The sequence below is a fragment of the Uloborus diversus genome, chromosome 2, assembly GCF_026930045.1.
Source record: "Uloborus diversus isolate 005 chromosome 2, Udiv.v.3.1, whole genome shotgun sequence".
Taxonomy (NCBI): domain Eukaryota; kingdom Metazoa; phylum Arthropoda; class Arachnida; order Araneae; family Uloboridae; genus Uloborus; species Uloborus diversus.
The window spans coordinates 207,578,094-207,722,272 of NC_072732.1; the positions used below are offsets into that span (position 1 = coordinate 207,578,094).

Genomic DNA, 144,179 nt, shown 5'->3' on the forward strand with positions numbered 1-144,179 from the left:
CTGCCATCTTGCAGCATCCCTGAGAGGTGACGCAGCGGACATTCTTCAGACCCTTCCGGACAGCCAGCGCCTGGATTTCGCCGCCCTCACATCTGCGTTGGAGCTTCGCTTCGGTGAGAAGTGCCAGAAAGATTTCAGCCGACTCCAGTTGAAGTCCCGTTTCCAGAAAACCGGGGAAACCCTGCAAGAGCTAGCGGCGGACGTCGAGAGACTGTCTCATCTTGCTTTTTGCGACTGTCCTGCGGATGTTCGAGACAACCTGGCACTCAACTACTACATCGACGGGGTTCGAGATCCGGAAATCCAGAAAGCTCTACGGATGGCGGATGTCAAAGACCTGAGTTCTGCTGTTGTGTTTGCGATGAAGTTGGAGGCCGCCCAGCAAGCAACCCGCAAGGATCGCCATTCAATCCGCGGCGTGAAAACTGATGAGCCTGATCCGGTTTCGTCACGCTTTGCTGAACTGGAAAAGCAAATAAAAGAAATTGCAGGAATCCTCAAAAGGACTTCGGCTCCCAAGTACCAAAATGGACAATCACTTAAGTGCTGGAAATGTGGCGGCGAGGGTCACTTACGAAGAAACTGTGAAGCTCGCCAAGAAACCAGAGGGAAGAGCACCTCTCCCTCCCAGGTCCAGGAAAACTAAGCCATGGCAATCTCGCGGAGCGGAGGTCGCCAAATTGGAATGAGCCCCATCTTAAAGTTTTCCAGATTTCATCGACGAGTGGCGGCAGTAATGGACTGTTTGTTTACGCATACGTAAACGGGTTTGCCTGCGAACTGATTATTGACACTGGAGCCAATGTTACAATCATTAGAACAGATGTGGCTCGTCAATTTGGACTCAACATTCTATGGACGCCGCCCTGCGTTACCCTCCAAACTGTGACAGGTGACAAGATCGAGATTGAAGGTAAAGTAAACTTAGAAATTGTGTTTGGAAATGCCACTTACCATCATACGGCATTCGTTGCTGCTATCACAGACCCCTTCATTCTCGGATTGGACTTTTTAAAGAAGTATGACTTCAACCTCGACTTCAAGACAAATGAGCTGCACTCGATGAGAGAAGACATAGCCGTTTTCCCCGCAGAAGGTGATGTAAAATCCGCTCATCAAATAATAGCCCAAACAGATTTATCGATTCCCTCAAGGTCAGAATCATTAATACCTGGCTCCATTGAAGAAAGCAATAGTTTTCGATTTGGACTCATTGAATACCCCAACTTAAGCAATAGCCCAAAAGGAGTGCTGGTAGCATCTACGCTGGTGGACCTTTCTAAAGATGTAATTCCTGTGCGAGTCGTCAACGTGAGTGAAAGGCCAAGGAATATCCGGAAAGGTGAAGTGCTGGCAACTTGTACTCCAGTAAACTGCATCATTAGAAGAATCAATTCCCACGAGACTGTGTCTTCTGAGTCCTTGACATCGAAGTTAATTGGGAGTGCACCCTTATCGAAACATCAAAGAACTGCTGCGGAACAATTGGTGGATGACTTCAAGCATCTGTTTTCATCTACATCGGAGGATGTTGGCCGTACGAATTTAACGCAGCATAGGATCTACACTGGAGAACACCCCCCTATTAAACAGCATCCAAGACGACTACCGTTCGCCAAGAAGGAAGAGGTTGAGACCCTCCTGAAAGAGATGAAGGAGAATGATGTAATCGAACCTTCATCCAGTCCTTGGGCCTCTCTCATCGTCTTGGTCCGAAAGAAAGATGGCTCCACCAGATTTTGTGTCGATTACCGACGGCTGAATGAAATCACCAAGAAAGACAGCTACCCTCTTCCACGGATAGAAGACACCTTGGACACTCTTTCCGGACACAAGTGGTTTTCGACCCTGGACTTGAAGAGCGGCTACTGGCAGGTTGAAATACACCCTGACGACCGAGAGAAGACAGCGTTTACAACTGGACAAGGCTTGTGGCAGTTTAAAGTGATGCCCTTCGGCCTCTGCAATGCACCAGCTACGTTCGAGCGTCTTATGGAGACAGTGTTAAGAGGACTTTCCTACGAATCCTGTCTGGTCTATTTAGACGATATCATCATCGTGGGAAGCAGTTTCGAAGAACATCTGGCAAATCTTAGGAAGGTGCTGCAAAAGCTCAAGGAAGCCAATCTGAAGTTAAGCCCGTCCAAATGTAATTTGTTCCGCCGGGAAGTGAACTACCTTGGTCACATCATCTCTTCTGAGGGTGTACAAACCGATCCGGAAAAGGTATCCGCGGTCAAGAGTTGGAGTCGTCCCGAAAACATCCATCAGCTGCGAAGTTTCCTGGGGCTCTGCACGTACTACAGGAAGTTTGTGAAGGGTTTTTCCAACATTGCACGACCTTTGCATAAGCTGACGGAGAGCAAGCAAAAGTTTGAATGGTCCAAAGAATGCGAAGATGCATTTCTACGACTGAAGGAGGCTTTAACATCAACGCCTATCCTCGCCTACCCTCAGCCTGAAAAACCCTTCATCCTGGACACTGATGCTAGCAACGAGGGCATCGGAGCTGTTTTATCCCAAGAAATTGACGGCAATGAACATGTCATCGCTTACTGGAGCAAATGCTTATCAAAGTCGGAGCGAAATTACTGCGTCACCAGAAAGGAGTTACTGGCCATAGTGAAAGCTGTAGAACACTTCCATCATTACCTCTACGGCCGAAAATTTCTGCTTCGGACAGATCATGCCTCATTAACTTGGCTTTTGAACTTCAAAAATCCGGAAGGCCAGATAGCCAGATGGATACAGCGGCTCCAGGAATATGACATGGAGATCAAGCATCGAAAAGGGTTATCTCACGGTAATGCTGACGCTTTATCAAGGAGACCCTGTCCTGAGAACTGCCACTATTGTTCCCGAATCGAGAAACAGTATGGAACGACTAACCCTACCGCCTATCAGGTGACAGTGACTCCAACATCATCAGAACCTGATCCATGGAGTGATGACCAAGTTCGAAAAGATCAACTTGAAGACCCCGACATAAAACCAATTTTAGAGTTCATGGAAAGTGACAGTCGACGCCCTAGTTGGCAGGACGTTTCCATCTTCAGTCCTGCAACAAAAAGATACTGGGCTTTATGGAACTCACTCCATTTACGGAATGGCGTGCTACACCGGAAATGGGAATCTGACGACGGCAAAACATCTAGGTGGCAGTTACTACTTCCCCGATCAAGGATTTCAGACGTTCTGAAAGAAATACATAGTAGTGCGACTGGAGGACATTTTGGTGTGTTGAAAACCCTCAATAAAGTTCGGGAGCGCTTCTTCTGGAGCAAGGCGAAGGATGACGTGGAGAAGTGGTGCCATTCTTGTGACGCCTGTGCTGCTCGTAAAGGACCGAAGAAAAGAAGCAGAGGGAAGCTACATCTGTACAACGTTGGAGCTCCTTTCGAACGAATTGGGATCGACATCCTGGGTCCTCTACCAAGAACTGCTGATGGGAACAAATACATTCTTGTTTCCATCGACTACTTCACCAAATGGCCGGAAGCATATCCCATTCCAGATCAAGAAGCTACTACCGTAGCAGAGACTCTAGTCCAGCATTGGATCTCGAGATACGGAACACCTTTGCAGATTCATTCCGATCAAGGGAGGAATTTCATCTCTGCTGTGTTTAAGGGCCTATGTCAAATTCTCGGAATTGAGAAAACTAGGACAACACCACTACACCCACAATCGGACGGCATGGTGGAGAGATTTAACCGCACGATCCTGAATAATCTCTCACTTATGGTATCCAGAAATCAACAGGATTGGGACAAGAAGCTACCTTTGTTCCTGCTGGCCTACCGCAGTGCTGTCCACGAGACTACCGGATTTGCGCCATCTCAGATGCTCTTCGGACGAGAGCTTCGGCTACCTTGTGATCTCGTCTTCGGTCGTCCTCCGGATGCGCCTTCATCGCCTGAGGAGTACATCCAGGATCTCCAGGCCCGGTTGGAAGACGTTCATAACTTCGCACGAGAGCGAATCAACATCGCGGCGGAGAAGATGAAGACCAGATACGACACAAGGTCTACTGGACATGAATTCAACGAAGGCGACAAGGTTTGGTTATGGAATCCCATCCGACGGAAAGGTCTTTCACCCAAATTGCAGTCGCATTGGGATGGACCCTACAAAGTCCTTAACCGACTGAATGACGTCGTAGTGAGGATCCAAAAATCACCTAATGCAAAACCTACGGTTGTACATTATGATCGGTTAGCCCCATACTATTGCCATAGTTCATGAGTATTACGTAAGCAACCATGGTTGATAACATAAAACTTGTAGATAATTTTTGCTTTTAATGTTTAGTAATGTTTCTTGTTATTATTGTGTTTTCTGTATCTGTTAGTTATTAATTAATGTATATATTTGTAAACTTGTGATAGAAGTTTGGTACCCTTTCTGGGGATTGTACTGCCCGGGACGTGCAGTCCTTAGGAAGGGGGCAATGTTACAAATCCTGTAAATAGTAATTATTCTAGTAACGTAACCTGTAAATAGTTTCCCGTAATGAATATACAACCCCTTTTCATATGGCTAAAGTATACGACCCCTATTTCCTTTTTGTTCATTGATAAAATTTGATAACGGTCTACGACTTTACAGAAGCGTGTGGAATATTTGAGAAATTTCTTTTCGGTGTCTATATAAGCCGTTAGCGATGGATAAACAGGAGAGTTTCGATTCAGATTTCGAACTGTGAGTGTGTATTAGCTCTGTTTATAGCGAGGCATTTCGCTGTGTTGTTTTCGTATTTGGAAGAAAATACGTGTGTAAACGTCGAGTTTACGGTGTTGTGTGATAATTGCTTAATTGCTGATGAATAATTTAGCAGTTGTTGACGATCTTTCCTGTACATAGTGTAAATAAATTTCCTGTGTTTTTATCAAGAACTGTCTTTTCATTTCAAGAAAGTGGAAGTCGCACCGAATCCGTTACAGTACTTATATTTTTCAAAAACTTTCAAATTCTACTTCGGATGTCTACACCCAGTCTGGTGTCACCCTGGGAGACCCCCTCCCCCCACCCCCGTAGCGACGCCATTGCCGTACTGTTTTATTTTATATCTTTCTCTCCCATTGATCACTGATTTTGCGCATCGTAACAGTATTTTATGTTAAATAAATATGCTTTTCCAAAATTAAAATTTTGCTCTTTGTGTAAGAAATGGTAACCTATAGTTGAGAAATGATTCAAGACAGTTTGAGGGCTGTTTACAAATGTCTAAAAAAAAAAAAAAATTAAAATTGCCAATTTTTAGAAATGAGCAGCAGCAAAATCTCTGTTTGATTGCCACCACCTCAACGAAGCACTTGTGATTGAAAAATATCAGTATACACCTAACAATACTAAACTGCTCTTATTAGTCTTCATCATATAAATTTAAATAAAGTAAAAATACAGTGAGTGGAATATAATGATGCTAAAATGTCTAATAATTTTTCTATAAACAGGCAGAATGATAATGAATGGCACAAAGGAATCTTTGACAGTAACAGTATTTTGGTTCTTTAAAGAAAAGCGACATTCTTTACTAAATTCCTGTTTCTAGCCCAGATCTTTATTTAAAAAAAAAAAAAAAACCATGCAGTAGTGAATAAATCTTCTGATTCAAATGTACTTCTTTACTTATTTGACCATTTTCAAATGTATATTAATTAATAGGTTCTGTAAATCCAGAACATAGTGCTTGATCCATGACATTGATCATAGTAGTGCGTCACATGGATTAGCTTTGCGGGCCGTATGTTGGGCACATACTGTTTTAGAGTAATTAGAATTCCTCTATTTCTCTATTCTATCACCTAATCAAAGATCTTCGTTTTCTAAAACCTTCAACGAATTAAGATAAACTCTGATAAATTTAATAACAAAATTTTTAAGAGTGATGAAAACGAACTCGGATGCAATTGAATTGCATTTTTTGAGTATGTGTGGCAAAATGAAGAACGTATAAATTCACTACTACAGAAAATAAAATAAAAGAAGTAATGGAAATAATGATAAATTCAAAATGAGTGATGTCCAATGAGCAAAATCATATCGCAAAAAAAAAAAAAAAAAAAAAAAAAGACGAGCGATTGCTACAGAAGTGGATGCAATGAGATTTCAAAATTTGGATTTGTTTTTGAAATTACACAATTGTTCAGTTTAAAATGATTTTATGCACAATACTGCTAAATCACTAAAGATTTTTAATGCTCTTTTAGCAACTGTTACTTTCCCTTTACCCAGGACATTTTCACATGACTTCAAACAAATTTCCATGACTTTGAAAGAAAATTTCATTTTTCCATGACTTTTTCAGGTCTGAAATTTGCTTATTTTTTTTCCCTTGACTTTCCCGGATTTTCATGACCTGTATGAACTTTAGAATAAAAGTGACAAAAAAATTTTCTTACCATGATAAAAAATGAATGAACAAATAAAAAACTATTAACTAAAGCCGCCAAAAAAAATAAATCAGTATAATATAAGAAATCATGGCATATAGAGCATGGCAACCCACAGTTTAAAAAAAAATATAACAAATTAATAGACATGACTGCCAATAATCGCAGTAGAGGCACTTTTTTTTTCTTGTCGAAATATCACCACAAAAATCACAGCCCAGCGAAGAGGAATATATGCGCTGCCAAAATACGAGTTTGTTCCAAAGTGTAGAAAAAATTTAAAATAGAGAGAGAGAAATTTAAACTCTACACTATTAATATTTTAAGGAAATGCGCACTAGTAGCAGTAGCTCTAAATGTGTAATCGATTATAAAAAACAAAAAATTTTCACGAGGTTCAGGACACAAGATATTTTAAAATAAAGAGGGGGAAAAAAACTTGAACTATCATCACATAAGACATCAACTCGCAAGTATGCAGCAGAAGGGGGCGGGGGGGGGGGGGGAGTATCACCGCCACAAAGTCACAACCCTTGCCCAACTCGCAAACTTTCTGACATCATGCTCCTGTATGTGTCTATAGCACATAAAATTTTAGGGGGGAGGGCACGTCATCACCTTTGGGGAGATAGGCATCCCTACTAAAGGAACGGAAATTGTGGAAACAACTGCCTTACAAAAATAATTGTCCTCCTTCAAATTCATTTTGATGCTGGAATTTCAAAGCAAAAAGAAGCGAAAAAACAAAACATTAAAACAGCTCAAAATCCTGAAATATCATTGGATGAAAAATGCTGTCTTGTATGGGAAAAAAGACAACTTTGGTTAAAAATTTTCGTGTGAGTTTCGATAGATTAGTCAATAAAGCGAAAAACCTTGTACTTGCAGAGATATGAAAAACTGAATGACAGATAAAAGTTGAATATTTTCGGGGAATTGAGGAAATAATTAGCAGTTTAGAAGCTCATTATCATAACTTCCTAGTTTGAGCATCTTAAGCTGCCATTAATCAACCTAGACGGGCAGCTGTTTCTAAAATAAATGTGAATCTTGTTAAAATATTGCTTTCCATCAAAGGTCTCAAAATTTTGCATTTTATTCCAGTCTCATGATACTTTTTTTTTTCATCTGTTTGCTGTGCAAGGTCATTTCACATTGCAAAAAAATGTTGCAGCAATTGCACAGAATATTATTAGTTTGGTTTTTATATACATTTTAAATACGTTCCCGTTTTGTTTGTTTACACTCTCCGAAATGGACGTTTCTTCGCTAGACAAATATCATTTGCGACGGATTCTGTGTATACAAGTCAGAAACACTTGCTCAAATTTCACGAAATTTCCGTCCATTTTACGAAAAATTTAATTGGAGCAGTTTTGTACAAAACCATTTCATCAAACATGACGAATTAATCGTGAGGTTTGAGGATTTAATTCTGTAAGTGAACATAGACTTTTAAATTCCAAAAAAAAACAAAAAAAAAAAAAAAGCGACTTAAAATACTCTTTTTTAATAACTATACTGTAAAAGCACACTCATTTGCGAGAGCCCGCCGTAATCGCGAAAATTTTGGCCTCGCGAAATATTTCAACGATGTAAAAATAATCAATTTTTCGTTCTGTTCAAATAATATTCGCGATATTTTCGTGAAATCAACAATATCTTTATTTTCCTGAAAATTACGGCTTGCAAACAGTAAGTAAAAATATATGTCCTTATTTTACAGAAATGAAGTTAGAAATTACGCTACGTATAATAAATCTCAAAACAAAAGCTCAATGCGAAGTCTTACCTCTTCGCACCTCATTCGACTTTTTTTTAAAATTTCTTTTTAGTTTTTATGCAGTGTTCCCGACACTCTTCCCATCGGATTAGAACAGCGATTCTCAACCAACCCGTGGTCCCCCGGATTTTCAACAGGGATCAGTCAAAAATTTGACCGATCCCCACAGATTTTTGCTCGTCCACTTTAAAAAATGTTTCTTCCTCAAAAAAAGTACCATCACACAGTAAAAATAATATCCTATACATCTTTTGCATAAATTTTGTGAACTTTGGAATTTTCTATAATTTTTCAGAAATGTTTGATGTTTCTACATAATTGCTACAATAATTACATATCTTATTCTTAACATTTAAAAATTTTTTGTAACAGTTCTTCAACATCAAATTATATTTAATAATTTATTATTATGTTTTGTAAAAAAAGAAAAAATAAGCTTCATATACGTTCGCAAATGTTTTCACAAGTGTTTCAACTGTTCTCGAGTTGATTATTATTATTATTATTATTATTATTTTATTTATTTATCCTTTTTTTATTTTTGAAAAAAAAAAGAAAAAGATAATTGCTTCTCCACAAAATACGTGTGTTTTCAACGGTCCGCAAATGCAAGCTCTCTCTCTACCATCCCTTCGAAAAAAAAAAAAAAAAAAGACCGGTCAATGCTGTTCCACGATTTTTTTAAAAAAGTTCTTTCCGGTTCGCAGGTCGAAAAAAAGGTTGAGAAGTGCTGCGTTAGTAAGTATATGGGAGAGTGGCCCAAAGCGGGTAAGTCTTCGTATGCCCCGCACGGTGTGTCAGCGGCGATACATATGTATGTCGTGTTTACCCGAACCCCCCCCCCCCCCCCCGAGTTTTAATCAGTCCTAGTAAAGCGGCAGTGAAGCAGCATGGCGCAATCAGGCTTAAAAATAAAAAATGATAAATTTCTTTAAAAAAATGAAGTTTTGTAACTTGTGAGTAGTCGAAAACCAGCTTTTTTTTAAAACTGTCATTAATGTTACTGTCCATCTACGGATTGCATGTAGTTTTCAAATGTCCAGAATTGACGAATCCATGTGAATAAGGGGGAAAAGTAAAAGATTGATGCGCGTGTTCCGCTCATCTGAATGAGACTCTGCTTCTGCAAAAGCTGACATCGCTAAAAAATAATAGATTTGTCCATTTCCGGCTGTAAAACGGATGTTTGTCTTTCCATACAATCCGTGGTTAGACAGTACGTTATTCTGACACCATCCACCTACAAACTACGATGGTCATTCCGTTTTTTTTTTTAAATTATTAATTTAAGGTTATAATTATTGAAATAAAAAACGTGCTTTTGGGCAAAGCGGGTATAGGATTTAACCATGTATTTATTTATAATTTCTTGAAACATGTGCTGACTTAGATTTTCTATTTCAACTGGATAAAAGTTATTTTTTATGATGGAAATTAATTAGTTAATTCATTTAATCAGTTATTTCTTTATGTTTTATAAACAAATGTGCTGACTTTAAATTGGATAAGAATAACTTTTTTATGTATATTTTTCATAATGGCAGGTAGCTAGTCAATTAATTTAATCATTTATACCTTCATATTTGATTGGCAAATGTACCAAATCACAATTAGTTAAGTTTACCCGCTTTAGGCCCCCTTGTAGGCCAAAGCGGGTTTTTCAAATGTTTTTATAGTTTAATAATAAATAAATATTGGGTTTGAAACAATTAAAAAAAAATCACTTTTTATTTCGAAGTTTAAGAACCCTGCTAAGAAATAAAACCGAAATTGTTGCGATAAAAATGCAAAAACTGCAATTTTCGAGCATTCTTCGAAAACCTACCCGCTTTGGGCCACCCTCCCCTATGTGATTTGCAAAATACCGAGCTGTCAACCTAAAATTTCCAGAAATGAATTATCGATATTTAAGCTCTGAAATAATTGGATTGCGTTTTGAATGCGCGTAAAAAGTATAAAATCAAAAAACCCATGAACCTATCAATCGCTGTGGATGAGAGAATTTTCCTATATTGACGTTGAACGTAGAAAACGCGGGCTATCAGCCGTCAAAGGGTAACACGTGTTACTTCAGAATAAAGTTTAAAATCAGATTTTAGAAAACTATACACTCCTCCACTTTTTACAAAACGCTTTATTGTGCAAATAAAGAGTTTTTGCTAACTAATCCTGTAAATACACTTTCCCCATCCATTGTGAATTATCACGTTTACTCATTTAAATCGACAATCTGATAAAAATCAGAAAAAAGCCAATATTTTACTTCCTTGTACGAAGTACAGGCCTTATCGTTTTCGCGAAAAATGTTTCACTCAAATTATTCCATACCTCCAAACTTATGTTGACTCGTTTTTTCGGCCGATCCTCAAGTTCATATGTACCTATATATAGACTATCTAAACGTCCACTTAACCATTCTCGAGTTAACTATATAGAGTTTTCGTGACGTTTGCATGTGCATAAATGTATTTCGCATAAAACAAAAGCGGTCGTAGAAAGTTGAAATCTCGTATGTAGGATGTGTAACGTATATTTGCGTATCTCCTTTTGCGATTGCATTTCAATGGTCTAAAAGGAGCCTTTACAAGTTTTTGCGGCAAATTACTTTAAGTGCACATGGAAGTAATATTAAATTTGTGACCATTCCCGTGGGAGCTCTCTAGTTTTCTCCCCGTTTCCCAAACTTAGACGAAACTATACTAAAACTGCGTTTTTAAGAAGTTTCATAAAATTTGAGGGGGAGAATCTCTGAAGCCCTTAAGTTAATCAAAGATAAACTAAAATAAAGTTTCAAACTTACAAAAAGTTTCGCTTCGCACTTATAAGCCCCAGGCACCGCCACTGTAAGATTATGATTAAAAAGTTATCCAGGAACTTTGAACATAACCTCGAGCACATTACATTAGTACATTCATCTATTCTATTGAATTTAAAACCATCGCTAATTTGTAAGGTGCATTAGAAAGTAGTGCGGGCTCCAGATTTTTTCAGTCATTGGCAAAGCCTATATTTCTCTGTCCACTGAAATAAATAGTAGCTTTTGTACATTTTGGCAGTTCAAATTACTAGAAATCTAGTCAGAAATGAGCGAGTGTACCGAAACTTTCAATGTGTAAACATTTTGTCACAAAAACCAAACTCCATCCGTCATCGAATAGCAAGAACTCAAAATTTGGCAGGTAAACAGTGCAGATTAGTTTCCTCGGACTAACGTCATCAGATTTTCAAAATGAAACTAATTTTTCACGGCGAAAACATAAGTTTATCTTCCAGATATGTAGCAGAACACAAATGATCTAATTTATTTTTAAAAGTATTTTCAAAAGAAATAAGTAAACTTGTAAATCCCTGGCAGTCTTATCAAGCAGATTCAAATTCATTTTTTAAAAAATCAAGCAGATTCAAATTCATTTCGTTTAAATTTTCAAATTCGTACGTAGCAAAGTAACGAAAGGGGAGGCTAAAATAAACGCCAATGACAACAAAAGATAACGATACACGCACAAAGCGCAAGCTTTTTGACGTTAAAGTTTAAAATCCTCAAAATTATCCAACCTTTACAAATATTTACCTTTACTGAATATTTTCAGTTATGAACCCTTTGTTCTCAAAACTGAATAATCCTCAGAGTAATACTCAGTAAGTCCAATCATTGGACTAAAATAACTATTTTAAGAAACTTTCCAATTTTTAATATATCTGGACTGAATTTTTGCTTCAAGAATTTAAGTCTTCACCAACTCTTATAAATTGTTCCCCTTCCTTCAAGGAAATTGGATTTTTGTTTCCGATTTAGTGTTCGTTTTTATGTCCTTGTTTCTGTCTTTATATCAATAAAAATTTATTCTCAAGTTCCTTTCGGCACGTCATTCAAAATTTAAAACTTTGTTTATTTTGGCATTTTTTCAAAATTTTAGGCCCTTTGATTCTTAATAATGTAACTCCTTTTTGGATCTTTCTCCCCTTGCTTAACAATCTGTTGGCGCAGTACAGTGCAGCCATTAAGGCTCTCGTGCCAAAAATCCTAATCAAACCAACTAACCTTACTTTTATCCCTTACCGGAAAGAATCCAAGTTAAAATATTAAACATTTCCGTTTAGTTTATCTCCAATTCTAAAAGACTAGTTGTGAACCAATTTTCCTGTACTTTTCATAGGACATGCAGCATGAGTAAAGTTAAGCATTAGTGCCCGAAAAGCTTGCTTGCTAAAATTTCTTGGAAAAGATTAAAATTATCTCTTATTACTATTCTCGTCCCATCTGAAAAGCAAGGCTGGAAACTTAGCTGCAGTAAGACATTTTAATTACATGTAAGAACCGTTAAGATGTCCTATCCATGACATTATATATAATCATGAACAGAAACTCTAATCACCTCAAACTTAACTTTGAAAAATCTATTTTGCCAACTATTACATATCAAATGACGTCGAGTGGAGGTAACTATTCACTTGGCATAGTAGTAGAGTGTAGAGTAATGGCACAACGCAGGACAAGTTAAGAGTTAAAAAATTTTATTTTAAACTCCTTCTGAAATTCAAATACAATTCTAAAAACACAAGAGATAAAAATACAGATACGTTCCAAACGCCGAAGTTTTCTTTAAGAAAAGAGGATTCCAAAGATCAAAGTCATAATCACATAGTTGACACCTGCTTTCGTAGGATTTCCAGCCGAGGGGTAGGAACCACATTTCCCTCTGTATTCCGTGCAAGTAATGTTGGAAATAACATTCATGAGCAAACGAGTGGCTTGTAGATCCGTTCGTAGGGCGGGCTTGTGATGTCCACAATTTGATCTGTCCAGGGCTTGTAGAACGCACTTTTCGTAGTCTTCCATGGAACTGGAAGAGAGTAAAATTTAGAACCACAGCAGGTAGATTAATTTAAGAACACTTAAAGATTATTGCCGTAGAAGGAAAAATCGCAGGATCTGCAGAATTGAGTTGAGATATTCGAAGAAACTAGTTTTGAAATCTTAATAACGAAATATTGGAAATTGACATTTATGGCTTGATTTTCAGGTGAACTAAAAGCACGCTTGCACAATTAACTAAAATTACAGGTACAGGATTTACATTTGCACTGCAGATTGCATTTTGGGTTAAATTAAGGTAACCATTAGTGTATGTTGGGGCTCCACGACCCAGCTCCGCCTCTAGTGCCGGAGGTAGCGAGTTCGATTCCCTCAGGAGCATAAAGAATTGCTCTTTGTGCAGCTGCAAATTTGTTAAACGATCTTTATATGACAGCACGAAGACAAATTAGATAATTTGCGCCCTATAAGAGGAAATAGGAGAGTTCAGGCCCAGGAGTTTAACTCCTAGCTATTAGAAATTAGTCACAGTTCTGGACCAAAAATTGATTTGACGCCTAGATTTGAAACTGTACTGGTTCCAACTTTAAAGCGTAAATTTTAATCACATTCAACTTTTTGGCTGTCTCCCAGTGACTAAGACCCGTAATTGGGCCGAAGTATTTGATTTAAAAATTTTTTTTAATGCAACCAATTTAATCGGAAAACTTTTCTGTATATTTTAGAAATACTATCAGCAGTGTGTAGCACGAAGTATTGCATATTGGCAATGTGTGCTATAAACAATTTCGCTTGAATACAGGTATTTGCCAATAAAAATGGCACCTAGGTTTCTCGTTTTGAAAGCTTAGAAATTTATACCAGGCACCATCCTGACATTTAGCTTTAAATTCTAACACTTCTTTCGGCAGAACTCTTACAAGGCTTGCGCCAACCATAGTTATGCCATTGATGGCAGGTGGCCTGCAGGCTAGAACTAAATTTTGTAGTATGTAGGATCAGTGAGAACGCGCGAGTAGTAATAATTTTACTGCTCTCGTGTTCTTGCTCATCCTAAATTTGCTTCCGCTTGCAGTTCATCCGCCATCCTTCCGTGTTCTAACTATAAATGGGCAACTTGTCTGTCGAACAATGGGGAAAGGTTAATTGAGGGGATTCCCATTCGAAACAAAGCAGCATACTCACCAGCATTTGGCCTCTTTTCTTTCTTCGTCGTTTCTGATGTCTTCGTTTTTGTCCGAAACCATTTCATAAGCAGCTTCGCATTTTCGCTCGTACTTTCTCCTCCTGTCTCTGTCGCATCCCAGTTCGTCGATACCAGTCGCTGGAATTAGATTTGTTTTGAACCAGTTAATGCATATTTAGGTTTAAATAAGTACCTCAATGAACTTTCTTTGGAAACTATCCTAGCGATTATTTTATCAGCATCAATGATATCATACCTTAAAATTGTTATCCCGGTAAAAGCAATTTTGAATGGAATGATAGCTAATCTGTCGGAGAAGACAGACACGTAGGTAATAATGAAGTTACACCCACCAAATGAGAGTCAAAGTCTCTAACAATCTTCGTTGCTGTTCCGCGAAGAACAATTCACAAAATTCTGTTAGGGATGGTTTTGAGAGCAGACCAGAGGTTATTTATGTAAATTTAGCTCTTAAGATTAAATTTACCAAAATATTTTGAGTAGTAAGAACACTTTTACAGGGGCGCTCATATGGGGGGGGGGGGCAAAGGGGGTTCAAGCCCTCCTTCGGAATTAGAACTTCCTTGCTTTTAGTTTTTATTAAAATGTAAAAACATTTCTCCAGCCCTTAATGAATAAATTCTTTTAAATGTCAAACTTTAATGACTAATCTATACAGAAATCAATTTCTATGGAGAAAATATATGAGCCCCCCCCCCCCTTAATTTTGCACGTGGGCATCCTTGCCCTGTTATTTTATTCAAAACAATTTACCAATATCTAAATAATGAATATATAAACTAAAAGTTTCAGCTTATGCTCAAGATCTCTGAAATCTTAATGGTAACACGACACGCCAAATATTAACTTTTAAAATCTTAACTAAATATACATACAAGTCATTTAAATCAATTCATATGCTAGAGAAGCTTACATGAAAAGTCTTAATAAGAACTAAAGCTCGTAAAGTCTTGCATACGGTAATGCAATATCAGTTTGTTCAGAATGATGCGTAAATATTTATCCAAAAAGTCGAAAATTGAAGTTTGAAATTTACTTCGACGCTTTAAGTTCAAACAATTTAGAAGTTCAATAGATTCTGAATTATAACAGAAAAGTCCAAACCTAAAATTCGGCTAAAATTTTGGAAACTTGAGAAAACACTACCTTAGTTGCAAATGTGCAAGTAATTTGTATTCAGTTTAAGCAAGCAAGAGGCTTTAAAATATTTGTTCAAAGCCGAAATTAGGTTAAATCTTCAAAACTTGAAAATTTACCTCGTAATTTCGTGCTTAACTTTATTAAACTTGCATTCGTAGTTTTTACCATTGTGGCTCCTAAGATTTAATTGGATATCTAGGAATCTCTTGGTTAGATATTTTGCACGAACTGAAAGGGTAATTTTGGCTATGGATCTTTGAGAAATTTGTAAGACGTCGCAAAAATAGATATTTCACAGTTAATCATTTTTCGTAATTTAGAACGTTAAAGTCATTTATCGTAACTTGTTATCGCCAAGTTTAATTATGAAAACTTGCAAGTTAATTTGCTTTAAAATTGACGTGAACTCCGACTAAATACATTCAACATCCAAAGACTGAATTTGCTTTAGAAAAAAGTAAAGTATTACACTAAATGGTAAATCACAAAAGTTACCTTCTGTGGTTGTCTCGTGGTCTTCGTGTAACTCTTCTGTCACCTGAACTTCAGAAGTAAGCCCGTGATCTAAATTATGTTCGGTAGAAGAGCTGCTTAAGTTTCGTTCCGTTTTCAAAGTAATGAATTCGGCACCATCTGTGACCAGTAGCGTTTCGTTAGTCACCATCGAAGTTTCATTTGAGGATTCAGTAAAGTTTGCTTCGTTAAGACTCGACACGAGACCTGAAATTTAAAAAAATGACTGGCTATTGTGTTACATGTTATAGCAATTACAGTGTATCATAACATTAAGCACCGTATAAAAGATTCGTAGACCATTCGAAGTCAAGGGCAGATGCCGAATTGTTTGAGGGGAGACCCACGTTAAAAAAGCCCCCCCTAATATTTATTAGGGATTTTATTTTTTTACTTTTAATCTCTTAAATCTAATTCACTTTTAGTTACAGAAATTTTATTTGTACTGAACGCGGACATTCAACATCTTTCTCAGCATTTTAACACTAAACCCTATGCATATAACTTTACACAAGTGCTATGATGAGCGATATTAGACTCTTTGTTATCATGACCACGCGAGAACTAATTAAACTGAATAGACTCGCGTTTAGTATAACAATTTAGCTATATTTTTGAAATGGAAGAGTTACGTTGAGAATAGGTGAGCAGCGAGAAATAAGAAAATTTGAATATTCAATGAGATAAATTGTAACCTTACGGGAAGGGCACGTGCCGAAATCGTGACACCCTTTGAAGAATTGCATTTTTCTTACTATACTGTAGCTATTACATTTATACTGATGCTTATGGATATTTCGCGGCACCCCAGGGTGCCGCTGCACCGAGTTTGAAAACGCCTGCAGTAGGCATTTTACGGCATAATTTTTAGCCATGATAAAGTATTCAAAACTTGAATTCTATGGAAGAGTTCAATCTAGCTTATAGTTTATGAATTGACTTCATGAATAGATTTAACTCGAAAAGTTACTATTTATGTAAAATTTTATTTCCTTAAAATTTCAATTAAAAAAATGTTTTACAAATCTCAGATTAAATATTAAGTACGGGAAAAGGGATTAATGCAATACAAATGTTCTACTGTATTTTCTAAACCCAACCCACATCGTGTTAAATCAGAGGGAAATATCAAGTTTTTATATCAAATTCTGAAATTTGAAGATTTTTTCGCTGCAAGGTCATTTAATTTCATTTAAATTACACTAGATTTTACTATCTAATATATCTAAAACTAAAGTCAAAGCAAAAATTTAAGACTAGCAAGAAAAATACTTGCCCAAATCAAACTTTGGAATATAAATCTGAGAAATAAGTTTTGAAATTATCGCGGAATGACTAATATTTGTACAGGTTTATTGAGCAATTGCACGAGCATACGCTAATATACATCTTGAAAAGGAAATAGAATTTGCAAATGCCTAGAAAAAGTTAAACTTCAAAGTTTCAGCTCTCAAATAGTTTCTAAAGCATTAAGATTAATTTCCATGGGTTGAGCAAATATGCTAGAGAAAATTGACCTCGCGGGAATAGAAAACTAGAGATACCATTTCCGCGAAAGTTCCGAGGCTTGTAGGAGCACATAGTAAAAATTAAGATTGTACTGGACACACATTGTTTTAAATTCAACAAAAGTTTAAAAAATAGAAAATTGCACTAAACAGTCCAGAAGTATGTTTGCCAAGTCTTTATGACAGTTGTTACGCCGATGCGAGTCTTAAGAACTGGTGCATTTTTAAATGCACCACATTCCTTTATTTCGTAAAAGATTGGACTATTGGAAACACTTAATATAATTCTATTGAAAATTCTTGGAATTCCATGTTTTAAAGCAGTAAAAGACAAGAAATTTAGGAAGTGGTGTATATAAGTCTGGATTTATTATTTGTACCGCATAACTCGCATTTAACCATTGTTTAGACTTGACAACATTATCGTTAAGTCAAGGATATCATTGATTGGAGGAGTATATACATTCAATGCAGTTGAATCCGAACTAGTGAAATGTGTCGCAATAAGAAATGGTTAAATAGGAGTATCTAAATCGAAGTTACTCTACTTATTTTAAAACATCGAGACAATAGCTCGACCATTATAAGCTTAATATGTACATACAACCGAAAAAGCCATCATAAACTAGCTTCCCTTCCTGATGAAATTTAGGATAGTGATTGAGTCTGAGAATTTAGGATTGGATTTTGTAAGCAAATAAAAGATCAAAAGGGTAACATCTAAAAGAAGTTTAAAATTACACCACATTTTAATAATTTCATCTTAAAGTATCGAAAAATCGAGTTTAAAAAAGGTTCAGAACAAATATCTTATTTGTCCGGCAAAGTATTCAGTGGATTAGCGCAGCCAAAGTTTACTTTTGGGAGGAGTACGGGGTGGGACCTAAGTCCTGAAATTATAAAATACCATATTAGAATTGATAATGTGGTAACACCATGGTCTTGGGAGGCAAGCTGCCATAAACTCAAGCTGCTTTCCCGTTTCGCTTAAATGTTATCTTCCAGTACTTATTTTTCTAAACACACCAAATTTTTTCCATGGATCAAAACTCTTGAAACTAAAGCAATAATCTTTCATTGTCAATTCAATGATGAAGAAATTTGAGAACTGTTAGGAACTATTTAAAAAACTAAACTTGACGTACATTTAACAAACACTTCAAATATTAAAATTTCTCTTAGTGCTTTCGAGACCCTGAAGGCTTTACCTACATTTCGGCACTTCAAAGACGGACATTACCTTTTACCAGATCCCCAAAATTCAAAGTATTCTGCCTTCTAAATTTCTCAAACAGAAATTAAAAAAAAGGTAGAGATCCCCTGAGCTATAAGGAGCAAATCAACTTAGTAACAACAATGGCTAAGTTCGTTTTCGGTTGTTACAGCGACGTTATCCGAACGTAAAAGCAAAAAGTCAAACTAAGAAGGCTACATGGTATCCAGAAGTTAAAACTTCTGAACTGAAAGACGGAATGTCTTTTACCCTGCAATAAAAAAAGTACTTTTTTTGGAAAGTTCTCACTGTATAGTTAGACGTGTTAAGTCTTCGAGTAACTTTAGACAGGTGTTTCATGTTGTTAATACAACTCGAAATTCAAAGAACAAGAAATTTATCTTCACATAAACTTAGTTTTTACTATAGAGGTTAATTTCCTAAAATTAAAAACTTTCTACTGATTAATTTATTAATCTTTTTTCAAATGTGAAATTAAATTTTTTTTCCGTAATTTTATCGGTATACATTCGTTACTTAGTTATGCGTAAAAGAAATACATTTTGGCAGAAAAAATCTTTATGAGAATTTTACTTACTAAAGGCGACGAGAGTCAGGAGGCCAGCTACCAAGTATTTCATGTTTTCTTTTCTAAAGAACCCTTTCTAAGCAGAACACACCAGTACTTAAATTGGAACATAGCTTTCCGATAGTGGTTGAGCTTTTTATACATTATTGACATAGGTGTCACTCTCTTGCTTACGAAACAGATAAACAAAATTTGCATAATCTGATTTAAAGACATGAAGATCGGAAAAAAAAAGGAGAAATTATTTGAGAATCTTTATTCTTGTTTCAAGCACTAATTTCCTAAAATGACTTTTAAAATGATTTTGTTTTGGAAAGGCAAAAATCTCCATGTTTTTGATAGAACGATAGAGTGACAAAGAAACGGAGACAATAAAGTTATCCTTAAAAACATATTGTCATGTTTTGAACAATAATGAACATTTATAAATGATACTAAATATTCCTTGTTTAGTAACATCGGGACTCTAGTAACATCTAGACATGTTTCTTATTTTTAATTAATTATGAAATAACTTGAAAATAATAGTGTTTCTAGAAGAAGACTACTTTTCTTTCTTTCTCTTCCCACCATTCAATCAACCAATCAGCTTGTAGTGTCGGTACAGGATCTAAACGTTGATCTTTTCACGATCCATTAGTTTCATATTTCTCCGCAAGCTGGCGAGATTATTTAAATGCGAATTATATTTCGGATTTTTATGTGACTAATAATCTGTCACGTGTTGTAAACATCTCAAAAAATATAACTTATGCTGCCCAAAATGATTTCGAAGACTGAGAGACTTGAATTGAAGTCAAAAGAAACTAATATCCTCACACGTTTCTCGATATCTAAAATTTGCAGTATTGTTTATTTTTTCTCAAATAAATATGACTCACGTGTCTGATATGAATATTGACTTAACGATTTTGTGGGTTTCAAGAGTTTACTGCTGATTTCGCTTTCAAATTAGCGTTGTAAATAAAACTATATAACAAACATCTATGTTATCGCTCGTTGATCAAACCGAAATGGAATCAAATCCCCCAAAATTATTAAATAATAACAGTCATGAAGCTGTTGAACTTTTAGCTATGTCTTCTAGTGATTCCTTAGATTCACCTTCATTTTCACATTTCCAAGCACCGAAACAGAAACGAAAAGTCAGATTTAAGAAGTAAGTTCAGTGTTAATTTCCCTTATTTAACAGCTTACTAATAGCTAAGTATTGTGCTTTTAAGTTTGTTTCAAGTTGAAATTAAAAATTGAACGAGAGTAGTTTGTATTTTTTCAACTTTTTGAGTTTCAATTCGTCATGTAGCTTGAATATGGGCAGAAAAAAATGTGCTGTCATGAATTTATCAAGAAAAATTTTTGGAACATAATTAAAGTTTTTGGTAATGACCGTCAAATTAAATGTATTAGTAGCAGTGTGCTAAAATATTTTTTATCTGGGCAAATGTGTTAGAACTTATATTTCTTCCAACTTCTAAATGATGTCAAAAAAAAAAAAAAAAAGCTTTTAAACTTTTCATAGAACTTTTGATTTTGTGATCTCGTGGTGATTATCATAATATGTATAAATAATACCCATAGGTTCATTTCTTTTGCCTCGAAATGAGTGATAGATGACCATTTAATACTATCACGGAGTACAAAATCATAGCTGAAACAACAATTTTGCTCGTTATGTTTTTTTTTAGTTCATAAAAAATCTCATGCAAAATTATTACATCAAATTAAAACTTTTGGATATGAAGATAAACAAAAATTTCTAACCTCTTCACAAAAATTTAGAAATTATTCACAACTTGTGTGGTTGTAAAATGCTCGCAACCACAAAAGAATGTTGTACCTGTTTAACCTTGAACTATCAATCTTCTAACTGTGGATTACAACATCTCGATCATCTTTCTTTTCTAAAATGTTCATCCAAATACAATAAATTATAAGAAATAAGTTGAATTTTACTCAGCGTATTACTAATTAGATTTTAATGTGCACATAATACAAAATCTAAATAATGCCTTTTTGAATGTATATCTGCTGTAGTGAGGAACCAAAGGGAATGTGTAAGTGCAAAAATTAAAAATTTTGAGATAACCTGTGTACAAATTGCAGGAGAACCTCTACTTTAGGTTAGTGCAAGGGATAGTACTAGTAGCCCTGGCAGGTCCTGCTATGCAGCAAGATTTATAAAAAAATATCAGTGAAATCCTACCTAGGGTCTGAACTTCAAATAAAACCACAAATAAAACCGCTATCTTGTTGTGCCTATGTTTTCCCCTTCCATGCGGGAGTCCTGACTTGAATCAGTGACTCAGCAAGGGGGGTTGGAAGATCCCCCCCCCCCCGAGGCATTGTTTTTAACATGAGTGAAAATTCTAATGCAGCAGTTTATGCATATGAAAGGGCTGGTTTAATTAAAAAAAAACTTTAAGGAGGTATTTTTGATCAAAAAACTTCATTTCAGAAGGTTTATTTAATTAAAAAACCCCCTCTAGAAGGTATTTTTGATAAAAAAAATCCATCAGATGGTATTTTTGATCAAATAAACCTCCTATAAGATTTTTTTGATCAAAACCCCCAACCAGAAGGTATTTCTGGCTGTGCCATGAATATATACGAAGGAAAAAAAATCATAATCAACATTATATCATAATTAAGGTTTTTAAGTTTTACAAATCTATTTCAAACTTGATGTAAATTTTGTAGATGAATAAATGCATGAAATTCAATGCTCATGTAAACGCATTTTATGATCATAAGTGTACTAAAATACTTTTGATATTTCTAGGCCTTTTCGTCCCAGCTCCAGGTTAAAAAGTTCACGAAATGCTTCTTCTAAAGGTTGTAATTGCCGTGTTGTAGAAATTGCAAAAATCTTTACATATTTTTCTGTCCTTGCTATTGTTGCGTCCCTCTTGTGGTATGTCATGACTTTGAGTACTAGAATTCAAGAGTTACAAGACAAGTTTTCAGACAGTAAGTTCCTTTTAATTCATCTTTTTTTTTTTTTTTTTTTAAATTTTTGCAACAAGTACATGTGTGAAATCCTTTTGACTGAAAGAATTGTGCTTTTTGAGCCACATTTTTGTGAAGTCACAATATTCGTATTGATGATGATTGAAGCAAAATACAGAAGCTGGTATGAATTCAAGCTGACTTACTTTAACAACAACCTGGTTATATAATGATATATTATAAATATTTGACCAAGTATTACATTCTTTGTAACTCATTGTAAATATTAGGGATGCATTGAATATTCCTTACACTGCTAAGAATCAGACAAATCAAATTCAGCAACTGAATAGTAAAAAAATTTAAATATTCGACAGTTTAGGCAGCTGGTGCGTTAAAAAAGTGGGAGGTCGAAACAAAGGTGTGGAAATTAGAGGGAGGCACTGAAAAGTTGATTGTTTTCCCTTTTTCGTAAAATTCAGCTATGCGTTATTCGATTTTCACAATACTGTTTAAGTGACCAATGACCTTTAAAAAGTAAGGAATGTGGCGTAGATAAATTGTGGGACGGATCACCGCCTTTTAGAAAACCTCCTTCCAGGGTTTGAAAATATTATTTTTTTAAAATATTGAAAATATCCAAAATTTTGATATATATCGGATATTTTGTTATATATCTGATATTTTTAATCAGCACAAACTAAAGTCTTCAAATTATTAAATGCATTCTCAAATCACTCTTTATTTTCTTGTATTATTATGACACCATGTAGACTTAAAATTAAGGTTTCATTCTGTTGCGCGTCAAAGTAAGTTTCTAAATTTAAAAACTCTTACCATCTATTTAACTTCTTCAACGCTTCCAAAAGTCGCGGGGCAATGAAATCATTTGTACTGAAGTCTTCAGATATTCCTTCGTGTAGAAATTGTGACACAAACACTTGAACTTTTTAACTTAGAAAAATTTAATTACAGCACAATAAACTACAATGTTAGTTGCAAATAGAAACTTGTTAATTAATAAACACAACATAATGAAGATATCGGCAACGAACTCTCTCGAAAATAAAATCTCAAGAATTTTGAATATTACATACTGCTATAAGAACTGCTACGAGGTGCGCGAGTCCGGCTAATTTATTTAAACTTAACTACTCAGTTCAGTTCAGTTCTTGGGCGTTTTCCACACTCCCCACCTTGAGTTCAGGGCTCGGAACTCCGGAACTCAACTTCAATGCTGTCAGGCTAGGTGATGAACTGGTGGTGGTGGTGCAACACAAATCCTCAAGAACAGTCACAGGAGGGGGTTTTAACTTTTGAAGCTCACAAGATGACACCGCTCCCAACTCCAGAGAACACAACTTTTTAACAGGACGAATAAAGACACCCGTTTTTGTCTTGACTTTAGCAACTCGCACACATCCATCCTTACTTGTGAACACTTCTAGAACTCTTCCGAGTGGCCAGTCAATTCTTTTACAGTTATCTGTCCACACGATAACTAAGTCACCAACTTTTAGAACTGGAGAATTATTTCTATTAGTCACAGGTTGTCGCAACTGTCCGAGATATTCCACTCGAAATCTCGAACGGAGATCTTTTCGTATTTTCTGTGTATACGCGTGACGTTTATTTAATTTCTGATGATCCAGCACATCTAAGTCTGGAACACCGATTTCTCTAATCTCTTGCAAAAACATAGAAGGTGTAATCGGGGTAAGATCTTGAACGTCATCACTAACGTAAGTCAACGGTCGCGAATTTATGATACTCTCACAGTCGCAGAGGACTGTTAACATCTCTTCATAATCCAACGATGTTTGACCCAAAACTTTTCTTAAAATTCTCTTCAAAACTCCTACTAACCTTTCCCAAAATCCTCCCCACCAGGGAGCAGAAGGGGGGATAAAAATCCAAGCAATAGAAGAAGCAGTAGTTTCATCTTGAATCTTTTTCCAATCAATCTTGCTTAATTGGTTTTTTGCGCCAACGAAGTTCTTTCCGTTATCGGAATAGATAATTGACGGTCTGCCTCTTCTCGCGATGAATCTCCTCAACCCCAAAAGAAAGTTATCTGTAGACACTGAAGTCAACATCTCAACATGAACAGCTCTAAAAACAGCACAGGTGAAAATCAAAATCCAAACTTTTGAGTTATCTTTGAGAATCAAGGGTCCTGCTAGATCTATTCCTAGAATTTCGAAAACTGATGCATCTTTTACACGATTTTCCGGTAAAACACTTTCCTGAACTTCGGGCGGTTTAGAGTTGAATCTTCGACACACAATACAGGACTTGATTGCCTTCTTAATGATTTTCCGGCTCTTCAAAATCCAGTACTTTTCTCGAAGCGCTGACATAAGCAGTTGTACGCCACAATGTCCTAACTCTTTATGTTTCCACCGAATGAGACTAAGGACAACCGGGTGTTCGGAGGGAAGTACAACTGGAAGCCGAAAATGCATGTCATCATCTCTAAAAAAATATCTTCGTTTTCACTCGAATCAAGGCATCGTCGCCTACGATTGTATTGATCGATCTTAATCTTGCGTCAGGATTTCTTCCAAAAGCTTCTGATTGAATTTGCTTTAAAATTACTTGTTCAGCCTTCTGAAGCTCTTTACTGTCAAGAACACCAAATCGTCTATCTTTTTTGGATTTTTTACAATTTTCTACAAATCTGTAAATCCACGCGGTGATTCGTAGTAGTTTAACGTAAGAAGAATATCTGTAGTAGTATTTTCCCTTATCTTCGGAGTTAGTAGCTGTGATTATAACTTTCTTCTTTTCTGCGTTCACTACTTCCATGGCAGGCGGAAATTCGTCTTTCGGCCAATATTCGGCAGATCTCTTCAACCAGTCCGGTCCGCACAGCCATTCCGTACGCAATAGCTTTCCTAAGGTACATCCTCGGGACGGAATGTCAGCTACGTTCATTACTCCTGGTACGAATCTCCACTGTTCAATTTTTGTCAGTCTTCTGATTTCTTGAACACGATTTTCTACGAATGTTGCCCACGGGCCTTCCTTTTTTATCCAAAATAGCACATCCATAGAATCTGACCAAAAGACAGTTTTTACGGCTTCGAGACGTAAGTCGCATATGATGGTGTTTGCTAATCTAGCTCCAATCGAACAAGCTAAAAGTTCAAGACGAGGAATCGTAATCTTTTTTAAGGGAGCAACTCTAGCTCTAGCGGCAATCAAATGACAAGTTACTGGGGATCCAACCTGTTCCACTCTAAAATATATGCACGTAGCATAAGATGTCTTGCAAGCATCACAAAAAATGTGTAAAGTTATGTCTTTAAGAGTAAATGGCAATTTGGATAAACGTCGGGATATTTTTAGACTGTACAATTTTGCAATCTCATTTTTCCACTTTTCGAAACGCTTCACTAATTCATCGGGAAGCCGAGAATCCCACGAAGCTTTGATTTTCCAACATTCTTGTAAAATTATTTTGGGTATCAAAGTTATTGGGCAAGTAAAACCAATCGGATCGAAAATTTGATGTGTAACGGACAAAATAGTTCTTTTTGTGATTGGTCCATCTATTGTTATTTTTCTGACATCGCACGACAGCGTGTCTTCAGCGGTGTTCCACAAAAGTCCTAAAACCGACACCGGTTCACTTTTTTCCAAGTTAGCGATTTCAGGAATTAATGCATTACTCTGCCAACCTCTAAGATCAAATTTTGAGGATGATAAAAGCTTACAAGAATGTTCACGGAAATTTTCTAATTCTGCTACGCTGTCTACGCTAGCCACACAATTATCCACATAAAGAGAATCTCTAAGTTTTTGCGCAGTTTCTTTAAGTTCATCTGGGGCTTGATCGAGATGGTAAGCAAGTGTACCGGCCAGAAGAAAAGGGCTGCAACTTACGCCAAAAACGACACGAGCGTGGCGATAAATTAGTGTCTTTTCTGGATTGCCCTCTGCCCACCACAAAAAACGCAAAAAATCCCTATCGGCTGATTGCAAAGCTATCTGTAAAAAAGCTCGACGAATATCAGCAACCACCCCAAACTTTCCAATCCTGAAACGGTTCAAGATGGTAGGGATCAATTCTATCAAATTAGGCCCTTTCTCGTTGCAATCATTAAGAGATAAACCTCCTGGTAAATGAGCGGATCCGTCAAAAACTGGACGAATTCTAGTAGTCGAACTTTCCTTAACTACTGCTCTGTGTGGGAGATAATGAGAAGCAGTTTCAGTTTTATTTTCTGAAATTGGAATTTTTTCTATTATTCCCTCTGTTTCCCATTCACAAAAGACATTTTCGTAGTCCCCTAAGTTTCTTGTATATTTAAGATTTTTTACCGTATTTTTCAAACGTTTTTCTGCCAAATTTTTATGATCATTTAGCAAATGAGGATCTTTTACCCACGGTAAAGAAACAATATATCTCCCATCCTCTTGCCTTCCTATTGTATCTCTAAAATGCTTTAACGCCAATTCTTGGGCTTCTTTTTTATTTATTTCCTCACTTGGATCAAGAATTCCCAAAGAATCTAAATTCCACAAATCATTTATTTTAGCGTCATTAACATGAAGAGATAACAGTAACAGTGAATTATCTACGTTAGCTTTATTTGAGTCTTTTCCCATGAGTGTCCATCCCAACTTAGTTTTAACAGCAACTAAACCGTTCGAAAAATGTCTGATTCCATTCGCGTATAATTTATCCGCTATATCCGCTCCTAACAACATGTGTATTTCATTATTATTTTCTTCATACAAACATGTTTTACTCATTGACGATATATCACTCAAAAATATACCAGCCCGCTTCAAAATTTTAATACACTGACCTGTCTTAGCCTTCGGAATAAAAGCGCAAATTTTCTTCTGATCCATTACTTCAATTTGAAAACTATGCTTCCGATCAAGACTACTCAAGAGCACAGAATAACGATTATGCTGTTCTGTAGTTTCTATCCCTCCAAAAAGCCCATGCTTAACAATTTCAGTTCCCGAACTCTTTAACCCCATTTTATTTGCAGCAAATTCCGAAATGTAACTTTTTTGTGACCCTGAATCGACAATTACACGCAGTAAATGTTCTAAACCTTGATTTCGAATACGCACAATTAAAGTTTGCAAATAAACTTCATTCGACGAAGATTGGTTTGAGAGGACGGAATTTTCAGGAGGGACATTCTTATCTACGTTAAGTTTCTGCTTATATTTAGTAAAACACATTAAAGAAGAATGTTTTCCCTTACAATGCTTACAATTTACGTTTGCTTTACAAAACCGAGAAATATGCTTCCTAATTTCTAAACACTTGAAACACGCTCCCTTTTTCATCAGGATATTTTTCCGTTCTTCTAGCGATAAATTACTGGCAGATTCACATTCAGAACTGAAATGGGTAAATGAATCGCAAAATACGCATTTAATTTTTCTGGGATTTTCTATCTCATCGGTAGAAATCAGTTCAGACGCGGTAGCGATTTGTTTCCTATTCTTCCTTGAATCATTTCTAACACGGTTTTCGACAGTGTTTTGCCTATGTGGCGCGAAAGTCTCGTTGGGGGAAATTTGATTTATGTTAACTGACATAATATGCATTGCTCTTTCTCGCGACATCAAAGATTTTGACAGAAAATCAAGTAAGTTTGTCAGATTTGAATGGGTATTACTTTCTAATTTGCTATATTCTAAAACTAAATCCGCAGGAAGGATTTTTAATAGCAGGGGGCATAATACACTAGTGTAATTTTCCGATGACAAACCTAATGCTTCTAAACACCGTATTTGCGTTGTACAGTTGTCATAAAATCTTCGAAATGCACGAACATCATTAGAGTCTCTAAGAGGTTGCATATTGATGATATTATTCATATGAGCACTAATTAATAAGTCAGTTTCAGCATATCGGTCCTTCAATGCTCTTATCGCGATATCATAATTTTCAGCTGTAATTGGAAATCCTTCAACTGTGTTCATGGCAGTTCCACCTAAATATGCCTTTAGGTAGTTGAATTTGTCAACATTATTCAAAAGTTCATTTTTATGTATCGCAGATTCAAAACTGTTCCAGAATGTTAACCATTGGCTCACATCTCCGTAAAACTTCGCGATAGTCAATTTCGGAAGTTTAACTCGTATAGTACTGTTGCTGCTTGTTTCAAAGCTTCTATTTTGATTTTCGCTGATGCGACTGACTTCCAACGAATTCTGACGCATTTCATTAATTCGTTTAGTAGCTCGAAACTTCCAAACAGTCACTTTCTCGCGATATTCTTCCGAAGTTTCAATTTCTTTTTCGAGTTCGTTCGGTTCAAAATTAGCTTCTAGTTCGCTATCTACAGCGCTTAGCATTTCAAATTTTAAAGTTAACTAGCTGCGAGCCCGGCGTTGCACGGGCTACCTAAAAAATGTAAGAGCAGTCCAGTTGATGCTTTTGTAGTACACTGACACTAGTTTCTAACGCGTTAAGGAATAAATAAATGCGCGTAAAGCAAGGTTTGCAAAATACCAGTAAAACATATTTTTGCCAAAACACCTCATCAACGTTAATAATCGTTATCAATGATACAAGTTATGAGTACATTTTCAGTCAGCACAAAAGGGGAAAATATATGCATTATCAACTATAATCTTTACTCACGTTAAACTGAATTACATCTGATAGACTATATCGGAAATATTTATGCACAATAACAATCCGCTTTTTACATAAAATAGTCTACTACCCGGCGTTGCCCGGGTGTTTATTAATGCAACATACTGCATTAATAAACACCTATCACGTGGTCATCACTATACACGTGGAAAACCTAATTTTATTTCTTTATATTCGAGAAAAAAAATGGCAACAGATCTTTCAAATCACAATGAGTAACATTTTAAATCCCCTGATTACAGGAAAAGCCTCAAAACAAAAACAAGAATTTTACCTGAGCATATTCGAGAAAAAAAATGGCAACAGATCTTTCATCTCAATGATTTTCTTCACGCTCACATACATTTTAATAAAAGCATTGTTGCGGAAAGTTGAGATGAAGCACTGAATAATAATTTAAATGGAGGAAAGCCTTCGAAAAATAGGGATTTGATTTTGAAATCTAAGAGTCATAATTAATAGTTTTTAATTGATATCTCCGCTAATTATTATCGGATGATTATGTTAAATAGCTAAACATGAAGACGGGAGGATTACGAATCCATCGATACCTGGTTCGATGGTCAGTTCACTGTCGTTCGGGAGAAGAAGCTTGGACATAGATAGATAGATAGATAGATAGATACTCAGATTTTATATGTATAAGATATTTCTACAAGTTCTTCTACGATGTTTGCATCCACCTCACTCTTTGCCAATTCTGTTTCTAGCTTATTTACTGCTTTTGTTACAGCAGCTCGCATTACAGCTCGCTTTTTACATAAATTTTCTACACTTTTTGACATTTTAGATTGAATATCTTCATTTGTTTTAGACATTTCAACAAAGTTCTTAACTTTTAAATACAAATCAAATAACTTCACTGCAGTCCCGGGAGGGATGCCATGTTGCGCGCCAAAGTAAGTTTCTAAATTTAAAAACTCTTACCATCTATTTAACTTCTTCAACGCTTCCAAAAGTCGCAGGGCAATGAAATCATTTGTACTGAAGTCTTCAGATATTCCTTCGTGTAGAAATTGTGACACAAACACTTGAACTTTTTAACTTAGAAAAATTTAATTACAGCACAATAAACTACAATGTTAGTTGCAAATAGAAACTTGTTAATTAATAAACACAACATAATGAAGATATCGGCAACGAACTCTCTCGAAAATAAAATCTCAAGAATTTTGAATATTACATACTGCTATAAGAACTGCTACGAGGTGCGCGAGTCCGGCTAATTTATTTAAACTTAACTACTCAGTTCAGTTCAGTTCTTGGGCGTTTTCCACACATTCATTATTTATATCTAATATTTAATTTTACATTTTTATCAATTTTAATGGAGTTATTTTAGCATTAGCTGTTTTACTCATTTTTCTTCTGTTTGCTACTTTTACACAGTTATATAATTCAGAAATGAAAAATATGCATTAGTCGGTGCACAGTCATAAGACATTTTCTTTTCTTCGGACCAATGTTTAATAATTAATTAGGCACTTTTAATATGAATTAAAATGGTTAAATTACTAATAATTTTTTGAATGTAAAATAAAAAAGGAATATTATATTACTTTGTTATGTTAATGATTTATTATTCCATCATAAAAATATAGTACATAACTTTTTGGTTATTTCTAATAATAAATGAACAATATTACCAGGGTTAAAAAAAAAATCATATTTTGGAAAATATCAAAAATATCCAATATTTTGAATATATCGGATATTTTTTGATATATATATCTGATATTTTTAATTAACGCAAACTAATAATGTCTTCAAAATAGTAAATGCAACCTCAAACCACTCTTTAATTATTAAATACAACATCTAGACTTAAAATTAAGATTTCTTTCATTATTTATATCTAATAATTCATTTTACATTTTTATCAATTTTAAGAGTTTATTTAGCATTAGCTGATTTACTTATTTTTCTTCTGTTAGCTACTTTAACACAGTTATATATGACTCAGAAGTAAACAATATGCATTAGTCGGTGCATAGTCATGAGATGTCTTATTTTTTCCGACTAACGTGTTGAATATTCAATTAGGTACTTTTAATATAAATGAAAATTGTTATATTTTTCATATAAAATTAAAAAATATTAGATTGCTTTGTTATATTAATGATGCATTAATACATCATAAAAATATAGTATATACATTTTTGGTTATTTATAATAATGAATGGACAACATAACTATGATTTATAATTTTGATGTTGAGAATACTATAGTTGAAGAAATAAATATAGAAAATATCAGAATATCATGATATTTTCAAAATAAATATCGGATATATACCGTGATATATATCATGATATATATCTGTGAACCCTGAATGTTACTATGTTAATATAATTTTTATATTGGAAATACCGTAGTTGAAAAAATAAATATCCAAAATATCATGATATTTTAAAAATAAATATCCGGATATATATCGACTGATATATATCAGTGAATCCTGCTTCCAATTAAAATCTCTCTTCAGAAATACCACAAGAAAAGTCCATTTATTTGGAATTTTTAGTTTTTATTTTCATGAAATCAATCAATCTATCTGTGAAAAATCATTTTTCAACCAAATCTCAATTTTTAACTCTGGAAAGTGAGGAGCAAGACTCTTCTTTACTTTTGGAAATGAGAGGGCAGTTGCCCCCCTGTATGAGCCGCCTATGTTCAACAGTTGGTAATATATTTTTTATATCATGAATGTAAGTTACAGTATGTATGATGATAATTCAAGTTGCTCCTCACTAGTGATGTAAAATACCCGGGTATTTATTTTTAGGGGTAAATACCCAGGGTATATACCTGGGTAAATACCCAAAATGGGTATTTACCCGGGTATTTATTTCAAAATTTTATATTCAACTAAAATACTTTTCTGTTTGTATTCCACTATGCATATGTAACAAACCATATACAAAACAATTTTTTGCCCAAAAATTTATTTCAAAAATTTATATTCAACTAAAATACTTTTTTGTTTGTATTCCACTATGTATATGTAACCAACCTTATACAAAACAATAAATTTTTGCATAAAAATTGTATTTTGATCACATATATTTAAGGAATTATTGTGTGAAACAACTTAGCAATCTAATATGATATTCACATTAAATGTGTTGGATATGACTACTCAACACGCCTAGCCAAATTTCAGATATAAAAAGCCATTCTACAAAAAGTAAAAAACTTAACTGGTTACAAAAAAAAAAGCAAAAATCCTATTTAAGTTTTAGAATCGTTCATTTTAAATTCTGACAGTTTTTTTTTTTGATAAGATTTCGTTAAGCCTTTAATTAAAAAATTATAATACATAAATTTTTAAATTTTTAATCTTTCATTTTATGGTTTATGTTTTAAAACAAAAAATCATCACCTTTTGATATCACCCAAAATTTTTTTGCAAAATGCGCAATTACTAGGGGATTTACCCTTCCTTCGGATGAATACCCAAAAAAATATTTACCTTCCCACCCTTGCGTGTATTAAAAATAGTTTGAATAAATCTTCCTCATGAAGTACTGGGGAGCAAATGCAAATGAGCAAGGCAACAGAAAACGATTTTGATTTTTTTTTTTTTTTTTTTTGCTTATTAATGTGAAAACTTTCTATATTTGCCATATTATCACTCAAGCAGCAATAAAATAAATAAATAACATCAGTCTTAATAACTTATCAGTTTATTCTTCCAAATATCTTTATTTTCTCACTTTGGATATGACTAACATAGATTGTGATTTTGAAATTCTGAAGTTCATCATTGAACTGCTTATACTTCTCCAATTATGACATTGAAAAGAAAGATTCTTTGTTTCACTATGTGTTTCTTTCATAATTTCATCAAGTCTTTCAATAAAAAATAATATAAACTGTGTAATACATATGTATGTATCAGTTTTACCAATTATTTCATATTTAGATTTAAAAAAAAATTCACATTCACTTTTTGCATTTTTTTGTAAAATACCCAGTTTTTGGGTATTTACCCAAAAAATATTTACCTACCCGCTGTGTATTTACCCAATTCACATCACTACTCCTCACTAATATTTTTACTTTCAGAGTAATTTTTATGTAAGAGAAAACGTTCAGCTGTTAAATTTGAAATTTGTTGCTTTTGAACTTTTTCTTAAATCTTGCGACACATTACATTAACCTCAATATTACTAACTCATTTAAGTGTTCATAAATATGTAAAGTCAATTAAACTGCTAGTGACCTCAGTTTGTTTTTGTATGTAAGACAAGAGCAAGATTCTTGATTTATAACATAACATGTTATGATTATCAGGTTTCAAATCATAATATAACAGGAAATAAATTACTAGATTATGCAGCATTGCAGATAAGCATAAACCAAATTTGCCAATTACTATATTAATTTGCTTTTGGAATGATTATTATTATTTTTTTCATTTAGTAACTATACACTCATAAGTTTCAGTGGTAAAATGGAAATGTACAGTCAACTCTCAATAACTCAACAAAGTCCCAAAGTACTGGATAAATCATTTTTTTTTCTCAAACTAGCTAAAATAAAAGTATAAATAATAGACAAGAAAATTAATTACATATTCCGTACTATTTAGCCCAATATTTGGTTAGAATTTTAACCAAACATTTGATATCCAGGAAATATGGCATTGGGTGCATCCTTAGTAAATACTACTAGTAACTACTTTTTTAAGCACTTTTATTGTACTTGGCCTGATTGTCACAGAGTAATCTGAGGCCTGGGTTTGCTTATATCTCAGCAACTAGACCACTTAGAGACTTTGGGATTTCACTAAATGATTTCCTTAATCATAAGGTACGACTTAACACTGAAAAATTAAAACTCTAAAACAAAATTATTATTTCGGTTAGGAGGGAAAACAGCAATTTTCATTTAATTTCTCCATTAAATGTTTAAATATAAAATCCATTGTTACATATTTTGTTGCCTTGCGACAGTAATGTTAATAGTAATCACAATGAAACATTGAAATCAAGGCTTCTCTGGCGATAAAAGTTTTGTTTGAAAACAAAAAACTTTAAAATAACAGATTTTTTTAAAAAATACTAAGCACTTTTCATACTGCACTCAAAATGACAAAATAACTTTTCTGGGTCAGAAAGGACAATTTAAGTATTCGTATAGTTTTCAATTATTCCAAGCAAAAGACTTCTCAAACGAAGAAAAGTGCACTCAAGTCATTTCAAACTAAACTTTCCCGTTAAGAAAAATGTGCGTGTTTCAACACTCAAATTTATGATTGAAAGTTATATAATGATAAAACATTCTCTACATGGCTTGAGCCGCAGTTTTCTTCGTTTGAGAAGCCTTTTTCTTGGAATAATTAAAAACTACAGGAATTCTTAAACTGTCCTTTCTGACCCAGAAAAGTTTTGTCATTTTGAGTGCAGTATGAAAAGAGTGCTTAGTATTTAAAAAAAAATTCTTTTATTTTCTTATTGAGTGTAGATTATTTTTGTAACAAAAATTGCTTGCTGGTTGTGGTAAGTTATGATTCTGATCTTTTAAATCACAGAAAAAGTGATTGAGGATCCTTTTTAATGTATGAAACAAAATGTCATACTGACTTCAGAATGATATAAGAATAGTTTTTTTTAAGATAATGATTTTGATTTGATGCTTTACGTTATTAGTAGAATTTTGCACACTTTGGTTACATTTTTAAATTTGACAAAAATGCACAAAAAGGATTTTGCACTTGTAGCTTGTAAATATTTTTTCAAAAAAAAAAAAATAATAATAATTATGGTTATGCATGAAAGCTTGAGACAGAAGAATTTATTTAAAAAATGTTCAATAGTTTTAATGTATCTGTTGTTACAAATCTTAAAATTCAAGATGACTCCATTATATTGAACAGAAAGTATTATATTGTGACTGCTTTGGTAGCATCTTCAGACTTCAACTAATTCAAAAAATCACTTTTAAAAATATGTAAGAAGATGGATTGGTACAGATGTGATATACCCCCCCCCCCCCCCCCCCCCGCCATTTAGCGACATCCGATTTTTTGCAAAAAATTAAAATATTTTTCTCGCCAATGAGGCAATTTTTTAAGCATGGCATCCCTGGCAAAACTAACCTGTGTTTGGTAACCCGAAGGCAATCTTGGATCTGTTCAAACTTGTTTACTCGGTTTCACGCAGGAAAGATACGTATTGTTTCGTGCAATATACCTTACAGGAAAGCTTATTTTGTGTTAGTTTAAATTCAGTAGTTGTGTTTTGAAGTAAAAACATTAGAAAATGCCAGTTTCTTCAAACATGAACGTTAATTAAAAGTTTACTCCAACGTGGTGTGTATCTGTAACGTGCCATTGTCATATGATGTATTGTTTTAGACAGAGTGTGAGGATTTATACCATAAAAAGGTAAGTTCTTTATTTTAGAATTAAAAAAAAAACCTCTCACTTCCGAAATTCTTTGTTTTTACAAATCCTTGAGGGGTTCTTGTAGTTTTTAATTTTATTTTTACTGTATGTAAATTAATTTTACAAAAATAGTACGGTTATTTTGTTCTAAAAGTTAATTCTTATAGATGCCACGAATTATTTAGACATTCTATTAACATGCCTCCTTTAGGTACTGAATTTCTGAAAATAAGTTGACTCTACGATTTCATAAAAATATAAAGGTGTTATTTTATGTAAAATATAATAGGTATTTTGAAAGCATTGTCTGGATAGCAAATAAATGTATGGTATTTTTGTATTGTTTATGTTTAGGATGTTCTCTTGAGACATTTCTACTTTTCATACATCAAAATTTGAGTAACTAAGCGCTTTTTTGGCTGAAATAGTTATTGATTTTGGGGATATTTTCGGCTTTAAACATCGCAATTTAAATCGCTTTGCTCTTTTTTAGCAGAGTATGAGAAAAGTTTATGTTCAATGAAATGCATGTTGGAAAATAGCTTTTATTTCTATTGGTACATATTTCATTGGTGAGCTGTTATAGTAATTTGTCAATTTAAGCATTTTAAATACTTTCTAGTAATTGTTCTTTGTGTACAAAAACTGTCTAGTTTCTGGTATTTTTGAAGCGTATATTCGTGATGTTTTCTGTTGTGGTTTTATGTTGTTTTTATATATATTGTGCTCTGAAGTGCTTTGATCATGTTTTTTCATCTGATTTTTTTCCTGTTGGTGTTAAAAAAGCATCTCTAAGAACGATGTATGACATATGTCGTCATATATCGTTTTCTTGGCGACGCTTTCTTGGCGCCAACAGGAAAAAGTCGCCAAAGGTGGGGTATATCACATCAGTTCCGATGGATTCACATGAACGTTTCTATGAACCTGCTTACATCAACATCAACAATTATCAGTGCTGATGTAAGTCTGATTTTATGTGTGAAACATATGGATGTTTTCTGGAACATGAATTTTTAACACATATAAATATACAAATACAAAAACGTCAACTAGTACCAGACTATGAGCACAACTAGGCTTGTCAAATGTGCGTAAGAATCTTGGTCATCATGAGTTACATGAAGACAGCCAAAAAATATTTTATTTTGGATAATGTTTGTCATTCTCTACTTTTAATGTGGGTCGTGGGTGTATGTTTGCAATTTTTATAATTGTAATATTTTGCTTAAACATTCTACATTAATTCACGTATTTTAGATGTAATAAATTATAGGATACACAACTTACCATGTTTAATTTAGCAAAATAGAATTTTTTGATATTCTGGGTATAAATTAAGTTTTCAGTAATGCAGAAAAGTTATGAGTTGATTCATAAGTTGGTACTTGAGAAGTTTGAGGCTAAAAAAAAAGTACCTTCTCAGTTTTTAACTAATTGTCAAAGAATCAAAACTTGTTTCCATCATATCTAAATCTCTATAAAATGGTTTTAAGTGCCAAATGTTTCGATATCTTATGAAATGAAGTACAGCTTGTAGCTTTATTGGGTGACGGAAGCACTTTGGAATTTAAGGATTAAGGAATAGAACTTAAATGCAGCCACTGTATGGAAATTAAGTTTTGTTTTACTTTTCCATGCACTAACTATCCATTTGTGTGGCTGTATGTGGATTTTGCCATTCAGAATGAAATTGATTATAAGGGAAAACAAAATGTAGTGTGTAAAACACTAACACTAGTTTCTTAATTCAAAAAATATAAATAAAAATAAATTTATGAGTGATAGTGCTTTAGTGGAAGTCTCCAGTGAAGTTCAGTGGAAGAATAATATTCTGATCTTTTTGCAATTTGATTTACTATTTTGAAGCTTCAGGATAACTTCAGTCATTTGATAACCAACTTCATCATTCAAATTTAAATTCGATCTTGGAGAGCTCAGTATAATTTTTTGTATTTTTTTCTGCAGGACAATAAATTCAACAGTAATGAATTTCTCATCCAGGTTTTTCAAAATAATGAAACTGTATTTTTTTTTTCTGAATGTGTTTCTAGAAAATTGTAGATAAAGTAGTGACTACTTTTTTTTAAATTTTTTAAGGCCTGAAAGAGGGGGGAGGGAGGGGTGGAGTTACATGTACAATGACATTAAGATTTTACTGTGGAACTTTTCCAGGTTTCTGAATTCAAGTCATCGGAATTTTAATTCAGGACGATAGTGATATTGCTAATGTTCTTAATAACTTTTTTTCGAGTGTTTTTAACGATAACTGTATCTCAACAGTTGACACCAACAAGACACAAGCTATAGTACAGCTTGAGGACTTTGTATTTTCCAGGGATGACGTTTTACTTCATTTGAAAAAAAATTAAAGAGACTAAGGCTCCGGGGCCAGATAATATTTATCCGAAAATTTTAGTTGAATGTGCAGAGGAATTAGCAGATGTAATCGCAAACATTTTCAATGCTTCTTATAATTCGGGGACAGTGCCACAGGACTGGAAGCTGGCTAACATTACACTGCTCTTCAAGAAAGGGTCTAAAGGGAGTGCGGGAAATTATACACCTGTGAGTCTAACTTCAGTGGTTTGCAAAATTTTTGAAACATTGATGAAAATTAAGATAGTAAATTTTCTAGAGACTAATAATCTATTGACTAGTTTTCAGTACGGTTTTAGGAAAGGTAAATCTTGTGCAACTAATTTATTACATTTCTATGACAAAGTTACCATGGCTTTGGACAATAAGAAGCCTGTAGATGTTGTTTACATTGATTTTCAAAAAGCTTTCGATAAGGTACCGCATGTTGCTCTACTTAGCAAATTAGCTGATATAGGAATAGGAGGGAAAACTTTCATTTGGGTAAAAAATTGGCTGACCGGAAGGAAACAAAGAGTAGTTGTAAGGGGAAATTATTCTAATTGGAGTGAGGTCTTAAGCGGGGTTCCTCAAGGATCAGTGTTAGGGCCTGTTTTGTTCATTGTCTTTATGAACGATATTCACAAAAATATTTCTGGGAACATGAATTGTTTTGCTGATGATGTCAAAGTTATGGGGACTGTAGAAAATGATGAACAAGCAAATCAGCTGCAAGAGGATCTAGATCATATTACGGAGTGGGCTGATAAATGGGGTATGGCTGTTAATGTTGGGAAATGTCAAGTGCTACATTTAGGGCATGGAAATAAGTGTACAAGTTATTATTTGCAAGGTTCAGTCATTAGTCAGGCAGACAAAGTTACTTATCTGGGGGTCCTAATAAGTCAGGATTTAAAGTTTAGCCAACAGTGCAGCATTGCTAGCAACAAAGCCAATAAGATGCTTGGGTTTATCAATAGATCTATTTCAAATAAATCTAAAGATGTTCTTCTGCCCTTATATAGAAGTTTGGTAAGACCCCATTTGGAGTATGCTGTTCAGTTTTGGTCTCCTTATCTTAAGAAAGACATTAATGTATTGGAAAGGGTTCAAAGGCGGGCTACAAGGCTAATAAGTGGACTTTCCCACTTAGATTATGATTCCAGGCTTAGAAGGATAAAAATGTACAGTCTTGAGCAAAGAAGAGACCGAGGGGACATGATTCAGCTATTTAAATTTATTAAAACGAAAGATGTTACGGGGCTAAAGTTTAGCACTGAAAACAGGACAAGGGGTCATTGTTTTAAGCTATTTAAATCTCAGGCTAACATGGATATTAGGAAAAAATATTATTTTAGCAGGGTAGTGGAACCTTGGAACAGCTTACCAGAAGAGGTGGTAATGAGCAAAGGAGTAGACAGTTTTAAGAGGGCCATTGATCTTCACTGGGGATTGTAAATTGACTAGGACCAGTCTAGCTGGGCCCAGAGCCTGTTGCTGGTCGTCACTTTTGTATTTGTATTTGAAATGCTAGTGCAACTAAGGCTAGGCTTTGGCAGTTTGTAGAAAGAAAAAAAAAAGAAAAAAAGCTAGCATATTCCTGTTTCAAATGTTATCAAAAGATATTTGCCACCTGAAGTATCTGAAAATTTAGAAATTTCATTAGAAGCTGGTGGCTGGATCACGCTTTCAACTTAGTGGCCAGTTTTTGCTGATACTAGATCTTTAGTTTAGGAACCACTTTTGTTTGTTTTTCCTTTGCGAGTATAACATTAAATTAATAAGGCATTTTTTCAAAGTAGTAATTTTAAAATAATTTAGCAATAACAATGCTAAAAAAAGTTAAGGTAAAACATAGTTCGTTATTCAGTTAAATTTTTTGTACTTACCATATTGCTAGTGATGAGTTGGTATTTTAAGATGTCCACATGTTAATAGTACATTACATATGGTTTGACATTAAAATTAAGGGTGAAATTCAAATTAATAAATGATTGCATTACCTTTCTTTATTTGACCTTATATAAAGTACCTAAAACTATTGTGTTCCTTAAACATATATTCTGAATAGTTTTTTAAAGCTTATTTTTTAGTGGGTGGGATATTTAGTTTTAAGGGTTCTCTAAGAAAGTTAAAATATAAATTGAGATTTGAAAGTAATTATTTTAATCAGAAAGATGTGAAGTGAGTCTTATTGGCTTCACATGTGACAGTTTTCTTTTACATATGATAATTTGCATCCTTATTTTCCTCTAAAAACAACTCCTCTTTGAATCAAGGTTCAGACCTTAATTTTAATGAATTTCACCATGAAGAATATAAACATGTGAACCATAATTCAGCAGTTAACAATAATTTGAACGAATGTTATTTGTTTAAAAGTGTGAAAATTATTTAAAACTATTTAATAAAAATTACTCTAAATTTAAAATGAGCATAAGTTTCCAATTTATTTGTTATTTACTGTTGTTCGAAAGTAGTTATTCTTTCGAAACAAGTTAATAGATGGCAGCACATGCAGTATTCGATCAGGTTTCTAGATTCTTGTGTGTGTTTTCAAACGGAGTAGGAACCTACCCTTCTACCTCCCTTGTTTTCAAATTCTATTTCCTTCATCGTGATTTTTTTTTTTTTCTAAAACGTTAGAATTAAGTAAAACTAAGAAAATTAGAAGTTTAATTTTCCTCTTTTAAAAATAAATAATATCTTGAGTTGTTCAATAAATACATTATACTAGCATTCCCGTACCCGGCATTGCTCGGGTAATGGAATTAGCAGGGGTTAACAGTGCTTGGTGCACCTAGTTTCGAAAATCCCCTGTAATAATTACTTATTACCTATATTTTTTTCTAATTTTGAGAGGATCCCGGTGCCTCTGGACTACATATATGTATGTCCTTGTTCTTGACCGATCTTCAACTGTTATTAACAATTTTTTTAAAGTATTGATTATCTTTGCAGACACAGGCCATCCACATTTTATTGTTATACCTATGTTTAAACAAAAACTTCTTTGTATACAACATTTTTAGTTTTTTTTCTTCCTGGTGCTAAAACTATTAAGCTGCTTGATGAACTGACGTTGGAGTAAGCTACATAAAATTGACCGTGTGAAAAAAAGTCTTTTCCAAAATTGATCCCTGCTACTTTTAATGTCTGTCCTTCTGACTTATTAACGGTTATTGCAAAGCAAACTTTTACAGGAAACTGCACTGTTCTAAATTCAAAAGAATAGTCCGTCTGTGATGATGTTCTTAAAAACTTCGCTTCTAGTTTTGAAAAAATGAAAGCAAAAGACAGAAACATTATTATTTGATTTGAGAAAAGCCTCGAAGAATCACGTGAGAAATAAAAATATCAAATTTAAAATTGGCTTTCGACCAAAAGTTGAGATGAAGTACTGAATAATGATTTGAATGGAGGAAAGCCTCCGAAAATAAGGGATTTAAATTTCAATGACAGATTTTAATTTACAGAAATTAAGAGGTTTTAATTAATTTCTCCTGAACTAATCGATGTTTCAAAAAAAAAAAAAAAACCTTTCTTAATGGATACTTTCATAATCATGTGGACATGCCGGCCAAATTTCAAGTCTGAGGCTTCAGCAGTATTGGCTGTGCGTTGATATATATATATGTATATATATATATTATATGTTATCTCAGGACATTGATTTTTATATATTAAGATTAGCTAAAGAAAGAGGCATTTCTCTAATTACTAAAATTTTTGTATTTGTTTTCACCCCGTTCAGAGAAAACATGAAAATGTGTGACAAAATCCTAAAACAATGAAAAAATTAATTTTGACAATACTTGTTTCTCCGAGGGGGGAAAAACGCTCCTTATCTTACAAATTCAATGATGTACTATTTTCGGAGGGGAAGGGTGTTGGGTATTTTCTAGTTTTTACTATGTAATGCCATCAGTGATATGAATAAATGCAAAACTGCCATTTTTTTCTTTTGCATATTTCTAATTTTTTCTTGGTTCCAGTAAGAAAGTAGGCTATGCGGTACTAAATTTGGCCACGGTGGTGAAATCTCACCAAATTTTGCTCCAAACCTGTATAAGATAGGAGATTTGGCGAGGTTGTCTGAACAAACAGACATACAGACTATGTTTTAGTTTTCCTTGCAGAGATTGATAACTTTAAGATTGATTACTATTAAATTTAATGACCAGTAAAGCAAAAACGCAGGAAATTCTTTTCACGAAATTTGTAGGGATATGCAAATTATACTTCTTTTTTTTTTTAATTTCCCGGTCACGTTTTTAGCGTGTACTCTGCAGTTCTACTCGGACAATCACAAATAAATTTTGTTTTAATTTTGTTTTCAGAAGTGTATCAAACAAGTACCTATTTTAAATAAATTTCGGAAAAAGTGTAGCATGCGGTCATTTTCTCTGGTTGTCTTATTATTCAATAGATGGTGCCACTTAAACTATTTATAAAAACAAATGATTTCCGTAACGCTATCTATTGAGTAACTAAATAGGTGGAGTTGTAGATTGCCTGCCTTAGGCACTGATATATAATTTTCTAGAATAAAATTTCATTCATCATTTTGCAAACGTGACATCTTTGCCAATGAAACTAATTGGAATGCATATGAACGCTTTGTCATAAATACTTAATTTTCACTTTCATATTTGTGTTGGACAGGGTTGGCAAGTTTCTGCCGGGGCGGTTAAAACCACTGGTAGAAACCGGTTAAAACCGGCATGGCAAAAACCACTTTCTGCCACATTTTCGGCAGAAACTGGCAAAAACTCTCAAAATGACAAAAAAAAAAAAAAAAAAAAAAAACACCATTGACAGACAGTAGAAAATGCATGGAAAAAAATAATTGCTAACAAAATCACAGTTTAATTTTCAATATTAACCCAGTTCAAAATCAAATGTTTTTTTTTTCACCCTACAGTTGCTTTTTATAAAAGTTGGTTGCAGAAATCTAAATAGTTTCTCAATTTATTATGCACGAATGAGAAACTTTAGAATATTCTTTCAACAGAAGAGCTAGCAGGCAATGCATCAAGAAACAAGCAATATTCATGAAACTTTCAAATTGTATACTTTATTCAACTGGTCTATCATGTAGTAACTAGGGTAGTGGTAAAAATTCGATTGGAAAAATGAGTTTCAAGAAGATGGGCCAGTTTGTTTTGCAAAGCTGTGATATTACGTACAAAATCTAGATTAATATTGACAACTAAAATTTGACACTTTCTTCTTGAAGCACATAATTTCAAACACAAGCAATTTAGATGAAGCATATTTGCGAGCAAATTACGAACAGCCTGTTTAATTCTGTATGTCACTCTTCCATCCTAAGAACCCATATGATTTTCGTCCTTTGTTAGATTAATCCAAATATTACGAGCATTAGCAATTGAAAAGTTCCCTTTCTGAAATAAATCAAGGGCACTAGCATAACATTTTATTTTTTTACAATGATGAAATGAAGTTTCATTTTTAGTTCACCTAAACAAATATCATTTAGTAATTTCTTTAGTTTTTTAAAACAATTTTAAGTTTTTGCCAGTTTCTGCCGGTTTTAACCGGTTATAACCAGTTTCTGCCACTGGCACGGCAAAAACTAGTTTCTGCCGGCAGAAAGCCAACCCTGGTGTTGGAATAAAAAACCTCGCAGATTGTGATCGCCATAGAAAGAGTTTCGTTTTTAAAACATGATAATTATCTATATTTTTTTTCTCTACTATAATTTTAAAAAGTTGATGAATTTGCTCCATACTTACGTAAGCAGTTGCATCGTTTTCAATGAGACAACAAAGCTGTCTCTTTTTCAGATTTGTTTCCCCTTTCTGTTTTGTTTTGGTTATTAAAATTTTTCCTCTTTTTCCTTTTCTTTTTTTGGTCATCAAAAAAATCTCTTCTTTCTTGAAGTGAATTGACCACGGTACCAGTTGTATTTTTTTAGAGTGAGTTTTTATTCTATGTGATAGTAATCTCGAGTTCTTTGTTATATAACTTACTAGTGGTACCCGCACGGCTTTGCCCGTAATAGAAAATTAAAAGGTCTTTTTGTTCGCCTGCATGTTTACAAATAATGTATGGTGAATTTTTTCGCCAATTGGCTTGTATCCATGTTACGGTTTCACGTTATTATAATTTCGTAATTTACTCGTCCATCTTATGATATTTTTGTTCTTAAAATTGGATTGGAAAAAGAACCATATCGAATTTTCGAAAAATCGCTTCGAGGTGCACACCCCCATGCTGCAAACTAACTTTGTGCCAAATTTCATGAAAATCGGCCGAACGGTCTAGGCGCTATGCGCGTCACAGAGATCCGGACAAACAGAGGGACATTCAGCTTTATTATTAATAATATAATATAATATAATAATAAAGATAAAGATAAATGAACCACTCAGCGATTTAAACTTGTTTATTCATCAGTCATTTTGGGCGCGTCATCTCTTTGTTAAATGCTCGCAATGTTTCCCATACTATTGTCATCTTAGTTTGTAATTCTTACTTATAGATTGCTTTATCACGCTGGCAATTGATATTTATCGATAGCTTGCATCTTCTTCCTTATCTGGTATATGAGCACCTGGAATATGTTATATGCAATATTATGCTTCTTTTGAAATCTGTCTTCTTGGATTTACTGGAATTTTCAAAAGCATTCGTTATAACAGGGATTTATTCCCCTCCCCACATCTGGAGGGCTTTGCACCCCCCCCCCCAGAACCTTAGCTCATTAACACATTGAAACGGCTAGTGGGTGTGGTTGTTGACGCAGGAATCTTTGCGGGGGAAAGTGAGGGGAGAACATGTGACTACGTCCTTCCACGGAAGACGTTTCGCCAGAGTTGCACTAAATCTCGTAGGGATTTGAATAGTCGTCTGTTCTAATTTTTTACCTTCCGCCTGAAATGTTTTGCCATAATTTTTTCTGTCACCCCCAAGCGCATAGTTAAGTTTACTGATTCATGAGTTTTTTTTTTTTTTTTTTTTTTTCAATTTCTACAGTAAGTTGTTGAGTTATGCCGATTTATAAAGGGTTCTAAAAGTTGCCGTCTCGTAGAATAGCGACAGAGGGAGAAAACGTCGAATTCCCTAAGCATTGGTTTCCTAGGAGGGAATCGCCGACCTTCGGCGTCGCTTCTCGCCGAGAGGTAAACTTGATTCTTCTACGCATGTGCGCCCGAGCAAAATCGGCGTTGTGAGTGACACGCCGGAATCACTTGACTTTGATTTCAGCGTCACGCCGAATAGCGACATCAAAGCTCGGTGATTTCGCTTCTAGGAAACCAGGGCTTGTTCTCAGTCACGTGGTACACAGCAGCGAAATTATTTAATCTTCTCCCCTAGTCATAAAAGTTGTCGCCGTTACCCCTGCTTCAGCGCATACAATAGCGGCTCAATAGAATGGCTTGTCTATCTCTCAATGGTCCTGAGTTCAGAGCCAAGCACGGATCTCGCATGCTGCATAAGTGGGTCATGATCATGGAGAGCATGAGCGTCCGCAACGGGACTAAAGGTTGCTTAAAACTGCATTTTGGGGCGGACCCCACCTAAACCGTCGACAATATTGTCCATCCATTATTGTGTTCAAACACTTTAGTACCTAGACGACCGAGCCTCGCTCGGCTTTCAAAGAAATATATTTAATAAAATCCTCGTTTTCTAAGGTTCGTAGTATTTTTTTAAATACTTAAAAAACAAAACGTTAGCGAAATATTAATGTTCTCACCAATCATTGGATCTGCTTCCGAGAAACGAGAGATAATACGTGATACATATAAACACTTCATCAGCATCATTATCATTTCAGCTTTAAGAAGCACACTACTGAATATAGGCCTCCCCTTTCCCACTGAAACCCACCTAACCAAACTCTTAGCTGATTGCATATAAATATTTAATAAACAGTATTGCCAAAAAAATTCTACTTTCATTGCTTATGAAATTAATTAGTAACATTTGTTCCCTGTTTGGTGAATTTTTCATGGTAGATTTAGTATTTTTTATTGACACCCAAACTGTTTCAGAAATTTTTTGAACCTAGAACCCTAGGTTCGTTTGTAGGGGGCTGGGGAGCATTCTTTGGCATGACGCCCCTGAAAATGGTAGTCTTTATGCGCCCCTGGTTGCAGTTGAGATAAAATCATTTTAGCTTGTTTTTATTATTCATTTGTCTTTATGTTCGCTTTTTTTTTTTTGGTTTCGTCCTATTTCAATCTTTTCCCCAAAAAAATTTGATTTGAATTTGTTAAAAACGAATTCAAGTTGACTTTTTCAAAATATTTTTTTAAAGAATGTTAATATGTTGGTTGGAGAATATTTACCATGTCATGACCTGTTATTGGGGGAGGAGGGGGGGGGGGATGAATTAGCGAGTCAAACAAAATAAAAAAGAAAGAATTAAAAATTAATTTGAATTTTGGCATCTGGAGTTCAAATTATGTTTTTCGCAGTCACGAGTGTGTGTGTGTGTGTGTGTGTAGGCGTATGTGTTTGTGTCTGTGTGCAGGCATGAGTGTGTGTGTAGTATGTGTATGTATGTGTGTGTAGTGTGTGTATGTATGTGTTTAGTGTAGTTGTATATGTATGTATGTGTATAGTTGTGTATGTATGTCTGTGTTTAGTTGTGTATGTATGCGCGTGTATGTTGGATATGGAAGCAACCTGGGGACTTTGCAGAGGAGCAGCATTGGTAGGTGCCGATCACGGTGGTGCTGCAGAGGGAAGCGGGGGGGGGGGAAATCACATAGGAATTCAAAACAGTCAAATAAGAACAATAAGCAATGTGATTGCACAAAAATTGTGATGATGGACATTCACTGCGCAACGCACTCGTTTAAAAAAAGAAAAGTTCACTTCTCTAACGGCATATATAAAATAGTTATCTGAATCTTCTCTAAACTTACGTTGAATGCTCTGATGCCTTTTCCTACTCTTAATTTTTAACTTTTCACATGAGAGTCGACTCGGATTCGCCTTTACGACCAATTATTCCTGGAAATGGCTTGCGCCGAGATAGTTACCGCACTTATGAATGCAGAGGTAATTGCACGTCCTTTAAGAAGAGCAATCACAATGGAAATTAAACCAGTTATTTCAGTCTTATTGCTTATGACCCGCGGAGTGCTTGCAATTAAAGTATTCATTCAGCTGATATGTGATAATCTACCTCGAAAGTTAATGCATTTTTCTTCCTGTTAAAAAAAAAAAAAAAAGAAAAAAAAAAAAAACTGAATGTGTAGGTTTATCTAAAACTTTCAATTTATTTTGTTTGTGTTTTGAATAATTAAATAATTATGTTTTGTAAAATCACAGCAACTGCTTGCTCATTTTTATGTTTTTTAATTTCTATGGAAAATTTGAACTGAATATTTCGAGTCGACCGCTAACTAACGCTGAATTTTGAAAATTAAATCAACTTTCAAGTTTGCCATTGCATGTGTTTCAGATAAAAAATGCCTGATCTCCCTGTTAATCATTTGAGGCAGTGAGAAGCAAAAGGATGTAAGTGTCAAAATTAAAAAGTTATAGATAAAAGGATTCGTTGATTTAAATCAGCTTTATTTTAATCGTGATTAAAATCATGATTTAAATCAAGTGATTTGAATTAAGTGGTTTTTTTAAGAAAATCATTAATTAAGATCAGTTGATTTTACTTTTAAAAATTAATTTTGCATTTTTAGAATGTATTGCTCTAAATTTAACTACACTGCATTATACTATCTTAACTTCAACAGGCAAAACTACGTAGATCCCTCTTTCTGGGTGTGTAACAGATTATCACTCTATTGCTTTTACTCCAAAATTACAGTTTAGAACAAAATAAAAATGTGGAGTTTTTCTTATACACCCTGACTAATACAGTTCAGAAAAGTAATGGTTCAACATATTTTTTTGCACTAAATACCTACATGATAATGGAAAACTTATTTGTAAGCATTATAACGTATTTAAAAATCTTAAAATATTATTGAATAGTTAAAGAATTTATCTTAATTTTAAAAGTTAGTTGGATTATTGTATGAAAGATATTATGTTCATAAATGTAAAGTAATTAATATCTACAAATTTTTGAACATTAAAGAAAAAAAAACCGATTTAAATTTAAAAAATCCGATATTTTTGATTTTTGAAAAAAAAAAATATATATATAAATAAAAAAAAATCCCGAACCCTGATAGGCTACTGGTAGCCTTTATACGTGCTGCTGTAGAGCATGATTTAAAAAAAAAAAAAAAAAAAAAAATCAATGAAAATCTACCTAGGATCTGAACCAGAGGCGACGAGTAAGGCTTAAAAGTGCGGGGGCAACTCTTTTTTAAGAAGTTGAAGACTGTTTTAGGCTATTTTTAGTGACTGTGTGTGTGGAGAGAGGGGGGGGGGGGATACTGATGTTCTCTCGTTTAAATGTTTTGGAATTGTAGTTTTAAAAACGCCGTTTTTGTAGACTTTTGACAATGTTTGGAGAACGAAAAGGAGTTTCCAGGGTTGTCCCCTTAACTTTTTTTAAAATAAAGTCTAATTTCTACTACTACTACAAATAATAATAACGAAGAAGTTAAAGGACTGTCTTTGGTAATGTAAGGATAAGGAAGGCTTTTCCGGGAAAAAATCTTACAACTGATGTCTTAAAGACCCAAATTAAAGCAGTCTTTCGCAAACCTAGAGCAAGGGGTTTTGGGTTCGCTCCCAGAAGTTTTGCTAAGTTTAAAACGTTTTCCCCCGGATCCTAAAAAATCTCCGGATATTTTTTTCTAAGTGGGTGCCTTAAAAACGCAGTTTTACCCTATCTAGGGAAATTCTTTTCCTAATTTTTCCCCCGCAAGCTGGAGTCTTTATAATGCAAATTTAGGTCATCTTTGAATTTAAAAGAAGGAAGAAATTCGCTCGGGGATTTTCTACCGGAAAATTTTCAAAATTGAAGTTTTAAAACTGAAATTTCAGGCAATATTTGGTGAAGTTCGGGTAATCTCACCCAGAATGTGGTTTGAAATTAAAATCTCAATGTTAAGGAAATCTTTAATGATGAAAAAAGTGCGGGGACAGTCGCCTCCCCCCCCCTCCGAATCGCCGCCACTGATCTGAACAAAAACGCTATTTACTCGAAAGTTTAAATAAGTCCACTTGCACCCCTTTGCTTCTCACTGCCTCATTTGTAAAATGTTTACTTCATTGAACTCCTCTTTTCGTCTTGCCACAACCATTGTATTCTCTGCAACACATAATTTTGTCGATTGAATTTAGTCGCTGTTGCCATTGGTAGAAATCATGATGACACTTTTATATTTTAGCTTTTGATATTCACATCGAATCAGAAGGTTTTGTTTTTGCCAGATGTTTAAGTAAAAACTCTCTAATGCGGACACTAAGGGGGCAAATGTTTTTGTCCGCAATCGAAGGATGGACAGGGGTTTGATGATGATGTTATGTGCTTGGAATCGGGGAATTAAAAATTGTCCGCATAAGAGGGGTGTCCGTTAGGAGGAGTTTTACTGTATTTAAACTCCGTTTTTCAAACCACAAACCACCATTTATTCTTTGAATGAAAAACTCGGAAAGACAATAACGTATTCAAGTCCGAACTGTACTAAATTTTTTTGATATTTTATGTCTAAATTGAGGCCTTTTTTTTCGTCGCAGTTGCACGTTTCCCAGTACGACACACGGTGTTTTATTTCGCATAAAGACAAAACTTGGTTTTGTTTCGAATTCGTAGTAGCAAAGTATCTGCGTAACTAGATAAAAACAGCTGATTTATAATGTAACTGTTCAGACGCGTGTCGTTTCTACTTTTTATAATGTAAATAAATCGTTGCAAATGCCTATTGTTCTCTATGCGGGAAGTGACCTTGCATTTAATTTTTGTCTGTTCTCATATTTTTTATTGTTTTCTTCAACTGAAAGCGGTCTGTTCTGCGGTTACTGTTTTTTGTACTCTGCATGAATATTATTCGCATGCGCTCTCTTTTCTTTTTTTTCTCTTTATTCAATTTTTTTTAGTGTATAGTAGCAGTAAAAACAGCAGTTGCAATTCATTCATTGCTGTAGTTGGAGGGGAACGCCAAACATTTGGTTTATTTTTGTGAAATTGATGCAAATTTAATGTAAATTGGTTTCAAGCCATGTTTGGAAAAAAAAGAAAGAAATCCAGCATCCCATCTCTGGCATTCCTTTGGCTTTTAATGTCTTGAATTCAAATTATGTTTTTTACAATCACAAATTGCGATAAGCCCCTACTCCTTGGGTTTTTTGTTTCTACAACTGTAATGGAATGGAACTGGAGAAGACATTCGCACCCATGTTATTGTGACGGCTGATTTTCTAGACAAGTAATACGAGGTATATCCATTTAAAAAAAGGGATATGGTAATTAGAATGCGCCAATAAAGATATGTTTATTATGACCGAATTGTGCTCGTACGCCCATCATAAAGACTATATTTGCAGCGTTCGTATTCCGTTTTGGTATTTTTTATTTCTTATCAATCTTAAATGATGGGAATTAATAATCTGGAAATTTTGTATTTATATGAAGTTTTGCTGTTCCAGTTCATTTTTATAGGTGTGTTTCCAAAAAAACGTAGTTTTAACATTAAAAAAATCAATTTTTTAATGTAAAATCTGCATCAGTTAACCCTTGAATAAACGCAGACGAATTGTAACCATAGCGACGAAAATTAGTCTCTCTAAATAAATTTTAAAAACACCGAACTAGACTTATTCTCGTCATCATGGTAATCTGTAAAATCAAAGGAACATCAACTTCGGTCAAGTGAAGCTTAATAAGCAATTCGTGGTTATTCAAAAATACTCTGTACTTTTTGAATTGAAGGTTACTTGAGTTTTCTACTCTGAGGTTTTTTTTTTTTTTTGCCTAACATGAATTTGTCAACAATGACATCTACCCAATAAAAAGGTGCGTTCCTCCAAACATTTTTTTTTCAACGACAGCGCTGAATTAATTGAATTCTCTCAAATTCAAAAATTTCATTGAAACATGTTGTTCACATCAAATAAAGATCTCCAAACGATTTTAATCTTGATCAAAAATGAGTGAGACGTAAAATCTCATTTTTGTTCGTATTCTTTCATTTTTATATTGTTTTCGTAGTTATTAAACGGTAAAAACCAATTATTTCTATCTCATGCATGAAACGATGATCGCCGAACATATTAGCGAATGAGATTCTTCAAAAATCATCTGTTGGTTCGTTCCATTCAATTCAATTAACTCAGCCTCACATTGCAGATCATTGCCTGTCATTTTTTCCATCATTAAAAATTACGTTCCTAACCGAAGACGATGATTTGCTGACTGTGATATGACGTAAGATAGAATGAAGAAGCTGAGCTGTTTCTATTGGTGTGAAAGTTACAATGTTTTAAATGGAAGTTATTTTTCGGAATGGACTGTAATTGAAAATAAGTAAATAAATAAATAAACTCCCGAGTTTCCCCGCGAAACCTTTTGTAAATCCTATAGGCATTTTTTATCGTTCCAAATTTTCTATAAAATTTATAGAACTGTACTGATCATAACACTTATTCTGAATCAACTTTTTTTTTTCTTTTGTTCCAACAGAGACATAAAATCTTTCGTTTATTCTTAAAGTGATGTAGAGTTGAATTTTTTGTCCAAAGTCGGTTTAATGCTCTTCTTTTACGACTTAAATCGACAGAACGACCGAAAAGAAGCGCATTCAAGATCTTTAAGTCCCTTTAAATGATCATTCTATGGTGCTATCAATTTCTTTGTTTTTAATGGTGGGTGGCATTTTTTTAGACCATAAATTCTTTTCTTGGGTTGATTAATGACTTACTAAATGTAATGCTGCTATCTAGCTATTATTTTAAGGAGTTTCTTTTGTATTATGTTTAGGGAAAAAAACCCTTTCTTGCTCTTGATATATTTTCTTGATTTATTTTAGTCTAAACCAAGTGTTCCTGAAGTAGGTGCCACGGCACCCTCGGATACCGCCAGGAGTAGCGAAAGGTGCCACGAACTGTCCATGGTATCGATATACGTATGTACAGGGCAAGGGTGTCCACCTAGGGGGGAGGGGGGGGGCTCATGGCGCAGACTGTTGCCATTGAAATTTTAGGGGTGGGGGTGTTTTGAGGGGTGTTTGTCGTGTTTGGGGGGGGGGGGGAGTCTTTGATATTTAGGAGGGTGCGCCCTTGCTCTAAAGGGTGTGGGCACCCCTGGTACAGGGGGAGGGGGGCGTAAGATATTTCTAACTCTTCAAAGAATGCCATGAATTGGAAAAGTTTGGGAACCCCGGTCTAAACAAGACAAATGACAAATGAATGATAATTCTTAAATCAGTTTTGAAGTGACAAACCATAAGTAGAGATTTTTTATAAACGCTTTCAAACAGATAGCAAGTTTGAGAAGGATAATTCAGTACGTAGCCCTGATATTCAGATAGTAAACAAACAGATAGTTAATAAATAACTCACTAAATAAATTTTTTTAAGTTCCTTTGTGTGCGTATGTGATTTTTTAAAATTTGCTTTGCAAACTGATTAAAACTTGACCACTGAGAGATGGCGGTTGACCTTGAAGCGAAAACATCATTTGTAATAGGTCATTATTTTGTGATAGATAGGATCAGCGAGAACTTTTCTCTTACTACTCAGCACTTTCTGGCTGTTTCTACCTTTCACAACCGATACAGATGATGTTTCCGCTTCAATGTCATCCGCCACCTCTCCGTGGTGAAGCTTTACTATTTTGCAAAAGTAAACATACACGAATTGCTTACTGTTTGACATTTTAAACCGCAACCTTCCTCAAATTTGCGCATGCGTCAGGTCGCATCTGATTTTATCAAAATAGGGGAGATATTGATAAGAAAGATAACGAATATGAGGGGGATATTTTTTTTTTTTTTTTTTTGTTTTCCGTTGGATTCGTTTATTAGAAATGTTGGTTCGAGTTGAGGCTTTTTTTTTTTTTTTTAGCAGAAATGCTACCATGGTGCATTCTCTTCAACAAGCTGTCACCCCTTTTTAAAATAGAACCGTTCAACGGTGCTAGTCGCGGCTTTCGAGATCAGACAGTATTTGTCTTCACTTTATGCAAGTTGACATTCTAGGTCACTTTTGATTCCGGAGCTTTTTTTAAACTCATTTATTTATTTTACTATTATTATTATTTTTTTGAAGGGAGGAGAGTATCATAAATCTACCGTATTTGGCAAAAGGTTTTGAAGGAAAAAAAAAAAAAAACTGGTATTGTTGAGCTCCACCCCCCTTCCTGTAACATTGCCCTACAAACATGCTCTGACAATGACTTCGCTGTTTGAAATCATATGCATGTGAACAGCTTTTCAGTCATATGAAGTATTGTCCGTTTTCCACGAGAAGGCACTTGACTCCGCCTTCGTCACGTGGTCTCCGAGGATTCTATTTCGCTGTTTTCGGCAGAAAGCATTGAATCATAGCATTTTGTCGTAAAAGCGGCAGTTTTTAAAATGTAAGAATAACGAAGTAGTAGCAACAGACAAGTAAAGCAAGTAATGTTATTGTTAAGGACACTGACTTTTTTGCACATTAAAATGCACGTTAAGGTAAAGATTGTTTGGTTGTCTCATTAACAAGCACGGGGATATGTTTACCGATCACTCCCGCGTAAAATTGAACTCTACGTTCGAGAAAATGGAGCGAAGTGCCTTCTCGTGGGAAACGAACAATACTCCAAATCGCAACTGAAGAACACGAAAGGGGGGGGGGGGAGGTGGAATTTAATGAAATTTTTTTTAACCTGTAAGAGTGAACTATGTTCAATAAGTATGCACAGAATTAATAAGAAAAAAAAATATATAATAAATTATGTGCTTTCATGGTTCATGCTAAAGTTCCATGGTGAATTTATGAAAAGAGCAAATTGCCTTGTATTCTCTTTGGAGGCACACTTTTTTCAACATTTCTTATCAATAATGTTCGATGTCACTTTTCACTCATATTTTATTTAAACCAGTTAGGAGTGAAACAATTCAACTCGCATAAATAAATTATAAATTTGTTCCTCCCTCCCAGTAAAATTGTTCACAGTGGGCAGGCACACTTGGATATGAACTTTAAAATTTCGTTTTCTTCAAATATTTTAAGCTGGACTAAAATTTAGAAAATGCTCATGAGAATTCACTCTATGAAATTAGGGAGTTGCGACATGCTGTTCAAAGGGAGAAATCCATGCAGTTGACTGCAAACTAGTGATGGACACAATCGAGTTCTCACAATCGAATCACTCGATTATTCAAGATCATTCGAGAATTCGATTATCGCATCGCGAGTTCTCGATTATCACATCTCGAGTTCTCGATTATCACATCTCGAGTTCTCGATTATCACATCTCGAGTTCTCGATTATCACATATCGAGTTCTCGATTATCACATATCGAGTTCTCGATTATCGCTTCTCGAGTTCTCGATTACCGCTTCTCGAGTTCTCGATTGTCACATCTCGAGCTCTCGATTGTCACATCTCGAGTTCTCGATTGTCACATCTCGAGTTCTTGACTATCACATCTCGAGATCTCGATTAAAAATAATCAAGATGTCAATCGCTTGAGATCTCGATTTGAAAGATCTCGATCATCAATCGCTCGGGTTCTCGGTTTACAATGATCTCGATTATCAATCTTTCGATTCTGAGAAATACTCGACTCCCGGGATCTCGATTAATTAAAAAGTTCTCGTTTATACCCATCACTTCCGCAAACTAGTTTTTTTTTAAACTCCACCCTTCTTCACCGCTTCAAGTTACTCAGGAGACCGAGCTTCACTTTTGTACCCCATAGAGATGAGTTCGGGCTCATTTTTGAGAGCCCAGGCCCGCCCGAGCCCGAAAATTTGTAACCGAGCGCGCCCGAGCCCGGGTGATATTGTCTCGGTCCAAAATCCGAGCCCGAAGGAAACTTGCTTTTATCAAAAACCGAGCCTTCTACAGTCTGACATGATCTCTCTGTTAATGAAATATGTTGTGTCAAATGTTTTTCATTAACAGAAGTTTCTAAAACTTCCCAAAATGCTCCACTTCAAATGCATTACTGTATGACATATTGCAATAGTAATCGAAAAAAAAAAAAAAAACCTAAGCGTTATTTTCTGTGGGTTTCTTTGTGTGTGTGTGGGGGGGGGGGAGGGATAAATTTTCACGTTGATTGAACTGGCTTAAATGTTCCTTTCATTTTCTCACAGTAGGAAAATGTTTATTTGCTTTGAATTTGTTTGGAGATTGACGATTGAATATCTTAGCTTGAGTCCAAGCCCGAAACTTATTTTTGGTTCTAGAGCCCGAGCCCGCTTCGGGCCCGGACTGAATTCGTCTCATCTCTAGTGCCCCATGTGGTTTCTTAATTCATTAAGTAAAAGCAACACTGTACCGGCTTTGCAATTAATAAGATATCCATTCCACTTTTGATGTTCATCATAACAGTTAAACCTGGTACTCCTTGACCCAAACAAAACAAATTACCAGTTTTTCGGCTGCTGGAATATCGGTCAAAAGAGAGAAATTATTCTAATGATAGCGTGTAAACAGTGACCGCTTCGTTTGATCGGCAGCTCGAGCGATTCATTCATCAAGAAGCTCGAGTTGATTTGTTGAAGTGAAGTCAGCGTTTGCATAATCGTTCTCGATGGTTCTGTTGTGTCGTGATATTCTGAATGATATTCTATGTACAATAGGGTGGTTCAAAAATGCATGTAAAAAAGAAAGTTTCTCCTAGATAACAGGACACCCCTCAATATTTTTAGACTTGTGGATAGTAATATACTGGAAGAAAGTTAGCTTCCTATTTCAACTAAAAGAAGGTGCTCAACCCCCTCCCCCAAACTTCGTCAGTATGGGGAGGGAAGTTAAATACATTGAATTGAAAAAAATAAATGCTACATTTTATAATATACGCTAGTAATATGCATATACATTGCGATAAAATAACTATTCCCCCCCCCCCTCAAAAAAAAAACAGATTGGAAACTTAAAATGCTTCTTATTTTGTGGCATTTTCTGTGCTACGGCTAATGTTAAATTGAGGGGTTATTGAGTACCCTTTTAAAATTTGAGCAAAAAGTTGAAACTTTTACAGCACAATACTATTTTTAAGTGTTAAAAAAAAAAAAAAAAAAAAAAAAAAAAAAAAATAAGGGATGTCCTGAACTCAAGCTGAAAAAAAAAAAATTTAAACCATCCTAATGTACAACTGACTTTTGTATGAATTTTTATACACTTTTATTCGGACAACGTATGGAAAGTTTTACTTTGAAAAAATCGTTTGCGGACTGTTATAAATCCGTCTGCCCATGGAAAATTCTGTGTTTCACCGAAAATGAGGTTCATTTTGGTTGCCTTAAGGAGAGGCCATGACCGTCCTGGATTTGCGCTTGATGACACACTTGTTTTTCATTAATAATTAAAATCTTATTCAGATTTGAATTATTATTAAACTTGAAAAAAAAAAACCTTAAATCTTTATTAAATGCATTGCTTGGGCTTAAATAAATGTGTTTTATAATCATGAACAAATGTTAATAATTGTGCGTTAAAAAAAAAAAAAACTTCTGAAAGTTAACCCTAGAGTATTTTATGCAACAAAAATTAAGACCAGGTCTTTATTTTCGAGTTTACTCAGTTTGACTGTTGAAAAAAAACAGGTAGCTGGGCATTGAAATATTTTTTTTCATTCTTGAATTTCCACCTGCAGTTAAAAGCAGTGTCTGTGGTTGGGTGCCAAACTAAACTACTGTTAACCAGCTTAAAGTTAACTCCGTTCATCCGAAAACTTAGGCAGAACTACATGCATGGTTCCTCCAACTACATTATAGTTGAACTATTTTAATACGATCACGTTTAATACTAAGTCACCGCTAAAACGAACATTTTGTTCGTTAAGTTTGGTTTGCTATGTAATTGCATTAAAAAATGTTCACGTATTGTACGTACATTAAATTGAAAGTCTCGGCTAAGAGGAACAAAAATTTACTTGAAATGTTCGTGGTTGAATACTATAATTTTCTTTTAATTATAAGTAAGCATTTCATCGTTTTTTCACAGTATCATTCCTTCACGGTTGTTACGAATAACGCTTAGTGCGAATAAATTCGTGTATTTTTCAAACTTCGTATTTACCGAATTCAACTGTATTTGTATTTATTCCAGTCGATACTGTTGAGCTCGACAAGAGTGAAACTGCAGTCTCTGGATGCCGTAACTAGCCGAACTAGCTGTTTGGTATTTGCTTGCCAACGAGCAATTTCACAAACAACCTGCAGTGAGAAAAAATAACTTCAGCTAATAAAGGGTAATAAAAGCTTCATATGCACGTGATAAAATTATCTTTTCCCCAGCAATCTGCAATAAGGTATGGAGCTGTTCATATATAAATGATGTCACACTTTTTTCAACTTTTTTGGCACCCCCACCCCCTTAGTCACTAAGTGTCACACTTCACCCTCCTTGTCACATGTCACGCTGTTTTTTTATCAAGCTATTCTAATAAAAAATGCTTGATATCACACTTATCTTTCCCCTTCCTCCCTCCCCTTGTCACAAAGTGTCACAATTTTGCGCCTCCCCCCCCTCCTTGAAGCGTGACATCATCCATTGACAGTCCCTGAGTAAAAAACTTCACCAGGATTCTGCAATAGGGTAAATAAAATAAGGGAATTAAAAAATAGACAAGATAAGGACGAGATTTGGAAGTACGTGTGCTTGCTCAAAATGGCGTTTATTTCCCTTTTTTCAGTTTCCCGCATTCTTAAGCTTCAAGGCCATGAGTTGTTAGTCGGGAAATGAACGGTTTTGTTTTTCTTTTACGGTGACTTTCAAATGTTGATTCTCTACATTAGATATGGTGGCAACTGTATCACGTTTGTTGAAATGTAGTGGTTCGAAAGTATTTCGCGAAAAAACATTTAAAATATGTTCTTGTTTAGAAAGCAGGTGTAAATTGCATTTCAATGTGAAGCAACATGGGAATTGCAATTTTCCCGACTTTGAATTTCAAGTTTATTTTCAACATTTTTGAACTACTGTTAAAGCACTTGTTTTCGCGAGCTGTCATTTTCACAGAAATGGAAATATTGGCGATTTTGCAAGCTGAAAGTTTCGTGAATTTTATTTTAAGCAAGCAAAAAAATTTTTTCGCGAAGTATAAATTTTCGCGATAACGAAAATTACTCGCGAAAATTAAAGCTTCACGAAATTAAAAAGTAATTGTTCATAATTTCGGTTATTTCTTATTCGGTTTTTACAATAAATGTTCTATTATTTATATGAGGATGAAAACTCATCCTCGTATAATTAATAGCCGATAATCGAGTAACTATTTCAACAATGAAACTCGCGCCACGGCATGGTAATTTGATAATGTGTTTGGTAATGTTTTCCATGCAGGGAAAGGCTTTATTGTGTTAAGGCTGAACTCGATCCGGTAACTGAACTGTTTTACTGGTAAGACTGTCATTTCAAGGGAATGAAGAAACGGGGGAAAAAAAAAAACGATCAACAATGAACGCTACCTACTCTACTGGAGTTTAGGGTTCATCTACTGGAGTTAGGGTTACAATTTCAACTATAAAAATATCACCAAACAGGTAATGGCTTCGTTAAAATGTAGAAGAAGAAAAGCAATTTTCCCTCTTCATACCTTGACGGGCGACTTTCTAGGGTTTTAAGAATGTTTCGAATTCATGATTCCTTTATTCGCGAGTGATTTAAATTCGTTTTATTTGCAGTTTTCACCGATTTGTGTATGTCACCGACAAGTCAGTGCTTAAATTCTTAAAAAAAAAAAAAAAAAAAAAAAAAAAACACGCAAAAGAAAAGTGTTGCTTTCTGAACGCTTGTGGCTCCTATACAAATTAAGCTCTTCCAGCAATGAATGAATGAATGTATGGAATTCAGCATTTCATACATCAGGTATTTAATACATTTCTCTTCATGTCAACCCTTTTCAACCCAAGTACTCTTTTTTGTGCATCATCTGCGTCCCTCCAATACATTGTCTTTTTTTCTTCTCTGGTTTCGTTCTTGGAGGCTGCGACTGCTTTTGATGGAGAAACACCATCGACCTTGGTTGGGGGGGGGGGGGGGGGGGCGGATTGCAATTTTGCTAGCAGTTATATGATTTTGGTCAACGGTTTCTACGAAAATGTCATTGATAGGTAAAAAGACGGCATGTATTATGCAGCCGTTTGGAACAGGAACGTTAGTAATCATAATTATATGTTCTCACAAGAATTGCATTTTAATTTCGTTACGTTAAAATTTTGCATTAGTTCAAGGATTGAAGGATTCCAGAAACGAGACAATGCAGAAACAGGCGGAGACAGAAATGACCACGTCTCCTGTATTTAATTTTATTTGTTAAAGGGTCCCGTATTAATTACGGACCCTTTATTTTCACCCTTTGCCAGTGCCCCCCCCCCCACTTCATTTTTTTACCTTAATCGTAGGAATAAATATGAAGCTGGAAAAAGGAGCTCAATACTTAATATATTATATCAAGAGCTGAATTCATCTTTTCCGTCTCGGGCTCCTTCTATGCTCAGTTCTCAGTGCTGTGGTACTCCCCAGCCAGATCCGTCATTTAAGGGGTTCAGGAGGGGGCAATCGAGCTCCCTGGCTCTTAGAAATCAATGTATTTTCATTTATGTGGGCGTGATTTTGTTTTTCGAAGTAATATGCATTGAGTATATTACCCTTCGACCCTCTCCCTTTGGAAAAATTTAAAATGACAACCTTGTCCCTAACCCCTCCCCCTCCTTTCAATGTGGAAGCCATGGTAGGGGCAGTCTTCCTATTTTTTTTTCTCACGTGTCCATTGTTTTTTTTTTTTTTTTAATTTCAATTATTGAAAGAGAAGCAGTAGACTTTGCACACCTTTAGTAAACAAAATATAAAATGTACGTAATATTTAGAAATTTTTCTGAAGGAGCCGTCAAACCATGAGATATTCAACTGATTAAAAAATTCATAGAAAAAAAATAAAGCTAAATACTTCTCTTTTAATCTTTCGTACATTAGAAACAAATGTGGCGATAAACCTGAGTCACTTAATCAGAGGCTATTAAATGACCGCATTTCGAATGATCTAGGACAGTTTATTCTGGTTTGATAGATAGCTAGCTTTGTGAATCGTGAAACAGATTGTTTTATGCTTCGTAACGGAATGTTTTATGTGGTCTTGGCTGACGCAATCGAAAGTTTCGTTCGAGCAACGTGCTAGCTAACTTTCAAGTACTTTCTTTCACATGCTTTTTGGGTTTTCTCTTTTTTTTTTCTAGAGACAGTCAATAAACATTTATTACCTTTTGTGTCGCATCTTATGTGCACTATTGTTCTAGTGCCTAAAATATGATAATAATAATAACCCAATCATATGTTTTCTCACTTCATTTCAACTTCGCAACATTACAAATTTGTGAAAATTTAAGGATTGAGGGTTCCAGAAACTAGATAGTGCGGGAGGAGATTGACTAAGGCAGGGGACAGAATGGGCCCTGTATTTATCATGGGTCTCTTTACCAGCGCACACCACTAGCCCCCTTCAACTTTTCTTAGTGTAGAAATTAATATATCTGGAGATATACTGCCGTGAACAGGTAAACGGCCGCATCTGCAGAAATGAGTTTTCGAGATATTTGAAGAAACCAGTTTTGAATTCAATACCAAATAGGAAAGTGTTTTCGCGCTTTTTTTTTTTTTTTTTTCAGCGGAAATCAAGTTTCCAGGCTTTTACTGCAAAGCTAACGTATAATAGATGACAAAAACGCTGGAAAAAAAAGGAAAAAAACTGAAAAAAATTTCAGTTACTGCCCTTTACCTGCCCATGGCATTATCTGTTCTATATATATTTTAAGAATCTCATTTTTTTTTCCATCTCAGGCTCACTCTAGGCCAATGCTGTGCCTCCCCCCAACAATGTGTCATGCTATGGTAGTCTTTCTAAAAAAAAAATCTAAGTTAGAGCAGGTGCGCCTTCGACGGGAGGTGTCTCAGTGGCCTCTAGAAAGTTTCCTTATTCGGTTAATTTTGTCTGACGATTCAGAAAGTTTGGAGATATTATGGCAATGTTACATTTTTTCTTTAATTTAAATGATAGTAGGAGGGCATACTACGTTCCGTGGGAAATTTCGTGAGGAAATTGTGAGACCCATTCTATTATGTTCCTTGTGGCCTGTGTAACTATGCCTCACCGGGTGTTTTGCTTGAATTTGTGTCAGACGGCTTGTATGACGTCATCAATCCAAGATGGCGGCTGTAATGAGTTTTTGCAATTATGACTCAATTTTTGGGTATTTTGTGATAATTTTCTGGTGAATTTGCTTGATTAATATTCTATTACTTTTCTTATTGTAAGTTGAAAGTAAAATGCTTAATTTATTTGTTTATTAACTCATTTTTTAAAAAAAATTCTGAAGTCTTCATTTTTGACTTTGGCATTCAGAATAAGCTAGTTTAAAAGTACCTCGGGTGAGTTTTTGCAGTTAAAAATACTGTTAATTTTCAGGCTAAAATCATTAAACATTAGTACAGTCGAACCTCGTTAATTCGAACACGCTTATAACGAATTACTGCTAAAGCGAACTACATTTGCGATCCCCGTCCTACCGTACTAACACTTTAACTATTTTTTTTTTCAAATAAAACGAGCTACTGTTGAGACAAATTCACTTTTAAAATCCATTTGAGTTCGTTTTAACAAGGTTCTACTGTATAATCGTTTAACAGAATCCTTATAACCTGTATAATTACGCCTTAGGAGCTTTTCTTGCATCTTTTATAACGCATGTTTAATTTCATCAACGCAGCTTACGTTCATGCAGAAACTGGTACATGTAACTAAATATATTTTAGGGGAAAATTTACCAACAGTAATCACAATGGATATTGGATCATACAAACCAGTTTTAAAACTTGCCCTGTCAAACAAAAACTTTTACAGGTCTTGACGACAATTTGACTGAGTTATACAGTGAATCTGCAGTGTCAAAAATTCTTGCAGGAAAGTGTGTTAAACAGGCTACAGAAGCACATTCTGCATTAAGGGTTGCACTATTTAAATGTTACCTCGATGCTTTTTATACAAACAATGAAGAAATTAAATTTCAATGCGATGATAGAGAGATAACTTTCCTCAAATATAATGCAGATATTACTAGATTCTAAAATACATGAAAAAATGAAAGATTTGAGGACACAGAATCAATTGGAAGACCAACATTTAAACTTGCTTTGTTATACATGCATATGATGGATACCATGTTACTTTTATACGGTCTGTTAGATCAGGAAATTGGGAATTACTCATTTCTTCATTCGAAGGTTTCGTTCCCTATTTATTTGCTTTGAATTTAACAAATTATGCAAGTATGATATCATGGTACTTGACTAATATGAAGCGTCTTAAAGTAAAACAACAAAATCTTCGGAATGAACTCATGGAAGGCAATTGGGCTGTTAAAAAGTCTCTTGTACCGTTTTGTGCTTTAGGGTCAGACGAAGATTTGAAGCAAGAGAAAAGGAGTATGAAAGTAATTGGTAGAATAGTAAAGACATAACTCAATAGAAAAATAGTTTAGTGTTAAAGAGTAAATATTATCATTTGACAGGTTCAAGAGGAAAGCGACTGCATGAAGATGTGCAATGTATATATAGTGCCATCAGAGTATCAACAAGCCCTATAATATATGAAGGAAGTGAACTTATTAACACAACGAAGTCTGAACATAATGAAGCCATACAAACAGATATATTTAAGGCATTTTAAGCAAAGGCCGTGACATGTACGCCACTTTCAAACAAGAGGGAATTAAAACTGAAAACACGAATTTCTGGGTCCCAATTAAAAAAGAAAAGCTAAATCTATGTAAAAATAGCACGAAGAAAGTTGCAACAAATATAGCTGGCACTGTTCTACAGTTAAATGCCGATCGTTATTTAAACTTCAGCTACTTGTATCAAGGAGTCGAGCAGATATTAATTTAAAAACAGCATATGAATTTTAGGCTGTTCCACAGTTTACATTTAATCTGGATGGGTAGATAAAATTGTCCCAAAGCAAATTAAAGTTAATGAAGGTTTTAGAAGAATGTGGCTTAGAAAAAGTAGACAGCAGCATCGAAGATTCTTTGCCGAACCCCATGAAGACTCAAGCATACCGAAGCAAATGAACAGAGAATCTTACAGTGTTGCTTTTCGTTATGGAATGGCACAGCTACAATCATAGAAGAAATCAAAGCAAGTGAAAACATGTAATGATTTAGCTGCAGAATTTAATAATAAGATCAAGGAAATTCTTTTAAATTATGGTGAAACACACTTAGTGTTTGACACATACATTGAAAACTCGCTAAAATCTGCCATGCGGAAAAAAGAAGTACATTAACACCCATTGAGTTCAAAATAACCGATTGCACTAATATTAAAAACGTACACATGAAGACCCTACTTTCTCATGTAAAAACAAAGGATTACTTAACAGCTTATCTGGTGAATAAAGCGTTAATGTACATACGCAGTATTGAAAAAAAAAAGCCTAATCGTTAGCTGGAGAAATGAAACTAAATCATCATTAAAAGGTGATGTGACTGCACTGCAAAGCAGTAGTGGAGAGGCGGGTGTTAAAATAGTACTGGACTATCTTCATGCTTCTAGAGAAAGAGCAACCAGTACTCATATCACTGTCCATGCACATTTTTCGCTGGGGTAGGTAGCAACCGAAGAAACAGCATTATGTCCGCATTAGGACTAGATAAAGGAAGAGGAATATTATGACTCTCTACTCTGTCAGGAAGTAATATAACAAACTCACTTGCTTTGAAGGGAAAACCTTCTTTTTGGAAAATTTATAAGACGGCTGACAAAGATACTCTCGACGTTCTGACTCATCTGGGGGTCAAATGAAGAATTCGGTACAAATGATAAAATTGTTATTGAAAGAAGGCTATATTTGTTCTGACAAAGATTTCTGATATTGGAGAATTTCTTTGGTTCATGTTTTCCAAGCAGGAGACTCAAAATGAAAACTTGCCTCCTGCAAGAGCATCTTTGTCCCCTTACATTTTAAGAGCGCATTATCAGGTATTGGAACGGCATCTTGCTGACCAGCAGCACCCGAATTTAACATCACTTTCAGACTTCAGATGGGAAGAGAAAGACAACTTCTATGTTCCCAGTTACGTGTACACTTTTTTTGTGCTCCTGAGTCCATTTTAAAACTAGTTCGATGCTGCTGAGTAAAGGGAAAATGCATTGTTTCATGTAAATGCAAATCTCAAAATATTTCATCCACTGAACTTTGTGTGTGAAGATGATGAGGACTTCTGTGAAAATCATAGCGAACAAAGCGACGTTGATAACACTTCAGATGAAGATCTTTAAGTAAGAACTGTTTATATTCTGTAAATTACCGCCCACTAGCCAGGGCTAAAGCAGAAATACGTGAAATACACCGCCAGCTCAGTCATTTCCAGCCGAGGACTGCAGTTTCATGCTTATTAGCTCTCATCAGCTTAGTCACTTTCCTATGCCGGGCTGTTGAGTGCTAATAGGCACGAAACTGCAGTCCTCGGCTGGAAATGACTGAGCTGGCGGTGTATTTCACGTAAGAACTGTTTGTTTACCTTTAAATCTATATTTTGAATTAAAATCAGAGTTTAGATAATGAAATCAATCATTCATTACTTGGGTACATAAATAAAATTATCATTATATCTAATATTAAGTAACGGAAGTTGTAATTTTTTCTGCATTGAAAAAAAAAAAATGCTTCTTATAACCCCGAAACGCGTGTATGTAAATTTTAAAGGTTTTTTGGAATAATAAATTTGATTTTATCGTACAAGCTTTCCAAAATATTTTTTAACTGTTACCGGTTACTAAAAATCTGCATCTAAACAAAAAAAAAAAAAAAAACCTAAATGAATAACTTATTTTAAATTGGCAATTAGTTTTCAAATTTGAAATATAATAGTATTAAAATATTAAACATATAAGATAAGTTGCAAAAATGTCATAATATGCCTCAAAAACCAGTTAAAACCGAAAATTTTCATCAATATCTAGTGCAGCCGCCATCTTGGATTAATGACATCACACAGGACATCTGACACAAGTTCGAGCAAAACACCCGGTGAGGCATAGTTATATAGGCCATAAGGAATGTATTAGAATTGGTCTCACAATTTCCTCACGAAATTTCCCACGGAGGGTCTTTTTCCTTAAGTATGCAACTTGGACTATGATGCATAACATCTCTTTTCATTAGATATAGGTATATGTGCATATTCGAATTTTATCATATGGTAAAATTTGGATTTTCATTCGGTATATGTTGAGAATTTTCTCACCCCAAAAATTTTAGGTATGGGCGCTCCTGAGTAAGAGCACGAATCTTGCTGTTTCTAGCGTGACAGTCAGCAACGGTGGTCTCTGGTAGTGATAGTTTTAATCGAACCCTGGAGTTATTCAACGTTATTTGATAACTCGATTAAAACTTTTGAATGCACTTGATTTCATAACCAAACAATTGGTTAATAGTCACCTAGTTATTTCGTATGATTTATTATGAATGGATTATAATTTTACAGTAATAAAATCAGACAAAAACCAATATGCCTAACTTTCAATTGTGAAATCACCAAGCGAATCAATTGAGGTAGTGAGAAGCAAAGGGATGTAAGTGCTATAAGTAAAAATGTCGTGATAACCTGTACCTTAGGGTGGTTCAAAAAAACTTTTTCAGCTAGAGCCCAGGACACCCCCCATTTTTCAAGACTCACTAATAGTATTATGCTGCAAAAATTTTAGCTTCTTACTCAAATTTTAAGAGGGTTCTCAATGACCCCTTAATTTAACATTAGTCGTAGCATAGAAAATACGACAAATTTAGAAACATTTAATTTCCCCAGCTGTTTTTTTTATAAATAATTATTTTATTGCAATGTATATGCATATTACTAGGGTATATTATAATATGTAGCATTGTGTTTTCAGTTCAATGTATTTTTTAATCCCCTTCCCCATACGTATGAAGTTTGGGGGAGGGGTTGAGCACCCTTTTTCAGTTGAAATAGGAAGCGAAAATTCTTCCAGTATATTACTATCCACAAGTTTAAATATATTGAGGGGTGTCCCGTTACCTGGGAGAAACTTTTTTTTTTCATATATTTTTGAACCACCTTACTGTACCTGGCGAGAATTATCTCAGCTCTGCGATAGGGAAGTAACTCTGGTAGGCTCTGCTCTACAGCATTATTTAGAAAAAAAAAATGAATAAAAGCCTACCTTGGATCTGAAATTCAAATGCGCTTTTCTCAAAACTTAAAAAAATCCACTTACATCCCTTTGTTTCTCACCGCCACAGTTGATAACCGATTATTTGCTTTTGAAGTCATTCGAAAAAAAATCATTAGATAAATGGTTATTTTAAAAAAATCTCTGATCATTCAATTACTGCAATCACTTGAAATTCGATCATTCGAACTGTGCAGAATTCTCCGTTATAACTCTGTGGTGATACCACCAGTCGCTATCATTCCTATGACGGTCACGGATGACTCATAAAAATTTTTGGCTGTAAACATTGAAATTAAATATTATTCATGCAACAAATTGTTTCAACATAACGTATTATCAGCCTTACTTTAGAAGGAAGTTGTTTCATTTTGTTAAAGTCAAATGAACAGCTCTGAATTATAAGTGTCCGTCAACTATTTAAGCCTACTTTAAAAAAGGATTCCCAAGTACAAACATTACGTCATAAAAGGCTTCCTTTAAATTATTACTTTTTAAGCATCGTCATTGAAGATGGATGATAAATGACAATTTTCGTAGATTTATCTTTGACGTAACTTATCTCTTGCTTCACACCGGCAAGACTGTTTACCATTGATAAGTGCAATTGTTTTTCGTACGGTCCAATTGCCATTTCCAGTCGGCAATTAGGGATATCTGTTTAATGCCGGTTTTGTATTTTTCGTTATCAGTATTCAATATCTCGATATCTATAAGAATAAATAGATGCCGTCTACGTTTTGATAATTTTTTTTTTTTTTAAATCAATCGCGATTAAGATTCCGATTGTCAAAAAATGGAAGCACTAACAGTGTGCTTCAAAATTGAAAGCAGGATATGAGGTCAAAGTTACATGTTTATTTAAGACTAGAGAAACGTGAATGTTGAATTAAAAAAAAGTCATTAGTTTTAAATTTAAATGGATAAATAAATAATTTGCTGTATTAAAACTTGTAATACATCTGTATTCCAACGATACTTAAACCTTCCTCCGTTTAGGGGGTGGCGGGGGGGGGGGGGAGTGTAAACACTTCATGCATATTAATATTCTTGTATTAGCAGTGTGACTTAAAACAAAACGGTCTGGGGAGGGGTAAACACCCTCATCTGCGCCCATTTCGCATTCGTGCTATCACCAGGCTTTGCTCTAGGGGTAGGCGACCTAGGCGGCCGCCTAGGGCGGCAGATTTAAAGGGTGGCAAATTTCGAAATTGAATTTTTTAAAAAGTATGAATATTTGTTTCAGCACCATAAGATTCACTGCTTCGATGCTAAAAAAATATTAATAATAATTCAGAGTGTGTACCAGTGCGCTTGGATATGCAAAACATAGTTCAGAATTGAACTAGAAATTCAATTTACTTTTAGAATCGGAAAATTGCGCGATTTAAAAATCATTTGAAAATATTAATATCTGTTTCAGCGCCATAAGATGTACTACTTTTGTATTTATAAAAATATAATTTAAAGTGTGTACCAGTGCTTGGATATACAAAACCCAGTTTGGAATTTAACTAGAAACTCCCTTTAATTGCAAACACTTTACTATTATTTTTATTTTATTGAAATATCATTATTTTATTCTTTTATTACTGTTATTCATTGGGGAGGGGGGGGGGCACTTGTCAATATCGCATAGGGCGGCAGAATTACTACAGCCAACCCCTGGCTACCACTGTCATTTAGCTCTTAAGTTGTGATTTATTTCCATAATTAAATGATACTTCTCCCCAGAAGAGTATGATTTGTTATTTGCACTATGACGTACACTGTAACAGAAAAACTGTTGCTATTCGTGTGAAACCATACAGCAGGTATGAGAACAACGTATTTTGTGTTTGGGAAACTTATATGACAACTACTATTTTTTAATCAAACTAATAATTTGATTTCGAACGACTCATTTCCACGTTAATTTTGCCGTTTAAATTCTTTCATCTCTGCATGATAAATATGGACTAGAAAAAAGATTTAAAACATGGTTGCTCTTTTTGCCCTGCGAACCTTTTACTGATAATAGTTCATCTTTCGGATCTAGCCTCTGTTTGAGCTGTCGGTGACACGCCCAAATTACCTTTTGTATAATAGCTAACATCAAAGAGGAGCAAGATAAATATTTCAAGTTGAATAAGGGCGTGCGTGACGTTTTCTCTTAGGTATTGCAACTTCCTAATCAATCAATAAGCAGAGAATATAATCGTGGTTAATGGTAAGAGGGTAGTATTCGTTTGAAAGAAAGATTAGGGAAAAAGTATTGATGAAAACAATTTGTTTGCAAGTAAATTAAATAACTAAATAATAAATGTTGAATGTATTCGAGCACGTTCGGAGTCCTTTTTTAGAAAATCTATCTTTAGAAACATTGTAATACATTTTTTGATGCAATTTTTTAAAAAATGAATAATTGCATGGTATTTGTAAAAATATGTACCTAAAATTTCAAAAAAATTGGTTTATCCAAAAGTTTTGCCGACATTTCAAATTTCCTCCCCCCTTTAATATATCAAAAGGCATGATTGAAACTGAAAAATAAGGGGGCGGGGGTGGAATTTTCGTGTGTCGTTGAAACTGGGGAGATACCTAAAAATTGAATAAAGTTAATATTAACCATTAAATATTGCGCTCTACGCTTGCTATCAACCCTATCGTTGCCAGTGCACGTGAGTGAAGATGTGAATTAAATATTTTGCTCTGTGAAAATGTTAACCGCGAATGGCATTTCATCATTTGTGATGTCATCGGCAAGAAATGTAAACAATGAATGCGCACCGATTAAAGTAATTTTTTTAAAAACATTAAACTTAATCAAATTATTTAAAAATAGTCAGATCCTATGTTTTTAAGCATGCTCTTTCAGAAAAAAAACTTTTAAAGTTTTGGAAACGACCCCATTTCTGGAGAACACTTCATCTCGTACTAGGAACGTTTAAAAGCAATGGTGTCCAACGTACGATCCGCAAAAGTGACCCGTTTGGCTTGTTGTTTTGTTTAATGTTGCTTACCGATAATCACGTTCTGGAATGTTCTTTAAGTATTCAGAAATTATTTTGTGGAAAACAGACGCGAACTTCAATTTAACAAAGTAAGCATCAATTAGTAAAAACTGTTCTTGGTTCGTAGTATTTTTTCCATTTTCATGGTTTCTTTTGCTATGTAGAAAAAACTTAAATATGTTGTATGTATTCTGGTTCGCGATGTTCATCGTAATATTAGGTACAGCCCTCTGTTAGAAAAAAAAAAAAGTTAGGCGCAACTGTTTTAGAGTGTACCTGGCTTACTAGGAAATAGAATTAGTCGCTAGTACATTGAGCCACAATAAAAACAAGCGAATTCTGTAAAAGTTGTTTCACTGCGAGTGTACCTTTAACACAGGGAAAATAACTTGTCCTCGCTAGAACACCGGTAACCATTTTTTTTTTAATTCTCGGCACTTTTTGAAGAATTAGCATTTTCTCACGGTACCCTAGCCTATCTGATGCATTACATACATTGATACCAGGGACGTTTCGCGTAACCCCTGGGTGCTGCGGCACGCACTTCGTTAGAGTATTCAAGATCATGGTTTTTGTTATGAAAGAAGTTCTGAAATCGTAAACTAATTTCTTGTAATTTTCTTTGTTTCCAACGAAAAGTTCCTTTGGCTTAAGTAATTAATTGTATTATTCCGTACCTATTTTGTTAGTCTCACAGCGTAAATTTTGGAATTGGCTATTGTGGTCAGCGTACAGGTTGGTTTCACTTCCACCACAAGAGCAAGCTTTCTGTGGCCGTGTGTGATACATTTCTTTCTTTTTTTTTTTAGAAAATAAAAGAGATAAATGTGTCAGAGAGAAATTCTGCCGCTTAAAAAAAATGCATTTCCTTTCCCTCTTTTTTTTTTTTGTGTGTGTGTGTGTGTGTAATGTGCACAAACGCTGAAGTATCGAAGTACATTGTAGTATTTTTTTTTCTCGTACCAAATCTTGTTATTTTCAATTCTGTATGTTTGCACAAGAAAGATGAATAGCTCAGCCAATTCTGAACTTCCTCTAAATTGATTCGGGCGATTCATCGCACAACCTTGATTTTCAAAGGCAGCATTAATATCCGTCATACTTTATACACCGGAGATCTATCATGACCACTCTGAATGATTTTTCATTCTATAATATAGCGTAAAATTGGAATTTTATTTATGAAAACGCAACCTATATATCATTTATTATTTATTTATTGTATTTTCTTTTGGAGGACCCTTCGTTAGAAGGAAATATTTAGTAACAACCGCTAATTGTACTAATTTGTTTATTTTCAGAGGCACATGTTTTTAAAAAGCTGACATATTTTTAACATCTATGTCTTATTTCATATTTCTATGAGGTATCTTATCTCTTGGGAAATATCCCGATGAACGAGAGTATTATCAAACTGATGCCAACCAAACCAAAAAAAGAAAATCATAACCGTTTAAATAAATGATAATGATAAATGACTAGAGCCCGAATTTCGATGACCTAAAAAATTCGAAATGCCTTTAAGAAAAAGTGTCTGAGAAGAACTGCGAGATATATGCCCTGAGAATAAAAATAAAAATGTAAGGAAGCAGAAAAAGGAATTAAAAAAAAAGGCTCTAATAAATAAATAAGTTTATAGCAATGGGATGGTTTCCTTCAGTTAAAAGTACTACTTTTTGTCACTGAAATTGATAAAATAAGCAAAAAAAAAAAAAAAAAACATGAACTCAGAAAATACTTTCATTTTCCCAACAGTTATTTTTTAATTAATTTCTTTAAAATGTCCGATTCTTCAAACAAGGCGTGGTCTTTATGACGTCACAAACGATGCACTATGGCGCATCTTTCTACCACATTTCCACGTTATGATAATCAAGCAGCGAATTACAATTGCGCTCTACGCTTGCTATCAAACATATCGTTGCCAATACACGTGTGTAAAGATGCGAATTAAATATTTTGGATCGTGAATGGCAACACTGAATGGCATTTCATCATTTGTGATGTCATCCGCAGAAGCGTTAAACAATGAAAGAGCACCGATTTAAGTAATTTTTTAAAAATATTAAACTTAAAGAAATTATTTTAAAAATGGCCATTCTATTTTAAGCATGCTCTTTCAGAAAAAAATACTTTTAAAATTTTGGAAACGACCCCATTTTAAAACAATCGTTATTTCCTGACATTACCAAAGGTTCAAAGGTTTATTTAATTAAAGAGATTCTTAATATAATACATTTTCTTTCAAGTTCGACTGAAATGCTATAAACTAAAGAAAGAAATTGCCATTACTACCTAACCCTAATCAGTCCCTTCTCCCATTAGATTTAAGTTTTAGTACTTTGAAACCTGTCTTTCAGGAAATAACCAGAGGTCAAAGCATTGTATTATCATTTCTTATTTTCAAATACAAAAGAGCGTGTCTTGTGTGAACTAAATATTTGTGTCTGGAAAAATTAGTTTAGACTGGCTGTAATTGGTGCATATTTGAAGAAAACATTGTTTCTCGTACCGACAGTTTTTCTTCTATTTCTAAAGTCGCAGTTTCGTGTTTGGAAACCATACTGTCGCGAGCAGGTAAATGGCATAATCTGCGAAAATGAGTTTTCGAGGAATTTGCAGAACGCGTTTTGGATTCAGTACCAGGGCCGCAGAGAGCCTAGGCGGGCGCCTTGTCAGTTATGTCTCCGGGCCCCTCCCGTTCCCCCCCCCCAAAAAAAAAGAAAAAAGAGGAAGATAAAGAAAAGAAAAGGGGGTTGATGAAAAAAAGAAAAGAGAATAAATAAGGGGAAAAAGGGGGGGGGGAGAAAAGAATTCAAAACTGCTTACTAGAAAATAATCTATATATATATAAATGGATGTATGTTTGTGGGTATATGTGTATGTTCCTTATACAAATCCACAGTTTTCGTCGGATTTCTTCCAAATTTGGCACAAAGGTAAATTGTTGCTCAGGAGTTCATATGGGCAGATTTTTGAAATTTTAAAAAGACCCAAAATGGTCTAAATTCATATTTTGACTCATACAATTTTTTAAGCTCTTTTCTACACGAACGAATTTGTGTATAGTTATTAATTTGGTCTTAATGAAAAGCTCGTAATAAACTGCCCTAGATGAAGTTTCTTCAAAGATTAACTACTATCGTTAAATTTAGGAACTTTGATTCCAAGCTAATAAAAATGATTTGCAACTTATAACCACCAGGAAATATTCTCAACATTGGCCGTTTATGCCAATTCGCGATTACAGAAAAGCATATTTGGCAAGAAAAACGAACGAAATCGAAATGCTGATGTTTAGCGTTTTTTGAATAGCATCCTTCAAAGCAGTAATGCATTGCGGTCTTCGATGGTTCTGCTTACTTTGTATGCTTTCTTTTGGTATTTCCGTTGCAGTAATGGTAGAACGAAATTTTAGATCAGTATTTCCCATATGAACAGCCCAGAAAATGAAAACCAGCTCGGTATCAATAATTCATTCATTATCCATGTACAAGCTTCAACAATTTAATGTTGGATGGTCCTTAAAACCAATCTGCGTATGTTATTTATACTATGCCATGATTTACGTCAGATCTTTACCTAATTCGGTTCAACTAAGTTTAATCGCTGAAGGCTAACAAAGAACAAGAGTAAAAAATACTAATTTCGCAAATAAATTGCAAAATAATCATATTTGTGCTTAGTAGCGTATCTGGAATTTGTTTGTCGAGGGGGATGGTCATGACGCTTTTTTCTTTTGTGCACATAAGCTACCATACTAGGATTGCCAATATGTGCTAAAATTAAAGGTTGTGCACTTTTTTACTCGTAAAACCACACGGAAATATAATTCGACGGAATTCATACACTTTGGGAGAGTTGGAGTTTTACGTTTGGAAAAAAAATGCAAATAAATATTAATTTATGTTTCAACTGTTTTAAACTGCAAAAAAATGCTACGTTTTTTATGTAAACAAATTTCTTCATTTGAAATTTTATGTTACCTTAACGCTCGAGTACATCTGATGGAGCATCTTCGCCGACAAGCAATAATTTTATATCTGTTTGCACTATAATAGCTTAAACCCGCTTCAACAGTATTGGGATAAGGTGAAACACTTTGTATCTCACGTGAAACCACATTGGACGATTATGTGCTTTAAATGTATGTGAGATATAACTATTTTCGATATAGATAGCTTTATGTTACTTGCTCAAGGTTGGTTTGACTCACAAATGTAATTCTTCTTGCCGCTGGGAGGGGGACTAAGAACAATATCTAGGAGAAAGTTTTGAATTAAATTTATGGATTAGGAAAATTTGAATCATTTAAGTTCTAAATTTTTAAACTATGTTTCGAAACGTGAAATATATTTCGTTTGCTTTTAAGCTGTGGATAAGGGGAACAAAATATGCAACAAGATTCTGTAAAATGTAAACAAAAGATTTGTCTACTATTATACAATTGTAAGTACAAACAAGACATTTATTTTTCAAAAAATTTCACGGCCTGCAAATGATTAAAAAACAAAATCTAACACAGATATTGACCAAAATGCACACGCCTACTTTTTTCTTTATAATGCAGTTTAATTGACGGTTTTTAAATAGTTCGTTTAATAACTTCACGTCCACCTACTTCCATTTCTAATGTTTTACATACCTTAAAATAATGACTGTAATGTAGTCAGTGGATCCATTCCCACCTGTCATGACGATTGTATCCCTTTTAATTAAAATTTTGATGCTCTCTAAGGATTACTCTGTATAAAGCAACAAACTTAAATACGTGCTCTCTCTACCTGCATCAGTGTGAAATATCATGTATAACATTCACGGCAAGTATTAGGTCTTAAAAATTTGAACTAGAACTTAAATCTTGACAAATTTTAAATCTTTACAAGACATTAATATTACTGTCTAACTGTCATTTTTGCCTACGAAAATAGAAATTTGACGTCAATATAAGAAAATAAAATGCAGCTGACGTGCGTCTTTTTAGGCAAGTTACACTTATCCAATTTTACTCTATGGCATGACACTAAATCACCATGGCAAGAGCGAGCAGACAAATTTGATCAAGTTTTTTTTATACTAAGCAACTTTTTCTGCAAAATGTGCTTGCCTGAAAAACATACAAAATAACCTATCACTTTATACCTTTATTCTCAAAAACACCGCCAAAAAATCCGCAAAACAGAGTGTTATCGTCTGTTAACAACACTGACTGAATTGTTTATTTTCTGTACGGTGGACTATTTGTTTTTGTTTAGCTTTTGGACATTGAGAATGATTTCAAATTAATCTGAAAATATTGTAACCATGTACAAGAAGACTATTTTGTATACATTTGTGCCTGATAATAGGGGTTGACTTTCATTTTTTGGTAAGCTCACGACTATTTCTAAGGAAACATTCAATGATTTATTTCCGAATAAAATGTATGTGAAAAGTACTGTTGCATTTTTTGATGTATTGGGGAAAACAAAACTTACAAAGGCCGCCTAACGCTTTTCTCTCGACGCATCACGTAAAAGGTTGTCCCACAAGATTTGCAAAAGACAATCATTTGTCTTTGCATTAAGACAATTTACGTACCGCCCGTCTGATTTAACCTCAGACAACGTACCAGTGGAGACTACAGTGCCCAAATAATATTCCTCGTACTTTTTTGCTTTAAGTTGATGCTACCTTTTCGGCAAATGCTTGATTTTCTGTGTTATTTAAAGTATTTTGAAGATTTGAGCCTAGAAAGCATTGTGAATGTATTTTTTTACGCTCATTTAGATAGAATTCATTCAATTGATTATCCAAAAGATATGTTGCATTAAAAAGCACCCGGGCAACGCCAGGTAGTAAGCTAGTTAACTCTATTTTAAGTTTCACAACAGTAAATACCAAAAGAGTAAATTTTACGAAATTTTTACGGTTTCTCCTATTCGTAGTTCCCCCCCCCCTTTTCTTTCTTCCCTCTTTTTTTTTTTTTTTGCTTTCCTCCTTTTTTTTGGATCAGCCCCTTCCCCCAAGGCCTGGGTCCCTAGTTTCTGACTAGGCTGACATGGCCTCTCGTCGGGCTTTTTTCCCAGCGGAAACCAATTAAGCAAGATTTTATTATTTTTCTTTTTCCGTTGAAAAAAAAGTTTCTTGTAATTGTAACTTTAAAATACTTATCAGCAATTCTCATCGCTATTTGTGTAATTTCCACTTTAAATTCAGGTAAAGAGTTGATTTGTAAAAGTTCCCTTCCTAATATTACATCAATGATTTTCTTGCTTTTTAACCGACTTCAAAAAGGAGGCGGTTATCAGTTCATACCGTATGTATGTTTTTTTTTTTTTTGTTTGTCCACTCATAGCGTCTCACCTAGTGAACCGATTTTGATGATTCTTTTTTTAATGGATAGGGGATGGCTCAACTTAGGTCCCATTACTTTGTTTGACCATATTTGTTCTTTAGAAAAAAAGTTATGGGCAAAAAACAGTAAATTTTATGCAATTAAAATGATATTGTAGCGAAGTTCGCACTTTTCATCCGTGGATAACGGTGGCTCAGTGGTAGAATTCTCGCTTCCCACACGAGCGACCCGGGTTCAAATCCCGACTAGAACAAAGTGAATTTTACTAAAATTTCGTTTCTACTGTTTCCCGTATTTTCTCGAATGTTCTATTAATTTCTGTACCTTTCCAAGTCTGGAAAGTTCCAGCACTTTCTCAAGTATTCGCTTCATTTGGCTTTCACATTGTCTTCGCTATCTTCATCTACGCGACAATATGAAACTCATTGTTATAAAAGTTTGGTGCCATATAACAGTAACATTAATAGTAATTGTAATGATAATTTTGAATAAAGGCTTTTCTAAAGCAATACAGTGATATAGAACCGAACTTCTTACTAGGTAACTTCTTACTTTTACTGAAATATCTACATTTACACTAAAAAGAATGAAATAAAAAAATTTTGAAAAAAAAATAGAACCGACTTCAAAATTGCTCTAAAAAGTGAAAAATAATTTTATTCTTTAAACACCATCGATAATACTTTTAAACATAATTTTTGAAGTTGGCGCAAAAACAAAACGTAAAATCCATTGTAACCATGCTTCGTTCATATTTTTATCAAAAAATCATCCAAAGTTAGGAACGAAACATTTATATCGCTACTTAAATATGCTGTCATCAATGCGTAATGCATGTGGTAGTGAAGAAACTGGACCTGGTAAAATTTATACTTGTAGTTGAGTTATGGCTGTGAATGATCGTTTTTGCGCCAACTTCAAAAATTATGTTTAAAAGTATTATCGATGGTGTTTAAAGAATAAAATTATTTTTCACTTTTTAGAGCAATTTTGAAGTCGGTTCTATTTTTTTTTTCAAAATTTTTTTTAACTAGATACACAGCGAAAAACCAGTTCCATTGGCAACCGGTACCATTTTTGTAGACAGGTAAGTGTCCGAAAAGCGCATGCGAGCAATTAACTTTTGCAGTTGCATCCACTGGAGATCAGCGGATGCATCCTTACAAGCTACGCGTTTGCCCGTTTAATTCGAGATTCGCGCGTTCAATAGTGGTCAGTGACTGCAGCTACGGAGTTGTGCATCTAGTTTACTAGATCTATGGGGAAAATGACATGTTTCTTTTTTTAATATATTTCTCTCCTTTTATTGGCCTTTTGAAAAAATTGTGAACTAACTTTTTTTCTTTAAAAAAACCGCTGTACATACAATTTGACATTCCATCATCAATTAGTGTCCTATCTGTTTCAAATACAGTCAAACCTCGTTATCGCGACACCCGGATTTCACGACACTCCGGATGTCACGTCACTTTTTCAAAGTCCCGAACCTATGCCACATAATTTTAACGTTAAGTAGCTCCGGATTTTACGACAGTCTTTTGGTGCACCTCCGGTTACGACGACACTTCGAACAGCGCCGACTGGATCAAATATTTCTTTGCAATTGTTAACTTTTCTGTAAAATAATGGAAACATCAGGAAATGTTTGTTGTAGGAACTTCGGACTCTGCAAGAGATTTGACCAGGCATGACACCTCAAGAATGGGGACGGGGGGGGGGGGGGGGGCAAGTAGATAAGTTCTGAAAGGTACAGGTTTCATACTTTGACAAGAGGGACAATAGAAAGGAATTCAAAGCAGGTGGAGAGTCTTGAATTAGTTTCTTTCTTGCTGATACTTTCGTGGAAAAGAGGAGTGTTAAAAATGCTATAGAAAAGTTATTTAGTTAGAAAAGTTTTTAGTTACACAAAAAATAATAATAATAAGTGAAGATTTCTTTAAGAAATAAATATTTTTTTTATATCTACCAATAATTCAAATTTACATTAGTTAAATCTAATTTAAAATGTATATATACATACTACTATTTTCTTCATTAAATCTAATTTTAATGTTAACAAATGTATAATTATGAATTTTTAAATATTCCGGTTATGACGTCGCTCCGGCTATGACGACACTTTGTTGACAGTCCCAAAGGTGTCGTGATAACGAGGTTCGACTGTAATACGGAATCGATATCGATTTGTAATAGTCTTTCTTCTATCATCGATTCGGGCAGTTGATAGCGCCCGATGACACAAGATTTCCCGCGGATGCGGGCGCGAGGTCATTTCAAGCTAATGAGTGTCCTTCACCGAGAATTGAACTTTGTTGCGGCTAGGGTTGTGATTGGTTGCGCGAATTTCCTTGTTTGCTTTTGCTGTTTGTTTGCACTGCAAAAAAAAAAAAAAAGAAAAGAAAAGAAAAAAAGCGGTGGGGGTGGGGGAGTATGCAAATGCTTATTGTGCACATCTGCGGAAGTTCTGTAAAGATAAAAATGCGAAGAAATATATTTAAAAAAAATCTCGAATAGGAAGCAAAATATTACGTTTGCCAAGTGTAAAAATTAAAAAAAAAAAAAAAAAAAAAAAAAAAAAAAACATCCTGACGGACCGGTAATTTCAAAATTTCACGGCCCCATACACACGCTTTGACGGACCCATTCTTGTGATTTTGGTCAATGATAAAATTAAGAAAATAGGATAAACCGACCAGTGAGTGAACACCACGCAGTGAATGAACAGCGCGTCATTTTTTTTTAAAAATAAGCTTTTATAATTTTTTTTCTGAATAAATTCACTACAAAAGCGTTCTTTATTGATATTCTAAGCTATCTGACACCTCATTGGTTACTTTGGATACGTATTTTTTTCCTGGAAAAAATTTGAAATTTTTATTGCCGTGAATCGTTCTTTCTTTCTTTCAAAACAATAAGGCTGGATTCGTGCTAGCAATTATTTTGATACATATTGTTTTTATCGATAAATTTTATTTTTTAACTCTACGAAAGAAAAATTAAGTATACATATTTAGGCTATGGATTTAAATTGTTTCAGTCAATGCAGAATGCATAGATTTTCAGGTAGAGAGGTGTTCAGTCACTGGGTACGAAAAATTGCGAAAACCCAGTGAATGAACAATGGCAAAATGTCTTTTGATTTAAAAAGAAATTTGAAGTTTCTTTGAGATATTTTCATTTTCGTACTTTTTTGTAATGCAGATAGTTTTATATGCTTCTTTATTTATGTATTTCATTATATATTTTATAATTTCTTTATTTTTGTCTTTGCAAACAATGCACTTTTTACTGAGTTTTATCTTTTATCTATCTATATCTCTATCTGTATATTAACCTACATACCTACATCTATCTTTCTATATCTTTATCTCTCTTGATAGATAGACAGGTAGATAGAGAGAAATAGAAATATATATATACAGAGAGAGAGAATAGATAGGTAGATATGTATGTATGTTTGTATATAGATAGATAAATAAATAGATAGAGGAAGATATAGACACAGAATAAGTAGGTAGATAGATAGATCGATAGATTTATTGATAGATAAATAGATAGGTAGTGGTTAATAGATAGATAGGTAGATAGAGAGACTACTATAGAGATAGAGGAAGACATAGAGAAGAGGTAAATAGAAAAATAGGTAGGGAAATATAGAGATAGAATAGGTAGGTAGATAGATAGATCGACAGATTTATTGATGGATAAATAGATAGGTAGATATATTGACAAGGAGATAGTTAGATGGATAGGTAAATAGATATACAGGTAAAAAGCAGGTAGATAGATAAGTAGATAAATAGATAAGTATATATATATATATATATAGATAGATAGATAGATAAGTGGACAGATAAGTAGATATATAGAATGATAAATATATAGATAGCTAGAAACAGGTAAGTAGATAGATAGTTATATAAATAGATAGATAGATAAGTAGATATAGATAGTTATATAGATAGATCTCAAAGAAACTTAGTTTCTTTTTGAATCAAAATTTATTATGTTCATTCACTGGACCAATTTGTGTTCATTTACTGGTTCGAGGTGTTCATTCACTGGGTCGTTGTGCCATTCTTTCTTTAAACACCTAAAAAAGTCCGAAGCGGTACCATTGAATTACCCGCGATTTTTTAGAGATATTTACATAAATCAATTAAAATGTTTTAACTATCACGGTCTGTATAATATAGAATTTAAATTTACTAGGATTTTTGAAAAATGAAATTGTGCTTAACTGTTCATTCACTGGTCGGTCTACCCTATATAAATAATCTTAAGAGAAAATCAACCTGATAAGTTGAATCAATCAACAGTTTTCAATTGATCGTTCTCTGACTGTATGGGGGGAAAAAAGTACCAAAAGGCGCATCTTCCTACAACACCATACTAGTTTAATTTGGCAAGAAATTTTTTTATCTGGTACAGTGGAATCCGCTTAATTTGACCATCGGTTAATCGGACCAGCCGTTTATTCGGACCAAATTTGAAAGAACCAAAACAAATCCCATTTCAGAAGCCTAATATTATTCGCGTATTGAGACCAAAAATCCGTTTAATAAAACCAAGGAACATGATCAAAAACTGGAAAAAAATTTAAAATCTCTCCATTGAAGCGAGTTTTAAGTGGGTCAATGAACTTACTTTTTAGTGCATTAAAAATTAATAATGGTTCCTTGAAAATTTCAATTAAACCCAGCAGTATTTACAGGAAAAAAATGTTTACGAAACTCCCATTACATGGCGGCAATGTTATAGCAGAGATCAAAATTTCAGTAAAATTTCATATTTCTTCAGTTCAGTTAGCAGCACGTTTAATAATATGTAATTTTTTTTTCAAAGAAAATAAAAAAAAGTTTAACTGTAAAATACGTAATTTACATTTCATTGGAAATTCAAATGATCGATTAGTTCTTAATTGCACTTTTTTTTTTTCACTGTTACATTTTTAGTTACTTCTGGTTATTGAATTGCATCGATACTGACTGGAAGTAATAAGTAAAACCGTATCGGTCTGATAACGTTTTAAAACGAATGTGAAAAGAGTATTATTTCAGCATATTTTTTAATGGAAAAACTTCGTAAACAGCAATTTTCCTTTTTTGTATACTCACCATACATATTGGGCTCACAATAATCGTATGGGCTTTAAAATGTTTATGTGTTGCATGTTTGGTCAAGCTACACAGGTCATGTTCGCTTAATCGGACCAGCCAGTTATTAGGACCAAAATGGTTCTGCCCCAATCCGGCGTTGCCCCAATGTGGGCCTATTAACCGGAATCGACTGTACAAATGCACATATCGGGTTTTGGAGAAGCATCAACGATATTCAAATTCTAATATAGATTGTTCTCTAAGTTTTGAGCATACACTGTAACAAATTTCGGAAACGTTTCTGGATATATCGGAAACGTTTCTGAAATAGTAGGAATCCTTCATCCAATAGCGAACTCCTCAATATTCAGAAAGCTTTTTGTTATTTCAAGATATCTAGAAGCGGAAGTGATGACGCAACGCTTCGAAACCTATTTCATCCTTCCAACACAGGCGCCAATGAGTCGGAAATAACGAGAACTTCTTTTTTTTCTTATCTATGGTTGCTGCAGTCAGCAACTGTGTAGCATTGGATTGCTTGTTATTTCATGTCTAGAGAGTAGTAAAATGTGTCGAAACTAATTTTACGCCTTTGCATTTTGGACTGCCCTTGATTTTTTAGACGATGTACGCAGCTATTAAGTTAGTTAATAATCATTTGCTTCTTTACAATTTCCAATGCGACCATAATTAGATATATATTGTGTGTTCAAGCGTGAATAGTTTCAACACCCGTGTTTATACTTAATGAAACGAAACCCTTTGGATTACTTATTCAGTTGTAATGGAGGTACTTAGATTTTCTTCCGCTCATGTTCACTTGTAAGTATTAATGAATATTTTAAAACATGTTGTTATATACATTTATATTTTTGTTAATTTGCATTTGATGAGGCTCCAATTGTAACTGTTTTTGGGTTTATCGAATTAATTTAAAGTTATCCTACATATACCTATGTGCGCGGTGTACTATTTGTTGTAACCAACTGAAACTGATTAATTACGCAAAAGAAGTAAGATTTATATTTGAGAAGCAATTACAGAAAAGTTATTTCGAAATACTTGGATGTACATACATTTTGGTTCAAAAAGAAATAAAAATCAATTGTTTAATTCATTAGAAATATGGTAATGCAAATATTTTCTAGTATTGTAATATGCTTCACAAAAAATGTGCCGGTATAATTTATCTTTTTTTATTATAATTTATTCATTCATTTAAAAATATTTATACCATTAGAAAATGACCATGTTATCTATTAGTAAGAACATAGTTATGCAATTAATTCATCTGCTTATTCATTTTGTTAAATGTGGTTAACAATAAAAAAATTCCTTGACATTAGTTGTTCCGAAAATAACATTTCCTTCGTGGATATACTAGTTTAACGTAGGACAGTCAGGAGGAATGAGTCAAAGGCAAAAATGGAACAGCTGCATTTACATGCCGAAATAAAAAGTAATATTATTTCATGTCATCGTTTTAAAAGTGATCATTTTTTAAATACTATGTTATTAATATGCAATGCACATATGGGGAGAAGACGAGGGGCGTTCACTACGCAGACTGTGCCATTGACATTTTCAAGGGGTTGCTTTTTTTAAGGGGGGGGGGGCGCTTTATATCATTTTATGGGTGCACCATCACTCTTATGGTGTGGGGGGGGGGGACTCTCGTATATATGAAATGGAATAATCATGTACTAGAGTTCAATGTTTTAATAAATAAAATATATAATGCATTTTGCGCACACTCTAAAAATAAAATCAGTAACCTATTTTGATTAAGTATCTATATTTGTGATAAACTGGAAAAGGGCAAGAACAGAAGAATAAACCCGAATGGTTCCAGCAGGGGGACTTTGGTGTCATATTTAAATTCATCAATTTCTCTGTTGGTACTTTTCGGTACACTTTGTTCGTCAAAGAAATTGACTTGACGTGAACGCATTTCGGAACGCAAAGTGTAGGTAAGTTCTGTCAAATTTTATCCGAAAATAAAAGCTATCAAGTTTGATACAAGATACGTTTTTAAGTTCTGCATTAAAAATACAATATGTTGATAATTTTGTCTTGAAAATATTGAGAGAAAAACTGAAGTTTAATATTGTTTAACAAACAATCCCACTTTTGAGAAAGTACTCCCCTTCCCTCCCCCGACGATTTTGTGATTATGAATGAAACTACTATATTATTTCATAAATTTTCAAAAATTTATAACTGTGCATATGTTATGCTGTTAACAATGCTATTTGTCATTAGAAATTCAGAAAAAAAAATCCACGAATGATTCTAAAATTGCTTGTTTCATTGCTCTTAGATATGAAAGAATTGAAACTGATATGGCATGCAATACTATAGTAAAAAATTATTTTTTAGAAAAAAAAACGGAAAAAGGATTTTGAAATTCTCAGAAACGTTTTTGAAAATTGTTTGGAGAATTCCGAAATACTCGGAAACGTTTTCGAAACTTTCATGAACCACAGCTGCACAGAATACTCAGAAACATTTCTGGAAATTACGGAAAGAGGATTCCGAAATACTCAGAAACGTTTCTGAAAATTACAGAAAGAGGATTCCAAAATACTCAGAAACATTTCTGGAAATTATAGAAAGAGGATTCCGAAATACTCAGACACGTTTCTGGACATAACAGAAAGAGGATTCCGAAATACTCAGAAACGTTTTTGAAAATTTCATGAACCGCAGCTGCACGATATACTCAGAAACGTTTCCGAATTTTTTTTACAGTGTACTACTATGGGGATTTTTCACTGCTTTTAAAAGAACATAACATATCCGATTTTTGTATCACGAGCAGCGTTAAAATGCTCTTTTGATTCCCTGGATGTAGTTACATTGGTTTTATTGACGCTTTTTGCTTCCATTCGAAGTTTCAAATCTTCAGTTATAGAAACTGATTTTAAGCTTTGAAATGCATCAAGAGATAGACATACATTTAAGATTGCTCGGGAAAAAAAAAAAAACTATAAATTTATGACGTTAATAATTCGAAGTTCCTCATTTCGTGGCTATTTTAGTGCCAAGAATTTTAAAAGCATCCACGTAAATCATTAGCCTAAAAGAACTCACATGCTTTAATAGGTAAAATCCATCCATTTTAAGATTTCCGTTCTTCGAACATTTCAAAAGAACTAATTTTCACCCTAGTTCTTGGAACTTTGCTAAAACGAGATAAAACTGTATCCACTTTTAGAAGTGGCTATTTTCTTCCAGCTTCCATGTTTTTAATGCTCGCCTGTGCTTCAGTCGTTGCCATTCATGTGGATATTGTTTCATCATTGCTTGTTCATCGGCTCTGCCTTTCAAGCGCGGAAATTGCTTCTGGAAATTGCTTTTGTTTCGAAATAGTTTTCGAAAAGAGCAGTTTTCTCAGTTTTCTTTTTTTGTTAAACCTATTGTTAGTAGAAATATTCACTATAGCAAATATAGAATGAGTAAGAATGGTGACTTTCTTTAATGGTGTTGGAATTGATGCTAAGTTTTCAAATTTTATAATCGGAACATTTTTATGGATATTAATTCTACGGAGCAAAAGTGGAAATACATTGTAGAAAATCGATAGCACACACACCATTTTCTGTTGACCTTATAAATACATTCGGCCTTTCTTTTTTTTTTTAAATTATTTTATTCAGGTACTGAAATTAACTACCATGCTTTATATAAAGCAAACGTTCACCTTAGCGCGGAAATAGAATGAAAAAACAGCGCCGTGACGTATACTGCAGTGGCAAGGTAAAGCACGGTATCTGAAATAGTATCGCTCGTTTGGAAGAAAAGTGCCACAATATAAAATTTTAAATTTTGAGAGCACAGCAGACTTACTTTTCTTAATGCAAATTGCCTGATGAGTTCAACTTCAAACGCTTCTCCTGCAAAATTTCATTTCTTCGTACTGTGGCACTCTTTTTCCAAATGAGCGAAAAAAATATTTATTTATTTTTGCAATTTTGTCATTTGTACTCAAGCTAAATTGTGCAAGCTTGCTTATTTGGTGTTCGCTCAAAATTAAGCGCAGAAAAATCATAAAATTTAAAAATTTTACTATTAGTATGGAATCCAAAACGCGTTTATTCAAATATCTCAAAACCTCATTTCTGCAGATACTGCGCTTTACCTTTTCACGGCAGTACAAATCTCAACACTTTTCCATATGTGTTTAAATGCAATACGTTTTGTAAACCGGTCGTTACGGCGTTGCCCTCTTTCATTTACAGCCTCTTTTTTTTCATTTATCAGAATTCTAAAAATTAAAAATATATATAGGTTTCCATTTTCCACATAAGGTATTTCAATTACCCCCCCCCCCTCTAATGGGGTTGCGTATTGGCTCTTCACCATTTTAAAACTTAGTGCATTGCTCAAGGGCATCCCGTTCAATTTTGTTTTCCTTGTGGTATCACTATCAACAGAGTACCTACCATTTGAATATTTTGTCACCATGTGTCTCACCAATGTTCTCAGAATATGAAATTGCACCAAGATTTTAATTTAGTCGAGAATAGCCTGGCCTAATTGACTATCTATGGATCTTTAACATGCCATATAATTATACGACATCGGCGCTGACGATTTTCTGAATCTTGAAAATCCAAAATTTTGAAATAAAGTATCCAATTCCAATTCGAAACTTGTTGATCGACATTGCCGATTTGTACGAGTAGTTTAATTCTTATGCTCTTTCCGCCATGTGCATCCTATTAGGGTTGGGTCAGTTTAGTCCAGAAACCCAAGCAAACTAAGTGGAAATTTTAATGCAGAAATTCTAAACCTTGGGGGGGAGGGTGGGCACCAGAGGCCATAGAAGAAATTCAAGTGAGCAGACGTGAATGTCTAACATCCACTTTCAAAGGGGAGCGCAGAACCTGAAAGGTTGGAGAAAACCACTGTTCTAATGTAACTGGTGAACGACTGCTTTGGGATTAAAATCACTTTGACATTAAAATGTCGCTGAACAAATAAATCGTCGGCAGATGAAATGGCAACGCCCGCACAAGCTTTTCTGAACGCAAACACAGATAGCATGAGAATTGACGTCTATAAAATGGCAGCTGATGATTTAACGCGGGAATTTTTTTTTTCTTTTTCCTGTGTCCTCCAATAAGTACCTTCAGTTCCTGTTATCACTAACGATTTTTGAAGATGCCGGCTAAAACTGTTGAAAAAAAAAAAACGGTTGTGATTTTTTTTTTTTTTTTTAAAGTCTTGTATATTTTTTAACAATAGGGGACAAAATCTTGTTTTTTGAACAATGGAGGGGGGAGGGGTGTCATGAACGGCGTATCATAGAATTAATCTTCAGCAAATGTTTGTAATAATGACACTTTAAACTTATTAAATCTTTTTTTTGATTTCAAATATAATTTAATCCTTTTGTGAATTAACCGTCTAATTTATCACATTATATGTTGTTTATAATATAGTGGGGCGTTTTATTACTGCTAATTTTTGATCTTCATCCTTTGAGTTTTAAAAGAATGTGGTAAATGCGAAGAAATATACAACAAAATTCACATGCTTACTACAAAAAATTACTCTCAGAAACTGATTTCTGTTTTTTTCTTTGTACATTTTATTATTACTTTTTTTAAAATTCCAAATATGCTTGTTTGATGCATGGGTCTTTTTTATCATTTAGTATTTTACTGGCCTTTTCGTGTCTTATTTCTCACTTCATGGCTGCATTCGACCCAAGAATATTTTACATTGAAATTTAAACTAATAAAAACGATGCACATAAATACAAAAAAGAAAGATTTTCATTACATAAAGCAAGTTATTGAAAAAAAAAAAAATCTTTGGAACAATCTCTTTTTTACAAGAATATTTTGAAGTTTTTTGATAGCTCTTATAAACTGTCTTGTTCTTTCCGAACGAAGCCTAAATAAAATGGCATTACAAAGCAAACTCACGATTATCCGCGAGTCAATTAACAATCAGGAGACACCAATGACTGTTAATTTTTTTTGTCGAAAAATTGTAAATTTAAACGTAGTTGTGTTTGTTTTATTAATTTATTGTGCTTTCTTCCTCCTTCACTTGTTCTTTATCGATGTTAAGTTCTGTTGTGAAAAAATGCATTCATTGTTTTGAAAGTATGCATCCAAACAACTAAGTTTTTAGGGAAGACAAATTTTACCCTTTTTGTCTCTCATTCAGCCCCGACGAGAGGCCATGTCAGCCTAGTCGGAAACTAGGGGCCCTGTTCTTGGGGGGGGGGGGGCAGCTGCAAAAAAAAAAAAAAAAAAAAAGAGAGAGAGAAAGGAAGGAAGAAAGAGTTAACAAAAAAAAAAAAAAAAAAAAAAAAAAAACCCTCCGAACGAGAAAACATAAAAATTAAGCAATATTGACTCTTTTGGTATTTACTGTTGGGGCACTTAAAATAGAGTTAATTGTTTTCTTGTAAGCAGTTTTGATTTTTTCGTTCTCTCCGCCCCCCCCCCCCTCCTCCTTTCCTTCTTTTCCGACTTTTTTCCTTTTTTCCCCTGTTTTTTCTTCCCCCCCTTTTTTTTCTTTTTTCTACTTTCTTTTTTTTTTTGGGGGGGGGGAGGGGCAGGGGTCCCGCCTTGGCTCCCTACGGCCCTGCCCTCATTTAACCCTTTTTGCGGTTTTTATCATCCGCGGCACTTGTGCCACCCAATTCTGCTGATAATTGGGAGTTTACTGTACACGTAGAATTTCCTTTTTTTCTCTCTCCAATAATTACTGCCTCACTGGAAGGTGTTCGTTCTTACGAGTGGAAAGAGGGACGAATAGAGCACGAATTTCACGAATCGAATCTCGGAAGGTCATCGTCCCTCATTCGTCATATTTCCCTCCCCGAAATGAGGGGAAACAAATCCCAAGAGTAGCCTCATTTCCGTAAACAATGTTCCACTCGTTTCCTTTTCAGTCATCGACTCTCTTTTAATTATGAAGCGTTAATTCTACCGGTTTGAGCAAAGGAGAGTTGTTCCTCTTTGTTGAAGTTTTGGATTTCTATTCTGAATAAGTCTTGAAGCAAGACCGTAGCCAGGATATTTCTCGGGGAGGGACATGTAATCAAGGGAGGGGGGGGGAATAGCATTTAAAAATTTTGTTTATTATGTTGTTTACAAAAATTTCACTAAAAATTAATTTAAAAATTTGCATCAAATAATTATTTTAATTAATTAATTAGTTCACTATTATTTGATAACTAATTTATACTACACTAGAATTATTCATCAGGGAATAATGACATTTTTATATACGATCTATAGCACTATCTGATGACTATCCGATATTTAACAAAATAAGAGGGCTGCGTACACATATACGGTCTATAATTCATCATACAATGTTTATTACATGTTTACAATTACAAATGCATGCGACGGGGTTTTTTTAGAATAACTTTCAGGCTAATCAGTGAAAATAGTCGCAGTTGAAAAGTAATCTACAATCACGATCTCAAAAAATAAATTAATATTCTTAAAGGATACAAATATGCATTAACTAGCATTAATTTATTAAAATCTGAAAAATTGAGCATTTAATCAAAAATATGATTGGATTGAAAATGGTAGTTTTGATCATGTAAATCTGTTACGTCTCTTGTTGAAGTGTGTATGAAAGAATGTTTTTTAAATGTTATCTGCAACAAGAGTCATGGACCAAAATAATAAAATTAAGACTTTTTGAATTTTTTTTTAAAAATGTGTATTTGGTATGGAGGGGCGAGTAGAAGAAGAGGTCTGACTGGAAAAATATTTGTATAATAAAGTCAAGTGAAGGAGTAGAGGGGAAGAGTTTTGATTATATAGTCTTCGTTTCCGTTTTTTGGAGAGAGGTTAAAATTTCGGGGGAGGATTTGTCCCAAGGGTCCCCACCTTGTCTACGGCCCTGTCTTGAAGGACATCTCTTCCTTATGTTTTGTGTACCATACTGAATAACTATAAATAACTGACATTAATAAATAATAATTAATGTGTTAATGTTGTTTAGTATATCATATTGTGTACATTTCGGTGTGGAGAAAGATGCGCTGATATGCTAAAAGATTGTTTTTTAAATTATTATTTTGAACTGGGAGCAGATAAAAAAATGTTTCTAGTTTCCTAAATACCAATCTACCAATGAGTTTATTTGTTTGATTCAACAATTTCAAGAAGCTTTTCTCTATTCACAACTCCAACAAGCTATAGGGGGCGCTGAAGCTACTGTCTAATGGCGGATGAAAAAGGTAAAACAAACAAATGCCGTAACTTATAACTTGCTTTGAAGCTTAGTGAATGACAGTAATTTTTCATTGTGTTTGTAAGAGGCTTTCTTTTCTGTTCTTCGGAAATTGCATTACACCACAAACTGTCTGAAGCCTGTAATTTACCTCAAAGAAAACACGTGAAATGGAATGTTTTATCTTTTTCTTTAGTATTATTAATCACCGCAAGGTAGCGCATTCGAGCTCTGGAGTTTCGAATTGGGTTCCAGGATTTTTAGTAGCATTGAAATTGTTGGTGATAAATTTACACAGTGCTGCCGCGAAGAATGCCTGAAAATCATACAAAACTAGAAAGACGCCCGTCAAGGTATGACGGGTGAAAGTTGCTTCTACATTTGAAAGAAGCTATTGCTTGTTAGGTGATATTTTGATACTTGAAAATTCAGCCCTAACTCCAGTGGATTAACACTGAACTTCAGCAGATAGCATTTACTGTGGACCACTTTTTCGTTTCTTCATTCTGCTAAAATGACTGTCTTACCAGTAAAACAGTTAAGTTACTGGATCGAGTTCAGCCTTGCCAAAATAAAGCCTTTCTTTGCATGTCAAACATTACCGAAAAATCTTATCAAATTATCATGCTATGGCGAGAGTATCATTTTTGATGACGTCAGAGCGTTACTCGATCAGTAAATTCACTATTACATATGTGAGGATTATTTTGTTATTATTATTTTTTTAGCAATCAAAAAGATCGCTTATTAATATCACTTTGACCTCAGATGGCGGCGACGCATGGAGTTAAATCAAACAAAGGGCTAAGAATTTAAAAATAATCACTTATAGTCACATGACTCTTTTCTGTGAATCCATGAATAGGTAATTAGTGTTTATTATGCGAATGAATAAAAATTCCGAAAAGGTCAACTGAAACTCGTGCAAAATCATAACTTTTATCAATTATTGATTTCGAAAACATAAATTTGTCAGAAACAGATTCGTGTTTTTATTTATTTAATTTTTCACTTTATATTACAAATTAATAAAGTACTAAAAATAGTAACAATTCGTTACTGTATCTGATTTTGTAGTATTTGCATCAGCAGTACTTAACTTTTCTTTTTTCTCCGGGACTGATACACATGGAATTTTTACTCATGTTCTGAAAAGTAGTTGTTCTCGTCAGAAACATGCTTCGAATTAGTAAACAATAGAAAGCTTTCAAGGAAAATCCTTTCTGAACTCATGGGTGCCCCCCCCCCTAGGGGCAAAGGCGCACCCCTTAATATGGCGGTGAGTCTCCCCAAAAATGAGAGAAATACCCCTTAACCCCCACTCCCAAATTTCAATGGCGCAGTCTGCCCCGTGATCCCCCCCCTAGGTCGGCACCCCTGTCTGAACTAATATTTTTTCGGTTTTTTTAAGAAATCAAAAATTTTCTCTCCTCTTTAAAGAATTTAAAACTTTGTTCCTGCACTTTAAATCAGTACTACTTGCGATTTGCTTTGACATAGCACGTACAATTTAAAATTTCTAATAGCAAAAAGAAAGAATAAAATATTGTATTTTCAAGCAGTAATGTAAAAACGTATGGATATCGTTGTAAGAAACACTTAGTTCTTGAAAGATTTTCATGCAATTTAATTTTATCGGGGCTTAATAATGTAATGATGCGTTTTAATTCATTAATATTCAGGTTTGTTTCGATCGTGTTTCTCCTTTTTGTGTTGCATTCCATGTCGGTAGAAATTAAAAAAAAAAAATACTGTAGTAACTCTTTAAAATAAAAGCAACTGTAATATGTAAAAGGTTTTTTTTTTTTTAGTTTTCGTTTCACTTCTCAAGAGATTGAACTCCGTATTTATAAAGAAAAATTTTTGTTAAAGAAAAAAGTCCAACTGTCCATTTTCAAGTGATTTCAATTGAAGTCATCCACTGTTTTCAAAGCAGCTAGCGTTAAATTTGTTTTGATATTTAATGTAGATTTTGCTCTGAACGCATGCGCTAGCAGTCATCATTTTGCGGGAACGCAAGTATCCACATTGGCGCTTTTATCGCCGTTTCGCAACGGGAAAATGACAGATGAGAATTATGCGCTTGGCAGGATGTCGGTGTCCACATGCGACCGCGACTTCCTTCTGGAGTTTTCTTTGCGTCTGAACAAACGAAAATCGAAAATTATTACCGTTACAGAAGTTGATGACTCTGTAAACGATGCGACATTTTTTCGTAATGCAAAGACAGATGACAATTCGTGTTAAGCTGATTAGTATTCAGGACTAAATAAAAAGCGGGAGCCCAATCGTCGCAAATCTTGTTTTCATATGTATACTAACTTAATAAATAAGAATCTGACTCTTCCTTTATGGGGGTGAAGGTGGGTGTCAATTGCCCCCTCCAACTTTGCGAAATCATTACGCCCTAAAACGCAAAAGAATATATATATATATATATATATATATATATATATATATATATATATATATATATATATATATATATATATATATATATATATATATATATATATATGAAAACATATGAAATTCATGCCATTTTCAGAAACTACATTCGTGTTATAACGAAATTTTAAGTGGGCTGATGAACAAAAAACAAGTAAAAAGTGGGGGTCTGGGGTTTTCTCGTGGAAAATTTTCAAATTTGTGGTCTTAAAAATGCATTTTAGCTTCATATCTTTCAAAAACTTGCAATTCCATTTTAGGTGTCATCCCCCCAGACAGGTGACACCCGGGTCGGAGCGTCCTTGCAACGACGCCACTGTTTACATGTATATTTGGGTGGGGTCCTCCCCTTTTCCCGGAAAATTTTGAAATGAAAAGCCTGAAAGGAATTCATGTGAAAATGAAATTAAAAAGTGCTGAAAAATAGCTCCCGTTAGATTCCATACAAATTATGCTTTGTTAATATTAGTTTAAAGTTCGTAGTTTTATTTTTTCTTCCGAAGTAAAGGAAGCAAGTAGCAACTTGATTATCTGACGTATTTGGGACCAACCTCTTTCGGAAAATCAGAATACGTATTTAGATAAACGAGAATGCTTTAATTTTCTGACTAAATATGATGATATATCCTATTTCTTTCCACAGAAACGCTTTGTAAAATGTGAAGCCACAGTATAAGAAAATCGGCCTAGATATGTACATTGTTAGTACACGTAGCTAACTGCGATCAGAATTTAAATTTTGGAATGCCCATGAAAATAGAAATTTTACAAGGAAGAAAAGATTTTTGCTTTTCTGAGAGCATCGCATAATCGACGTTTTTTCTACATTTAAAAATGCTAAATTGAGCTTATTTACGGTTTTGATGCTTTGAATATTGTCTGCATCCTTTATTTTTGAGAAAAAAAAAACATTGAACGTCTGACAAATATTTAGTAAATTGCTAAATAATTGATAGTTGAAAGAAGTTCCCAGAGAAAAATAATCCAAGAAATTACGTTTTCGTTTCATGCTGTTGATGCGGTATCAGAACAATGATATCTTTAGAACTTATTTTTTAGACAAAATATGTTCCAGTCTCAGAATATTATTTAACAATTAATTTCCTGAATCAATCACAATGATAAAGAGTTTTTGGCTGAAGATGGATAAATTGAATTAGAAATAAAATTCGTTTTTCAGTGAATAAGATTATTTGCACCGTTATATATATTTTTTGAAAAGTAGTTTTAAGTTTAAATCTTCTGAAATGGAAATTACTTCATCGTAGTTAGTGTTTTGGAAACGGGAAAAAATTCAATGTAAAGTGAGACATGCAGCGTACCCTGGGATTCATTGTGGTAAATTTACTATGGTATTTAGATGAGTCGATTCGGAAGATTCTTTTTTAAACAGAATCTTTATTTACTCATATTAATCTATTGAAAAGGGGTGGATACTCCTTAATTTTCTCGAATGTAATGAACATAGATTAATAAAATTAATTGCATGAACATAAATGATTAAATGTAAAACTCAATCTTTAATCAAGTGTATTTATATCAATCTTAGATAACGTCTGCCTATGTTTCTCGTCTTTTAACAGGTGTTTTCACTACCAAATTAAAAAAAAAAAATACATGTTTCTCTTATGACGGCGAATTTTTCATTTTCTAACTCCCAATTGAATTAAATTATAGGAGGCGTTACCAGTCTTTGATTAAGGACGGCGGAAAGAGGTGAAACCGAGACCTACCCACTTACGTAATATATTATCTGTCCAATGAGCCAATCGCATTCTCCGCTCAAAAATGAAGTGTTTAACTCCTTTGATTAATTTCTTAACTCACCGCAAGGTGCCGTATTCAAGCTTTAGAATTGCGAATATGTTGCTCGTGATTTCAGTGTAATGTGATAGTTGCCAAATTTAAAAAATAAAAAATGCATTAAATATTTAGAGTACATCGAAGGTTGACGTCTCAATAATCTTCTTTACTAATAACTAGTGATACCCGCACGGCTTTGCCCGTAATAGAAAAAATCAAAAGGTCTTTTGGGTCGCCTGTATATTTATAAATAATGTGTAATGAATTTTCTCGGCAGTTGGCTTGTACCCATCTTACGGTTCCACGTTATGATAATTTCGTATCTCGCCAATTGGCTTCTGCCCATGTTACGGTTCCACGTTATGATAATTTCGTAATTTACTCGTCCATCTTATGATATTTTTTTCTTAAAATTGGAATAGAAAAAGAATCACATCGAATTTTCGAAAGGTCGCTTCGAGGTGCACACCCCTATGCTACATACTAACTTTGTGCCAAATTTCATGAAAATCGGCCGAACGGTCCAGGCGCTATGCGCGTCACAGACATCCTACAGATATCCTACAAACATCCAGACATCCGCCGGACAGAGAGACTTTCAGTTTTATTATTAGTAACTAGTGGTACCCGCCAGTGGCGTAGCTAGACCCGACTTTCGGGGGGGGGGGGGGTTACTTCTTTTTTATATATATATGTGTGTGTGTGTGTGTGTGTGTGTGTGTGTGTAATTGCTTGGAATTTTTTCCTTTTCTTCTTTTTTTTTTCTTTCTCTTCTCTCTTCTTTTTCTCTTTTTTTTTGAGACTAACTTTTCGGGGGGGGGGGGGTTTGTCCCCAAACCCCCCCCCCCTTAGCTACGCCCCTGGTACCCGCACGGCTTCGCCCGTAATAAAAAAATTAAAAGGTCTTTTGGTTCGCCTGTATTTACAAATAATGTATTGTGAATTTTCTCGAATTGGCTTGTACTCATGTTACGGTTCCACGTTATGATAATTTCGTATCTCGCCAATTGGCTTGTGCCCATGTTACGGTTACACGTTATGATAATTTCGTAATTTATGATAGTTTTTTTTCTTAAAATTGGAATAAAAAAAGAACCACATCGAATTTTCGAAAAATCGCTTCGAGGTGCACACCCCCATGCTACATACTAACTTCGTGCCAAATTTCATGAAAATCGGCCGAACGGTTTAGGCGCTATGCGCGTCACAGACATCCTACAGACATCCTACAGATATCCTACAGACATCCAGACATCCTCCGGACAGAGAGACATTCAGCTTTATTATTAGTAAAGAAGATAAAGCTGAAAGTCTCTCTGTCCGGAGGATGTCTGGATGTCTGTGACGCGCATAGCGCCTAGACCGTTCTGCCTATTTTCAGGAAATTTGGCACAAAGTTAGTATGTAGCATGGGGGTGTGCACCTCGATGCGATTTTTCGAAAATTCGATTTTCTTCTTTTTCTATTCCAATTTTAAGAAAAAAATATCATAAGATGGACGAGTAAATTACGAAATTATCATAAAGTGGAACCGTAACATGGGCACAAGCCAATTGGCGAGATACGAAATTATCATAACGTGGAACCGTGGACGAGTAAATTACGAAATTACCATAACGTGGAACCGTAACATGGACACAAGCCAATTGGCGAGATACGAAATTATCATAACGTGGAAACGTAAGATGGGTACAAGCCAACTGGGGAGAAAATTCACCATACATTATTTGTAAATATAACAGGCGAACCAAAAGACCTTTTGATTTTTCTATTACGGGCGAAGCCGTGCGGGTATCATTACTAATAATAAAGCTGAAAGTCTTTCTGTCCGGAGGATGTCTGGATGTCTGTAGGATGTCTGGATCTCTGTGACGCGCATAGCGCCTAGACCGTTCGGCCGATTTTCATGAAATTTGGCACAAAGTTAGTTTGTAGCATGGGAGTGTGCACCTCGAAGCGATTTTTGGAAAATTCGATGTGATTCTTTTTCTGTTCCGATTTTAAGAACAAAACTATCATAAGATGGACGAGTAAATTACGAAATTATCATAACGTGGAACCCTTACATGGATTCAAACCAATTGACGAGATACGAAATTATCATAACGTGGAACCGTAACATGAGTACAAGCCAATGGGCGAGAAAATTCACCATACATTATTTGTAAATATACAGGCGAACCAAAAGACCTTTTAATTTTTCTATTACGGGCAAAGCCGTGCGGGTACCACTAGTTTGTATAAAAAGGGAAATCATTTGCAGCTTTTTCCTTTCGCGTTTTATTACAACTTTCAGACATGAATCGTACCGTTCAATTAATCAAACATTTTAAGTCCCTGGAGAACTTGATCTTTTTAACAGAATTCTCAATCTAGGTGGGTAGTTATCGAATGTATTGGTTTTATTTTCTGATTTATTTCTCTTTAGCTATTTTTTTTTTACCGGGTATTAGTACAGATTTTCAAGCAAAAATTTAAAACCCTGTTCGGAAAAGTTAAAAATGAATTACAACAAACCAACTGAAACGTGTTATTTTTATGAAACATTATGTTTTTAAAGCAAAAAAGATCAAACTTCATAACGAATATAACAATTAGTGAAATCATATTGAAGAAATTGCCTACGCTTTAAAAAATTAAGTCCCTCGCCATTTTAGTTTCTAGAATTCCACCTCCAATCAATTCTGAAGCAACGGTTTCGATTTTATCGAATAAATTGTTCTCTCCACCGTATTTGGCTGCAATTTTTCTTTCTTCCCTTTAATTTGGCGAGAAAAGTGTTATCGATCAAAAAGAACAGTGCATTTCACTCGGCAACCCTGCGTTTCTCTCTCTCTCTCTCTTTCTCCTCTCCGTCTTGTGGAACATTTCATGCTGTTGTGCCGAAACGAGTATAAATGTGAGGATATTGCGTCTTATTTTGGATCTTTGTGCGGTGAAATTTGTAAAATTACAAGTCCATGATAGTTGACGACCGAACCATGAGTCGCGGAGTCATTTTAGAGTAGTTTTGCGAGAGGTGGCTTGTGTGTTTCTCTCTCCCGTGTCGCCCCGTCGTATTCCGCAATCATTACCTTCGCCAGCAGCACCGTGGAGCCTGCAAACAAGCTCGATGTGCAGGTTAAACAGTATAAAAAGATGAAGAAACGGAAGGAGCTGGATGCTCTCGTTTCGAACGGAAAAATAGGTTCCAGCAAACGGATTAGCTGCGGGAAGAAGGGATCGGGCTCCTGCTCGGCCCATGAGCTGCTCCGGCACGATACGGATTCCTCGGACATGGAAGACTTTTCCATCCTCCAGCCTCGTAGAAAGGGTCGCAAAAAGTAGGTTCGCTTGGTGATTCTACCCCCTTCTGGTGTGTTACAGATGGTTATATTATTGTTTTGAAACAAATATTTGCGTTGATGAAATGTGTATTAAAAAATTTACCGTAAAAATTTTAATATTCGTCACTATATGATGCTCCTCTTGAATGTGTCAAACTTGTGTTGCCTGACGAAATGTTTGGTTTAAAATATACTATTCATGTGATTTTTTGAATAACTATAGTTATTCAATATAGCAGCTAAAACTGTTGCAGATGACAGGGGGGGGGGGGGTTGTTTTCAAATTTAAAAAAAATTTCAAATTGTTTAAAGAAAAACATCACAAAATGAATGTAGCAACCAAAAATTACAACTATTTTTTAACAAAAGAAAAAAAAAAGCCTTTTTGATTTTCTAAGTTTTTTATACCTTATCACATGTCTATATGATAGTTGACATTAAAACTGAAATTTCTCATTTCATTCATAAATCTACTATACTTTTTTTAAAAATTTAAATGGAAAGTGGGAAAACAAATTTTATTTTAATATGTTTTCTCAGAAATATTTTCAAAATTCAAAGAAAAAAAAATGACATCACTGTCAAGGCTTTAAAATATTTAATGTTCACCACTCCTGTTCAATATACTGTAATGTAATACTGCATAAAATACCTAAAACTTTTGCTCCCATTTAATTGATGAAATTATTTGATAAAACATGTTAAAATTAATTATTTTGTATTAAAGCAACCAGTAAAATCAAAAAATAAAATATTTATTATTATTGTTATTATTTTGCAAGTAATTAGTTTGTTAAAAGTTTGACATTAAAATTCCTGAAACTTCTTGTTCATTCCGACTTAAGTGTTCATAATCACAGTAATATATTATTTTTTCTAAAATTTATTTCATTACAAATTTTAATTTTTTAATCATAAGCCACAATTATTTTTTTCTTGTTTGATACTGTGTTCAACAATGTAAAAGTAATATTGTAAAAAAGAATTCACAAAAAAGCATAAGTATGTCATTTTAATGTTTTGATAATTTCTTCATGTAAACAATCCTCTATCTAGAAAAAAAAAAAAAAAAAAAAAAGGAGGGGGGAGCAGCAAATATAAATACCACTTTCTGACATCTTGTAAAGACATTGTTTGCTTGTTATACTGTTTTTTTTTTAAATACATTTCATGCGTTAGTTTTACCTTTTCTAAGAAACATTTTGTTTGAAAACAATGTTCATTTATACACTTTTGATGCAGTTTTAGTAGGCATTAATATAATAATATTAAAAAAATATTTCCATAAAATTTTATAAAAACTTTAATATTTTATGTAGCATTTTTAACAATTGTTTTTTAAAAAATATCAAAGACATAATATAATTTATGTGTATAAAAATATTAATAAATATTTCAACTTGAGTAACAGAATCTCTAAAGTAAGTTCTAGACTCTTATCAATGAAATGTATCAAAATTTGAGCATTGATTACAAATTTAAGACTTGTAGCTCATTGGCAATTTTTTGTAAGACTATTGAACAACTTTATTACAAGATTAGGTTATATGCTTAGCTTATGGCAACCCTGATTTTAAAAATGTTTCAGTGGTTCCATCTATGAAGCAATGAAAAAACTTGAGCAGTGAATTACCTGCTGCACTAATACTAGCCCAAAAGCCTCATACTTTCTATTCTAGTTTCCCTATTTACTGAAACTTAGCTTGTCAAATAACATGCAAAAATTGCTATTATCTCACACCTGATTAACTATACAGATTTTGTAATCTCTGAATGCAATCATTATTAAAGTAAAAATAAAATAATAATGATATTACCATCACACTCTTCATATCCAAGCATGTTACACATTTTTAAACCATGATTTATTACTAAAAATTTTCTAAGGTTATCTATCACTATCAGATAAATTCATTTTTCAAAATAATTGAATTATATTTGAAAACAATGAAGTTTTACAAACTGATTTCAGCAAAACTATTTTGAATGGCTCTACTCTACATTTCTTAAATAATGTTATTAAATTTGCATGGACCGTATTTTGAATTTGTTAAGGTTTAATTAAATTTAATACCCTAACATTAAATTTTTTGCAAGCCTTTTTTGCAATTTTTTTTTATATATTGCCTACTTTTCTCATATGAACTGCATAATCATGATATAGATTTGATAATGAATAGCTTCTACTGTATAATCTAGCTGAAATCTTAATTGTTTATAAATTGAAGCTAAATTAAATGCTACCAGACGTTCATTCCCCTTTTATTACTAATCTAGACATGGAAATCGCTTCTGTCTCACATCTGTTTGCCTGTCCCTTTGCCAATTCATCCTCGTGACCACCAGTTGCTTAGTCTCTGGAGCATTGATTTGGCTCCATATCGGGCTTAGGGAGGACATAGATCTGCTTCGAGCACATCTCCAGAAAGGTAATGATAATAATCATGCATTTTCGCATCATAGTCGAGCATGTTTTGTTGTATTTTTTCTTTAGCCCCTTTTGCACCAGAATAGTATCGTATTTTCATACCCACTGCATAAAAATATATTCTCAAGGGGAAAAATTTTTTAATGTATGCGCCACACACGGTATAAGCGCCGCACCCGCCATAAGCTCCAAACCCAAGATGAAACAACTTAAAAGCACAATTAGCAGTAAAGAAAGCTGGAATGAAATGCAAATAAAAGAAATATTTTTAATTAACAAAACTATATACATACTTTACTGTAAATATAATTTTCTTACCTTGGGAGGAGACATTCCTTGGTTACCCAGAGTGAAGGTCACGGACCCTTCTTCTCAATGCCTCGCCAATGTCGAACTCTCTGTCACAAGTAGCAAAAAATATTGATCGACGTGGGAACGTTAAAGGTCGATGTTTCAATATCGAACAATAACGGATAAGGATCTTAAAATTTATAGAGATTTATATTGAGGCATATTTTTTCCCCAATTTGATTCAAAAAGTCATTATTACTGCTTATTTTGACGTTTAAAATAAATTAATAATTATTTAAAGCATTTATATAGTAACATTGTTATTTATATAGAAATCAGAAGCAAAATAGAAGTATGCAAACATCGAAAAATGTTGATTTATATCAAGAAAAAAATATTGAAACTGACTTCCTTTTTCTACATTAATCATTATCTTCCGGCAGCAGGACGATGTGGTGCTATCTATTGGCAGTATTTTCAATGTTTTTTAAAAACTTGGATTTTTTTTACTTGAAATAAAAAAAGGACTGTATCCGCCGCACCAGCAATTTTTTTGCTTTTTTTCTTGTACCGCTGCGCATATTCCCCAAAATACGGTACATACCACTTGTCACAACATTGTTAGTTCTCATATATGGAAGATGTTTGGCCATCCTAGCTTTTGGGGTCAATTTTTTTCTTTTCAAATCATTTGAAACTGTCTAGTGTCCTTTTTTTGCTGCTCAGTATGAGAGTGCAAATTAGTTTAGTCAATCAAAACAACTCAAATATCTCCCATAAAAAAACCTGACAATTGTGTGACTTGCAAGTCTCGGGTGGTAAAGGGGTTAATATGATCACAAAATAGTCTACTAAAAATGTTTTATACTTGGTGTTAATGGGGACATGCAGGGCTGACAAGAGGCCACGTGAGCTTTGGCTCTCGGCGACCCTGAATACATGAACAGGTTGCCAGGTGTGCTTGAGTGATTTTTTGAGCGACCTGCTCAAATAACCTCCAGTTATTTACGCCATCTCACAGGCCCTCTATAATTATTGATTTAAAATAAATCATAAAAAAGATGGAACTCGTCATTCCAAAATCAAAATCAAATTTATATACTACATTGGCTCTCTGTTTAACGGCGATCTATTTAACGACTTTCTCTATTTAACGCCGGCTTTTCACGGTCCCAGATAGTCCACTACAGTGTTAAAAGCATTCTATTTAAGGACGCTTTCTACCTACGACAATTTTTTGTGGTCCCTTGAAAATCGTTAAACAGAGAGCCAACTGTAATTGTTTAGTTTGATTTATGTTTATTAGTAACTCTATAACTAATTTCTTGTCAGATATGTGATTTGGTTATTAATAATCCATGTAACACACTATTATATAAAAAAGGAATCTTGTATTTACCTTGTATACAAATACAAACCCAAGTTGCTTAAAATATCATTACAATTTATTAAGAAGTATTTTTGTAACAATACATAATAATGCATTTGGTGTAAAGCTTTAAATTATTGCCAAAATATTATATTTAGGTAGGTGTTTCTTTTATGTTTTATCAATCACTATAAACAGCAGTTAGTTGATTTAACATTACATTTTACATATTTATGAACACTTTATATTGTGGTGGGGTGTTTTTTTTATTCTGGTTTCCTATTTCATATTTGAATGAGTTAGTAATTAGTAAGAGGTTAATATAATGTGTCACAAAATTGAAGAAAAATTTAAAAGCAACAAAATTTAAATTTAACACCTGAGTGTTAACATTGTTTTTGCATTAAAATATCTTTGAATGTGGTAATATTGGTGACTAACAACTTGAGCCTATGGTACTATACTATAAGTTTAATTTATTGTATAAAAAATATACATTAGCTTACCAATTGTCAAATACAGTGAAGTACCATTTATATGCTTCTCTTTTATACGCTTTTATGATTTATACATTTTTTAAACTGGTCCCTGCAGAGTCCAATACATATTAACATATACCTATTATAAATGTTTTCATAAAAACACTTTTTTTCATGCAGTCCCTTCAAAACAGTATAAATGATGTTTCACTGTATTTAAATTTGTTTACTATTTGGTTGCCGAATTGTGAAGTATTTGTCTGAACTGAATATTTGAATTGTTTGCCGATACGCAGTATACCGAATACCAAGCGAATATTTGGTGCATCCTAGTCAAAATCTATCTATCCCAGAAAATTTGCCTGTATCATTTTTTTTGTTTGTTTTTGTTTTTAATTATGGACTTCCTCAGATTTTTTTAAATTTTTAATCTAGTTTATTTCATGTTGCCAATTTTTTCATAACTTTGTATTCTACACTGCAAGAAGCTGTTGAGGAAATTTTCTGTTAGATATGTGTGTATGTAGTGTGCAACTAGATTAAAAGTTTTAGAGTGGGCGTGGCAAAATGACCATCGTACATATCTGCTATCACCATTATATAAAATACATTAAAAGTTAAAAATGATGGTCAGTACAAAACTAATGATGTCTAAGTGAAAGAATTATGTTGTAAAACAACAGCAGGAAAGTTTTGTACAAACAGATGCAGTATGATTTCAAAATGCATAACATTGGGACCAAAGCACAAATGCGTAAATTATGCTTCCACCATAATGTGTAAATTTTACATGTAATCCTTAAAAGTTAGCAAGTACGAAAGCATATTGTGTTGTTGTCGAAAAAAGTTTTCAATTGCAACAAATTGATTGTTAAAATCAACTCCACAAATTTTCGCAGATTGCTCAAATTTCCCTTTAACTAATCTGCTCCTGCGCATCTTTCTAACTTGAAATAGTTCTATTTGTTTCATTTATGTAGGCGCTGTGTTTAGTTTCTAAGTGTCATAATTTGATGTTCCTGATGTGCGTACATTTATTTTCTCTTGTCTCAAGCTTTGATGTTATACATTGTACTTGCATGTATGTTGATCTTTATGAAATAGAAATTCTGTTTTTGAAAAAATTTTATGAATTGTTTTTATTTATGAAATACTGTGTTTTGTAGTTGAAGCTGGCAACAGAAACACTCCAGAAGCTCTACATGTGATACATTCTAAATTAAAGCAGCTGGATTCTAATGTTACTATGTTGTACATTGAGGTGCGGAAAAACATTGCTGATATAGATAATATAACTTCAGAGGCAAGTATTTTTTCCGTAACTTTTTTTGCATATTTCATGGAAATGTTTGTTTCTGAACTGTTTTTATGTTGAAAATTAGTTTCCGTAAATTGAACGGCTTAAATGATGTGGTAACATATTTTCTTCAATGATGTTAATTTTTAAATCCAAACCTATTTGAAATAATTACATGAAATATTTATTAACTATTGCCATTTTTATTACATCCTCTTATTTTTTAGCTTTTGTTTTTTTGTGGTACATGTGCAAAGTTTTTATTGAACAAGATTTTTGGCTTAAAATTTTTCTCTGGGCTTGTAAAAAAAAAAGAAAGAAAGAAGTAGAAATATCAAATTATCCAGTTTTATTGTGAATTTATTCCCTGAAAATATTATATAAATTAGAATTATTCAATTCATTTCTCAACTGTATCATATTTTGGTATAAAATGGACGAATTTTCAGAGACTGAACTGACATTTTAATTACTCATTATATAATAATATTATTATCTAATTATTATTATATATTTATTATCTAATTAATATAATATTCTTCTTGAGCAAGAAAATGATCATGGGAAAAAAAATCTAATTTGAATAAAGGAAGGTTTTTATTCTAGTTTATAAATTTTCCTTTATTAATACACATTTCTTTTTCATGTTTTAAACTGAACAAGTGCTGTATAGAACTTTATTTTCTTCTGTATTTATCAACTTTCTTCTACCCAGGGTTGGGTTTTGGACTGTCCAAAACTAGTTTAGGACAGGACAGGTGATTTTTACCGTCCAAAAGTGTCCATAAGTGTCTTAAACTGTCCAAAACTATGCTAAAGCTAAAGGGGTGTAATCTAATCAATTTGTAATTACTACAATATTTAATGCATAAATATAAATATTAATGAGGTTTAATTAATGAGTATTTGATAATACTTTTCTCCAAAATGTTCATTTAAAAAATATTTTACTTTAAAATGCCAATAACTCTATCACATAAAAACTTCCTTTTGTAACAGTTGGTAGAGTCATGAAAGAAAATTCACATTGCTACCAAGACAACTAATTTCAGTTCCATTTATAACTTATATTTTAAAACTTGTGCTATTCTTTTTTTAGTTCATATTTTTAATATAATACATTCTGTAAATACAAAAAAAAATATTATTTATTGCATTTAAGTCAATTATTGCACTATATTTTGAACACTTTCTTTCGACACATGCATACAAATTGAAATATTTAATGAAGAATTTAGTTTCTATGTAACTAGATTAAAATCTGCTGTATATATAAGCTATATATATATTTATACTTGAATGTTCACATTAAATAAATATATTAAATAGTCCAAAAAAAAAAAAAAAAAAAAACACATTTTACATTTTGTTCTGTTTTTGATATTTTCTCACAGAATATGGTTTTTCAAAAAATAGTTTTGGACATTTTTGGATACAAAGGTTTTGAACCGGATGGTAAAAACCTTGCCAACCCTGCTTTCATTGGCACACATGCACTAGCATAAGTAAATTTGGTTACCATTATAAAAAATAAATAAATAAATAAATAATAATAAAAAATAAATAAATAAAATAAACTCATGCATACAAATTTAAATCAAGAATTCAACTTTTGTAACTAGATTAAAATCAGCGGCTTAAATAAGTTGTATGTTCACATTGAATAAATGTTCAATATAAAACTTTACTTTGATGCATTTTATTCTGTTTTTGATGTTTTTTCACAAAATACAATTTCTCTAAAAATATAGTTTTGGACACTTTCGGACAGTTTTGGACACAAGGGTTTTGGACAGGACGGTAAAAACCAGGGTTTTTACAGTGGTTTTTACCAGTGTCCAAAACCTTGCCAACCCTGCTTCTACCAAAACAATTCTGATTCTGAAATAGGTTTTGAGTTATTTAATGGAAGAAGTTTTCTTTTCTTTTTTTTACTCATATATGAGGAATACACTGTTGAATGTTATACTAATTACCCCAGCAACAAATTAAAATTAAGTGTCATTTTAAACAAATATGAATCATAATGAGTAATCCCTTTTCTCAACCCCCTCATTTATTTTTCTTGAATCTTCCTTTTCTTTCAATAAAAAATTATAAATATTATTATTATTATTTTAATATTGCTGTGTTTAATATTTTAAGTAACTTCTTTTCAGATAAAAGTTTTAAAAGATGTTACCAACAACTTAAAAGAAAGTATTGCTGCTGCTCCTGCCATACAGCAACTACCAAAAGATGTACATTCTCTTTCAGAGGTAAGATAATGCAAAGCTTTCTAACTTGCCAAAATCTTAACTTGCTGTCTAGTGGTAACTTTCTGCTTGAAACCAAGAGGTCTCTGATCTCATCCAGCATTTCAATTGCTGCCTTCAGATAAAATGATTGTTGTGACTAGCTGTCTAATACTCATCAAGTTGCCAGCAGGGGCAGATACAGGCTACCATTTTAGGAGGGGTCACACCAAAGAATCATAATTGGCTTTGCAAATTAATTTCATAAACAATGAATAATGAAATTTCAAAAATTTACTTTCAAAAATAATTAATGAATCGAAAAGACAACTGAAATCGTTTACAATTTATTCATACAGTGTTTGAACACAATGTGGAGGGATACCATTGTCAACGGTTTAGGGAGGGTCATGACCCCTATGACCCTACCCTTGTATCCGCCACTGGTTGCCAGATAGAAGTTTTTCTGGCTTTCTGTTGTTCAAGTTGCAAATGCAGAAAAACCACTCTTAAAGTCATACAGGAAGGTGGCAACTTTTCTTAAAGTGCTGTAGTCTGAAAACAAATCACTAAATGACAAAACTACCAACTATTAACAAAGCTGCAGCAGATTCCTTTCAAGTTTTGATACTTTCTGCCGTGCTAAGGATAAAAGTTGTATGTGTACTTTTTATTGAGTTGCAGTCACGACGTGATTCTTTATAACATATTTTACCTATATGTAATGTTTTCTGATCATTTGTGAATAGGAAGTATTTTTTAAAAAATTCTTTAAAATATGTTCTGAATCAAATAATATATGGCGGCGTAAAACTTTAAACAACAGTTTCTCATTTTGAATTCATATGCAGATGAATGAGTTGACCACCTGTCTATGTTGACCACTATTTTCAGGCACAGAACTAGATCTCTATCATATAATTCAACCTCCATAAGTTGACCACCTCTTTAAGGTGACCACTAAACTAGTGCAGTCCAAGTGGTCAACTTACACAGGTTTCACTGTACAACTTTTGCACTTAGCACAGTAGCAAACTCTCAAATGAGGCAAATATTTCACTAATTTTCATCAAAATACCAAAATTCTCCAAAAAAAGGGTTTTTTTGGTGATTAGAATTTCAAGAAAAATCCCTACTGTAAAATGACACTGATTTCGCAAAGACAAACTGTCGTTTTTGATACATGTTTATTTCATTTTCCTTCTCTCTGATTTGGTATTTCTTAAAAAATGTAGTGAAACAATCCTGATTTTTCTCTAAATTTCCTAAATCTTTACTTGCTGAAAGGAGTTTATTATCACATGAAAGAGAAAACAAAATTTTGCCTATTTTAAAAGAGTTTTTTTTAAACCTAAAAAGGTTTTTTTATTTTTTCCCCAAAAAAAGTAACAATAATGATCTCAGTTACTGAATTTTAGATCCTGCCAGATTTCTAAATGCTGAATTTTGGGTCTTATACTATTCTTATTTAAGAAATTCTTACTTACAGTGCTGGCCAAATTATTAGACTAAAGAGATTTTTTGTTTGTTTTTTGTACACTTTTTGGATTAAAATACTATTTATTTTACTGTTAAAGTACATTACATACTTTACACTGATTATTACGTTATTTTAGAATAATTTAATGTTTGCACTTGGCAGCACTGTCTGCTTTGTTTATGTTCTATGTTTGTCTACCTACCAGGAACATAACCTCAATCAGCTTAAACAGTTCACTAGTTCTTTTTTATTAGTGTGTTCTGTTGTATGTAAAGTTATTTTTAGGTAATTAGTGAGTATGTGTATGTAAGTATATATAATAGTGAGTATAAACAATTTTTTACCTCCTTTTTTACAAAAGTTTAGAAATGGTGTAAACCTTGTGAAAGTATGCCAAAAAGACTTAAAATGCTCATCAAGAACAAGGGAATGCATGCTAAATATTAGATAATTATTTCACTGTTCGTTAATGTGTCTATAGTTATGTAATCAATGAAGAATGCTTTTAAAACAGTCTAATAATTTGGCCAAACTGTATATTTTAAAAATCCCTTTTACTCTCAAATTTATAAACGGCAAATCTCCCGAATTTATGCATGTGTTCTTAGTTTTCAGTTTTCAACATTTGCAGCTATGCAATGAGCTCATTCTGTTTAATGTAAAAGAAGTCCAAATTTCAGAATGGTCACTACCAGGCTATTTCAGAAATTAGTTTTTCTTTTATCTGATGCTACATAACTTCCTTGATTGAACTTTGCGATTTGATGCCATTCGTTCATGTGCCGTTGTCGACTTTAAGCATCTGGCATGTTTTGCATTTCAAGTGCGTTAGCAGACTGAGGTCTGACCTGAGACTTGAGGTTTTAATTTGGCCAGCACTGAGGTGAGGTTCCAACACTTTTTGCAATTTATATGCCATTGTAGACTTTAAAGTCTCTATGTTATCTTTAGTTTCAAGTACCATTGTAGACTGATATATCTGATGCTGCATTTCAAGTGTACAGTTGCATTGATCATTACAGATTGTTTGCTATCATTGTATGTGAAGAACTGAAAACATCAAAATACTTTCAAAACTTTGAGCAAAGTTCTCCTTTACTCTCTGAGTTGCAGTTACATTAAGTTTGGATACCTATAGTTAAATGATGTATCTAAACAAGCTAGGAGTTTTATATCTTTGTAGCCAAACTTATCAATTTTAATAACGAATTTGTTACTACAACTTTGCAATTAAAAAGAAATGTTATTTTTTATGTATTTTCATTACACATTTATGTGTATGGAGTTCAAGTTCTTCTTTCCCTTTTTAGTAAAAAAATGCTAATATTTCATGTTAATTCTATTGTAAGCTAATTATTAATATTTGAAGTACAGCTTCATTCAAAATTTGTGTAAACACTGATGATATTTAAAAAAAAAAAAATAAATAAATAAAAGAAACAAAATATTAATTAATAAATATGTTTGAATAAAAACCGCAGAATTAATAATTAAGTAAATAAAAGAAATTATAAATAAATAAAGCTAATGTATATATTTTTTCGTTTCAGAGTGTGGCCAGTTTTGGTAGTAAGATGACTGCTCTAGAATCTAATGTCAAAGAGCTCAAAGACCAACAGTCTAGTATACAAACTACTGCTCAAAACCTTTCTGGAGAATTGGACAATATGAAAGTACTTATTTTTCTTGCATATTATTCATGAATAATTTTGTTTTAATGTATGTCCATACACAGAATGATCAGAAAATGTGTAGCCAAATTTTGAAGATGGTTAGAAGGGAACAGTAACAAAAAGAATTGTATAGGAATATGCATCTCTCATATGAAATCATACTTTGTCTCTTTAAATTTTTTTCTATGCAAGTGAAAAAAAGTTTTTTGTACACTTCCTGAAGAAGTTTGCAAGACTTCTACATTCAGGGACTTTTTATTTATTTTTTTTGTTAGGGTGCCCTTTGGTGCTACCTTCTTCAAAATTTTAGGACCTTTTTGTTTAATGCTACATAATTCATCTCATGATTTTAAAACACCTGTCTGATTATTACTTTAGATCCTTATATTTTCATCAAATCGGAAATTAGTCGCCAAAGCCTTTCCACTTAATGAAAATAGTAATATTTCTTCACTTCACCCCAAGCACTGATTTTTTTTAGCTAACTATTAGCTATTAGTAATTATTTGAAATGTTTAAAAACACATGCTTATGCAATTAATGAAGTATGCAAGCAATTATGTTTTAAAAGAACTTGATAAGTAGAAAACAGTAATTTTGACTTGGTAAAATAAGTTTTACAAAAGCTTATTTCGGCTATCAACTACCCCTGCAATACTTCTACAGTTTTGCTTCTTAAAATGAGCAGAAGTAAAGAAAGCAGGATGAACTTCTATATTGCAGAAATTTTCATCTAATATTTACATTTTGAAAAGCTATAAGTTTAGCAGCTCTCTACTAATTTTAAAATCACCCTTACTTCAGTTTTGTGTTTTATTTCAGATAATGATGCAAGAAATTACTAATTCCACTGATCTTCAGTCTAAGTCATCTGTAAATACATCAGTGAATAATACAAAATTGCAGTCTACTGTGCAGCTAGCGATGCAAAAATTCTCTTATTTAGAAGGGGTATGTATAATAATCTTAATTTTTCTTTGTTTCTATTTTGCTAAATGATTACATTAACATATTTTAAGAAGAAAAATTAGTTTTTTTTTTGGTGGTTAAAGGGTTTTAATTACCTGGCCAAATGTTAAAATTTCAACTACCTCTTTTTTAATGTGATTTTTTTGATATAATGCTTAATTACTGCTCCTTGTATTTTTTTTTTAAATTAATTTTGCTTGTGGAAATTTTTTTAACATGTCATTTTTTTAAAGGTAATCCACACTATCTTTTAAAAATGAATGTGTATCATTTTCTCAACTTTTTGTTAATTCATTTATTGTTTTCTTTTTATGTACAGGGAGGAAAAAATATATCGTTAGAAAATTTGAAGTTAAATTATTGATTAAAAGTCTTTGAAGTGTCTTTTTTGGGACAGGTTAATGTTATCTTTGCTTCACACTTTAAATTGCTTATGTTAGCTAATATTTTCTTTTAATGGTTTATTATGTGGCATATTTCTTATTTTTCTAATTTTGTTTGATGTTTGTTGATTGTTAATATTTCCTTTTTCAGCAACTTTCAAATGTTTTAATTTCCATGAACAAAATAAATGCTACTGTTGAAACTCTAAATGATGCAATAGTTTGGATTGTAAATGATTCACACTCCCAGAATGTGAGTATTTCTTTACTTCAGTTTTTAAAGCAATTAACAATGCTCTTTTTATTTTCTTTAAAACTTACTAGATTTTAAAATTGTGCTATAATAAAATGTATGCAAAACTGGTTATAATTAAGTAAATGCTTTAAAAATTAAAAAATGTTTTTATTGATTCATGGTGGACAAGGCTTTTGCTTACTCATTTCTCATGCATGAATAAAAAGTTAACACTCATTCTTTGAAACTGCAAGTCAAAATTTGACTTCCAAATATTCAGCAAAAAAAAAGTTCAGTGGGTATTGAGATGAATGGAAACAAAATTTCAATGTTTCAGTATTGATTACTGGTAGGTGGATTAAGGAATTAATTTTGTGCTTCTCATTCAAGAAAGACTTTGTACCTTAAGAGTTACAGAGTGTAAAAAATGTCCTTTATGACTATTATATTGAAAAAAATCCTTGTACCCCCCCCCCCTTTTTTTAGTGTGTTTCCATTTTACCCCAAATTTTTAGGTGCAAATGCAAACCAATTGATTTCCTTCCCTATGTCGTCAATATAGAGAACTAACTAATATATGTGTTGTTTTGAGGCTTAAGAATCTTTACAGCATCAGTATTCTACCTGCAACCAGGGTTGTTTGGTTTAAACCATGTTGGTTTAACCAAGTGTTTTTTTTTTTTTTAATCCCCTCCCCCCCCCAAATGTTTTTATAAATTTTGTATGTTATTGCAAAGATTAAAATCAAATTAATGCCTAGTAACTAGCAAAGCTTTATAGATAAATTACTGGTTTAATAAATTTATAAACTTATATTTTTTAAGGTAATGCAAGTTTGCTAAATAGTTTTTTTAATATTTTTATTTATTTTTTCTTTTTGTAAATCTATGTAGTTTTTCTATTAGGTGCATAAATTGCAACAAACACCTATTAGGTACAAGGCAGACCAAATAAGTTTTTCTAAAATCACATGGGAAAAAAAATCCAAGTTGTTCTTTTATAATTTTTTAAGTATCATCATTTTCAGTCTTTTGCATTTCAAAATAGACCAAAAATCATATTTCAACCAAAACTTCATATGCTACCAAATTTGCTTGATTACTTAAGATTTATTGAGATATATTATGTACCCTTGAAGCAATGCATAGTGTAAAAAGATCTTAACACTAGAATATTTAAATACATGAGAAAAAAAAAATAACTAAAGAAGTCCAAGAGCACTTAGAGTAGCATAAAACTGCGCTTATAACTGCACATTTTTGGCGTCCTCGGTAGATGATGCAGCCAGAACAAGAAAAGAAAATATATTAAATTGTGAAAGCAGAAAATATTCATGTAACTCTGTGCTCTTATAAAAAAAATTAAAACCAAATTTTCACATTTCAAAGAACTTTTTTGATCCTAATATAATAAAAGAAGTCTCACACATATATGAATAGTGGAAGAAACCATAAATATTAATTTTGATGACAGTCTTCATTAGTATTTTCATGTAAGTTTGTACTGATGCTTTTAATTAAAATATTTTTTTCTTACATAGAAATTTTTTTTATTCTTAAATGCATTAAAAAAGGAGAAATAATATCTACAATGGAAAACATAATGATTTTCTTAAAACCTACTTGTCCTGTTTGTATAATTGTTGTCACTGACACATTAGGTAAACAAATTACATGATTTATAACTTTTTTTATAAATCTTTAAACAAAATATGTGTTGATATTTTGATTTTTAAAGTTGTATAATTCATATCAGACTTATTATTCATTTGTAGATACTGCAAGATACTTTCCATGTTTAGCAATGCATGATTTTAATTTTACTCTTTTTTTTTATTATTTATAGTAGATAGCTATGATTATGAGGAAATTAATTAGCAAGAATTTATTCTTGGTTATTACATTTTTGTTTAATTAGAAATGATTCTTATAGGAGCCTAAAGTTGATTTTTTAGTGTATAATTTTAAACCCTGTGTCTTTATTTTATTTTTTTTTTCTTGACTGCCATATTTTGTTTTGTACATGATGATTATTAATAATTTTTGTGAAAGTAATTTAAAATGTTAAAAGCTTTTAAATTTTAAAAATTAAACATCAACAACTTGTACTGACCCTTACAATCACTAAAATGCAAATAACATTGCAATAAACCTATTTCATAAAGTTATACTCCCAGATATGCTGTGAATTTCATAATATTTTACTTATGTATTGCAATATTTTTCTGTTTTTATTTTTAGTCTCATATTTTTTCTCTGGAAAATTTTATACATGGTAATCTGACGTTACGTTTAGAACAACTGGAAGTTGACAGAAATCATCCAATGAAATTATCAAATGCTCCTGATATAGATTACATAAACAAAACGGTAAAGTAAGCTATTCCTGTAATTTGTCAGCCCTTGTTTGTCCTTATTCTTATCTTTGTATTAATGGACCGAAGTAATATAGTGTGCATTTGTGCGATGTCAGTCAGGTGTTAAATAAAGTACTAAATCTCTGCACTGAAAAATCAATTATTTAAACAAAATATTCGAAATATTTATGGAAATAGGATAGACCTAAAATTCTCAAATGTTTATAACCAAATATGGTTTTTGACGTCAGATTGGGTTTTAGATGCAAATGATGAATCTTATAGTTCAATATTCAATAAAAATTTGTGATGACCCTAGCATCTTGCAGTTGTATTAATTTTAATTTTGGAGAATTTTTTTTTTACCTGAGATTTGTATGAATATTAAACAAGAAGTGTATCAGATGTATAATGTGATAAAAAATAAAATAATGAACTAGTCTTTAAAATGTTCCTTTTCGTCACACAATAAGAAACTCTTTTTAGCGCTCATTTTGTTTGATAATAATTTAATAGGCTTTAAAGTACTTATCACATAATTAAGGGGTATGTTTTGAAAATGCTTATTTTGTTGCTAAACCTATTATCAATATTTGGTTTCATGACCGGTATTTTGAAATTTTACATTTTGTTTGATCATATATATGTCTGTAGTGAAGCATTCATATGTAGACTTGAAAAATATTTCGTAATTTTTGAATGCAGGAGGTTCTTAATGTAATTTAATATGCTGGTCAGCATTAGTGTGGTACAAAAAAGAAAAAAAAAAGGAATTTTCTGGCTGTTTTTACCCTTGAATTTTGTTCTGTTATGTCTAAAAGTAATGATTGAAAACTTAATCACAAATACAGAATACTTAGAGGTAGCTTAAAGAAACTCAAGTTTCAAATTTGAAGTAAATATAAAAGGAAGTAGGTATAAAGTGGAATAGTATAAAATAAAGTTGCACATTTATAATTTGAATAAACATTTATTTCATTTTTCAGTTTTTAATTTATCCAGTGCAGATTATATTTGCGTAGAATTTTATACCTGTTTTTAAGATGCATGTTTTATTTTTTATGCTACCTCCATTAGCTTTTCTACATTGACTATGTCAAAATGTTTGCTATTCTGCAGATTAAATCCAATGAAAATGTTCGCATGCTACTCAATTTTCCCAAAATCAGTGAAACACCATCGTAGAAATCATTTGAAGGAAGATTTTTTTTTTTTTAATGATTCAAATTAAGCATGCCAAAAAGGGGTAAAAAAATATATTTTCCAAAAATATTCTTGAATGAAAATAAAAATAACTGTTCTGAAGCCAAATTTTTCTTTTAGATTTCAGAAAGTATTTTCCACATAGTAAATGAAGAATTGTCTCTCGGCATTTTATTGCATAACCGAAGCAACTCTTTAGAAGTTTTAGAGGATACTCATGATATTTTGGTGCTACTTGCTGCTCTTCTTAGAAAGGTAATTTAATTTTATAACTTTCTATACGTAGTTGGAATTTTAACTGAATTTTCATTTTCATTAATTTACTAAATACATTTTCTGTATCTTTAAGTTTGAAAGAATTCCCAGATCCCATCTTATAAGCAACAGAAATGCAACTGAGCTTGTGAGAGCTATGCTTCATCAAGTTTTTGATGAAATGATGGCATCAAGAGACTTAAAAATAGAAGTATGTTAGGTTTTTAGCTTTCATCTTGTATTTGTTTTCATTTGTTACTTCAGACAATAATGATTCAATATTTTTCTAGGGGTTGGAACAAGAAGTTAAAAATATAACTATGTGTATGCAACTTCATCCTGATACAGGAAGTAAGTATAAAAATTAGACCCAGATTGGCTGCGTCTAGTTGATTGACTCATGTTTTGAATGAATTCACTTTATTAGGATTCTCTTAGCAAGCAATTAGGAAGGTAGCATCTGTGGTGTTCCCGTAGGGGTTAAATAAAGTACTAATACTCCATAGAGGCCGTATACTCAAACATTGTTTAGGCAGATAGCGTATACCCTCAAGCTTCAAAAATTTTCATATTATGACACACTATGTACATGATCGCATACACATATTGTGCATAACTGATTACTGTGAGTGTGTGAGTATACCCTCAGAAAAATTGATGGGAACATCACTGGGTAGCATTCCAAAAGAATTTCACAAATGTCAAATCAGCACCATCATACTGAGGTTTTTTTTATAAAACTTTCATTAAAGTTACAAGCATTTAAAAACAGCATGGTTCTTCAGTTTTTTTTTTTTTTTTTTTGTTTTGTTTTGTATTAAATAAAGGTTATAATAGAGCAAAGTAAAATAGCTGGGCAAAGTTGAATAGTAAAATTAGTTTTGTTTTAGTGCTACCTATCTGACAATATTTTGACTATGTAGTGAGGCATGTAGTTAATTGCAATTAGGAAACTGGAGATCAGACATAACTTTTCCCATGTGCCCTTTAAAGTGCTTCATTTTGAGCAAAAATTCTTAATTTTCTTGACATGGTGCTTTACTTTTAGTAAGTCCTTAAGATCAAAAATTGTCTTTTCTTTTTCCTCAAATATCTCTTCAATTGCAAAACCAATTGTTGCATTACTAAAATTTAAAATTTCAATGAATTACCAAGGAAAATTGCCCATCTTTGTTAATGTTTTGATTCTTATCCAGCAAAATTATAATTAATTTTTAAAATGTGATCATATATTTTTTGTTAAATGAAAAAACCACGTGTCTTTGTTGAAGTTATGAATAGATTCAACTGTTATGTCCGTAATTGCAAACTTACCAACTTTTATGCATTAACAAGATAGTCAACTGCTAAATATTTTGCAGTGTTTCTCCACAACAACAGAAACTCTGCAAAGAAGTTTGTTTTGTTTCGCATGTCTCACCAAAATCCATTAAAAAAGCATCTTCAAAAGATCACTGATGACCCCCCCCCCCCCCCAAAAAAAAAAAAAAAAAATTCAGGCAGCAATGTTTTGTCAGGATTGTTCTGGTCTTTTGTAATATTGTACTTTTTTAATAATAATTTAAAGTTTTTTGCTTCAATTTAGTATTTTATATTTTTATTCTTAACTAGTGGTACCCGCACGACTTCGCCCATAATAGAAAAATTAAAAGGTCTTTTGGTTCGCCTGTATATTTTCAAATAATGTATGGTGAATTTTCTCGCCAATTGGCTTGTACCCATGTTACGGTTCCACGTTATTATAATTTCGTAATTTACTTGACCGTCTTATGATAATTTAGTTCTTAAAATTAGAATAGAAAAAGAACCACATCGAATTTTCGAAAAATCGCTTTAAGGTGCACACCTCCATGCTACAAACTAACTTTGTGCAAAATTTCATGAAAATCGGCCGAACCGTCTAGGCGCTACGCGCGTCTTAGAGATCCTGACAGACAGAGATTCCGACAGAGAGACTTTCTGCTTTATTATTATTCAAGATATTCGTTTATCCTATAATCCTAATATTTTCATTCCATTTAGTTTAAATTTATATTTTTGAATTTGCCCATATGTTACTGAGGTTTCCAGGAACCAGTTTTTAATCCTGATAATAGATTAAGTAAAAAAATCTTATGATTTGCCATGGACCTAATGAAAACATTTTAGTTAGAAAAAGAAGGGTACTTTTTAAATGCTTTGCTTTGCTTTATTTCCATTTTGGAGTGGGAACCCTGTCAGAATATATGATAATACGAGCAATTTTCGAAAATTCATATTAATATTGTAATATTTTATTGTAAGTCAAAAAATATTTTTATTATACAATGATAAAGTTTTTATTATTAACATTTTAAATATTAATTGAGACCTGCAAATATTCTTACAGTATTTATTTATTGAACAATCACGATTGCTAATTATTTTCATTTGACCATCCTTGATGTCCAGTTCCTTTTTCAACCCCACCGCCCTCTGCAGGCGTGACTCCTGGTAGCCGCTGCTCCTGGTCGGTGGCATCTATGTCCCAGATACACGCACTCTCATACACACTCACACACATACACACACGTGTCTTTACACACATACACTTATGCCAACGTGCATACACACATACACACTTGCCAACGTGCATACACACATACACACATGCCAACGTGCATACACACAGGTGTACGCACACATACAAGCCTACACATACACAACTGTACACACGTAACCGCCCAAGAGGAGGGACAGGAGCCGTTTCTAAAAACATGTGATTTGGGTAGTAACCAATGAGTTGGGTCCTGTTGCAACTCATGATTGCGAAAAACATAATTTGAATTCAAAATTTCAGATTTCAAATTAATTTTGAAAATTCGAAAGGTTTTTTTTTTAATATTAAGCTTATTTTTATTTTAAATGTTTTGTCTAATTTGTCAAGTGCATGCGAGGCAAAGTGAAATAGTTCATTTCATTTGCTTATTCAATCATTTTATAAATTCCTTTCATATTCATTTATTAATTAATTCATTTGCATTGCTTTATTTGTGCTGTTTCAATTTAAGTATTTTTTTCACTATTTTAAAAATAAAGGAATTGGGTATAGCTTTAATAGTGAACTTATCAAAACATATGATTGCAAAAAACAGATCTTCTTCCAATAGTACATCTTGTTAATAAATTAATCTTGATACTAGGAAATTAAATCTAACTTTTTTTTACATAGGTAAAGATCTCATTGATTCCGATGATTTGGTTACTCCATTATTGGTTCAGTCATCTCCAAGACAAGGTTCGTGTTTTCAATTTTTAGTTACAATAATCAACGCTCCATTTATAGTATTTCATCAATGCCTATCTTGATATGAAGCATTTTAATTAGTGCAATTCCTTTTTTTAACTTTAACCTTTTTAGACAAAAAACCTTTTGCTCTCTGTCTATGTTATGGTTCCTTTTATGTAGGTTTGCCAGATTTCTGAAATATCAAACCGGGACACCGGAATGCTCCCCCCCCCTCCACCAGCGTCTCAAATATTCAAAAGGGGAACACACCCCTTTTTGGTTTTTAAAGTGTTTTAGAAGGTAGTTCATTTTTAATGCTATGAATAAAGGGTTACACTAATTATGAGCCTAAATCAGGAGTAATAAATAGTATGTGACGCAAGCAGATACATTTAAACATTTTTTGTCCCACATGTTAATGTTTTAAAGTTACTTTAGTAAGAAGAAATACTTTGAATGAGAAATAAAAATCAGAACAACATTTACATGTATTTTGCATTGGCTAGGACTTTTTGGTCTTTAATCTTGTACAAATCTTGTACAAATATTCACAAGCTAATTGATATTCATTTTACAATTCGATGTTACAAATCTGTACCTCAGAACTAGACTAACGTAAGTCACATAATCGCTACTTTACAGAAGATAGAAAAAACAATTGTCTGCCGCATTTGCAAAGATAGGAAGCACGTTCTTTTAACACTGGTAAATAATTGCAGAGGATTTTTCTTTTTTTAAAGAATTACGCTTGCGTGGCCCGATATGGGCTAGGATACTACATACAATTCAGTAATAAAATGAAAATCTCAATTTTTGGACTTATCTGACTCTGAGACACAGAAAAGACAAAGTTTTTATTTTAAATAATCCTTCACAGTTAATTATTTTTATATATCTTTTGTCATCTGTAATCAAATTAATTTTTTTCCGGGATCTGAAGTAATCCGGTCGGGGCGCCGGGATTTTCTCTGAAAACCCCAGACTGTCCCGGTCAAACCGGGAGGTCTGGCAACCCATTTTAATGGAACCTATGCTTGCTGGGATATGTAATGGGTAATTAACTAGTCACACATTATAACACTAGACTTTACTATTCTAATTGCAGTCCAATTTGGCTCAGACAACACGATAGATGGCAGCACCATCTACGGACAGTTCAATAATTTAGTACCAAATCAGAGGTGGAATAACTCTCTGGTCTAGCACCCCCCAGAGGTATCGTTTCACTTGGAGGACATGGTGACCACGAGCATATTTAACATCGCCCAGTCACCATTAATGACGACTTTGGATTTTCGGCCAGCAAGGATCGAACCTGAGAGCCTCCGTTCACAAGGCCAATGCCTTACCGATCAGGCCACCACGGCCCACAAGACAGAGTGTGTCGCCAATGCGTACATCTCCGGAGTTCGTTCCGATCTGCTCTGTTCTGAGAGAATGTTTTCCCCAGTGACGTCAGAGGTTCTGATGTCACTACGATTACAATAGCGGAGTTCGATTATCACGATACACCGCAGTCTAGTTATTTTTTCCAAAGGAATAAATTTTCATTTGAATAACCTTTGCTGTTTCATTTCATTTTTGATTTATTTCTTAAACTAGCAGTATTTTCTAGCTATTTACAGAAAAAAAAATAATTTGCATTGAGCTGATGTTGAAATAAATCACCCTTATTATTCTTAATTTGCGCCTCTCAGTTTCTAATGTATTGTTGGTTTATGGTTAAATTGTTATTTCATGTATTTATTTCTCTTCTTTTTTTTTAGAAACAACTACTGTCAACTCTGAAATCACTGGAGAAATATTTCAGAATAAGGAGTAAATTGCAGTATCCAAACATAGACACCAGATTTGCCAGATCCACATAGTAGTACAGCTTTTTATTGTGTACAAAAATTTCTCCTTGTCCATAGAGTTGCTTTTATAGAATAAAAAAATGGTGTAACCATAAAGCATTTTGTTATGATTTACACTGCTTTCAAAATGCTGTTTGTGATTCAAATTCTGGCAAATTTGAAAGTGTTTTAAGGTTTAGCTTTTGATGTCCAGCAAGATTGAGAAAGCATTTATTGTGCCAAAATTGTATAAAGACTTTGTATTATATATAGAAAACAGAAATTTTATTTGAATGGGTCATAACTAATTAGCCGTGGAAAAATGATTTGAATCAGTTAAATTGCATACATGTCTTCTGATGTTACTTAAATTTTGCATTGACTAGCTAAAAAAGCATGGAAGTTAAGGAAGAGGGAGGGGTGGGGAGAAGGCTTTTTTTTCTGACTTAAAACTAACTAAATGTCTTATTCATATTTGCTTGATTCAAATTTAAAAAATTTAAATTTGTTTGAAAATTATGTTTCATATCAATTCTTGGTGTTTCAAATTATCTTTGCCTTTTTTTTTTGCTTACATAAAATTCTAAACAATGTTTCTTAGTTTGGTTTTTATTAAACAAAAATTTTTTATGTAAATATATTTCTGCATTAATTTTGATTATTTTATGAATTATAGAAAAAGAAAAAAAAACATTTTATTTGACTTGCATTTGATTAACTATTAGATGTGAACACCACTTTGCTGATATTGGTTATCCTTTATGAAAGTAAGTTCCAAAGTACGTTGTATTTCCAAAGCTTATGTGTTCTTTTGATTTGACTCATTATTTGATGAAATCTTTCATATCAGTAGAAATACATGGTATTTTAAAAATTACTGTAAAATTATTCATTGAACTGCAACATTGTTGTGCAATTTTAATCAAAATTCTTATTGGATTTTTAATTAATGCATATTTTTAACCAAATATGTAAACTTTATGTATAATTAAAGAATGAATATTCATTTCATTTTATAAATACATTTTATTTGATTATTTTGTTCAATTAAAATCAAAGCATATATGTTGGAAAACTGCAGGAGTTGTTTATTTATGCTTTTTACACTATAGTAATCATGAATGATAGAAACTTTCATTAGGTGATTTGTAAAATTAACTTATCTTTCGAACTGTCCATTACAGTAAAACCTCATTTATCCCTATAAAATTTGTAGCTGTTTTTAAAACTTTATATCCGCATAGTTAATTTTACAATTTTATTGCATAACTACTGCACTACATGTACTCCGAACATTCACTTTTTATTTTCATTAAATGACAACTCCTGCGTAGATTGTAGAATAAACTATGGTAATTTGACAAACACCACAGTAGCTACACTATAATGACAAAACATTAGTTGACTGTGCTTTATTCAAACAAGACATGTGTTTAAACCAGAAGACAGTAAACCCATTTTTTGTTAAGAAATTATGTAAAAAACATTTTTGATTAATTTTTTTTTAAAAATATGTATTGGGTAACAGCATCAGTAACAGACAGTCGTAAATTTGGATTTTTATAATAAGAATTTTTGGCCGGTAAAACTAATGTTGCTGTTGCCCATGAATACAGTGCAACCATCTAATGTTATCAGAATGAATTTCATGAGCCATTTGATATTAAAAAGTCAGTGGTTAAAAGTTATGAACCACCACCACAAGGTTAGCAGGTGTTTCATGTTCATTTAAATTTAATAAGGCTTTAATTCTAAAAACAAAGAATTTTTGCACATTTTGAAGAGAAAAGGGTAGTTTTGTCCATTACTTACCCTTTCCTCATCCTATCTGTTACTGGATATTACCAGATTTATCGGTGTCTGTTACTGGGGGGGGGGGGGTTGTACCTTTTTTCGAAATTGAGCAAATAAAAATAGATTTAACTAATTCAAAGGATCCAGAACCCAAGAAGAACCCAAATGTTAGATGAGATTTTTTTTTTTTTTTTTGCAGGAGAGAAAAATAGCTTTAAAAGTCTACATATATTAAAAAGCTCAGAAACTTTACCTGAGAGTGATGTAATGCATGTGATTAAGCATGTCTGTTACTGGTGCCTTCACCCTATGTAACAGTTCCATGTAATCTTACTGCAACATATGGTTTCCTGTTGTAATGAACAGTAATTCTGCTTATTTAAGGATTTGCTTTACTTATTACCCATACTTCCTGGATTATCCAGAATTTAGATTATGCGGATTGCCTTTGGTCTCAGGATGAATGAAGTTGTACTGTAGTTTAAAACATTTAAATTTCCTTGGTCTTATAAGTTTTGGAGTTTAACAATTTTCGCTAAAATTTAATTTTTCTTTAAATGTACGTAGAATTTTTTTTTAAACGTAAAACATGTCAATATACACTACATTCCTTGCTATGGTTACACCACAGTTTGTACGTTCACTATTTTGTAACTGCTATGTGCATTAGAAGACATTTTAAAATGATAATCAAGATTCATTTGTTCTTTCTCATCCCGATGTATGTTTGCATATAATAAATCCTGCCATTTTTTGTCACTGGATAGATGAAGTATTCAAACAATATGAAGTGATGTAAATATGACAATTTGTTTTATATTCTTTGTTAATCATGAGATTTTTATGCTAATGTGTAGCTAGTGACTCAGTCTGCAAAATAAGCCTTTTATGTGACATATTTTGTTTTTCTGTGTATGTGTCAAGTTTGCTCTGTGTTTGGTATAATCAAAAACTCGTGACATTTTGCTCACCAATTCTTGCTCATAAGTGTTCTGTCTTAATATCTGTGTCAATTTAAGTTACTTAATCGGTTGGACTGTGCCGAGTACGTTGTTGCCATCGTTAATTTGTAAGTAATTATAAAAGATTAGAACAAATCAGATTAAATGAACAAGTCAAATGTTAATTACAAAAAATAAAGGGAGGGGGGAGGGATGTTTTTTTTTTTTGTCGTGTTTGTTTTTGTTTTTTTAATAGGCGGAGTTAAGTAATCATTTAAAATATTAAGTTTTCAATTTGTAAGTTAAACTGTAAATTAAGTTGCAAACTGTTAAGGAAAAGCTAGAACCTTTATTATATGAAGATTCTGATGTTTTTAATATCAATGAAAAAAAAAGAAAAAAAAATAGTGAACACTCTGAACTTTTAATTATATTTATAATTTAAGGGTAACTTTCCCAATCAAGAGAAATAGGTTTTAAATCTTTGCTTTAAACTAAGGCTATTGCAAAAATAGAAGTGCATTCTGCAGATGTAAACACCCATTGCATTGGTGTTTTTTTTTTTTTTTAAGTTTCTGTGTGACATTTATCCTGTGCATAAATCAGCATTTGTTCTCCTTTATAAATGTTTAAAGTTGATCTTTCAAAATCAAAATGTTTTATTGCAGCTAAATGTAAGATTTATGTTTTTAATTTGTTGTAGTTAATTTATCATCTTTAATGCAAGGTGTTGAGTAAATTTGACATTTTAATATTATTTAAAGCAAACAAATATTTAACCTAAATTCAAAATCATCCTAGTTCAATTTCCTGCAAATTCTTGCCAATTGGATATTTTTAAAATTATTTTCGATAATTTCAACTCAGTGACTCGATGTCTGAGTCCTTTTGTTATTTTTTATTTAACTATTAGTATTTCATCTGAGATAGAACTTAAAAACGTAAGTGCATTTGAAAATTTACTATTGAGAATCACCTCATAATGATTCTCTTAAATAGGAGAACCGTCCAATTGTGATATGTCAAAATTTTACTTGAATGTTCTGTTGAAATAATAGAAAAAATTTGAGATTAACTTAGTCATTAAAAGTCTATTAAATCTCATAATAAAATATCATAAATCCAAATAATGAAGAAATTTTACTTGTTTTATTTAAAATGCCATCCATACTTTTCCCCCCCTGTATTGTAGTTAAATAAGTTTGCTGCAAGTGGTGACATAAAGGGAAATGTCACTGAAATTAGCAGAAAATTCTGTACATTTTTAAAACTGTACCCTAATATAAGATGGAGTTATATTCTGGTTGAGTGTATTCAAGATTACATAATATATTTATGAATGTGATTTAATTGCTTCCCTGTTAAGTATTAGCTGTACGTGGAATGTCAGGGAGATGTCACAATATCAGTCAATGTTTTGTCAAAGTTGTCAAAATATGAAGACAGTTCAATTAGTTGATATTAATCCCTCATTTAGTAGACAGAACAGAAAGACCAAAATGTTTATTATGTTTTCTATTATTCAGACTTGTTGTTTATCGTGACTGAGCCCTTCTTTTGGTATTATACTTCATATTAGATTAGTTTATGCTATTCCTTAAAGAATTTTTAATTATTAATCATATCGACTCTGACAGAAAAAAGAAAGTTAGTAAACAAGCAGTAGTTTTAGAAATTGAAACTAATGAATAAATTTAAACAAAAACTACTTGTGGAGTGTGATCATTTCTATTTTATTGTATTTTCTATCTCAACAAAGAGAATTGGGCAGAATTTTTATCCCCCCCCCCACCTGTATTTCAAACAAGCTGTACTTATCAAAGGTAAAAGAGCTTTATTGTTTGCTGATCTTTATATCCAAAGCAAACTTGGTCCAACCTTTAAATCATTATTCTAGTCTTTTAAATATAGAGTATAATGAATTGTTCAGTTTTAACTGTTTTATTTATTTGCTGTAGTGTTTAGTAAAAATATCTAAACTGAATTTACCAATTCTCTTATGTTTTGAAATGATTTCTAGACTACTTGCACTGTTTGATCATTTGATATTGATAATGCATTAGTCTTACACAAATTAATTTACATTACTAAATTATTGCATTATATTGATCTTAGTTTTAATATATTATGAAGTTGATTTACATCGATTGAAATACCGAATAGAACTGAGATATTGCAATATAGATAGACAAATGCTTCCACTTTTTCCATTTCAAATGAGTGTAAATTGCAGTTGTACATACATTTTGAGCATTGCACCGTCCACATAATAAAGCATTAACTTATATGATTTGTTTCAAATCTTAATTTTAGTTTCCTAATTATCAATTCCGTCATTTTTATTCAGTCTAATAATATTGATTCTAAAATATAGAGAAAAGAAATTACAGTTTTGAGGGCAGCTGTGCTTTAGTGTTGCATTTAAAAAGTATGTTATTCAAAACCAATGAATTAATTTTTGCTGAGTTATGTTAATTTTTAAGAGTTATGTTTTTAATGTAAATACCATGCTTTTTATTGTGATCTCATCACGCGCGTGAAATTTAATTTTTGTGTACTTGTATTCAGTACTTCATTGCAGTGGCTGCTGTACATGTTTTTATTGCAGCATCTAATGTTTGTCCATACATGCCTGTGTTTTTGTACTTGCTATGATGACAAGCATACATTATTAGTTAAATATGTTTCACAAAATATTGAACAATGTTTTGAATTTTGTAAATCTTAAATTTTTAGATGTTTGATACCTGTGCAGTTATTCTTTTACAAGCTGTGAAAAATAAAAATGCAAGGAAAAAATTTCCATCCTTTGCTGAATTGTGCAATTAATTTATTTGTTAATAAAATTGATTGATTCCAAGTCAAGAATTTGTCAACAAAAATAATGTATTTTGGTTTTAGCTTTATCTGTTCGGTGTATATTTATTTCATTCCATTATGTCATTTGTATAGTTGATTGTTCACATTCAATGCTAGTCCTAGCAATTTGAACTTTGTTGAATAAATTCTTACGTAAATATCAACTTCAACAAACTGTTAGTTTTTTTTATTTGAATAATACTTACATTCAAAATTTTCACTATTCAATTTTTAAAAATATAACTGTTGCTAGTCATAAGCAGTAGTAGGGGAATGTGGGGCAAAGTGAAATAATGAAATATTTACTCTACTTTTAGCGCCACCTATCTAGTAATAATTTTACTATGTTGTAACACATGTAGCCTATTCCACTCAAGAAAAAATTAACTCTGAAAATCATAGAATATGATAATACAAGTAATTTTCAAAAAATGATACTCATATTGTAATATTTTTGTTGTAAGTCGAAAATTATTTTTAGTATTATTAAATGATCAAGTTCTTGTAATTAACATTTCAGATATTAATTTAGACCTTCGGTGTAACATTTATTTAGTTAATATTAAGCCTATTTGTATTTTAATAATTTTGTACAATTAGACAAGTATGTGCAGGGCAAAGTGAAATAGTTAATTTTGTTAAAATTAATCAATATTTATTAAATCTCTTATGCACACATTTTTTATCAGTTTCTTTACTATCATACCTTAGTTCAGAAATTCAGTTATATGTTTACTCATTCATTCACTTATTTTCTTACTCATTTACTCTTTCACTCACTTGTTATTTTGACCTCACACATTAATTTATTTATTTAATTATTCGTTTTTTTTTTTCAGCATCTTTTCATTTATTCATTTAACCTTTTATTTACTGATACATTTGATCAAAAATATTTAGAAAACATTTCATTACAAAAATATTTCATTTTTCACCTGGCCCCATGAAAAAATGAAGTGAAAATTTTCCACTTTTTTTAACCAAAATTCGGCGCCAAAAATAAAAAAAATATATTTCAATGCAAGTTTGATAAAAAAAAAAAAAAAAAAATACAATGTTGTTTCTTTATGTACTGTAATTTTCAAGACGAATTTCCAAGTTTTTCATTTTGAAAAATCTCAGTCATCTTAACCGTTTCACTTTGCCCCACATTCCCCTACATTATACAGAAGTTTGTACGGTCTCATTTGGAATATACTTTTCAGTTGGGGGCATCTTTTAAAAAAAATGGTATTTTATTGGAAAGGGATCCAATCAGTCTGCGGAATGGGGGAGGAGGGGGGAGGTTGACCACTCAGAGTCCGGGAATTTTAGAGCCTTCAACTCCGACTCTTTTACCCCAAAATCAGCCCCAACAAAGCACCGGCAGAGTTGCAGAATTGGAGGTAAAATGACGGACTCCAACTCCTGGAGTTTTAAACCTTTTGACTCTTTACTCCAACTCCATTACCCCAAAATCTCAGTCTTGACTCCACATCCCTGGTTTAAACAAGGGCTTTAAGTTTAGTGAATGAACTTTAGATTTATACGATAATTCTGTACCTCAGAGCGATAGGGAGGCAAGTCCAAAAATTGCAATTTTCCGTATATTAGTGCATGGCATGCAGAAGACTATTCCACATCGATCTATGTCAACATGTGGTATGATAATTCTTTTAAAAAATTCGTATTAATTTTTTTTACCAGGGTTAAAAGAGTGAACGTCTCATCTTTTGCATGCAAAAGAAAAAAGTCCCCCCCCCCCCCCACTATCCTGTAAAATTATCATAATGTGGCTTACGTCCTTTTGACTGTGAGGAACAGAATTGTAGACTGAAAGGGTTTGATATATACCTTCTAGCAGAGCGAAGTAAGAGTGAATTTGATTCAATTATTTAAATTTATTACACCTAAAAATGTTAATGGTCTTAATTTGAAAACAGATCAAGTGGTCATAGTTTTAATCTACATAGTCTTTTCAGAATAACCTTCAAATTAGGGTGGAAATACTACTTCGACAGTGTTGCAGGTATTTCAAATAGTTCACCAAAAGCAGTCACTTCTCGAAGAGGAGTGAATAGCTAAATAAAAGGCACTTAATTGGGGATTGATCAATTGGCTAGAACCAGTGCTAAAGTGGGAACACATATTTTGTGGAACTCACCTGCAGAAATGGTGGTTTGTAAACAATTTACATTACATTTGTATCACTTCTAAATAAAAACCACATGTTTCGTCCCCCTCCCCCCCCCCCCCTTCAACAACTAAAGTTTAAAAGTTTTTATTTTTCCTTTTGAAGATTTTTTGTGAACATTTTGTTATGGTGCAACATGAAATCTCTTCATTCTTTAAAAACTTGCAGGTTATGATACAGATTTGGTGCTATGAGCCTGGGCCTTAATCCAGCCCGGAATACATGTGTTTAATTTAACATTATTTAATTCAAAACTAGTATTTTTATAAAATCAAATCGTTCAGAATGAGAAATAAATAAAATAAATATGCATTAGAAGTAAAAACTAACTAAGCAATGTAGCTTTTTTTTTTTTTTTTTTTTGAGAAATCGTAATCGTAAATTTTTTGCATTTGCAGTTTTTAGAATAAATATATTTCCTGCTAATTTTCAATGATCACACATAACTGTGAAACTTAATGTTGCAGTTTCATATGTATGTCTTTGTTTGTGCCCTTTCATTAAATCTATTTAACAAAGCACACAAACGACTTCTACATGTAATTAAAACAAAAATTGCGTAGTTTAAAAAATGCGCCTCCAACTTATTATTTATGACCGTTGGTAAACAATTGGCAAAAGCAACAAGTTAAGCAGTTTTTTTTATTACTGAACTTACATGTTTTGGTAGGTTGTAGTTGTAGCCCTCATGAGACACGACCTACCATTTTGTGTACTACTTAAATTTGCATAAAAAGTAACTACTTTATAGAAAGAAGCAAATATTTTTGTGGAATATGGCTTTCTAATTCCGGGGGAAGGGGGGGGGGAGATGTTAAAATATTACATCAAAACGACTTTTCATACAAAAGATCACATCTTTGCATTGAAAAAGGTGTTTCTTGTTACATGGAAACGCAAAAATTACACTATTTTGTGCATCAAAGCTTTGGTGATTCATTCAACATTGCCGGTTTACCGAAATAATATTGTAGCCCTTTTTCTAAAATGTTATTATTTATTTCTAGCAGATGGCACCACTTGTCAAAGTTTCACTCGTCGATGTTTTTTTCTTGTGAAATTAAACTTGTATGAGGGAGGAATTTAACTTTTTTGAACAAAAAAATTTAAAAAGCCCCACTGAGAAAAAATCATCTAACTGAATCATTCTATAGCTCGTCTGCATAGTCTAGGTTAAGTTTTGAAGGGTAGCGAAATTTAACTTTTATTCTGTGACAAAAGCTTTTAACTTCAAAATTTCATTAAATTCTGAAAAAGTTCCCCTATTATTAAAATGCAGCAACTAATTTTAAACAATCTTTTGCAGTAAAGGGGGATGGGAGTACGTGCGCATGCAAATTTTGTCAAAAGAATGTACCTTTTTTAATGGTAGTACATGTGTGATTAATTTTTAACTAATTAAATGTGTTCGTCTAATCACTTCGAACTTTTTAGTGCAGTGAGATGTCAAACGTATATTTCGACTGCAAAGTTATTGAAAAAATAAAATTGTAAAAAAATATATATATAAAATTTCTTGGCAGTAATTAGCTCTGTTCTGAAAATAATTTGAAAAACTTTTTTGTTTCCCACTTTTGTCCAACTTTCAAAAATAGTTAGTTTTTTTCTACTTCGCTTTTAAAATATAATAACTGATTTTTTTTAATTCACCCAAGTACGACTGCAAAAACAACTTGTCAGAAGTGGGATTCGAACCCACGCCCACATTCGTGGACCAGAACGCTCAACCCCAGCCTCGCTGGGAAGGTAACACCTTGAGTCTGGCGCCTTAGACCGCTCGGCCATCCTGACATGCCAGGGAAGTGTTAATTGAGTTACAAGCGATTCGTAGTGTTATATATTCGTTAGGCCCTTGTTGTTGCTGTAGAGATATTTTTTTCCTTTACAGAGGATGGCTCTGTGGTGGTTCTTTTTGAACGTTAACTTCTTTCTTCTTATTTTTATTTTTTTTTCTAGACGTTTTTAATGCTTGTTAGGGTCCGAGTGTTTGACAAAGTGGGGGTTTTGATTTCTTACTTTCAATAACTTTGTAATGTATCTTCAGGAGAAAATGGAAGATTTTCATTTTTTTTTTCACCCCCCGCGAAGATTGAAAAGTAAAATATCTGTCTAATGAAAAATTTTCTATTCGATTATTTAAGATATATTTGATCAAATCAATGAGTAAACAAAATCATAAATGAAAGGAAACAATGAAAGAATTAATTTATTACTTATTTAATTAATATTTAAGCAAATTATTAATTGAATGAACAGAAAAGTGAATTATCAAATGACGGAACTTAAACGAAAATACGTAAGTGATTTGAGGAGTTAATTACGCACGAACACTAACTGTTAGTATTTCGAATTTCTCACGATGTTTTTTGGTAGTATAACAAGTGATTATTGGCATAAGTCTAGGAATTTTTCCTCAATTTTATTAGACCTAAATCGCCAATTCTATTTTGGATTGTGCACTTATTCCTTTTTGGTGTAAAATAGTGGATATCATCCCTTTCGCAAAAAAAAAAAAAAAAAAAAAAATTAATTTGAATTTTGACATCTTGAATTCAAATTATGTTTTTCGCAATCACGAGTGTGTGTATGTAGGCATGTGTGTTTGTATGTGTGTGGGGGGGGGGGGGTTGTGTGTATGGGGTATGTGTGTTTGTGTCTGTGTGCTGGCGTAAGTGTGGGGGGGGGGGGTATGTGTATGTGTGTGTAGGGATATGTGTTTTTGTCTGTGTGCAGGCATGAATGTGTGGGTAGTTGTGTGTATGTATGTGTGTGAATTTGTGTGTATGTGTTTGTGTGTGTGTGTATGTGCACGTGTGTGTAGGACATGGATGCAACCTGGAGACGGCTTTCGCTATAGGTGCAGCATCGTGCGGAGCCCGCTTGTCCATGGTGATGGTGCAGAGGGTGGAGGTGGGAAAATAAAATGATAGGACATCAAAAACAGTCAAATGCAATAAGCAATCGTGATTGCTCAAAAAAAAAAAAAAAAAAAAAACATATTTTCTTCAGAAAGAAACTTTTCTAGATTAAAACAAAATATTCAACAGTTTTCAATATATTTTTTTTTCACTTTATTTAATATTTTCTACTTACTTTATTCTTTTCATTGAACATTAAAAAAAAAAGAAAGGATCTTAGATTCTTCGATCTAAGTAAATATAGCTAATTAAGTTAACAATAAAACCACCCAAGCCAATTCAAATAACAACGTTGTCGTTTTTAATGAATCACAATTAAACAATCACAATTGTTATCAAAACTAATCGCAATTTAATAGTACTGTCCGACCCACGGATTGTATATGGAAAGGCAAACATCCGGTTTACAAATGGAAATGGACGTATCTATTAGTTTTTAGGGACATCAGCGGGGGGGGGGGGGGGTTTGCAGATATATGTTAGCCTCTAAATTAAGCTGAATCTCATTCAAATAAGCAGAACACGAGTATAAATTTTTTACTTTCCCCCCTCATTCAGATGGACTCGTCTACATTGGACGTTTGCCAATTTTTATGCATTCCGTGGTTGGACAATAATATTAATTATTTAACATTAATTTAGTAATCAGAATTTGAACGCTTGCCTTTCTGGTAACAGGGCCTGATTACTGAATAGGTCAACTAGGGCCCCCGACCTTTAGGGGCCCCCAAATGGCTGAAATATTTTTAGTCTATGGCTAATTGTTTCAGCCAACGGCTGAAGTTACAAAGTTTGAATACAGGGGGGCGCCCCAAAAAGTATTTGGTCCAGGGCCCCTGGATTCTTAACTGGGCACTGATTGGTGAACTTCTTTTGAATGAGAAGTGGCAAATTCAGATTTGGATATGTGCCCTTTTGATATGAAAGTGAATGAGCGATTACCGGCAAACAAGAGAGAGATAAGTTCCACTTTGCTGTAAAAGACCTGGCGAGAAATAAGGGGATGGATATGCGCCGTTTAGGTGGTAAAACCAATGTTTACGCATTTTTTAAGAGTAGATATAAAACACTTCGAGAAGAAAGAAATTACGGGTCGATGGGGCTTATACTAGAGATTCTGAAAACGAAAAAAAAAAAAAAATGTTTTTCCCAAAAGTGGATATTATCCGTTTTGAAAGTAAACTTCTCATTTACGAAAGTAGATGAAAGAGGCCGGTTCTGCGACGGGAGGGGCAGCCGAGCAGCTGCATTGTGCAATTCGGCTGCGCCTCCCAGATCCGCCTCCTGATAGCCGACTGTGACCTCATGGCTGCCCCTCCCTGTAATCTTTGAAGAAGATTACGGGGGTATTTTCGCGCATTTTGTCGTTTTTCGCGCGTTTTCGGACTTTGTCATTTTTTTTTCTTATAATCTTTTACGAGGATATTTTCGCGCATTTATTCCCCCTCCCCCCCCCCCCCCCCCCGCGTTTTTGGACTTCGTCACCTTTTTCTCATAACCTTATACGGGGATATTTTTGCGCATTTTTTTGCTCTTTAATTATTTTTTTCAAGCTTTATTGTTTTTTCGCGATTTTTAGACTTTGATTATATTCTTAGGAATTCAATTAAATTTCAAGATTTGTTTTTTGAACATAGGTTATTTTCATGCCTTTCACACTTTGATTTATTCATATATTTCAATCTTTATCATTTTTACATTTAAAATTATTTTCGCGCCTTTTGAACTTTATAATTTTTCTGACTTAGTTTATTTTCAATCATTTTCGAGCTTAGATTCTATTCGTTAGGTTGATTTATTTTCTTGCTTTGATAGAATATTTTTCACGTTTTTGCAAATTTTCAAGCATTTTAGAGTTCGAAGATTATTTTTACCGTTTTAGTCTTTGACTATTTTAACGTAAATATTTTTTGAACTTTGATTTATTCATACATTTCAAACATTTTCCTTTTTTACAACTTAGAGTATTTGCACATCTTTCGAACTTCATAGTTTTTCTGAGTTTATTTTCAATTATTTCATAGTTTATCATTCTTTCATTCATTTTGAACTTTAACGTTTTTTTTTTTCCTGTCATTTAGACCTTTGATTATTTTTTTCACTATTTTCGCGTTTTTCAATTATTTTCTCACATTTCTAGTCTTTAACTATTTTTACACATTTTAGTCTTTAACTACTTTCAAGCATTTCAGACTTAGATTATTTTTTCGCGATTTCGATTTTTTTTTAGTATATGTTAGAGTTTGATAATTTTCTCGCTTGTTTTACCTTTATCCTTTTTTTTTTCCCCGATATTTTTAAACTTAGAAATTTTTCACAAGTAGTGACAGGAATCGAACCTTCAAATTTTTCGAAACGTTATCATGTCTTCAATTTTTGCAATCATGTCAAACTTGCAATCAATTTACTCGTAGTAGTAATTAACACTTATTCTTAACAAATTTTCACGGATTTTAAAAAATCAACTTAATTAATTTTTTCCAGTAAGCAAATTTCGCACTCAAGTTACATTCCAACACTGCATATACGTTTCAAGAGTTTCATTGAATTTATCACATTCCATTTAATTAACTCTAATAATTACTTTTTCATTTAATTAACTCTAATAATTACTTTTTCATTAATACTTAACTTAATCATTTTATCATACATTTATTCCAGTTACAAAATTATGCTTAAAAGTTATTTATTTTTCTTAGCACAAGAGATTTTAACACGTTCCTACTAAAATGCTTTTCACTCTAGTTTGAGTTTACTAAAATAGCAACTCATTTACGATTTAGATTCATTTAATTGTCTTTGAGTCTTTTTCATTATTATTATTTTACTTTATCACATACGTTATTATTTTCATACATTTATCCATTTAATTTTCCAAAATCTACAATCAATTTACTCTTCGTATTAATTAACACTTATCACTATCAAATATTTTCATGAATTTTAAAAATTATTTTAAATAATTTTTTACTCTAACCAAATTTCCCACTCAAGTTATATTTTATCACTACATATGCTTTTCATGAGTTTCATTTAATTTATCGCATTCCATTTAATTAACTCTAATAATTGTTTTTTATCATCGATATTTAAGTTAATCATATTTTCCTTTCTTTATTTTTTTTTCATGCAAACACTCTTGATGGAATAAAACAAAATTTTCTACTTTCATAAATTAAATCCCCTCTGACTATTTTATTTTACTTTACAATATTCTCACGCATTTTACTATTTTTCATACATTTACCAAAAGTGATGAAACATGTTCCCGCTATTATATTCAAAATACATCACATTCAATATAGTTATTTTCGAAGACGAGAGTTTATAGCTTTTCCAAAATATTACTTTACAACCAACTAATTTCATTAACAGAATTTTCATTACAATTTATAAATTTCAGTTTTATTTAATTATTTTTACCTACGGTAAAATGAACCACATCACATAAAAATGTTAAACATCAATGAAGAACCCAAGAAATGTTAAAATTATAAGTCGAGTATCAAAACTTCATGTCTACAATCCTACAAATTTTAAAAATAGACTCACCGAAAAATAACTTCTACTGAAATTAATTTCAAAACTTACAATCAATTTACTCTTAGCATTAATAAACACTTATCATTAAGAAATTTTCATGGATTTTAAAAATCATCTTAAATAATTTTTTCGTGTAAGCAAATTTCGCGCTCAAGTTACATTTTATCACTACATATGCTTTTCAAGAGCTTTATTGAATTTATCACATTTTATTTAATTATTTTCTGATTAGTATTTAACTTAGTCGTTTTATCGCTTAGTATTTAACTCAATCATTTTCTTGCTTGTTTTTACTTTATCGTTTTTTTTCCCCCGATATTTTTAAACTTAGAAATTTTTCACAATTAGTGACAGGAATCGAACCCACAAATTTTTCGAAACATAATCAAGTCTACAATTTTCATCCAACTAATTTAATTTAAAAACTTGCAATCAATTTACTCTTAGTAGTAATTAACACTTATCATTAACAAATTTTCACGAATTTTAAAAAATCAACTTATTTAATTTTTTTCCAGTAAGCAAATTTCGCACTCAAGTTACATTTCATCACTCATTCGACCCCAAAGAGGGAAAGACCTACTCGACAAACTACGTTCGGTGTTTTTGCTACGGAGTTTGTAACACCTGCTCCTCAAAATTCACATGACATAAGAATGTGTTTTGCTGAGTTAAGGCTTCAAATTATTCAAATATTGGAGGACGAAATAGATGAAAAACGAAGCATTAAATGGTGCATGGTAATGAAGGCTGTGCTGAGTCGTCATGATGGTGATAATGATGATGATGATAATTTGATTACTTCTTATTTTAGAAGTGCAATGCGAATAGAACTTGTTAAGGACAATATCTTAGAACATTTGAATGATGCTATTGGTCAGGTTGAAAATGCCTTAGAGGCGTTTATACAACTTGGATCTGGGTGGATGTTAGATCATATTATTAGTGTGGAAGTTCAGACGGCAAAATATGCACCTTTAGCTAAGTAGTAAATTAATAAGTTTTATAAATGAATTACCTCTATCCTTCAAAATGTATCTGTTATCCTTTAAAGTGCTTAAATTTGCTTTATTGCTATGCGTTGTATATGGTTGATGTTTTATACTTTGAAATTAACCTTTCATACATTTCTATTTGCGTTTTCTTATAAGCAAGCAATAGAATATCTGTATTTTGTTTGTTGCTATGTGTGGTATTGTAATAAAGTTTGATTGAGAATGTGATTTTTGTGATATTTCAATCGATTGACACACATTTCATATTAGAGTTTATAGGTCTTTAAGATTTTCAGCAGTATATAACCGAGTATTGATCTGTTCTTGAACCATTACGACCGATTGTGTAATAGATTTTAGTTTTCTGAATTTAAATCAGTTTGTTAATTGCATAGTTATATTAAGAGCGTAAATTAATATTTTCACTTATAATTTCGATTGATTGGGTAAGGTTTCATTACAAGTTCCCTCACACAGATGAACAACAACATTTTCAACAACATAATAGTTGGGTAATAGAAAGCTTGAATGAGTGATTTGTAAGTATCTTAAATATTATTATTATTATTTGTAATGCGGGTGCGTTAATTAATACTTAGTAGCGTGTAAAGAGTAAATGGATTAGTGCTATTGGTTATTAAAGCTAAGAGTAAAGTGATCATGAGTTTTAAAATTAATTAAATCATTGTGCTTGAAGATTCAGTTGAGGAAATTTATTTTATTTTTTTTAGTTATGAAAAAAAAAATTGATTTTGTTTTTATTAGTAGAAAAATATTACAAGTATGAGAAATTATTTCTTTAAAACATTTTATATGATTGAAGAAAAAAAAAATTGATTTCATATTTATAAGTAGAAAAATATTACAAATTTGAAAAAATACTGTTTTGAATCAAAAATCTGTTTTTGAAAGAAATATTTTTACAAGCTGGAAATTTTTTTTATAAGTTTGAAATGAAAAAGAAATTAATTCGAAACTACGAATTAAAATCTGAAATTTAGTTTGGAAAACCTGTCATCAGGCTATTGTCGATCTATGTGCTTGATATTTGAGAAACATGAACTAATTTTAATGGGTCAGAAACAGAGACGACACTTGAAAGACGTAGGCTAGGGGGTGAATAATACTGCCACGTGGGGTTTGTTATCTGTTAACGGTAAATTGGTAGATAGCAATATTGATAAAGTCATTTCCTCAATTCGCATCGGTGTGTGTGGACGATCCGAAGTGCTGTAGGATAAGGGTAGCTTTTTTCAACAGCCGCGTTGATTTGCCGATATCACGGCATGCCTTCTGCAAATCGACGATGGGCAGCCAGCCGTATGCAGCGATTTCAAATAAAACATGCGTGTAGTTGTAATTTGTGAGATTGAGTTATAATTAACAATCCACTTATTACAATTTCATTCATTGTTTTTAAATAACTTCGCGATAGCTGGTACTTGAGGGATTTCACCCCAAAAAGGTTAGTCTTTTGTACTTAATTTTAGTCAGTATTTAGCTATAACTTAATTTGTCAAATTTTAGATTAAGTTTCCTAATTTAACGTATAGCTGTCCATTTGAATGTATCGTTCGAAAAGGATAAAGACTAAAATAAATGATATCGATTTTGTTAAAGAAATTAGTTGTTAAAGTAAAATAAAATATTATTGGGAAAATGAAATAGTTAAAGTGATTCTAATTCATGAAAGTTGAAAATTTTGTTTTATTCTAACAAGAGTGCTTGTATGAAAAAAAATAAAAATAAAGTAAAATACTATGCGATAAAATGACTAAGTTAAATACTAATCAAAAAAATAATTATTAGAGTTGATTAAATAAAATGTGATAAATTGAATGAAACTCTTGAAAAGCATATAAAGTGATGAAATGTAACTTGAGTGCGAAATTTGCTTACTGGAAAAAAATTAAATAAGTTGATTTTTTAAAATTCGTGAAAATTTGTTAATGATAAGTGTTAATTACTACTAAGAGTAAATTGATTGCAAGTTTTTAAATTAAATTAGTTGGATGAAAATTGTAGACCTGATAATGTTCCGAAAATTTTGTGAGTTCGATTCCTGTCACTAATTGTGAACAATTTCTAAGTTTAAAAATATCGGGGAAAAAAAAAAACGATAAAGTAAAAACAAGCAAGAAAATGATTAAGTTAAATACTAAGCGATAAAATGACTAAGTTAAATACTAATCAAAAAATAATTAAATAAAATGTGATAAATTCAATAAAACTCTTGAAAAGCATATGTAGTGATAAAATGTAACTTGAGCGCGAAATTTGCTTACATGAAAAAATTATTTAAGATGATTTTTAAAATCCATGAAAATTTCTTAATGATAAGTGTTTATTAATGCTAAGAGTGAATTGATTGTAAGTTTTGAAATTAATTTCAGTAGAAGTTATTTTTCGGTGAGTCTATTTTAAAAATTTGTAGGATTGTAGGCATGAAGTTTTGATACTCGACTTATAATTTTAACATTTCTTGGGTTCTTCATTGATGTTTAACATTTTTATGTGATGTGTTTTATTTTACCGTAGGTAAAAATAATTAAATAAAACTGAAATTTATAAATTGTAATGAAAATTCTGTTAATGAAATTAGTTGGTTGTAAAGTAATATTTTGGAAAAGCTATAAAATCTCGTCTTCGAAAATGACTATATTGAATGTGATGTATTTTGAATATAATAGCGGGAACATTTTTCATCACTTTTGGTAAATGTATGAAAAATAGTAAAATGCGTGAGAATATTGTAAAGTAAAATAAAATAGTCAGAGGGGATTGAATTCATAAAAGTTGAAAATTTTGTTTTATTCCATCAAGAGTGTTTGCATGAAAAAAAATAAAGAAAGGAAAATATGATTAACTTAAATATCGATGATAAAAAATAATTATGAGAGTTAATTAAATGAAATGCGATAAATTAAATGAAACTCATGAAAAGCATATGTAGTGATAAAATATAACTTGAGTGGGAAATTTGGTTACAGTAAAAAATTATTTAAAATAATTTTTAAAATTCATGAAAATATTTGATAGTGATAATTGTTAATTAATACGAAGAGTAAATTGATTGTAGATTTTGGAAAATTAAATGGATAAATGTATGAAAATAATAACGTATGTGATAAAGTAAAATAATAATAATGAAAAAGACTCAAAGACAGTTAAATGAATCTAAATCGTAAATGAGTTGCTATTTTAGTAAACTCAAACTAGAGTGAAAAGCATTTTAGTAGGAACGTGTTAAAATCTCTTGTGCTAAGAAAAATAAATAACTTTTAAGCATAATTTTGTAACTGGAATAAATGTATGATAAAATGATTAAGTTAAGTATTAATGAAAAAGTAATTATTAGAGTTAATTAAATGAAAAAGTAATTATTAGAGTTAATTAAATGGAATGTGATAAATTCAATGAAACTCTTGAAACGTATATGCAGTGTTGGAATGTAACTTGAGTGCGAAATTTGCTTACTGGAAAAAATTAATTAAGTTGATTTTTTAAAATCCGTGAAAATTTGTTAATGGTAAGTGTTAATTACTACTACGAGTAAATTGATTGCAAGTTTGACATGATTGCAAAAATTGAAGACGTGATAACGTTTCGAAAAATTTGAAGGTCCTGTCACTACTTGTGAAAAATTTCTAAGTTTAAAAATATCGGGGGAAAAAAGGATAAAGGTAAAACAAGCGAGAAAATTATCAAACTCTAACATATACTAAAAAAAAAATCGAAATCGTGAAAAAATAATCTAAGTCTGAAATGCTTGAAATTAGTTAAAGACTAAAAAGTGTAAAAATAGTTAAAGACTAAAAATGTGAGAAAATAATTGAAAAACGCTAAAATAGTGAAAAAAATAATCAAAGGTCTAAATGACAGGAAAAAAAAACGTTAAAGTTCAAAATGAATGAAAGAATAATAAACTATGAAATAATTGAAAATAAACTCAGAAAAACTACGAAGTTCGAAAGATGTGCAAATAATCTAAGTTGTAAAAAAGGAAAAAGTTCGAAATGTATGAATAAATCAAAGTTCTAAAAATATTTACGTGAAAATAGTCAAAAACTAAAACGGTAAAAATAATCAAAAGGCGCGAAAATAATTTTAAATGTAAAAATGATAAAGATTGAAATATATGAATAAATCAAAGTGTGAAAGGCATGAAAATAACCTAAGTTCAAAAAACAGATCTTGAAAAATAATTGAATTCCTAAGAATATAATCAAAGTCTAAAAATCGCGAACAAGCAATAAAGCTTGAAAAAAATAATTAAAGAGTAAAAAAATGCGCAAAAATATCCCCGTATAAGGTTATGAGAAAAAGGTGACGAAGTCCAAAAACGCGGGGGGGGGGGGAATAAATGCGCGAAAATATCCTCGTAAAAGATTATAAGAAAAAAAAATGACAAAGTCCGAAAACGCGCGAAAAACGACAAAATGCGGGAAAATACCCCCGTATCTTCTACAAAGATTACATGGAGGCGCAGCCATGAGGTCACAGTCGGCTATCAGGAAGCGGATCTGGGAGGCGCAGCCGAATTGCACAATGCAGCTGCTCGGCTGCCCCTCCCGTCGCAGAACTGGCCTTTTTCATCTACTTACGAATGGATTGAATAAGTAAAGTAAACGAAATGAACGATTTCACATAGCCCCAACTGCCAGGGGCAGACACAGAAAAAACTTTTGGAGGGGGGCCAAGAAATTGAAAAGCTCCCCCCCCCCCATTTTCAATCTTTCATAGCAAAGTTTTCATGTCTTTATTTTCAAGTGTTTCTTTTTGCCAGGCTCCCTTAAGGTCAACTAATCTACTTTTTAAGTACATTAATATACTACGCACTTTTCTATTTTGAATATGAATGTAAAATATCTTTAACATTTCAAGTAAATTAAACACTAAAAGCAATATAATTTCGCCGAGATGCTCTAAAATGAGCGGACAAGCGTATTAAAGAAACCCATATCTCATTTGAGTTTTTTTAAATCTTACTAATATTATATATGCGAAAGTTTGTCTGTATGGATGTATGGATGTATGGATGTATGGATGGATGTTTGTTACTCTTTCACGCAAAAACTACTGAACGGATTTTGATGAAACTTTACAATAATATAGCTTATGCATCAGAATAACACATAGGATAGTTTTCGTCCCGTTATGGGGGGGGGGGAAACCCCTTAGGGGGGGCAATAAAACACAATTTTTGTAAAAATTCTCTAATATTGGGATGAAAAAATACTTGCACATATTTACATTATATGTCCATCGAAAGCTCCGATTTTTCTGCTGAAGACGGCACCTGTTCGAAATTTCTAAGTAGAATAAAAAACGAGTCATGAGCTTTTTAGATCCATGTTCGAAGGCTTTCCTCAACTCAATACAGTATTTAGTGTATCATCTCAACTCCCTGTCGATAGCGACAATTGTTGTATTGTTGACTTTCTTTGCTTTTCGTGATTGTTCAAGGCTTTTCTCAAGTCAAATCTTGAAGTAAGATTTTTGCACAAGATTGGCAAATAATACATGATTTGGCTGATGATTTTCCATTTAAACGGAACTTTAATGTAATTAATGGTTTTTATTATTATTTATGCTGATTGAACACTTACTCATTATCCAAACAACCAGCAGATCGCCAAAATTTTTGCAGAAGGATTTCCGTAACTGATGCATTTGGCAGTTTTTTCAACGTTGCTGTTTTTGAAGCCGAAGACTACGTCATAATGTTTCTCAGCTTTCACCATGTAAACAAAATATCGCCAATCAAAGACTTTTTAAAAGACTTTTTTTACTGTGTTAAATAATCCAGCAACTAAATTAGACAAATCCATAAACAGCACAAAAACTTCCATTAATTTTCCTTTTTGCACAATTTCAAACAATCACCAAATTGTATTACTTATTTTGGTAACATTTCGGATGAAACTGTTTAGCGCCATTTTATGGTGACCAAAAATATCTCACCATCTGGCGACGATATCTCTGTAACGAAAATTAACATCATATCGTTTTACAAAGTAAGGAAAGAATGGGGGAGCATCATCGAAGGTACCCCGAAGCCCGAAACGACTTTCGAAAATTCGGTAAAATCGCACCAAGAGCCACAATGATTGAAATTTCCCGAAATAACTAAAGCAAGTATAAGGGGATTACGAGCGCAGCTACTTTTTTTTAATCACTTCGTACTTCATTAGCCATACAGAGAAGGTTTTAGACTCCATGTTAAAAAAAAAATATCAACAGATTAATCTTTTTAAATATGAGAAGATTAATTTCATGTTTTTTAAATTTGTATATGCTTAAATATAGTGCTTTCGTTTCTAAATCAATACTACTTTGTTCTTTATACTTATTGCTATTTTAGTTTTATGGATAAGGAAGAAACTCGATTTTTAATCACGTCAAAAAGATGTGTTTTAAATTCTTTCACTTAAAACAGAAAACAAAAGCAAGTAACGATTTTTTCTAATAATTATTACTGACCCAGGCAACGCCGGGTAATTTTTTTTTCGCTAACAGCTTCCTGGATTGAAATGACTTTTCTAGGCACGTCTCCACACATTAAAAAAAAAAAAGTTAATCACTGATTCCATCAAAGAAGAATTAATAGACGGTAAAACCGGGGTATTACGTTCCTTTGAATTCGAAACCAGTAAGATACTGTCCAACCACAAATTGTATGGAATTTTCAAACGTCCAGACAAGACTAATCTATCTGAATGAGGGGGAAAAGTAAAAGTTTGATGCCGGTATTCCGCTTATTTGAATGCGACTCTGCTTCTGCAGAAGCTGGCATCGTTGAAAAATAATAGATTCGTCCATTTCCGGCTGTAAAACGGATGTTTGTCTTTCCAAACAATCCGTGGTCAGACAGTAGTTGCCATTTGCCGCTCTGGTCTCTCACTCTATAGTTTAACATTTTTAGCGACAAAAATGCTTTTATTCAAATACTAGTGGTAGCCCGCACGGTGTTGACCGTAGTAGAAAATTAAAAGGTCTTTTAGTTCACCTGGACATTTACAAATAATGTATGGTGAATTTCTCACCAATTGGCTTGCCCATGTTACGCTTCCACATTATGATAACTTAATAATTTACTCGCCCATCTTATGATAATTTGCTCGAGAAAATGTTCTTAAAATTGGAATAGAGAAAGAACAAAATCGAATTTTCGAAAAATCGCTTTGAGGTGCACACCCTAATGCTACATACTAATTTTGTGCGAAATTTCATAAAAATCGGCCGAGCGGTCTAGGCGCTATGCGCGTCACAGACATCCTAACAGAGAGAGATCCAGACATCCAGGCTTGCAGCTTTATTATTAGTGAAGATAAAGAAGATTTGTGTCTTTTGGGGATTCTTTTAAAAAAACGGTATAACATTTCCTCCTGTTATATAGAGAAGTCAATTAAAAAAAGATGAAATAGTTAAATTATTTTCTCTTTTTTTTGGGAGGGGGACCCGAGCCTCCTGCCCCCCCCCCCCCCAATCCGCTACTACCAACTGCACTTGATTATTTGTCAAGGCGCAGAGAGCCAAGGCCGGCCCCATGTCAGTTATGTCGCCCGGCCCCTCCCGCTCCCCCCAAAAAAGTAAAAAAATCAAAACCGCTAACTAGAAAACAATTAACTCTATTTTAAGTGCCACAACAGTAAATACCAAAAGAATAAATTTAACTTAATTTTTACGTTTTCTCTTACTTGGAGTTTTCACATCCTCTCTTTTCTTTCTTTCTTTTTTTCTTCGTGTTTTTTTTTTTTTTTTTTTTTTTTTTTTGCGAGAGGCCGTGTTAGCCGAGTCGGAAACTAGGGAACCCGGATCTTGGGAGGGGGGGGGGGAGGCCGCGACACTTACGCAAAAAAAAAAAGAAAAAAAAAAGAAAAGGAAGAATATAAGAGAAAACGTAAAGATAAACAAAAATTTACTATTTTGGTATTCATTGTTGTGGCACTGAAAATAGAGTTAATAGTTTTCTTTTCTTTACAGTTCTGATTTTTTTCTTTTCCCCTCCCCCTTTTAATCCTTTTTACCCCTTTTCTTTTCTCCTCCCCTTTTTTTCTTCTTTCCCCTTTTCTTTTCTTCTTTTTTCCTTTTTTTCTGGGGGGTGGGAGGCAGCCCGGCGACATAATTGAAAAGGGCCCGCCTTTGCTGTCAGCGGTCATCTCATTGAAGCGATGACATCTGCCTCCAGCTCGGTTATTCACTATTCCTGACTGACGAGTTCTAATAAGAGCGAAACCGCTGCCTCTGGATGTGATAATTGGGCTGTGTGGTATATTGCATGAAGTTCTGCCTTAGCGGCGGTAACTTACTGCTAGATATGTTGTAAATTTGGTAACTTTCATGTTTTCAAATATTCAGTTTTCTCAAGGAAAAAAATCAACATTGAAAAATCGCATTATTTGCCTACGTTCACAAATTTTATCATTGCATGTAATTCTGCCTTAGCCTGGCTTAAAGGTGGAAACTTATTGCTCTATACAACGTGTTTGTTAAGTCTTGCATTAATGGAGTTTTTTTTTTTTTTTTTTTGAACAAAGATTTACAAATAATTCTTTTTTTTATTTTTATCTTTACCTGAACACTTTTTTACAACAAATCCCTTTTTTTTATAATATTAGCTGAACTTATGCAGGTGGCGCTAACATCGAAAACTGAAAATGGTGTTTTTAAAGAAAACACTCCCAGGGGCGTCACGAGGGAGGTTTTGAGGGTCAACGTCCCAGAACCTTTGGTTTTGGCGCACACTGCAAATTCCTGTATGACATTTATCTCCATAGAAGGGCTTACGAAGAAACCATCTCCTTCCAAAAGATAAATTCTGGCTGCGTAAGAGCCTGGCGCGAAATTTAAAATCGTCTAAATGTTTTGGGAACTACGAAAGGGGCACACGTAAAAGTGTATGATCCCTGTCGCCGTCGGCCTTGTCTAGTGGTCTGAGAAGTCTGACTGGGATGGGGAGGTCGCGGGTTCTAATCCCGGCTCGGGCATGGATGTACTTTCTCTCTCTTGTCCTTTCTTTGTGCGAATGAGCTGTGAATGGTTATCCACCCTATAAACGGGTCCTTTCGGCATGTGCGTATGGTGGAGGTTGAACTTCACGCCAAATTGCGGTACAGTTGGAAAAGTGAAGCAGCGTACTCCAAATTGCCGATTGCAGCCTAACTAGCACACAACAACAACAATGTGAAAAAAAAAGAAAAACATTTTGAGATTAGGATTTAAAAAAATAATAATAATTTTAATTTTGACACCTTGAATTCAAATTATGTTTTTCCGCAATCACGAGTGTGTGTATGTAGGCGTGTGTGTTTGTGTGTTGGGGTATGTGTGTTTGTGTGTAGGAGGTATGTGTATGTGTGTGTAGGCCTGTGTGTTTGTGTCTGTGTGCTGGCATAAGTGTGTGGGTAACTGTGTGTATGTGTGTGTGTCTGTATGTATGCGTAGTTGTGTGTATGTGTAGGTGTCTCTATGTATGCGTAGTTGTGTGTATGTGTTTGTGTGTGTGCAGTTGTGTATGTATGCGCGTGTGTGTAGGACATGGATGCAACCTGGGGACGGCTTTCGCTATAGGAAGAGCATCGTGAGGACCCGGTCGACGGTGAGGGTGCGGAGGGTGGCGGTGGGAAAATAAAATGATAGCACGCCAAAAACAGTCAAATGAAAGCAATAAGCGATCGTGATTGCTCAAAAAATAGGCGTCATGTTTTAATCTAACAGTTTATTTTTTGAAATAAATTTACTTTTTCAGTGAAAGACTTTATAAACATCCTACTGATTTCAATAAAAATGCCAACCAGCCATGAAAAATGTGAACACAGTGTATTGCAGTCATCCTTCAAAGACAAAATGATACATTAGATCCTAAAATTATGGCATTTTAGTAAAAAAGGTTTTTTAATTATTTTATCTATTGAACCAGACAAACCTTTTTCAAAGCGAATAGGTGAAATCCTAAGGACCGATTAAAGCTTTTCGCTGACCGGTCCACCTGATCAGCAGCTCTTAAGAATCTTATTAGTTAAAAGGTTTGAATTTTCTGAATGGCAACTATTCGCTTGAAATTGCTAATAACCAATTATTGTCAGGATCGTCTGCGTAACATAATTGTTATTTCAATTTGTTTAGTAATTCAAAATGTTCTTTACCGCAAATTTGCGTTACTGCAATTCTTACTTTATTTGCTTAAATTATTCATCAAAGCCCGAAATATAAGAAGAAATAAAGTTGTTAAATGTCGAGAGTTTTAAACTTACTGTGAAACTTTCACTTAAATTTTTATGAAGAAAACTTGAAATTGTGTTATTAGTCCAGTCAATAGATACATTTTACCTTACAAAAAATGGGGTCAAAGATTTTTTTTTTAATTTGTACATATTGATGCCAACATGGGAAAACCAAGTTATCCAACACGAAAGACCCCAAGAAAACTTTTGGGGGCCGAAAAACCTCAAAAATTTATGACTTTTTTTGTTTTTTCCAAAATATCTCCGAAATGGTTCAACATAGGAAAAAATATCAAATACAAAGTTTAAAGAACATTAAATTTCCTACAACTTTCGTATTTACAACTTTTTTGTAGCACAAATAACAAACTTGCTATAGCTCTTTGAAAATAGGCAGTTTTCCTCCACTCCGCAAAAAAAGCATTCACACTGAAAACAAGGCGTCACAATTATTAGAACTCGAATAAACTTTAGTTTCAGAGAGTTTATCGACAGTTTGAGTTTCTTGCTCCTTCCCCACTGCTCACGGACTAACATTTCCGGTCTGACAGGGGTAGTCTTCATCAGACTCCAATAACAGATGATATATTGCAGTTTGTAACTGAACTACATATTATATACATTCATTTGAGGTATATAATTCGTACATTCTAGTCTAATTATTACAAACAAAGATGCAATCTTTAAATATTAATATGAAGGAATGAATAATAGGCAGCTAATAAGCAAACAATCAACACAATCATGCATCCTATGTTGATACAATAATAATAATAAAGCCTGCCCCCCCCCCCCACCGCTCATGAACTAATATTTCGGATCTGATAGAGGTAGTCTTCATCAGACTCCAATATTATTTGATTTATATTTCAGTTTATGCTTTAATTACATAATCTACACATTCATTTAAAGCACATAATTCGTACCATCTTTTCTAACTATTACAAGCGAAAATGAGATAGTTAAATAT

The 144,179-nt window shown here is 33.1% G+C and overlaps 2 protein-coding genes and 1 non-coding gene across 5 annotated transcripts; 1 reads left to right on the plus strand and 2 right to left on the minus strand.

Annotated features, from left to right (window-relative positions):
• Positions 1-12,780: 12,780 nt before the first annotated feature.
• On the minus strand, positions 12,781-83,460 carry LOC129216259 (uncharacterized). 2 transcript variants are annotated; one of them, XM_054850459.1, is made up of 4 exons: positions 83,323-83,460; positions 15,837-16,061; positions 14,180-14,318; positions 12,781-13,022 (listed from the first exon to the last, which is right to left on the minus strand). In XM_054850459.1, the coding sequence occupies exons 2-4, from the start codon at positions 16,003-16,005 to the stop codon at positions 12,782-12,784; spliced, it is 549 nt and encodes a 182-aa protein (XP_054706434.1). In that variant the 5' UTR covers positions 16,006-16,061; positions 83,323-83,460; the 3' UTR covers position 12,781. The 2 variants fall into 2 exon arrangements, with proteins under 2 accessions (XP_054706434.1, XP_054706433.1); XM_054850458.1 differs by lacking the exon at positions 83,323-83,460 and adding an exon at positions 19,174-19,263.
• Positions 20,151-118,147, plus strand: LOC129216257 (EF-hand calcium-binding domain-containing protein 14-like). 2 transcript variants are annotated; one of them, XM_054850456.1, is made up of 13 exons: positions 20,151-20,323; positions 21,944-22,131; positions 101,760-101,896; positions 104,050-104,148; positions 107,155-107,277; positions 108,100-108,228; positions 108,781-108,882; positions 111,105-111,233; positions 112,544-112,678; positions 112,773-112,889; positions 112,969-113,029; positions 115,869-115,934; positions 117,692-118,147. In XM_054850456.1, exons 1-13 carry the CDS (start codon positions 20,151-20,153, stop codon positions 117,745-117,747), a joined length of 1,515 nt encoding a protein of 504 aa, XP_054706431.1. In that variant the 3' UTR covers positions 117,748-118,147. The 2 variants fall into 2 exon arrangements, with proteins under 2 accessions (XP_054706431.1, XP_054706432.1); XM_054850457.1 differs by lacking the exons at positions 20,151-20,323; positions 21,944-22,131 and adding exons at positions 95,588-96,023; positions 98,304-98,455.
• A 9,054-nt stretch (positions 118,148-127,201) lies between these two features.
• Trnal-caa (transfer RNA leucine (anticodon CAA)) lies at positions 127,202-127,318 on the minus strand. Its single transcript has 2 exons — positions 127,281-127,318; positions 127,202-127,247 (listed from the first exon to the last, which is right to left on the minus strand). It is a non-coding gene; the product is annotated as a tRNA-Leu (tRNA).
• Positions 127,319-144,179: the final 16,861 nt, after the last annotated feature.

Coding starts and splice junctions, on each gene's coding strand:
- LOC129216259 (XM_054850458.1), bottom strand. CDS start 19,216: ATGAAATACTTGGTAGCTGGCCTCCTGACTCTCGTCGCCTTTA. Junction 16,062..19,173: donor CCTGACTCTCGTCGCCTTTA/GTAAGTAAAATT, acceptor TTTAAATTTCAG/GTCTCGTGTCGAGTCTTAAC. Junction 14,319..15,836: donor CCACGAGACAACCACAGAAG/GTAACTTTTGTG, acceptor ATCTAATTCCAG/CGACTGGTATCGACGAACTG.
- LOC129216257 (XM_054850456.1), top strand. CDS start 20,151: ATGTTATCGCTCGTTGATCAAACCGAAATGGAATCAAATCCCCCAAAA. Junction 107,278..108,099: donor GAGAATTGGACAATATGAAA/GTACTTATTTTT, acceptor GTTTTATTTCAG/ATAATGATGCAAGAAATTAC. Junction 108,229..108,780: donor AATTCTCTTATTTAGAAGGG/GTATGTATAATA, acceptor TTCCTTTTTCAG/CAACTTTCAAATGTTTTAAT.